General features: G+C 44.6%; 1 protein-coding gene and 1 pseudogene across 1 annotated transcript; both read left to right on the top strand.

Annotated features, from left to right (window-relative positions):
* Window positions 1–106: 106 nt before the first annotated feature.
* LOC115462396 lies at window positions 107–5269 on the top strand (annotated as a pseudogene).
* A 66379-nt stretch (window positions 5270–71648) lies between these two features.
* On the top strand, window positions 71649–126883 carry TBC1D25 (TBC1 domain family member 25). Its single transcript, XM_030193958.1, has 6 exons — window positions 71649–71975; window positions 102905–103014; window positions 110373–110527; window positions 111347–111471; window positions 115501–115689; window positions 122200–126883. The coding sequence occupies exons 1-6, from the start codon at window positions 71910–71912 to the stop codon at window positions 123604–123606; spliced, it is 2052 nt and encodes a 683-aa protein (XP_030049818.1). The 5' UTR covers window positions 71649–71909; the 3' UTR covers window positions 123607–126883.
* The last annotated feature ends 17296 nt before the right edge of the window (window positions 126884–144179 follow it).

The following is a 144179-nucleotide window of genomic DNA, read 5'->3' as shown; positions in this document are numbered from 1 at the left end:
CCGATGCAAACGATTGGCTGAGACACTGTGTGGCAGGGCAGTCTTAAGACAAAAATTTGTGATAGCCGTGGGTTTAACCAATCAGAATGGGGGGTTGTATTGGGAGATGGCGGGGTTTTTACTTTGGCTGAGAGTCCAGGGTCTGGGGTTGGTTAGGTTTCCCTTGTGTGTCAGGGGGTAGGGCTAAGATGAGAATCCGGTTCTTCTACAAGGATTGCTGCAGTGTATTTGATCATTAATATTTCCCATTCTGAAGATTGTGGTTAATCTAGAAACTGCCCAGTACAGGTAAGGAGTTCTGTCTAGATAATTGTTTCTTCAGCTAGGTGCTTGGATTTGCAAGTGCTGTTATGTAGGGCCCTATCCTTGCAGAAGATCTAATTCCTTGTGAATAATATCTTCCCGTTTTGCCAGTGGTGGTCTGTCTCTTTCATGTAGATCAAGCAGTCTGTTTGTTGGCTGCCTTGCCAAAGATCAGTGGGTGAACAGACACTCTTCTCTTCACAGACTGGATGTACATGGGGTCTTGCACTGGTACCTGAAAGTCACAATCCTTGGTCTATGGTGGATTGGCGGTTATGTAAGAGAGAAGTGGCTCCTTAGGCCTTCTCTAAGCTGGTGGTCAAAGAGGTGATTGGCTTAGCATAAGTTATGAACGGTTGGGGGAGCTTGCTTTTCAAGGGCTCAGACAGCCTCCTGGGATGCGGCTAGAGCCATCATGGTAGAACACATCTGTAGGGCAGCAGAGCTTCCTAGCATTCCTTAGTCAATTTTTACAGACTGAATCTTCATATGAAAGAGGATGCTATCTTTGGGAAAGTAGGTTATTAGGGGAGCCTTGAATCTTCATGGCAGGGGTCTTGAAGTTTGGGTATATCTCATTGATCTAGCACAGTGATTCTCAACCAGTGTGTCCAGACACACTAGTGCATCCGCAAGAGGTAGGTCACAAAAAAATTGGTGTAGATAGCAAGCCTGTGTTTCCTTTACTACCGTCAGTGCCTGCAAGCTGGGAAGATCAGCAATCTTGAGAGTCAGGTTATTGAAATCCCTTTAACTGGTGCCTTTTGTGCTTCCCTGCTACCCCCAATAATAACTGCTGCCTCCAGCCCCAACTGCAAATGTTGCAGCTCTGCTGTCCATAGATTCTGTTTGGTATATTCGTAGGTTTTTGTGTTGCTGCACAGTATCTGGCAATGGAGGAATTTGTGTTGCTGTTGTTGAGGTGACACTAGAATTTGAATATATATATTTGTTTTGTTGTATGGCAAGTGAGAAATCTGGGACTGATTTGTTGCATACAGCTTTTGATATGGGATAGCAGCCTTTCTCCTTCCCAGTGTTTGTAAGCACACTGGATCCACCCACAGCTGCAGCTGACTCTTTCAACTAGAATCTTCCAGCTGGGTTTTCTTTACAAACCCCCCCCTCCCCCATCAAAATAGCAAGATATGCTTACACACTTAACCTCCATAAGGATTAAGGTCTCCTGGCAATTTGTCTCCTCCACTTCCATCAGGGGTGCCAGGTTGAAAAAATTTCCCCGCCACAAAGTTAAACCCCGCCCCCGATGTACCCTCAACGTCACTACCCCGCCCCCGATGGCGTTAAACCCAGCCTCTGCGGGGCTTCTATTGGACCAAATTGGACCCAATAGAAGCCCCAGAAAACTGCCCAAGAGCCGCCCAATTACCCGCAGACCTTGCAACCCTGACTTCCATCTCTAATGAGCGTTTGTCTGGTTTAAAAAGAGATTGTTTACAGTCCATGGGCTCAAGATCCTCCCCTTCTGTCTTAACTTCCTCTCTTCTACTTCCGCCCCTCTATTGGGGTGAGGGCATCCTCTGTCTCCAGATCCTCTTTCCCTTGAGTGCTGTCCCTAGGCTGAGGTTTACTCATCCCCTCCCCTTTTCTTGTTTCCTACTGCAAGATTAGGAGTCTTCCAGGGATACTTTTGCTGTTCTTCTCCCCCCCCCCCAAAAAAAAAAAAATTGTATATATATATCTAAGAAGGGGGTAGTTAAGAAAGGTAGGCTTTTAACAGGATGAGGACCAAAATGTTACTAGGGGCAGGAGTTTACCCAGAGGATGAGACTGAAGGTCACTGACATATATGTGGTATTTAGGCTGTATAAAATGTTGACCCCTGTGTCCTTCTACAGGAAGAAGATCCAGATCTGGGATTGATCTTGAGTATTGGTAGAAGACCCCTTGTTCCCGTCCTCTTGTGCCCATGGGCCTGACAGTGGAGTCCCCAGTACCCATGGCTGTGCCTCACCCTTACTGGCCACAGGATTTGAGGTTGGACAAGTATCTACCAAATGACAGGCCAATGTGGCAGATTCGGCCTTCCGTTTTCCACCTCTGGTGCCCTGATGGTGGGTACATGGCTGCTGACAAGGGCGCAGGAGGGCCATGTGTGTTCAGTCCTGGCCGACGTTTGGTGCTCTGCTGGTTTACTATTTGTGGATTATCCATGGAGTCATCGAAGTGCTACTACTCGCTGTATTACCCACAAATTCTCACAGATCAGTTCTTCCTCTCACAGCTATGTAAGACTGATATTTATTTATTTATTAATGTAACTAAATATACTGCTCCAATGTCTACCCAAACAATGCAGTAAAAAAAGCTAATAGAACAAACAGAATTGATACCTAATACAGACAAAAAAACAAGAAAGTTAAAGATACAGAAAGCAAAACTGTATCAATTGTATTTCCATTTACCTCACTGATAATCAGTTCTGCTGTAACACTGTGTTTATGACTTCATTTGAGTTACTTTGTCCATGGAATGGCTGTAATTTTGTTTTGTTTTTTGTTTTTTTTTGAGAGGAGGTTGGGAGTTGGTTTTTTTGAGAATCATTTTTTCTTTTTCCATTTTTTTTTGCAGGGAAGGAATATGCGAAAGAGACAGCAGATACGTGCTGTAAGTTCTAATGCCTGTTGTCCTGCAAAGCAAGTTAGATGGGGTGGGAAACGTAGTTAGTGAGAGAGCAGCAATGTTCTGATTCAATTGTTTTGTGTATTTTTAGTAGTGTCGAAATGCGCACCGCAGAGGCATAAAGCAGCAGAAGAAACAAGCACACAAGGACAAGAAATCAAGGCGTTGCTATCAGTACTTTATTGGTTGAACAATTAAAACTCGACAACTCGTGTTTTGGCACCTTGGCCTTCACCAGGAGGCTCATTGCAACCTACAAATTATTAAAAATTAACAGCATTAGGCAGTATTGTCATGATACCAATATGCACTTCTATAAGCCGCGTGATGTTTGATGTGACACTTGCCTCGTGGACTTTCCGTCGATAATTGCTGCAGTGCATTTTGTGTTACTCATTACAACACTGCCTAGCGCAGTTAATTTTTAATTAATTTGTAGGTTGCAGTGAAACTCCTGGTGAAGGCCTAGTTGCTGAAACACGAGTCGTGTCGAGTATTACTTGTTCAACCAATAAAGTACTGATGGTAACACCTTGATTTCCTGGTCATTGTGTGCTTGTCTCTTTTAGTAGTGTAAAATCATCACTTTTTGTGTTTACAGAACACTGATTTACCCATTGTTCCTAGGTACATTCACTCATTAAAGATCAGGATTGAATGTGTCTCTCCATACAGTTAATACATCTTGTGTGCTGGTGGATATTTTGGATTGTTAAGCTGGAAGCACCTCCTTTTCCTCTGTCTTTTTTCTCCCCCTCCTCTGCACAGTGCTGACAATTTCACTGTCTGCATGGAGACAGTCACAGCCTGGATCTGGGGTCCCCTCAGCATCTGGGCCGTGGTCGCCTTTCTGCGACAGCAGCCTCACCTGTTTTGTCTTGCAGCTGATCATTTCGCTGGGTGAGTAGCCTGTACCCCCTCTCTTCCTCCTTGCTGTACAACTTAAGAGAACAGATATTGTTTAACAGCAAAGAATAGGAGCCTCTTACTGCCTGTTTGTGTCTGCTCTGCGACTCCCAGCTCACATCTGTTTTTGTTTTCTGTTACACATCATTTCCTTATTCAATTACTGCAGATTAACAGTGGATGAGGAAGCTCAGAATGTGTTCTGTGTCATTGTGCTGCATTTATCCTTTCATGTGGTGATTTTGTGAATTTTAGCTCTGCAGCTCCCTCTGCTGATTTTAAAATACATTTTTTAGAAACTTTTTTTTGTGATTGCAAATTTGCTATGAAATTCTAAGGTTACTGTGTTCTCTCATTGTCTCGTATCACTAGAAATATGATTGTCATTATCTACTGCCCTCTGGAATTTTGAGGGCATTAATTTGAGAGAGAATGCACTCTGCTCTCTATATTACACAGTAACTGAGTATATCTTGTCCATTATTACATTGTAGATGGGCCTGTGGACCTACTTTGACATATTGTATGTTTCAGCAAGTCAATTTGCGTAGCAGTATTTTTCTGGCCTAATATTAATTACTTATTTTCCACATTTATATCCTGCTGTAAGACAATAGTTCCTCTTTCCCCCTCCCCCTCCTCATCAATTTGGTTAGAGCTGAAAGTGGATGCCGAGCACTAAATCTGGCCAACTGGTGTTGCCCTTAACTGTAAGTGACCCTCTCTTTCTCCTGCATGGAGCTGTCATTACATCTGCAGTATCCCCAACCTGAGCTAGCCCAGTCTGCAGAAGCCCTGATCCAGGAATCAGACTAGGGACCATGAAGGGAGCCCAGCATATACCACTCAACCAGTAAACAGAGAGATGTGAGCTGGGAGTCAGAGCAGAAACACGTATATCAAAAAGATGGTGTTACACAGAGACTTTTTTTTAATCCCAGGAGAGCTGATAACATTTTTTTTCTTTCCATAGGCCAGCTGTATGGTGATGTTCTCTATTTCTACACAGAGTATCGTGATGGCTTCAGCCATAGCCAGCTAGGACACCCTATCTACTTCTGGTTCTATTTTGTCTTCATGAACATGCTCTGGATACTCATTCCATCTGCGCTCATTGTGGATGCGTGGTACAACCTTAGCCAGGCTCAGAGTGTAGCTGACTTGAGAACTAGGAATCCTTCTCACAAGACCAAGAGAAGCTGAGCCCTGAGGCATACCATCGCATGGGGTCAGCTCTGCTGTGGCTTCTCCACCATGTTAAGACTAAGCTATCTGAATGGCTGATGGAGCCACAGGCACAAGTTCAGTGAGTGCTTGAACGTCCCCAGTATCGGACAAGCTGCCTGATCTGTGTCCTGAATCACTTCTTCGGTCTCTTAGCTGCCAGGGTTCTAGGAGATTGAAGAGGTGATACTGAACAAAATCAGAGAACTTGTCTGTGCTTAGGACAAGAGAGAGACTGCACAGCTAAAACATTATGAACCAGAACTTGTATAAACTTGAGCCACATCATGTTCATTCATCATTTAATTCTGTAGGGAACCAGATATTTTCAAGACTGTGGGGGTGGGGGGAGGGGGAGTTATCAACTTTGGCTATTGTTAACCCCCATCTAGTAGAAACTAGGTCTCATTCCATAAAATGGGACCTGTGGTAAAAAATAACTTGTCTTAACAGCATCCCGACTTCCTCCCTAAGTAACAGCCTATAAACAAAAAGTACACCCCTGCTGTCTCTATTACAGAAACCTTTAAGTCCTATTCACCTCGTTCAGTCCCATGTCTGTTTTATCATTCCCACCATAAGTAATTCCTTATTTCTTAGTCTTGATTAGATTGTAAGGGTCTGTGGAGCAGGAACTGTCTCTTACATGTTTAGTGTACAGCACGGCATACGTCTAGTAGCTCTATAGAAATTAGAAGTACAGAAACACTCAGCACTTCTGCACAGTCTCTGTTCAATGCTCAGCTTTATTTCATATACCGTCCATCAAGCATATAGCTGAGTGGTTACAGCACAAAATAAAATAATAGGTAATGGACCATGATGGAACAATAGGAGTTTGATTGACTGTACTACATAAAGTTAACTATGGTAAACACTTATCATGTAAAATACCTTCTCTGAGGACAAACAGGCCTTCGGTTTTCTCACAGCTGGGTGATGTCATCCGATGGAGCCTGGTGTGGATACTGACTAGCGAGTTGTAGAAATTTATAGCAGTGGTCCCACCGTGCATGCACAGGTGTCTTCCCGCCTGACACGTGAGTGCAGATCCATCAGTCTTCTTTTTTTCCGTAAGGCTGTCTTCAACGCAACTGTTTCTCTCTTCAGTGCCTTCCTGTGTGGTCACTTGTCATTTTTTCAGTTACTTTCTTATGTTTTTTTTTTGTTTTGTTTTTCCTTAAGTTTTTTTGGTACTTTGTAAGTTTCCTCCATTTTCGCGACCAGCTAGGCCTAATTGTTCGTCCAGAGCCCCTACCTCAATTTGACCACAGCTTTTTATTGGTCAGATTGAGGAGTTTAATTTTGCCCTGTCTTTTTTCGGTCTCTCAGAAGACACCCCCCCCCCCCCCCCAGTGGCTACAAGAGATGTGGCCCAGTGTATGATTTCGGTTACGGACCCGCGCTCATAGTGTTATCGGTGCCTTGGGTCTGACCATGACCCTAATTCTTGCTTGGTCTGTTTGAAATCGAAGGTAAGGACACACAGAGCATGGCAGGCCCAGCAGGAGAAACGTTTAGCTCCTCAAAATCTGGTCCATTCGACATTACACCGGAAGAACTGGCCACAGTGGCTGCAGAGGCTTCGACATCCACTGGGAGTGCACCGGCATCCAGAAGCTCTCCGACGTGATAGCCAGTTTGGTCAGACCATTCTGCAGAATTTGTTTGGTGTCTAGAATCCAACTCAACCCCCTTAGGCTCAGTTCTTTCTGATCCAGGCTGCACCTCCACAACTAGTATGTAAATAGTGTTCAGGTTGATTGAGTACAGGTCTCAACGTCTCGAGTCCCTGTTGTCCTAGTATTATTGTTTTCAGTGAGCCTGCTAGCTAGGGATTCCCATCTGTGAGAATATGACGGCCTGCTTGTCCTTGGAAAAAGCAAAGTTTCTCACCTGTAGGAGGTGTTCTCCAAAGACAGCAGGCCAATATTCTCACATACCCTTCCACCTCCCCTTGGCGTCATAGTCTTAAGTAATGTACATGTCTGAGGGACCTGTGCTTGCACATTGGGCTGGAAGGCACATGTGTGATGGGACGCTGCTATAAATTCTACAGCTCGCTAGTCAACGTCCACTGGGCTGTGTTGGATGATGTCACCCCACAGTGAGAATACTTGCCTACTGCCCTCGGATAACACCTGCTACAGGTGAGTAACTTTGCTTTCTTAACAGCCACACAGTAGGAAGGATGGATAATACCACAGACAGGACAGCTATGAGTGAGACAGAGTTGCCACCAGAATCGCCACAAGCCAACAGCCAAGCTAATTCAATCAAAAGGAAAGGGCAGGGTAAAATAATGTGTCGTCTTAGATTTTTGGTGGGAAAATATGAGGCAAACAGGCCACTCATTCCAAATTCCTATTGAAAATGTAACAGGGCCTGAAATGACTATACACAGAATGACATATATCCATGCTTACTGTTTTATTTAGTTAATCCCTTCCCTTTCCTCAACACAAAATCTAATGTAGTTGTTACCTTCAATATAGTAACATCATAGGTATGACCCCCCCTCCCCTCCAAATGAAGCATCATTATTTATTTGTTACATTTGTGTCCCACGTTTTCCCACCTATTTGTAGACTCCGGTGTAAAACAAATACAAGTGATGATTGGGTAAGATAAAGTTCATGTGGCACAGCCACATTAGGAAATCGTACAACAGAAGAGTTCTGTTATGTCCATTACATACTTTAGTTTTGTTGTGTTGCAGAGATCAGGCATTTATGTTGGATTGGTAGGATATGCCTTTTAAACAGGTTAGTTTTTAGTGATTTCCGGAAGTTTAGGTAGTCGTATGTAGTTTTCAAGGCTTTTGGTAATGCGTTCCACAGTTGTGTGCTTATGTAGGAGAAATTGGATGCGTAGATAGATTTGTATTTGAGTCCTTTGCAGCTTGGGTAGTGCAGATTTAGATATGTTCGTGTTGATCCGGATGTGTTTCTAGTTGGTAGGGTCGATCAGGTCTGTCATGTATCCCGGGGCTTCGCCGTAGATAATTTTGTGAACCATAGTGCAGATTTTGAAGGCAATGTGTTCTTTGATTGGGAGCCAGTGTAGTTTTTCGCGTAGGGGTTTTGCACTTTCAAGTCGCGTTTTTCCGAAGATAAGCCTAGCTGCCGTGTTTTGAGCGTCTGAAGTTTCTTAGTGTTTGTTGTTTGCATCCCGCATAGATTCCATTGCAGTAGTCCACCTGGCTTAGTACCATTGATTGTATCAGGTTCCGAAATGTTTCCCTCGGGAAGAATTATTTTACACGCTTTGAGTTTCCACATTGCGTGGAACATTTTCTTTGTTGTGAATGTCACTTGGGCTCTCTAGTGTTAGTTGCGGTCTATTGTAACGCCAAGGATTTTCAGGCTGTCTGAGATAGGGAGGGTGTAATCTGGGGTGTTGTCAGTTGTGGGGTTGTCCCGCTGTGTTGCGATGAGAGGATGAGACAGTGTGTTTTTTCTTTATTGAGTTTTAGTTGAAATGCATTTGCCCAAGAGTCCATGATGCTCAAGCTGTTCTTGATTTCGTTGGTGATTTCTGTCAGTTTAGATTTGTAAGGAATGTATATTGCGACATCATCTGCATAGATGAAGGGGTTAAGACCTTGGTTGGATAAGGACTTGGCTAGTGGGGTCATAATTAGATTGAAGAGGATCAGTGATAGTGGAGATCCTTGTGGTACTCCGCAGTCTGCTTTCCATGGTGATGATATGATTGAGTTTGATTTTACTTGATATGTTCTTGTGGTTAGGAAAGAATTAGAGAGAAGAAAAATGTGTTTTTAATCCTGCCTTGAGTTATTGAAATGAAGATTCTACTCGAAGAGACAAAGATGTTCCACAATGTATCAGCAACTACACTAAAACATGAATGACTTGTGATCAAGCTGAATTTTCAGATGAGATGATACAAGCAGCAGTTACTACTACTACTTAACATTTCTAGAGCGCTACTAGGGTTACGCAGCGCTGTACAATTTAACAAAGAGAGACAGTCCCTGCTCAAAGAGCTTACAGTGAACGGTCGGTCCGATAGGGGCAGTCAAATTGGGGCAGTCTGTTAAAGCTGTAAAGAGCACAGAGTATGTGCTGGAATATAAGGAATAAGTGTATTGTAGAGAAATGGCAGGAGCCAGTGTCATATGCAGAAAGACAATAATAATCTCCAGTGGGATGCAACATATGATAGAGTAATGGGGTGATCCATTAAATCTGTTGGCACCTGTCAGAAGTATATCCATTGTAATTGTCTATTAGTATACTGTGATAATCCATGTACAGTGAATTGCAGTCCTGAAAGAGAACAAATAGAATGAACCTCCTTTAATGTAAAATAATCTGCCTGAACAAGACCAGTGATATGAGCATCAAATGTAAGAAATGTATCCAAAGTGATTCCAAAAACCTTAACTGTATCAGTCTCTGCTGTGCCATGGGCAGACAGAATTCTTTTAATATTTCACAATTCTAGGCTGGTTTTTGTACATCCATTCTCCAATTTATTATGCTTGTTGCTATCTGATGGTACTTAAGCCTCATCGTTGTCTGAGAGTCAAGAGACCTTCAGTAAGGAGCTTTGATGTACTTTTCTTTATCATTAACTCAGTCTGTATGGAAGATTCTGTAAACCTCTCAGCTGTGGCATAAAATGACTGCCTTGGAATCCTGCATCCTGACATTCAACCAGTACAGACCCTTTTAAAGCATGGTACCTAGAAATTTCAAAGTGATGCCTGTTGTAGATATGGGACAAGCTGGACATGAACCCCAAACGACAGGACTGCTATGACAGTCTGACAGTTATGAGTAAAGCTAGGCCCAGTGCTTTTTTTGCGCCGGTACAGCATACCGGCACCTTTTTTGTCCGTCCGGTGGTGTGCTGGAGCTGGCTCGCACCAGCTCGCAAGAGCTGGTTTTTCTTCAGGGCGAGTCGGCTCCCTCCCTCCCCTGAGCTACAGCGTGCATACTTGAAGAAGGCAACGGATTCTTCAGGGCAGGCAAGAAAGATCCCCCGTCTTGTCTGCCCGCTGCCGGATCGCTCTTTAAAAATGGCCACCGAGACTTCCAGTGGCGGCCTTGCAAGACTTCTGCTGAAGTCTTGGAGGCCGCCCTTGTAAGGCTTGGCAGCCATTTTGAAGAGCGATCCGGCAGCTGGGGAGGGTTAGTGCCGCAGCGGGCAGGCAAGACTTGGGATCTTTCCTGCCTGCCCCGAAGAATCCACGACAACCGGGGTGGCTGGAGGGGGGGAGCGGGGAGAATCGCTGGGCATGGGTGGCTGGAGGGGGGCAGGGGAGAGAGGACAATTGCTGCTGGAGGGGGGCAGGGGGAGAGGAGGGTTGCTGGACATGGGTGGGTGGAAGGGAGGGCAGAGGGAGAAGAGGGTTGCTGGACATGTGTGGATGGAGGGAAGGGGAAGAGGAGGGGTTGCTGGACATGGGTGGCTGGAGGGGAGGGTAGGGGGGGAGAGGAGGGTTGCTGGACATGGGTGGCTGGAGGGGGCAGGGAAGCGAGGAGAATTGCTGGGCATGGGGGGGCAGGGTAGAGGAGAATTGCTGGACCTGGGTGGCTGGAGGGCAGGGGGAGAGGAGGGTTGCTGGACATGGGTGGCTGGAGGGGGCAAGGAAGCGAGGAGAATTGCTGGGCATGGGGGGCAGGGGAGAGGAGAATTGCTGGACCTGGGTGGCTGGAGGGCAGGGGGAGAGGAGGGTTGCTGGACATGGCTGGATGGAGGGAAGGGAGAGAGAAGAAATGCTGGACATGGATTTTTTTTATTTTTATCAAAGTATTTATACCCCACATTACCCCCACAAACATGCAGACTCAATGTGGCTTACAAAACCAGAGAGAGAGATCTCTGGGTGATATCAAAGACAAATTAGAAATGAAGAGCAAGAGTGCAAGAAAGAAAAGACAGTTTACATAGAACGTTACAAAAGAATGGGTCCAACCAGATTCCACTTTTGCATATTTGCAGGGGTTATAGTCCTACATAGTTCTTGTAGAAAATGATTTGGTAAACAGATGCGTTTTTAAAGCCCTGCGGAAGAGAAGGTAGTCACTCAGACTGGTTATGGCTCTGGGAAGTGCATTCCAGTTTTGCGCACTGATGAATGGAAAGCTTGACACCTGAATAGAGCCATGCTTACATCCTTTCCTGCTTGGATAATGCAAGGTGAGATATCGCGATGGTGGGTCATCATTTCTGGCAGGCAAGTCGATCATGTTCAGCGTGTAATTTGGTACAATCCTGTTGATGATTTTGTGTACCACGGTGCAAACCTTGAATACAACTATGTAAGCCACATTGAGCCTGCAAATAGGTGGGAAAATGTGGGATACAAATGTAATAAATAAAATTTGCTCCTTGATTGGAAGCCAGTGAAATTTAGCAAGAAGAGGCTTTGCGCTTTCAAACCAGGCTTTATTGAAGATAAGTCTTGCCGCTGTATTTTGGGCAGTCTGTAATTTCCTCAAAACAAAGTCTTTACACCCTGCTAACGTGCCATTGCAGTAGTCTGTATGACAAAGCACTAATGATTGTACCATATTTCTAAAGAGATGCCTCGCGAAGAGATGGCGTACCCCTTTCAGCTTCCACATCATGAAGAACATCTTTGCTTGCGCTGTTGCCTGTCCTTCAAATGTTAAAAAATGGTCAGAGATAACACCCAAAATCTTCAAGTGATCAGAGATGGGAAGGATGAGATTGTTAACAACAATAGAAGTTGGGTGAATTAACTTGCGCTGAGAAGACAGGATAAGGCAGTGTGTTTTATCTGTATTAAGCTTTAGTTGAAAAGCGTTTGCCCAAGAGTCCATAACATGCAGTACGTGTTTGATAGTCTTACTAATCTCGGATACTTTAGAATAGAACAGGGGCGTAGCCACGGGTGGGCCTGGACGGGCCCAGGCCCGGCCACTTTAGCTCCAGGCCCGCCCAGCCTCTTCTGCCCGCTCTCCCCGTCCGCTCACTTTTACTGCTCTGAAGCGCCGTTCTCCCTCCAATCCAGCACTGGCGATTCCCATAGCCAGCCTTTTGCCAGTGCACGTCGTCAGGGCCTCTTCTCAGGCGCGTTCCGTCTACTCTGCAACTTCCTGTGTCCCACCTTTGCGGAAAACAGGAAGTTGCAGAGTAGGCGAGACGCGCTTGAGAAGAGGCCCCAACGACGCGTGCTGGTAGAAGGCTGGCTATGATAGCCGGTGCTGGAGGGAGAACGGCGCTTCAGGTCAGTAAAAATGACCAGAACTGACCTTGTGCAGGCGGCTGTCACGGGGGGGGGGGGGGGGTAGCGGGTGGAGAGAAAATGCGGCGGCGGTGGGCAGATGGAGAGGAAATGCGGGGCAGGGGGTGGTAGCGGGTGGAGAGGAAATACAAGGCCTGTGCCCACCCAGTCCACCTCCAGGCCCATCTAAAAATTAAACTCTGGCTACACTACTGGAATAGAATGGTATATATACTACAACATCATCAGCATAGCTATACGGATTGAGTCCCAATTTATCGGGAAGAGTGAGGAAGGAGATGAGATGAAGGAAAAGGAAGAGAGGAGAAAAACTGCACATGGATGAAGAAAATAGCAGAAGCTGGATCCACTGGACAGTCAAGTCTGCGGAGGATCCAGCTTTTACTTATGGATGTAGGGCAAGAAATGAAGAAGAAAGTTGCAGTGCAGTAGAGAGGGCGGCTGCCACCCGGGGCGGTTTGCCACTGCGCACCCCCCAGGTGCAGCACGACCCCCTCTCGGCGCATCAACACCCCCCCCCCCCCCGGAGTGCATTCTTACCGGTAGTGTAGGAAGGGGGGGCGGGAAAGCCGGTCCGCCCCGAGCGCACATCGCTGGGAGCTGCATCGGCTCCGCTGGTTCCCTGCTCTCTCTGCCTCGGAACAGGAAGTAACCTGTTCCGGGGCAGAGGGAGCTGGGGAGCAGGGAACCAGCGGAGCCGACACCCCCCCCCCCCCCAGCGGCATGCACCTGGGGCGGACCGCCGTACCGCACCCCCCCTTCCTATGCCACTGGAAAGGCAGAAAGTAAAGAAATAAATGGAAAGGAAGCCCTGGAAACGGAGTTAAGAGGACAGATAGCACCAGAATCGGATACTGGACCAGCATGATCAGAAAAACAGTCACCAGACAACAAAGGTAGAAAAAATCATTTTATTTTCATTTTAGTGTCTGGAATATGTCCAATTTGAGAATTTACATCTGCTGTCTTATTTTGCACTGGGTATACTGGACCTGTAACAGCTTACAGAAATTTTCTCCTATGATGCGCCATGGCTGGTATAAGGGGTGTGGCTAGTGTGGGTATGGCTATAATAGGGGTGGAGTCATATGTGGTGACCCCGCCCACAATGAGTACCGGCACCATTTTTTTCTACAAAAAAGCACTGGCTAGGCCTCACAGTACAGGTCAAGAAGAGGGCAAGTCACTGAGAAGCTAGTTAACAAGGGTGACACAGAATCTCATGTCCTTTTCTGCTTATGAAAGAGCAAAATAAGCTGACATGGAGAAATAATAGAAATATGCTTTGCAGGAGAATATGGTTTATAACTTTGCTAATGTAAGGGGAATTTTCTGTTAACCTGTGTTAACCACGGAAGCAGGTGGGTGGAGAAACAGAAAAATGGTTACTGGGAAGATGATTTCGCAAACAAGAATGACTTTGCTGATAAGTAAAAATGGTATTGTTGATGATAAGTAAAAATGCTAAAATATGATGAATCTGCAATAATAACTTGATGAGCTTGTAACCCCAATGAAATATGCTATGACATGATGATTTAGCATTTCCAATGATAAGTATATGGTTCATGAAGTTATAAAAGCTAGTCATGAACCACAGTAGCCAGAGAACTAATGTCAATGGTCACGTTTGTGTCCCTGTTAGTCTCTCATATGAGAACTGATTGTATTACTCAGCCTATCTGATTATATCCTGTATCCTTGCTTGGTAAGTGGAATAAATAATTATTCTCATATATCCGTAGCCTTCTGAATCTTTTTGTCCCCTCATTTAGTGGGTGATAAGCACATTATTGCCTGGAGTGGTGGACACTCTGGGCGATGGGTAATTTGTAGTTTATTAGTTGGGGAGGGCAAAAAGAAATTACACTGTGATTTCATACCCCTAATTTTTTTTTTCTTCCTTAGCGCTGTCTGAAACTGCTTTTCTTTGCCCTGCACGTCGATCGGGCTCTGCATATACTTGAGCCATGCAGTTCAGGGGCTTTGGGAAGTCTTATGGGAGTTGACACCACAAGATTTCCCAAACTTCCTGCACTTGCGCAACTCAAGTATATGCAGAAAATCTAAACTTAAAAGTAGATGCTGTGTTCACATGAATAAATACTGTATTGTATTGTAATGGGGGAAATGGTCTCAATAGTCACTGGGATATGCTGCTGAATAGCAGCTTAAAACAGAGAGAAATCCCGTCTCTGACTCAGATCATCATTGACCAAAAAAAAAACCCTCCTACCTATATCTGTCATTTCTTTCTCTATAATATCACCAAAATTCGCCCTTTCCTTTCTGAGCACACTACCAGAACCCTTATCCACACTCTTATCACTTCTCGCTTAGACTATTGCAACTTGCTTCTCACAGGTCTCCACTTAGCCATCTCTCTCCTCTTCAATCTGTTCAAAATTCTGCTGCACGACTAATATTCCACCAGTGTCATTATGCTCATATTAGCCCTCTCCTCAAGTCACTTCACTGGCTTCCCATCCGTTTCCGCATACAGTTCAAACTCCTCATTGACTTATAAGTGCATTCACTCTGCAGCTCCTCAGTACCTCTCCACTCTCATCTCTCCCTACATTCCTCCCTGGGAACTCCGTTCACTGGGTAAATCTCTCTTATCTGCACCCTTCTCCTCCACCGCTAACTCCAGACTCCGTTCCTTTTAGCTTGCTGCACCATATACCTGGAACAGACTTCCTGAGTCAGTACGTCAAGCTCCATCTCTGGCCGTCTTCAAATCTAAGCTAAAAGCCCACCCTTTTGATGCTGCTTTTAACTCCTAACCCTTATTCACTTGTTCAGAACCCTTATTTTATCATCCTCATTTTAATATTCCCTTACGTCTTGTTTGTCCTAATTAGATTGTAAGCTCTGTCGAACAGGGACTGTCTCTTCATGTTCAAGTGTACAGCGCTGCGTACATCTAGTAGCGCTATAGAAATTATAAGTAGTAGTAGTAGTAATATTGTCTGCATAATATTAAGCACTAATACCGCATTCCTGAATTAATAAAGCCAAAGGACTTAAGAAAAGGTTAAACAAAGGCAGGGACAAAAGTCGACCATCGTGGTACACTATAAGATAATGACTGTAACAACAAAAATTTGGATTGCCACAAGACATGAAATGAATGGCTTTGCAAGAACGAGGTAAACCATGCCAGCACTGTACCTGAAATACCAAGTGAAGACAATCGATCTAGTAATAAAGAATGATCGACTAAGTCAAATACAGCGCTGAGATCTAACAAGACAGCTAAGGCTATAAAACCTGCTCAAATTTAGTATGCACTTCACTAAGTAGAGAGATCAATACAGTTGCTGTGCTAAAACCTATTGTAAATCCAGATTGCTTAGGATGTAAAGCTAGAGAGGATTCCAAAAAGGTTTGCAATTGCAAGAATACAATTTTCTCTAATAGTTTAGACAGGAACGGCAAATTTGAGACTGGACAATAGTTAACTGGACATTGAGGGTCTAAGTGTGCATTCTTAAGAATAGGATGGACAAGTGTTTTTTTTTCTAATAGGGAAAATCTCTGATGACAGACCTAATGAAGAGATCGATACCCAATTAGAAGGAATTGGGTCTGAAAAACTAGCAGTGAAGAGAAGACAAAATATTTGAAATAGATGAAAGCAGTGGAAAGTTAAAAGTTGACCAAGTTGAACGATGGACAAAAGAAGAAGACACTATAATAGTAGGTAAAACTGCTGGAGAGGGCAACGTAGTTTGAAGTGTTCTGATCTTGGAACAAAAATAATGAGCCAAATTATCAGCCGTAGGGAGAGAAAGGGAATTATCTGCATTAGGCCATGATGTAAGCAAACTAAAACCCCTAAATAATTGCCTAGAATAGCTAGGGGCTTTAGTTATGAGTTCAGAAAAATAAAATCTTTTAGCCAATCTTATTTGCAAGCTATAGAATCTCTGACACAACCTACAGAATGCCTGGTGGTCACCAGGAATCGTTTTGACTAAAGGGTCCATCTGAATCTGGATAACTTTTTTTAAAGTGAGACTTATAACCGTGCTGTGGTTGTCTGGATTGAGACAATTCCTTTTGTTAATTTGGCTTTTGTTGGGTCCATTTCTACAAGTGGGTTAGTTTTGCGCATACCGTGACAGGTGGGTAAATTACATTTGACTCTTTCTTGGCTGCTGAATTGCTTCTGCTAGGGCAGAGGTTCCCAAATCTGGCCTGGGGGACTTCCAGTCAATCAGGTTTCATAATATCCACAACGAATATTCATGGGATAGATGTTTTTGTGCAATGGCTGGGAATCCCCAGAACAGATTTGGGAACCTCTGTGGAAGGGCATTAACTGCAAATGGTTTTATTAAGGAATAGCAACTGCTCCAGTTGTTACTTGATATACTCATCAAAATTCAGTTTAATATTCTCAGAGCTCTAAAACATTTTTTATTCTAAATATTAGTAAGCCCTGTTTTTGTCTTTCACACATTTTCTTCAGTGTTAAATGTTACATTGTCAGAGTCCTCCATTCTTGTCAACATGATGACAGTCAATGTAATATGCATGTCTTCAGCCACATTGAGTTTTGCAGTATTCAAAGAATGAATTAGATTAAGCATGTGAGTTTTCTGGCTGATGTCTTTTGGGACATTGAGAAGGTATTTATTTTATTTACTCTTAGAATACATCTTGCCCTTTTGTATTTTTTCTAGGCTCGATGTATCTTAAAGAAGACCAAAAATGATTAAAGGGGTGGAACAGCTTCTCTGTGGAAGAAAGACTGTTCAGCTTGGAAAAAAGAGGGCTGAGAGGAGAGATGAGGTCTATAGAATCATGAATGGGGTGGAATGGGTGAATTGGGAATGGTTACCTTTTTTTAAAGTACCGAGATGAGAATAATAACTTTATCCCATTTGTTTTAAATGTACTGTCTCGGTTATCTGTCCTTCACTAATCCAACCATCCGGCATATCCAACAGACTCCCCGGTAACATCATGTCACCATTAAGAAGCGCGCGGTTCTCTTTCTGTTTTCTGGTGTAACACAGAGGGAAGTTTTGCGCCTGAGACAATTACTATACTAGAGTAGTTTCGAACCTGGGACCCTACTTTTACTGCAAAACAGCACCGTTGTGACTGGGAACCTTGCTTTTAATGCACAGTGAGATTTACTCTCTGCAACATTTTTTAATAGGTACATAATCCTGTACACTACAGTACTGTATGTTTATTCTGTAGAAGATCACTTCTGAAAAGGCCAGTCAAAAGTAGAAAAAAAAGTTGTTTTGTCTATACAGCAGAAACTTGACGCTTTAAAGAGAACTGACAAGGGTGAATCCATCCAAAAAAATTGCAACAACTAGGAGTAAGGAGAGTAATAGTTCTTGAATGGAAAAGACAACCCAGTGAGCTGGAGAAATGGGCCTCAAGTTGTGCCTCTACTTTTCATGGGATACTAGAAAAACTGTTAAAAAAAAGCAAATATGTGAAGGTGAGCGATGCCTTATTCCTGTGGTTCATACATACAGCAAAGAGACAGGGCATACCCAGATTGCAAGAGAAAGCCCTGGGGTTTTGAAAGGAATGAAATGAATGTGACCCTGATTTCATTGTTAGTATCAGGTGACTTGAGGGTGGGAAGAAAAGATATGAAATAAGGCAGCTCTAGATTGCTGGGGAAAAGCTGTCAGCGAACTCTGAGGAATTTGTCACATTCAAAATTAAATTTCAGTGTCTTATTAAGAAGGAAAGCGTATCAAGGAACCAGATATACAACTCTGATTAAACTGGCTTTGTTGCTATCAATAACTGTTGCATCATGGCTCAAAGCCTCGGCTCCAGGTTATAAATGGAGTAAAGAAAGCGTGAATATTCAAACTTGTAGCAATGCAACTGGTAAACATAAATTATGACTGACTTTCAGTTGAAAGTTCAAAAATCCTAGGGCCTTTAAAAACATGTCTCCTGTTCAGTAGAAAACTTCTTGAGAATGATAAGCCTGCCTAGAAAAGCAATCCTTCTCTTGGATAATGCACCACCTCATCCTGACCAGAATGAACTGAGAAGTGCTGATAATAGAGTGCTTTTTCTGCTCCTCAATGTCACATCATTGTGTCAAGCTAATGGAGCAGGACGTACTGGAAGTCTTAAAGGAAAAGTATCCCCATAAGCTTCTTACAATGCTGGATGAAGGGAAAGGAATGATTGAAGTTTTAAAGGAAGTGAACATCAAAGATGTTATCTACTGGATTGCTCAGTCATGGGATGAAATTGAACCTCCAACCCTAGAAAAATCATGGAGAAAGTTAATTCCTGAGAATGAAAATGAACAAGGACACTGAACACGGATCAGCCGAGGAAGATCTCTTTCCTTTGTTACAGAAAATACCGGGCTGTGAGAATGCTTGTGAGGATGACATACACGAATAGATGCAGGCAGACAAAATGATGTGATCTCTAGGGTGAACGGGAATGGGAATGGAGATGATGCCGATGAAGACACCCTGCACATACAATTGTAAAAATCAGTCATAGTGAAGTCGTCAAGGCACTACATGATGTGATACCCGCAAGCGAGCCTTCTCCGGAGTAGCCCCCACACTCTGGAATGCACTGCCTGAAAGGCTGCACTTAACACAAGACTATCTCTACTTCAGGAAGCAGGTGAAAGCTTGGCTCTTCAACCAGGCCTTTAATGGAAGAAGTAACTAACTCATTAGTCTCATTCAAACACACACACACAAGGAGTACTCAGGCTGCACATACTGCAGCAGGACATGTTTATCTACTCCTACCCTAGCTGAGATAATATTTAACCATTTCTCTGACCTCATGTGCAACTTTCTTTAAATCAATCACCTTACTTTCTAACTCTTCCTACTTTCTTAGCCTTCTATATGTTACATCATTGGTTTACCCTTTGCTATCACCTATAATGTTCTATTACGTATTGTGTTGACGTAAATAGTATACATAAGTATTGCCATACTGGGAAAGACCAAAGGTCCATCGAGCCCAGCATCCTGTTTCCAACAGTGGCCAATCCAGATCACAAATACCCGGCAAGATCCCAAAATTGTACAAAACATTTTATACTGCTTATCCCAGAAATAGTGGATTTTCCCCAAGTCCATTTAATAAAGGTCTATGGACTTTTCCTTTAGGAAGCTATCCAAGCCTTTTTTAAACTCTGCTAAGCTAACCGCCTTTACCACATTCTCTGGCAATGAATTCCAGCGTTTAATTACAAGTTGAGTGAAGAAATATTTTCTCCGATTCGTTTTAAATTTGCTACATTGTAGCTTCATCGCATGCCCCCCAGTCCTAGTATTTTTGGAAAGCGTGAACAGACGCTTCACATCTACCCATTCAACTCCACTCATTATTGTATAGACCTCTATCATATCTCCCCTCAGCCGCCTTTTCTCCAAGCTGAAGAGCCCTAACCGCTTTAGCCTTTCCTCATAGGGAAGTTGTCCCATCCCCTTTATCATTTTCGTCGCCCTTCTCTGCACCTTTTCTAATTCCACTATATCTTTTTGAGATGTGGCGACCAGAATTGAACACAATATTCAAGGTGCGGTCGCACCATGGAGCGATACAAAGGCATTATAACATCCTCATTTTTGTTTTCCATTCCTTTCCTAATAATACCTAACATTCTATTTACTTTCTTAGCTGCAGCAGCACACTGAGCAGAAGGTTTCAACGTATCATCAACGACGACACCTAGATCCCTTTCTTGGTCCATGACTCCTAACGTGGAACCTTGCATGATGTAGCTATAATTCGGGTTCCTCCAACTACTGAAGCTGTCATCAAAGCCCACTCCAGCCCATCAAAATCTGTCCAGCCATGATCAGGGCACAGACCATAGAAGTCTGCCCAATACTGGCTTTGCTGTGGGCATGCTGTCCGAGGTGGAACTCATGAGTCCTGCAGTCCCAGTCTCTGCCAGAGGAGGCACTGTAGGGGATGGAGTGGGCATTCAGTCTGAGAGGGGAACTTACATATTGTTTTTATTTTTCTTTCTTTCATTGATTTATGTATGCATGCTTGCAATTGCCAGTGTTAAAACACACACACACACACTCACACCCTGCCATGGTCTCTCAATATTCAGGGAAGAGACCAGTTTTTATCTCTTTGGATTAGCAACAAGAATCTGATAGCAGATTGGCTGTACTGTTACACTACATGGGAGGTGTAATGTCAAGTCTGGTGCATGTCTCCAACCTTATCTTGCAGCTTTAGACATTGTCAGGGTCCAGTAGGTTTGGTGCTTTTTATCTCTGCCCTGATAAGCACAATTTCAGGGAGGGCTTTATGACATTTGTTCTTAAAAGTGTTTGCAGCTATGCTTGGCCTATATTCTTCAGGAGGAATTTGGAGAAACTTTGTTGCAGATATGATGTGAACAACCAAGGCCTTCTGTTGCTGGGCAGATTCTTCCAAGCAGACTTTACTGTCAGGAAGCTGACTGCCACACGATGTTAACCAAAATGTCTGCTACTGACACACAGCAAAGGAAAAGCCTGACTTTACCTTAACTCTAGATTGGCATGACTAATATTAAAATTTGCTGTGGGAATGAAATTCCAGGTTTATTGAACATTTGATATTCCACCCTTTGTAAAAGAACTTCTGAGTGGCTTGCAATTGAAGGGGTGGAACGCTGGATACTACTCGAATACTATGAATACTACTGACCACCAGAACAACCTCATGTTTTGTGCCTACTGATGGACTTATACTTATGGACTCTACCTCTGCTTTTGGCCTTTTAGCCATACTTTATTAATGCACTGGACCTTTTGTGCCTTACATATAATGAGCCTAGACTAAGACCAAAACCTGTGCAGTTTAGACTTTTACTAGTAGTATGTATTTGTTAACCAGCAGCTAGATAACAAATTGTAGTAGTCAGCAATTTAGGGTTGTATGGAAGGCAGCTGGCTCTGCCAGCCCAGTCTCGTGATCCATGCATAGAGGCTGTATTGTGTAGATGTGCTGGAACACTGCAATAAGTTACATTTCTTGCAAAGTAACAATTTCTATGAAAGCTATGAAACTGACGTATCTTTTCTCTGTGAGAACTACAGAACTACTAATGTATTGCGCATGTGCCTGTACTGCACATGTGTGTGTGTGACGTATGATGCATTTTATGCGCATGACTAGTAATCTGTATAAGAACGAGTGTCAGATGACGCTCAACACACAGTATTCTGAGATTGTACTCGGTGCTGTGTGAATTGCTGGCAATAAAAGTTGTTTTGTTTTGGAACCAATTTGTCTTTCGCCTCCTGATTTTCGGACCCGTTACATTGGCGACCCAGATGGGACAGGAGTAGAAAGGGAAATCGGATTATATTCTTTCCCCTTCCCACTGCAGGCGGATCGGTTCACCGACTCCCCCGGCCGGGAAAGTGGTTAGTGGCCACCGCTGACTTCAGTGTCCACTTCACGGCGGGAGGGCCGATCAATTCCGGCCGGCTGAAAGTGGGACTGTGAGGCTCCGACAAAACAGCTTTCTCATTTTTCTTTTTCCTCTCCGGAGAGACGCGTACGACGGCGCGGCCTGCTGGGACGACGGACAGGCGAGTATACTCAACGTAGTGACCGGCTCGGTAAAGGGCCGAAGAAGAGGATTGATCACCCTCTTAGCCAGTGACTAATACGGACTAGGTCCCGGAACCTCACTAGGCTTGGGCGAAGAAACCGTACGGGAGGGTTTCTTGTTGTGTGCGAAAGTTGTGTGATTGGGCCTGCAGTTCCAGGCTGGGCGACCACGTCCTGGTCAGGCCGAGTGTTGACCCTTCTGTGTCCGGTGGAACGAGACCCCTTACTCCTCCACCATCCCTCTCCCCTTCGTCTGTCTCCTATCCTTTGGCACTCAGGTTAGGATGGGCGGGGGTGGTTCCACACCGCTAGACTTAATGACGGAACACTTTAGCGAAGTGTTCGACCAAGATAAATGCAGTAGGGCCGGGATGATACAGCGATGTCAATTTATGTGGCCCGGGTTAGGAATTGCCGAATGGCCCCCGGAAGGGTCATTTGAGTACGAAAAGGTGGCGGCGGTCATGAATATTGTTATAATTGGGGGAAACCCTGGGTGCCCAGAGGACATCCCCTACATTGAGGCGTGGTTAAGCGTTGTCCGAGACCCGCCCGATTGGGCCCAACATAAAGTAGAAAAAGCCGCCCTTATGGTGATAAAACAGAGGAAGGGGCGGGGAGCCAAACGAATCCCGGCCTTCACTCTCCAAACTCCGGCAGTCGCTGCCGTTCCGAAGGCCAGGGGAACCGCCCCTATAACGGCAACCGCCCCTTCCGTTGAAGCCCTAGAGGCCACGCCCCGTACTACCTCCAAGAAGGCCACGCCCCGTGCTACCAGTGCGCTTCCCAAACCTAGACCACCCATGAAAGACCGAGGGAAAGCTCAGGGCCCGCCCGAAAAGGTGTCCCCTAAGGCCCCAGTTCTTGTGACCACGGAAGCCTACGAAGATGATGTGGCGCCTCCTCCATATGTTCCCCTTTACGTTCCCCTATACCCCGACCTCGCGGACTTGTCGGATGGCCCGGATGACGCTGAGGCCTCCGAGTCCGAGTCGGACCCTGGAGACGCTATAATCCCGGACCCCACAACCAACAGGAAGAGTCACAGAGTAGTGAAAGCCGTTACCCGATACCCCCAGTCGAGCCCGAGAAGTACACTTCCGGCTTCCCGGAGGACAGAAGTGACTAACCTATACCCGGTCCGGCAGTCTACGACTTATACCCCTAACCCAGTGGCCGATGCCCAGCCCATTCAGTCGACCGTCTATAGCCACGTCCCCTTCTCCAGCGCTGACCTATATAACTGGAAGCTGCACGGACCATCTTATGATCAGAAACCCGAACAATTGATAGAACTGGTAGAAGGCATCATTTACAGTTATAATCCCACGTGGGCCGACCTCAGGCAGTTGAGCGCCCACATCCTGACCACTGAAGAACGCCGCCTCCTACAGCAAAATATGGAACAAGCGATCCGAGACGCTAACCCGGGAAATGCTAATGTACAGGCCATCCTAGATACAGAAGCCCCTACCGCGGTCCCTGCATGGGACTACCGGACCGAGGAAGGACAGGCCGTCATTCGCAGGTACCAACAGGCATACCTGGCGGCCCTTAAGAAGGGAAAACAGAAAATTACAAATATGGGAAAAATTCACAATATAGTTCAACAGAAGAATGAAAGTCCGGGGGACTTCCTCGAGCGCCTTATGGATGCATTAGAAGACATAGTCCAATAAACCCCGAGGACCCCAAAAACGTCTCCACAGTGGTCATGAGTTTTGTTAGCCAGTCAGCACCCGACATACGGAGGAAACTCCAGAGAACCGAAGGATTTGAAGGGATGGGCATCAGCCAACTGAAGGCCATAGCTGATCGCGTGTTCGGATACCGCGACCAAGAAGAGAAGGCCGAAGCCCGGAAGGAGTCCACCAGGCGGATGCGCGAGAATGCGGATGTGTTGGCCACAGTGCTGGAAGAACGTTTAGGGTCCAGGCCACGGGGCAGAGGTAGAGGCCGAGGGGGGAGAGGAACACGGTCCCCCTTAGGACGCAACCAATGCGCAAACTGTCGGGAGGAAGGGCACTGGTGGGCGGACTGTCCGGAGAAACCGCGTGACCAGAAGAGAGGGGGGGAAGATACCGACCACCCAAGGGCCCCCAGACAAGGACAACGAGGACGGGGCCGTGGCCGGGAACGGACCGAACAGCAGGAATGGCAGATGGCTCTGGACGCCACCCGGGACCATACGGCATGAAGGGACCGGGAGGGTAGAGTCCCCACTGACCCTCTGGTGGAGATCCGCGTGGGGACACAATTGATGAAGGCCCTCCTAGACACGGGGGCCCAACGTTCCGTCATCACCACAGCCATCGCCCCGGCCACAAAAGAAACCATACCAATTATCGGTGCTTCTGGAAAATCGCTCACAGCCCCCCTCCTCAGGGAACGCCAAGTCCAGATCGGTGGGACGATGGTGTCTCACCAGTTCATCCATATCCCCGAGTGCCCCGTCCCCCTGATTGGCCGCGACCTACTGTGCAAACTCCAAGCCACCCTGAAGTTTAAACCAACGGGCGAAGTGGAAGCCCATTTCGAAGACCAACCAGTGACGCTCCTCTGCCCGGTGCGGGAGGAATGGAGACTATATGCCCCCCTTATTGCAGGCCCTAACGACAGCCGCTATTACCAGGACACCCCTTTCGCACAACAGAGAAGGGACCTAATGGAAGAGGTGCCCAACGTATGGGCGGAGGCGAACCCTGGTGGACTAGCCGTCAACGCCATCCCCCTCTGGATCGAACTCAAACCAAATGCCCAAGTTGTCAACCAAGGACAATATCACATCCCTTATGCAGCCCGGCATAGTATGCAAACACACCTACAGAAACTCCTTCAGCACGGGGTCCTGAGACCTGTCAGATCTGCTTGGAACACCCCATTATTGCCTGTGAAGAAGCCAGGAACGTCGGAGTATAGGCCCGTCCAAGACTTGAGAAAGGTCAACAACCAGGTAGCTGACATAGTTGCCCTCGTACCGAACCCTTATTCCATTCTCGCCCAAGTGCCAGCCCAGACCAAGTGGTACAGTGTCATTGATTTGAAGGACGCCTTCTTCTCCATCCCCCTTGCCGCCGACAGCCAGAAATTGTTTGCCTTCACGTGGGAAGACTTACAGACTGGTAATAAGCAGCAGTTTACCTGGACACGACTCCCCCAGGGATTCAAGAACTCCCCCACCCTCTTCGGCGACCAACTCGCTCAGGACCTGAAGACGTATCAGGACGAGTATGGGCCGGTCGTCCAATACGTGGATGACCTGTTGGTGGCCCGTGAAACGTACACGGACTGTGCAGAAGCTACCCTTTACCTCTTGAAAACCCTGGAAGCCCAGGGGTACCGGGCCAGTCGCAAGAAGGCACAGATATGCGAGATCGAAGTCGAGTATCTGGGGTTTCGCCTCCGAGAAGGAACCCGAAGGCTCGGTATCCCCCGAACCCAAGCTATCCGCAACCAACCCACTCCTGCAAATAAGAAGGAACTACGGGCACTCCTCGGAGCCGCTGGATATTGCCGCATTTGGATCATCAACTTTGCCATCCTGACCCACAGTTTGTATGCCAAACTGAAAGGACCTGAACTCGAGGGCCAAAATCTCCGGTGGGAGAAACACGAACTGAAAGCCCTTCAGGACCTTAAGGATGCCCTTGTGGCCCCACCAGCGCTCGGACTGCCAGACGTGACTAAGCCGTTCCACTTGTTCATCGACGAAAAGAAGGGATTGGCACTTGGAGTCCTCACCCAACTGGTCGGCACCTGGCAACGCCCTGTAGCATATCTCTCCAAGGGAATGGACAACGTGGCACGAGGATGGCCGGGCTGCCTCCGAAGCATTGCGGCGGCCTGTCTGTTGATACACGAGGCCAATAAACTCACGTTTGGCCAAACACTCTTTGTGACTACGCCCCACACCATCCGCGGCCTACTCGAGAGCCACGGACCCAGATGGATGACCAATTCCCGATTGGTCAAATACCAAGCCCTCCTGTGCGAAAATCCGGAGGTGCGGATCCTGGACACCGCTAACCTTAATCCCGCTACTCTCCTTCCGGCCCCTGAACCACCACTCCACGACTGTGAAGAGGTAATGGCCACTGTGCACTCGAGCAGACCTGACCTGAAGGACCAACCCTGGCAAGGGGGCATCACCCTTTTTACCGATGGAAGCAGCCAGGTGATAGAGGGAATTCGAAGAGCTGGCTATGCGGTGGTGTCTGAGGACCATGTGATCGAGGCTATGGCTCTGACACCCGGAACATCAGCCCAGAAAGCGGAGCTGATCGCCCTCACCAGAGCCCTCCTGTGGGCTGAAGGAAAAGTTGTCAACATTTACACCGATTCCAAATACGCTTTCCTCACCCTCCAGGTGCACGGAGCCTTGTACAAGGAGAGGGGATTTCTGACAGCTGAGGGGAAAGGACTTGCCAATGCCGCTGAGATCTGCCAGTTACTCGAGTCAGTATGGAAACCGAAGAAGGTGGCTGTGATGCACTGCAGGGCCCACACCGGAAGAACGGACCCTATTGCCCGGGGAAATCAGCGGGCAGACGACGCTGCAAAAAGGGCAAGTCAACTCCCTTACCTTTCTTGTTCCTCTGACCCTGTATTCATTGTTCACCTCCCCACCGAGATCCCTATCTATGCCCCGCAAGAAATGGAATGGGCCCGGCAAGAGGGCCTGGAGTCACGCAAAGGCTGGTGGATGCTACAAGACGGACGCATATGGATACCCGAAGCCCTGGCGTGGACCGTGGCCAAGGAGGCCCACGAACGAACCCACCTAGGCAAGAACGCTCTGGGACGCCTGCTCGAGAAGACCTATTACATTAACAAATTATCTCTGTGGACCAAAAATGCTTCCAGTCAATGCTTAACCTGTGCTCGGAACAATCCAAGGACGGGACCCGGTCCGACGCCAAGCCATGTTCTCCGGGGCACTAGCCCATTCCACGTTTGCCAGATTGATTTCACGCATATGCCCCCAGCACGAGGATATAAAGCCATCCTCGTCGCTGTGTGTACCTACACTGGATGGATTGAAGCGCAGCCCACCAGAACGGAAATGGCGAAGGAAGTCACCTCCTTATTGATCCAGCACATTTTGCCGAGATACGGCCTCCCCAAGCAAATAAACTCCGACAACGGCCCTGCATTCGCCAGCGAAGTTACGCAACAGCTCAGTACGAGACTGGGCCTCGACTGGAAGTTGCATTGTGCCTGGAGGCCCCAGAGCAGCGGTATAGTGGAGAGAGCTAACCGATCCCTGAAGAATCAGCTAGCCAAGCTGTGCCAAGAGGCAAAGGCCAAATGGCCCGACCTGCTCCCACTGGCCTTGCTACATATGAGGTGCACCCCCAAGGCCACAGGCCTTACGCCTTATGAGATGATGTATGCTAGACCACCACCACTACCCTCTTTTCCCGACTCCTTGCAGATACAGGGCGAGAATTCCTTAGTGAGACAGATGAAAGCCTTACGCGAGGTAGTGCAGGACATCCAACAATACACTGAGAGTGTAGGTCCCTTAGTCCTCACCAGTCCTACACACCAGTTTAGGGTGGGGGATGAGGTTTGGGTAAAGGAGTGGGATGAATCGGACTGTCTGAAACCCAAATGGAAAGGGCCCTCCCTTGTTCTCCTAACGACTCCAACCGCTGTTAAAATTGCAGGAAGCCCAGTGTGGATACATTGGACCCGACTGAAGCCTGCTGCCCCCACTAGCAGTACCCCGCAGCGTTGGACTGCACATCCACATCCTGACGCTCCACTACGGCTGACCCTCAGAAAAACGTGAACCGATAGATTCATGCCTGCCCAGCAACAGGAACTCAGCTTTTGGACCCACTGCGTCTTTGGCTCTTTGTTTATTGCAGCCTTCATCCTGGGCCTTATCATCTTCTTGTTGCAAAAGCTCGGATACCTCCCACCACATATATAATGCTGAGCCTGCTACTCCTCCTTTGCTCAGTCCCGAGCCATTACCCTCTGAGCCAGAACTGCACTGAATGTTTGCGCCTGGTGCGCCATCGTATAGAAGGAGGGTACCACCTAGTCACCACCCTCATCCACCAGTCGCAGCCCCCGGACAGCGGTTGTCGGCTCCTTCCGACTTGCGCCATCATCACCCCGGCTGGCCTCCAACAGTTCCACAGGTGCCTTCAAGGCAACCTCACCGTCTGCCATAGCCCTACCAAGCCAAGATACTACAATGTCACCCTCAGTGTAGGACTCCCTGCGTATGTGGCCGGGTCCCCGGGGGTTGAAGGGGATGGCATTCTGTACTACGTTAATTCCACTCGCATCCTTGCTGGCGGTACCCAAACTGTGGCTACACTCACCTTCGACGTTTGCGCCGCCATGGACAAACACCCTTGGTCCCGTAAGTGTGGAAGCCAAAGTTGGCATGAGGCATATGTGAACGACCACAAGTATGTCTGCCCTTTCAGTCCAGACATGAGATGCTGCTCCCCTTGGGCTTGGCTCCCGTGTGCCGGCGACACTCGAGCCTCGGGCTGGGAACGAGTATGCGCTTACACGGGAGGAGGATATACCGGATGCACCGGCCTGGGCGAATTTCGTCGAGGTTCTGGTAACTATGTGTCCTTAGACTGGCCCATCCGAGGCCACGACATGCCATGGAGAGGAACGTGGGGCCTTGGCATTGACGGAGGAGGAATGGATCCGCTGACGTATATTACCATATATCAAAGCCTCGAAACAAAGCCTCCCACGCACTACCAGACTACTGTCGTTGGGTACCAAGAGGTATTCGATGAAATCGCTCGCGCTGAAGAAGCCGCGACTAAGTTCCCCATCTCCCCAGAAGCGCGGAATATGTTCCTTAACCTGGCCGAAAACATTGCCTTCTCCCTGGGGATTACCAACTGTTTCGTCTGTGGAGGCACCGATATGGGTGAGCAATGGCCTTGGGAAGCGAGGGAGATCCGACAACAGACATGGGATGCGCTCAACACCACAAACATTACCTTTCCCAGCGCCCGAAGCCGTACGAGTGGGCCCTGAGAACCAATATCATAGGTACCCTCTGCGCTAGTCGAGCGCCATCGAAGCATTATTCTGTACCCGTGGGGGATTCCGCTTGCACGGGGGTCCTTCAGTTTAACGGCAGTCGACATACCTGGTGGCAGACGGACCGCCTGCCTGCCCCGGGGCCCATCTGGACTGAACCCACCTTGAACGTAACGTGGACGCGCGGGGGAAATGCCTCCCTTAAGTGGGTAGCCCCGGAGGGCTACTACTATATTTGCGGGCGCAGGGCTTATGAACAGCTCCCGGCCCGCTGGTACGGTACCTGTTTCTTGGGCACCGTCCGACCTAGTTTCTTCCTTCTGCCCCTGCGAGTTGGCGAGACATTGGGCATCCCCCTTTACATGGAAACGGGGCCTAATAACATTGGCAGCAGACGTAAACGGTCCCTCCCAAGTACCAAACCCAAAGTCCAGATAGGAGACTGGAAGGACAACGAGTGGCCGCCAGAACGTATCATTCATTACTATGGACCGGCCACATGGGCTGAAGATGGTACATATGGGTACCGTACTCCTATCTACATGCTGAATCGCATCATCCGCTTGCAGGCGGTGCTTGAGATCCTTACCAATGATTCGGCCTTTGCCCTCAATATTTTAGCCCGACAGAACACTAAGCTTATTACCGCAGTTTACCAAAATCGCTTGGCTCTTGACTACCTCTTGGCCCAGGAAGGCGGGGTGTGTGGCAAGTTTAACCTCAGTAATTGCTGCTTACAGATTGATGACCAAAGCCAAGTCATCAGCGAGATAACTGACCGGATGGTCAAATTGGCCCACGTCCCCGTCCAAACCTGGAACAGCGCTTGGGATTGGACCTCCTCCCTAACTAGCTGGTTGCCGACCTCCGGGAGCCTAAAGGGTCTCCTCGTCATGGGGGGCCTGTTTTTGCTGTCCTGCCTATTAATACCCTTGTCTCTCCCCTTTGTTTTCAGGTGTCTCCGCTCCACCATGGAAAGCATCGCTGACCGCCGTGCTGCTGCCCAACTTATGGCTCTCCAGATGTACTCCCCCATTCCCCAGTCTGATGAAGCTGACGATGAAGCACCTTGTGGCTGACGTGCATCTTTCACCTCCTGAGTCACTTAATGGGCCAGTACCCTTGTGTCAGCATAAGACCGGATACAAAGGGGGGGGGGATTCCACTAGGGGCCCTCCGTCTCAACCCCGGCGAAGCAACCAACGGCTGCGCAAGGGCTTAGGGCTCGCTTGTTGCCTCCCTCGCTAACTATCCTTGTCCTTTCTTTCCTTTTCCAGGGTTCATGGAGGTGATACTCTCCACCAGATGGATGTTCAAGTATCAAAAGGGGGGAATGAAGGGGTGGAACGCTGGATACTACTCGAATACTATGAATACTACTGACCACCAGAACAACCTCATGTTTTGTGCCTACTGATGGACTTATACTTATGGACTCTACCTCTGCTTTTGGCCTTTTAGCCATACTTTATTAATGCACTGGACCTTTTGTGCCTTACATATAATGAGCCTAGACTAAGACCAAAACCTGTGCAGTTTAGACTTTTACTAGTAGTATGTATTTGTTAACCAGCAGCTAGATAACAAATTGTAGTAGTCAGCAATTTAGGGTTGTATGGAAGGCAGCTGGCTCTGCCAGCCCAGTCTCGTGATCCATGCATAGAGGCTGTATTGTGTAGATGTGCTGGAACACTGCAATAAGTTACATTTCTTGCAAAGTAACAATTTCTATGAAAGCTATGAAACTGACGTATCTTTTCTCTGTGAGAACTACAGAACTACTAATGTATTGCGCATGTGCCTGTACTGCGCATGTGTGTGTGTGACGTATGATGCATTTTATGCGCATGACTAGTAATCTGTATAAGAACGAGTGTCAGATGACGCTCGACACACAGTATTCTGAGATTGTACTCGGTGCTGTGTGAATTGCTGGCAATAAAAGTTGTTTTGTTTTGGAACCAATTTGTCTTTCGCCTCCTGATTTTCGGACCCGTTACACAATCAGTTAAAATATAATGAACAGAGAAAAAAGGAAAATGAAATTACAATCATAAAAAAAATGGAAAGGAAGCTCAAAGAGGAAGTTTCTATTTTGCTGACCCAGACAGTCCCCCATTCAGTTCTTCAAGGTCATCCATATAGATCGTGAGATGCACATGATGACCCTTGAACTCCCATATGGAAGAATTAATTAAGCATGCTTATACTACTTCCAAATGATATAGCTGATAACTCCACTGGTCAAATCTGTGTGTGCTTGAGCACCCCCAGTGGTCTTTCTTGTACTCCCTTGGCTTGTGAGCTGAAAGCTCCAGGATGCAGAACTGCAGAAGATGGCAGCAAATTCCACCCTAAATGTAATCTGTAACTAAACACTGCACTGGGTATTTGTGACCTAGGCATGTGGAGGGGCATTTTCAATATGACACCCAAGTCGGACTTTGGACATTTTGCGCTAACTGTCCCAAATCCGAATAGAAAACATGACTATTTTAGAAACTGCAAAACTTCTATCTTTTTCTTTTTCGAAACTATCATTTATAACAAGTTTTTGTGCTCTGTGTGTTTATCTTTTTAGGCCATTTTGGGAAAAAATATACATATAAGTGAAAAACGTAGAAAATCAAACCGTTGGGATGTAGGAGGGGCCAGCATTTTTAGCAGACTGGTTCCTCACACATCCAAGGAGAGCAATTGGGCACCCTAGGGGGCACTGCTGTGGACTTCATATAAATGCTCCCAGGTACACATCTCACCATTGCTCCCTTATCTTGTCTGCTGAGCCCTCCAAAACCCACCCACTACCTCCAAATTTATACCACTACAATAGCCCTTATGGGTGAATAGGGCACCTATATGTGGGTACAGTGGGTTTCTGATGAGTTTTGGAGGGCTTATAGTTTCCACCACAAGTGTAACAGGTAGGGGGAGGTATAGACCTCTGTCCACCTGTCTACAGTGCACCGAACACTAGACTACTCCAGGGACCTGGCTATGACATCTTAGGCTGTCATAGAGGCTGGTAAATACTATTTTTATTCACATTTTTGGGGATGGGAGGGGGGTCAATGACCACTGGGTCATCCTTGATTCAATCCAGTGGTCATCTGGGCATTTAAGGCACCTTTTTGTGCCTTACTCATTGTAAAAACAGGTGTAGACCAAAGAGTTTAAATTTTCGCCCTAAACGTTTTCGTTTTGTTCAATTATGGCTGTAAAATGTCCAAGTGTTAAGCCTGCCCTAGAAACACCCCCAACACATCCCCTTCTGATTTAGATGCACTGCAGATGAATTGCATAGATAAACATTAGCAAAACAGGTTTCGAAAATACCGATTTGAATGTTTTGAGAAGAATTTTGTCCAAATGCTGCTTTATAACACTTTTTAAACATTTTTTCTCTTTTGAAAATGAGCCCCTTAGTGTGATCCGCTATGGTATTTCTTCTGTCTTTGAAATGTTCACAACAGTCATATTGACAGTGCAGCCATTTTCATGCCAAGTTACCCATGTGACTGGCAGCCATATTGAATGGCTTAGAAATACGTGAAATTTAATATTTAAAGAACTTTAAGGGCCCTGCTTACTAAGGTGCGCTAGCATTTTTAACACGTGCACAAAATTAGCGCACACAGTGTAGAGCTTGTGTGCGATCAAAAATCCACTGGTCGTTAAACCATTCTGACTTACAACAAGAAATGACACAAGGCTGCTAATAAGAATGCCTCCTTTGCACCCAATAGGAATATTGTGGACACCTACACAGCACGCGCTAAAAGCGCTAACACACTTCTAGCACGGCTTAGAAAATAGGGCCCATCTGTAGTTTAAGCTGGAAGAGAAAAATTGGGAAAGATGTAGTTCGGAAAACATTTGATGACTTCTTTCAAGTTAATTATAATCCTTTTTGTATCTGTAAAGGGTGGGTGTGTCCTGATACGAGTATAACCCCAAAATCAGGAACATGATAGCATAGCATGAGCTATGTCTAAGGAAAGATACATGTGTCACTTCAGGGACTGAACTGTATACATTGAAATGTGCCCGTAGAGCAGCTTCTACAAATCTTTTTCCTGTAAATACTAGATTTGAAGAAAAGTGCAGATGTCAAATCTTTATTTTATTGTGGGTCCTGATCAAATTAAACTCGTCACAGAGAGGAGTGGTCACCTTTAATCTTGATTGTCTTTCACCCATGGCCCACTGTACATCTTATCTACCACAGACGTTTGGTTACATGGGCATACTTTCTGGTCACTCATTTACAAAGAGAATCAATGTAGGTGCTTATTTCTCTGAAAATAAAACGAAAATAAAATGAAAATAAACGACTTCTTGCCCTTTAGAAAAATGCTGAAAGCTCATCTCTTTAAGCAAGCCTACCCAAATGCCCCAACCTAATCTCGCCAACTTCCACCCCCAATTCTGTTCTGACTTAAATACCAACCTCCCATCCTTCTCTTTCCATCTCTCCTTAATTTTATCCCTCCTTACCCTTTCTCCCAAATTGCACTATCCTATCCTGTCTACCCTCTTTTATCCTAGTCATATATTATCTAGCTCAACTTATCATACACTACTAAGCCCAACTTTACATTGTTTTCTACTGTTTTATTAAAATTCTATTAACTTTGTATTTCAAATTACTATGTAAGCCGCATTGAGCCTGCATTATGTGGGAAAGCACGGGGTACAAATGTAATAATAATAATAATAATAATACTACACTGAGTGCATATATTGCAAACACAGGCTATGCAGTATCCTCTCCCACCTCCCCCCCCCCCCCCACCCCCAGTTTGAAAATCTTTTTCTGAGTTGTAACTCCTGATGTGGGAAGCAGTATTGATTACCAATAGTTAGAAAAATGTGCCTCATTTTGCAGTTGTCCATATTAAATTTAATCTACCATTTAGATGTCCCATTCTCCAGTCTTGCAGGGTCCTCCTGCAATATATTAATCTGCTTATATTTTGAGGTATTTTTAATAACGTAGGGGTCCTTTTCTAGCAGCACACACTGTCTACTGCAGGGCTTATCATATAAAGCAGGCCCTGGGGTACACAGATAACACATTAGCATGAGCTGCTGGTAAACAGACCCTTCAGTTTAATCTACAGAATCTGATCATAAACACACATTGCTCCCTGATCCAGATCATGAATAAATGTGTCAAAAAGCATCAGTCCCAGGACAGATCTCAAAAAGCACTCAGCTGTTTACCTTTCTCCATTGAGAACACTGCCTAGCCTGACTCCATTTCGATCTTTTAACCAGTTACTGTTCACAGTAGAACATTAGCCCATGACCCTGTTGGTAGTAATAGACCAGATCCAAGAGAGCTGTGAATACAAAGCCTTGGCAGCAGAAGAAAATGCCTCCCATTCCTAACTTGGGGGGGGGGGGGGCCTTTTACAAAGTTTACCGCACACTATCCTGGAATAACTGTTGGTTCAATGTGGCCGCTGGATGATAGTTCTGGGTCGAGTGTGTGCCATTTGTGGCGCGCTGGAGAACATTTTTTTGGTAGAACGGTGCTAACCTGGCGGTAAGCGGGCATCACCTCATGTTGCCCTGTTACTGCCGGGCTACCGCAGGAGCCCTTACTGCCACCTCAGTGGGTGGCAGTAAGTGCTCCCCGCTGCATGGCCGCGGGGTAAGGGTTATCTTACTGCATGGCCAATTTTTTAGGGGTCATTTTTTACCTGCTGCAGTAAAAAGGGCCCTGGTGTGTGGAAAATAATGGTCCCTGCTGCTACCGCAGGGTCCTTTTTCCCACAGCTTACTAAAAAGGACCTCTTAACATGCTCATGTGTAGTTTGATATAAAACTTTGTAGTAGAATGCCTTACTTTGTAGATGCTGTTGTGGGACCTGCCCTCTTTCCCTACAACATCATTGCATGGCTGCTTGGGAACCTTTATTTATTTAGATTTTTGTTCACACCTTTTTCAGTAGTAACTCAAGGTGCATTCAGGCACACTGCATATTTCCCTGTCCCTGGAGGACTCACAATCTAAGCTTGTACCTGAAGCAATAGAGGGTTAAGTGACTTGCCCGAGTTCATAAGGAGCAGCAGTGGGATTTTAAGTGGCCACCTCTGGATGTCACAACCAGTGCTCTAACCACTAGGCCACTCCTTTTTTTTTCTTTTGTCACAAGTTATATATTTCCCAAACTAGATCAAGGCACCTTTTCACTGAAGCATGTTGCAAGTTTAGCTTGTGCACATTCAAGTATGTTTTAGCATAAATGCTAAAAAGCAAAGAGTGGGAACTGGGTCAGGCTCTTCAAAAACAGACTCAGGACTTCAAAGTGAAATTATAAGTGTTTATTTAAACTGACTCGACATGGTACCGTGTTTCGGTACACATGTGCCTGCCTCAGGAGTCTTGAGGCTTATACTTGACAATACGTCTGGTAATAAGCTGGTTTTTAAAAAGACTATTGATAAAAGAGAAAGTACAGTGGCATTTCACATGCTATTCATATTACAACAGTTAAGAGAAGATAGAGGAAAGCAGAAACAAGAGACTGGAACCAATACAATTAAAATAAAATTACCAGACAACAAAGGTAGAAAAATAATTGTGTTTTCAATTTAGGGATTCTTTTACTAAGATGTGCTAAAAAGGGACCGGTAGTGGTTATAGTGCATGGGTTTCCCCCCATGCTTCGCCACTTTTTAGTGTGGATCAAAAATGGCCAAATTTTCAATTTGTTCTATTAATGACCACATGCTAATTTCAACCGCCTCCTATTTAGCAGACAGTAAGGGCTCAAGCGCCACACATGTGGTAATTGAGCAGTGTGCGGTAATGTGCCTGCCCTGCCCGATTAACTATGGGAATGCCTACTCTCCCCCCCCCCCCCCCCCCAAGCTAGCACAAATTATTTTCTAGCACAGGAAATGGTACGCTGCAAAATCAAAACTACCACAGAGTGCCTGGACATGCCCAGCATAAGTGCTGTTTTGCCGCACACTATCTGTACAGTAGCCGCCTTAGTGATTAGAATATTTAAGTTTTTGGAATATATATCTCTCAAAGATGTTGTTAGACATGGCTGGGGTCCAGGGCAGAAATTTGAGAATGGGAGGAGACCCCAAAGGTCATTACCAAGTTGTGCATTCTTCAGCTTGAGGCAGGCTTGGGGCCCTCACTGGCCAAAGGGTCGAGGGCAATTGCCCTGGTTGCACAGCCCTCCCCCCAACACCACCCTTGATATCTGTTATCTTTATATTTTTTACAGCACAGGGGAAAATTCATCTCTTTCTATTTCTCTGATGTTGTGCTACATGCAAGCCTGGCTTTATTGAGGTTTCAGTTTAATTTCTGTCTACATATTTTTGTTTCTAGATTGTGGTCAGTTATTCCGTATTTGGTGTCTGTGTTTTGTTAGTGTGACCGGGAACAAGTATTCTGTTTACATGAATTTTCTTTGTAGCAATCTGAAGTAATTTGGCTTGTTCAGTTTTCTGGATAGATGCACTGATGCTCTGTGGTGTTGGGACTGTTTGGAACATTTACTGAATCCCCTGTTGTAAATGTCATTGCACGCCACTGGCTTTTTATCACCACCATGCACCAGCAGTTCTAAACAATGTCAGTGATAAAATACTCCTCCCTGAAAAACTCTTGTGTTGGTTTAGCTGTCTGCCTTCTTTTCTGGCCATTATTATTATTCGTTCATATAGAGGAGTGGGTGTTAAATAATGATCTGCCCTGGGTGTCAAATACACTAGGTACACTACTGGTTTAGGGGGAATTGTGTGGGGGGGGGGGGGGGGAGGGAGCAGTAGAAACAGGACAGCACTATTTCCCAATATTAGATCAGTGAACCAGGTACACTGGAACACAAGCATTCTGTCTGCTGCTAAGACTGGACACAGCCACTGTGGTGACATACACACTTTACAAAATTATGTTTTGGGGGCTGGAGATTAGGGGTTTTGAAAATTAGTTGGTGGGGGGGGGGGGGGCATAAGGTTAGTGTTTCACCTAGGGTACCCAATATCCTTGCACCGGCCCTGCAATGGTGGGAGTATGATCTTGTGTACAGGGAAAGAGGCCCATGATGAACCAACATAGTAACATAATAGATGACGGCAGAAAAAGACCTGCACGGTCCATCCAGTCTGCCCAACAAGATAACTCATATTTGCTGCTTTTTGTGTATACCCTACTTTGATTTGTACCTGTGCTCTGGCACAGACCGTACAAGTCTGTCCAGCACTATCCTCACCTCCCAACCACCAGTCCCGCTTCCCACCACCGGCTCTGGCACAGACCATATAAGTCTGCCCAGCACTATCCCCGCCTCCCAACCACCAGCCCCGCCTCCCGATCTTGACTAAGCTCCTGAGGATCCATTCCTTCGGCACAGGATTCCTTTATGCTTATCCCACGCATGTTTGAATTCCGTTACCGTTTTCATTTCCACCACCTCCCGCAGGAGGGCATTCCAAGCATCCACTACTCTCTCCGTGAAAAAATACTTCCTGACATTTTTCTTGAGTCTGCCCCCCTTCAATCTCATTTCATGTCCTCTCATTCTACCATCTTCCCATCTCCGGAAAAGGTTCGTTTGCGGATTAATACCTTTCAAATATTTGAACGTCTGTATCATATCACCCCTGTTTCTCCTTTCCTCCAGAGTATGCATGTTTAGTTCAGCAAGTCTCTCCTCATACGTCTTGTAACGCAAATCCCATACCATTCTTGTAGCTTTTCTTTGCACCGCTTCAATTCTTTTTACATCCTTAACAAGATACGGCCTCCAAAACTGAACACAATACTCCAGGTGGGGCCTCACCAACGACTTATACAGGGGCATCAACACCCCCTTTCCACTCCCTCCCGGGTGTCCACTCTGTTACAGATCTTAGTATCATCCGCAAATAGGCAAACTTTACCTTCTAACCCTTCGGCAATGTCACTCACAAATATATTGAACAGAATCGGCCCTAGCACCGATCCCTGATGCACTCCACTACTCACCTTTCCCTCCTCTGAGCGAATTCCATTCACCACCACCCTCTGGCGTCTGTCCGTCAACCAGTTCCTAATCCAGTACACCACTTCAGGTCCTATCTTCAGCCCCTCCAGTTTATTTAAGAGCCTCCTGTGGGGAACTGTGTCAAAAGCTTTGCTGAAATCTAAGTAGATTACGTCCATAGCTCGTCCCTGATTCAATTCTCCTGTCACCCAATCAAAGAACTCAATGAGATTCGTTTGGCACGATTTCCCTTTCGTAAAACCATGTTGTCTCGGATCTTGCAACTTATTGGCTTCCACTATCCTTTCCTTCAGCATCGCTTCCATTATTTTTCCAATAACCGAAGTGAGGCTTACCGGCCTGTAGTTTCCAGCTTCTTCCCTATCACCACTTTTGTGAAGAGGGACCACCTCTGCCGTTCTCCAATCCCTCAGAACCTTTCCCGTCTGCAAGGATATATTAAACAAATCTTTAAGAAGACCCGCCAAAACCTCTCTGAGCTCCCTCAATATCCTGGGGTGGATCCCGTCCGGTCCCATGGCTTTGTCCACCTTTAGCTTTTCAAGTTGTTGATACACACTTTCTTCCGTGAACGGTGCTCTATCCACTTCATTCTCAATTGTACTATTTCCAGTCCATCGCGGTCCTTCTCCAGGATTTTCCTCTGTGAAAACAGAGTATCTGTTTTCCTCTGTGAAAACAAAAGTATCTATTTAGCAAATTTGCTTTTTCTTTATCATTTTCCACATAGCGGTTCGCAATATCTTTTAGTCTCACAATTCCCTTTTTAGTCATTCTCCTTTCACTAATATACCTGAAGAAATTTTTGTCACCCCTCCTTACATTTCTAGCCATTTGTTCTTCCGCTTGCGCTTTTGCCAGTCGTATCTCTCTCTTGGCTTCTTTCATTTTCATCCGGTATTCCTCCATGTGTTCCTTTTCTTGAGTTTTTCTGTATTTCTGGAACGCCAACTCTTTAGCCTTTATTTTCTCAACCACTTGCTTGGAGAACCATATTGGTTTCCTTTTTCTCTTGCTTTTATTTACTTTCCTTACATAAAGGTTTGTGGCCCTATTTATAGCTTCTTTCAGCCTGGACCACTGTCCTTCCACTTCTTGTACTTCCTCCCAGCCCATCATCTCCTTCCTCAGGTATTCCCCCATTTTACTAAAGTCAGCACGCTTGAAATCCAGGACTTTGAGTTTTGAGTGGCCGCTCTCTACTTTAGCTGTTATATCAAACCAAACCGTTTGATGGTCACTGCTGCCCAGGTGGGCACCCACTCGGATATTTGACATGCTATCCCCATTTGTGAGCACCAGATCCAGTGTCGCTCCCTCCCTCGTGGGTTCCATCACCATTTGTCTGAGCAAAACACTTTGGAAAGCATCCACGATCCCTCTACTTCTTTCCGATTCCGCAGACGGAACCTTCCAATCTACATCCGGCAGATTGAAATCTCCCAGCAACAGCACCTCTCTCTTGCTTCCCAACTTTTAAATATCTGCGATCAGGTCTTTATCTAATTCCTCCAATTGTGTCGGAGGTCTGTAGACAACACCCACGTGGACAGAGGTTCTATCATCTCTTTTTAAGGTGTTCCATATCGCTTCTTCCTTTCCCCAGGTCCCTGTCATTTCAGTCGCAGTGATATCATTCCTCACATACAGAGCTACTCCGCCACCTTTATGACCCTCTCTATCCTATCCTTCTAAATTGCAGTCCTTGTCATCATTATGAAAAAAATCTAATTTTTGTCTCTAGTTCCTGGGTCAGATATGCCACGTTAACCAGTTTGGCCAGTCCTGGTTTTGAACTTGCATCCCAAAGCAGTGTGGGATTTGCAGTGCCTGATCCTGCCCATTGAAATCAAGGGCCATAATGCATCAGGATGGGAGTGGTCAGAAATCCAGAACTGTCCCAAAATTGCCAGCCTGGAATTGGGTAACTTGGCAGCTCTCGGTGCATTTCATTACAGATTATTTTGCTTGCATGCTTGCAGAGGTTAAGTGTGTTGGGTAAAACAGCTGTGGGGTTTTCAAATGTGAATCCTCGTATGTACTTCAGTGGCTCCATTCTAATATTTGCCCCTAGTGTTGTTTCTTCTTCCCATGGGGAAATATATGTGTGTTGTGGATAGCATGCATACTTTTTTCTGCTGGGGTGGGGTGGAGGGAGGTGTACAATTTTCCTAAAGGTTTCTTCCTGTGCTTACTCACAAAAATCCCTTTTAAAACTATACCTAAAGTGTGTGCTGAAACACATTTCCAAAAGTTGCAAAATGTCACAGACTATAGACAGTCATTTATCCTTGCTTTCATTAGAATGATTGTATAGATGGCACCAAAGAGTACCAATGAGCTCTTGTCCATCCAAAACAAAAACTCACCATGAACGAGAAAAGAAAAGTTGCGTTATTATTATTATTATTAATTACATTTGTACCCCGCGCATTCCCACATATGGCAAGCTCAATGCGGCTTACATAGTAACATTAAAAAGAAATACAAGTCGTAATGAAAAATATCCAATTAGTAACAAACGTAATATTAATAGGGTAGAGGACAGGTAAATTGAGCAGAGGAGGAATTAGGTGTAATAATAAATAGAAAAGAAACAGGTGGAAAAACAACTTCAAGGGATCAATCCAAGACAAGAGGTGAGATGCTCCAGAAAAACTTTATTAAGGACCCAACACGGTCCGTGTTTCGGTTTTTAAAAAAACCTTCATCAGGGGTCAATCAGTAGTTGCACAGAGGATATACTGACAGACAATGGAGCTCATAAAATGTGGTCTCTTGAATAAATAAGAGAGTGTTGCCTCGTACCAACAGATTCTAAAAATGGACCGATGAAGAATATAGGTGTGATTACATAAGCTTTGTGGTCCAGAAAAAAAAATATTTTTGAGAACTATATGGTTGATATATTGGATTGGACTGGATAGTTCTCTTGGCTTCAGCTATATATACTGCACCACATGATTGTTCCAAAGAGTAAAAGCACTTACAGATCTCACGTAAGAGAAAAACAAAGGAGAGCGGGAGAGATTTCATGGTACATTTCTCAGCAAAAAAAAGAGTGCATGTTGTCAGAAAAGGGGACCACACAGATCCTTATACGCAGAATAAAAATGCTGAAAAAATGTTTTTAAAAAATCACGATTTTAAAGGGGCAGCAACCCTTTTTCCAAAAGAAAGTAAAAGCAGCTCAGAAAACATTAAAATATATTTCTTAGCTTTAAAAAGAATGCTGGAAAACATCTGAAACGCAAAAGTCTACATCTGCACAGCTTCATTCTATTTAAAACGGTAAAATGGTGCCAAAAATGGCATTGTGACCTCACGTGGGCTCAAAGCTGCAATAAGCACTAGCATACACTTACCACAACTTAAAATGGCTTACTGTGGACACGCTCAGGCATCCTGCGGTAGGTTCCAAATCAGCCTGTGCTAACTGTGCACTACAAATTTTAAAACATTTTTTGTTGGAGGGGTGTGTCAGGGGATAGAGAATGGATTTTCCTGCATAAATCAGTATGTCCATAGTACCATGTGCTAACTGGTTTGCACAGGATTACTATGTGAGCCCTTACCGCCTACAATGTAGGTGTCAGGAACAGTGGCGTAGCTACGTGGGGCCATGGGGGCCTGGGCCCCTGTAGATTTGGCCCTGGGCCCCCTGCTGATGACCCTATCGACCCCCCCTCCCACTGCCAACCCAACGTGCAGGACGTCAGACTCAGAAACAGAACGAAGCCTTGCGCCGGAAGATGATGACCTCAGCTGGCGGGGGTTGTGGTCCCCCGCCAGCAAAGGTAGGCGACGGCAGCAGCGGGGAGGGTTGGTGGCAGGAGGGGTGTCGAGAGGGTTGTCGGCAGGAGGGGTCAGAGTTGGTGGTGGTGGTGGCGGCGGCGGGGGGGTCGGCAATGGTGAGGGGGGTTGGCGGTGCGGGGGGGCTAAAATGTGCCCCCTCACCTAGGGCTCTGGCCCCCCCCTCCTGCCGAAGTCTGGCTACACCCCTGGTCAGGAAGTGCTCACTTAAGAACAGCCATACTGGGTCAGACCGATGGTCCATCTAGCCCAGTATCCTGTTTCCAGCAATGACCAATCCAGGTCACAAGTACCTGGCAAAAACCCAAATAGTAGCAACATTCCATGCTATCAATCCCACGGCAAGCAGTGGCTTCTCCATATCTGTCTCAATAGCAGACTATGGACTTTTCCTCCAGGAAATTGTCCAAACCTTTTTTAAACCCAGATATGCTAACTGCTGTTATCACATCCTCCAGCAGCGAGTTCCAGAGCTTAACTATTCTTTGAGTGAAAAACTACTTCCTCCTATTTGTTTTAAAAGTATTTCCATGTAATTTCATTGAGTGTCCCCTGGCCTTTGTACTTTTTGAAAGAGTGAAAAATCAATTCACTTTTACCCATTGTACACCACTCAGGATTTTATAGACCTCAATCATAACACCCCCCCCCCCCCCCCCCCCCGCTGTATCTTTTCCAAACTGAAGAGCCCTAACCTCTTTAGCCTTTCCTCATATGGGAGGAATTCCATGTCCTTTATCATTTTGGTCACTCTTCTTTGAACCTTTTCTAATTCCGCTACATCTTTTTTTGAAATACAGCGACCAGAATTGAACACATACTCAAGGCGAGGTTGCTCCATGAAGTGATAGAGGCATTATAATATTCTTGGTCTTATTTTACATCCCTTTCCTAATAACTCCTAGCATCCTGGTGCTTTTTTGGCCACCGCCACACACTGGGCAGAAGATTTTACGTATTGTCTACAAAGACTCCTAGATCTTTTTCTTGAGCGCTGACTTCTGAGGTGGACCCTAGCATCAGATAACTGTGATTCACATTATTTTTCCCAATGTGCATCACTTTGCATTTGTCCACATTAAATTTCATCTGCCATTTGGATTCCCAGTCTTCTAATTTCCTAAGGTCTTCCTGCAATTTTTCACAGTCCGCATGTGTTTTAACAACCTTAAACAGTTTTGTGTCATTTACAAATTTAATCACCTCACTCATCGTTCTAATTTCCAGATTATTTATAAATACGTTAAATAGCACCGGTCCCAGTACAGAACCCTTTTCGATTGAGAAAAATGGCCATTTAACCGTACCCTCTGTTTTCTGTCCAATAACCAATTCTTAATCCACAGAAGGACATTGTCTTCTATCCCGTGACTTTTTAATTTTCTCAGGTGTCTCTCATGAGGAACTTTGTCACACGGAAATGGCAACATTAGCGCATGGTCATTAATTCAACAACTGGAAAATTGGCCATTTTACTGCTGTGGTGAAAAGGTCTTAGCACATGGGAAAAACCTAAGTATGGGTGCACTAAGACCACTTTTTACTGTAATTTAGTAAAATGACCCCAATGTGCTTACAAATGCTTATAAATCATTGGAAACACTTTTGTTTAGATCCTTAGAATTGTGTTATTTTAGCATGTTTTTTCCCCTATAAACAGGCTGTTTTTATAGTGAGACTTGTTCTAGTTAGTCCTTACAAGAGGCAATTTTTCACCCTCTTTTCTCTTTGTTTTTCTCTTACGTGAGATCTGTACCAGCTGATCCTTTCAATTAGAAATCATCTTGCTTTTTTGTTTCTTCTTCTGGACATCATGTAATGAGGTCAGTATTAAATGTTCCTGTGAATTACAGTTTGCTTTTTGGGGGCACAGCTGCTTTTAATGAATTTCCAGTAAGTTCATCTATTCAGTTATTAGCCCGTCTCTACACAGCACATTGAGCTGTGGGAGCTCACTGGAGGCGATCTTTTGGCTTTTTAAGTACTTTGTGCCAGGTAATATATATATATATATATACAGTGGTGGAAATAAGTATTTGATCCCTTGCTGATTTTGTAAGTTTGCCCACTGACAAAGACATGAGCAGCCCATAATTGAAGGGTAGGTTATTAGTAACAGTGAGAGATAGCACATCACAAATTAAATCCAGAAAATCACATTGTGGAAAGTATATGAATTTATTTGCATTCTGCAGAGGGAAATAAGTATTTAATCCCTCTGGCAAACAAGACCTAATACTTGGTGGCAAAACCCTTGTTGGCAAGCACAGCGGTCAGACGTCTTCTGTAGTTGATGATGAGGTTTGCACACATGTCAGGAGGAATTTTGGTCCACTCCTCTTTGCAGATCATCTCTAAATCATTAAGAGTTCTGGGCTGTCGCTTGGCAACTCGCAGCTTCAGCTCCCTCCATAAGTTTTCAATGGGATTAAGGTCTGGTGACTGGCTAGGCCACTCCATGACCCTAATGTGCTTCTTCCTGAGCCACTCCTTTGTTGCCTTGGCTGTATGTTTTGGGTCATTGTCGTGCTGGAAGACCCAGCCACGACCCATTTTTAAGGCCCTGGCGGAGGGAAGGAGGTTGTCACTCAGAATTGTACGGTACATGGCCCCATCCATTCTCCCATTGATGCGGTGAAGTAGTCCTGTGCCCTTAGCAGAGAAACACCCCCAAAACATAACATTTCCACCTCCATGCTTGACAGTGGGGACGGTGTTCTTTGGGTCATAGGCAGCATTTCTCTTCCTCCAAACACGGCGAGTTGAGTTCATGCCAAAGAGCTCAATTTTTGTCTCATCTGACCACAGCACCTTCTCCCAATCACTCTCGGCATCATCCAGGTGTTCACTGGCAAACTTCAGACGGGCCGTCACATGTGCCTTCCGGAGCAGGGGGACCTTGCGGGCACTGCAGGATTGCAATCCGTTATGTCGTAATGTGTTACCAATGGTTTTCGTGGTGACAGTGGTCCCAGCTGCCTTGAGATCATTGACAAGTTCCCCCCTTGTAGTTGTAGGCTGATTTCTAACCTTCCTCATGATCAAGGATACCCCACGAGGTGAGATTTTGCGTGGAGCCCCAGATCTTTGTCGATTGACAGTCATTTTGTACTTCTTCCATTTTCTTACTATGGCACCAACAGTTGTCTCCTTCTCGCCCAGCGTCTTACTGATGGTTTTGTAGCCCATTCCAGCCTTGTGCAGGTGTATGATCTTGTCCCTGACATCCTTAGACAGCTCCTTGCTCTTGGCCATTTTGTAGAGGTTAGAGTCTGACTGATTCACTGAGTCTGTGGACAGGTGTCTTTCATACAGGTGACCATTGCTGACAGCTGTCTGTCATGCAGGTAACGAGTTGATTTGGAGCATCTACCTGGTCTGTAGGGGCCAGATCTCTTACTGGTTGGTGGGGGATCAAATACTTATTTCCCTCTGCAGAATGCAAATAAATTCATATACTTTCCACAATGTGATTTTCCGGATTTAATTTGTGATGTGCTATCTCTCACTGTTACCAATAACCTACCCTTCAATTATGGGCTGCTCATGTCTTTGTCAGTGGGCAAACTTACAAAATCAGCAAGGGATCAAATACTTATTTCCACCACTGTATATATATACACAGTGCACTCCACTTAAGTGCACGTTGGATAAGCGCATGCTCTGTTTAACTGCATGCCGTACTTCGGTCCCGTTTTTGACACCATCAGTTTCTATGGGGACAAACTTCGGTTTAGCGTACCACTGATAAGTGCAAGATTCGCTTATATGCATGGTTCAAGATCGCTCCTCTGCAGGAAATAATCCGCATAAGCGCACGCATGGAATATGGACGCCAATTGGCGCGTGACAACCAACGAGATTTCAAATTTACTGCCTCTTTAGCTGCCACAGGCAGAATAAGCAAAAGAATGTTGTTAGAGCGTACACCGGGGTCGTCGTCGCGGCAGAACTGTAAGACTTTGACACTGGCTGAACGAATAGAAGTTCTTACAAAATTAGAAAACAAACAAAGTCAAGCATCTATTGCTAAAGAATATGGTGTCAATCCCAGTCAAATTTCACGAGCAGGAAGACCAGCTTCTGGAAGACTGGCAAAACAATACAAATCCAGAATGGAAACGAAAATGGGCGGGAAAAGCTGAGGAGGTAGAAGATGCTCTTCTTCAGTGGTTTTCTCGAGTCAGGAGCAGTTTCCTGTCAGTGGTCCACTGCTTATAGAGAAAGCTAACCAGCTAGCTGAAAGTTTTGGACTAACTGAATTCAAAGCCACTGTTGGATGGTTGGAAAGATGGAAGGAGAGGAACTGCATAAAATTCAAGAAACAGCATGGTGAGAAACAAGACGCTGATGACTTTGGTGCTGAAAATTGGGTTGTTTCAGTTCTTCCTACCATCTTGAACAAATTTGCACCTTGTGACATTTTCAATGCTGACAAAAATGGTCTCTACTGGCGAGTGATTCCTGATGGAACACTTGCATTCAAAAATTCCTAAACTACTGGAAGTAAAACATCAAAGGACCGACTGACGATCCTCCTTTGCTGCAATATGGATGGGAGTGAGAAGTTGGAACCCCTCGTCATTGGAAAGAGCAAACAGCCCTGTTACTTCAAGAAAGTTAAGCAACTTCCTGTGTCATAATGCAACTTCATGGATGACTAGGGAAATTTGGAAGCTGGCTAAAGAAGTTAGACACTAGAATGCGGGCACAAAAGCGTCAGATTTTGCTGCTTTGTGATAATTGTGCTGCACACAGGGATGATGTCAGACTGTCTAACGTCAAGGTGGTCTTCCTGCCACCAAACACTACCTCTGTGATCCAACCTATGGATCAAGGCATAATAGCCAATTTCAAACAACATTATCGGGCTCTTGTGCTACGTCGTCTGATGAGCGTTATGGATGACCAGACTGGCAAGGATAAATGTGTTGTTGAACTGGCTTGTAATCTATCACTGTTGGATTCCCTACATATGCAGAAAGAAGCCTGGAATCATGTTACACAGGCAACCATTGTGAACTGCTACAAGCGGGCAAGCTTTGTTAAGGATGTGGAGAGGGAAGAAACAGATGCAGCTGTTGCAAACGCGTCAGATGAAGAGGTATTGACATCCCAGCCAGTGTTACTGAAGAGGAGTTCCATCGCTACATAGCTGTTGATTACGATCTACAAACAGCTGAAGACAGCACTGATGTCGAGTTATGTGCCTACACGCAGGAAACAACGGCTGATGATGGAACAGATGAAGAAATGAGCAGCGAGGCACATACTGATGAAATTCAACAACCTCCTCCTCCTGTCACTTTTGCAAGAGCGCTGGAGAGTTTCAACACCGTGCGGGCCTATCTGGAGGCCACTGGATGTCAGTGCTATGATAGTTTTTACAGTCTGGCAGACGTAGTTTATGGAACTCACAGACCCAAGAGTGTACAGAGGACTATAACTGATTACTTCAAGTAAGCCTAATGTCAGTTAACTGAGACTATATACTGTACGTATAATAATAAACAGTACTGTACATATGTTTATCAGATGTGAAGCTTCTTTGGGTCACAACGATTAAGTGCACACTCTGGTTAACTGCATGCATTTCTTTGGTCCCAGACCCTTGCACTTAAGCGGATTGCACTGTATATATATATATATATATATATATATATATATATATATATATATATATATATATATACTGTATATGTGTTTATGGTAATGTGATCAAGGGTGTGGCTTGAATCGGGCACAAACTCAGTCATACACACAGGGCTTCAAGCAAAAAGGAAAAGACTTTATTGTTTGATTTAACATGTGTCCCCTGATACCTCACGGGCTTTAGTCCAGCACAAGTACAGTCCCTTTATTTCTCTCTCTGGCTCTTCACATATCACTGTCAGCACGCTGTCTTTAGGACTGGCTTCCAGCCTAGCCCAACACATTGTCTATTCACATCTTCCTGGGTTCCTCTGGATATACATCAAAAACAAGTACTTTCTGACTATAATTCAAGGTGTCTCCTACCTGACGGCCTTTCCACACTAACTCTGAAGCCTTAAGCTTGAGACACACCACTTTCCTGAGGTACTTTGCATTCTGCTTAGGAAGCAGATCTCTTCCCTCAGGTTCTCTTCTCTGTAGACATCTTGCCTTGGGGCCTCCCTTCTCTCTCTCTCCTGAAGACCTCTGTATTGGGGGCCTCCCCATCCACTCTGTTCTAGGGCATTTAACCACCACCTGATCTGAGCCATACCTCTCTGACAACCAGATGCACTAAACTTAACGAACCAGCAACTTGGTTTTTAAACTGGTTCTAGCCAGTTTAACGCGCAAGTAGTAAACCGGGACTTGCATAAAAGGGTTCTCCGAGCCATTTTCCTGTCATGGTAGCAGCTAACAAAAACTGAATGCAAATGAGCAAATTAGTATTATAATGTGTATGTGATGCGATGCACTACTGTTTCCGACCCCATGCACCGTGGAAAACCTAACGGGAGGTCTGCATCTCTCGTTGGGGCTGCTGTGAGGGAATCGGAAGGAAAAAAAATGTCCAAGCGCTCATCAGGGACGTCCTTTTAAAGTGCCTAACACGGACGTCCTTCACTCAAAACCAAAAAAGGACATCCCTGACGAGCACTTGGACGTTTTTTTTCCAGATTGTGATGGGCGTCCTTCTCAGACATTTTTTTCTTATGTGCCCAAAATGACCACCGCTGGAGAAAATCGGGGATCGGGACATGCAAGGACGTCCAAATCAAATTATTTGGACGTCCCTTTTGATTATGCCCCTCCAGGTCTCTCTCAGCCAATCACAGCGTGTTTAGCTGACACCAGTGACAGCTAAGCATAATCGAAAGGGACGTCCAAATAGTTTTGATTTGGACGTCCTCGCATGTCTCGATCCCCGATTCTCTCCGGCGGTGGTCATTTCAGGCACGTAAGAAAAACACGTCTGAGAAGGACACCCATCACAATCTGGAAAAAAAAACGTCCAAGTGCTCGTCAGGGATGTCCTTTTTAATCTGTCTTTGGCATGTGCAGAGCAGCCAGCATAATGCTTGGCTGCTCTGCGCATGCTCCGCTGGCCGACTGGAAGGAAGGAAATTGTGTGCAAATGAGCTAACAGCGAGCAGCTCATTTGCATGCGATTTCCTTCATGCATGCCCTTTCCTTACCGATTCGCTAAGGGATCGGTAAGGAAAGGGCTCTTTACGTGGGGTTAGTGCATCTGGCCCTGACTCAGCCTCTGACATGGCAGGTTTAGCGCCACCTGCCATAAGATGGCTAACCTGCACCCTCAGTGAGGGAGTGTTCCTTGCAGTGGTGTGCTGGTAAATTTTTAACAACAGGCTCTCTCCCCGGTCCACCTCGGCGCCCCCCTGTTCACCACTGCGCCCCCCCCCCATCCACCTCTGCGCCCCCCACCAAAAAAAATTGCAGGGCTGGCTATAGCCGGGGGGGGGGGGGCAATGCATTACTCTCTCCAGGAAAAAAAAATTAAATGATCCCAGGTTCCAATCTAATTCATGTTTAATGTGGGATAAAATGCCATAAATAAGTAAATAAATATAAACTTTTAATGTTGAGCACCTGATTCTCAAAGTGAACATATTCCAAACACTATAATGAAAATAAAATTATTTTTTTTCTACCTTTGTTGTTAGGTGACTGTTTTTCTGATCAAGCTGGCCCAGTATCCGATTCTGCTGCTATCTGTCCTCTTAACTCCGTTTCCAGGGCTTCCTTTCCATTTATTTCTTTCCTTTCCTCCTTTCTTCTTCATTTCTGGTCCTCAGCTTCTGCCTATTTTCTTCATCCATGTGGTTTTTCTCCTCTCTTCCTTTTCCCTCATCTCATCTCCTTCCTCACTCTTCTCTCCCCTCCATCCATGTCCAGCATTTCTTCTCTCTCCCCTCCTCTCCCCTGCCCTGCATGCACCTATGTCCAGCAGTGACCCCCCTCTCCCCTGCCCTGCATGCACCCATGTCCAGAAGTGACCCTCCTCTCCCCTGCCCTGCATGCACCCATACCCAACGACCCTCCTCTGCCCTGCCCTGCACCCATGTCCAGCAGTGACCCTCCTCTCCCCTGCCCTGTATGCACCCATACCCAGCAACCCCCTCCATCCACCCATGCCCAGCAGCGACTCCCTTTTCCCCCCTGCCACCCCCTCCCGAGTTGTTTGGCGAATTCTTCTCCTCCCTCCCTCCCTCCCGATCTGGTCCCTCACCGCCCACTTGTTCTTTGAATTCTTCGGGGCAGGCAGTGTTGCCTGCCCGCTTCCAGCACTGACTGTCCCCCGCTGCCAATTTGCGCTTCAAAATGGCTGCCGAGACTTCAGCAGAAGTCTTGCGAGGCCGCCTCTGGAAGTCTCGGCGGCCATTTTTAAAGCGCGAACCGGCAGGGGAGGACAGTCAGCGCTGGAAGTGGGCAGGCAAGACTGCCTGCTCCGAAGAATTCAAAAAACAAGCGGGCAGTGAGGCGGATCCGGAGGGAGGGAGGAGGGAGGGAGGAGAGCCAGAGCCGGCTCGCAATTTTCAACAACCGGCTCGCAAGCTGGAAGAAAATTTAACAACCAGCTCTTGCGAGCCGGTGCGAGCCGGCTCCAGCACACCACTGGTTCCTTGGGACACCTACCGCTACACCACTCCCTCCCTCCCTCACAGTGTCCTTATTCATGTTTTATATTATTTACGTATTTAGACATTTATACCCCACATTATCCCGAATAACTTGAGTTCAATGTGACTTACAATAAATAAAACAACAGACAAGGTTTACAATACCATAAACGAAATATCAAGTAAGAGCAGAGAAGCACAAATAAGATACAACTAAGAACTGCATAATAAACCACAATCTAACACACTTCATCAATGGGTAGAAACTTCTCAAAGAGGAAAGTTTTCAGTCTTTTGCGAAGTATCAAGTAATCAGGCTGACCCTTGATTACCATTGGCAGTGAGTTCCACCACTTAGCACTCTGGTATCTAAAGTCAGCAGAGTGAACTGACTTATAACGCACTCTCTTGCAATCTGGAAGATGACGTCTAAGGTAATTCGTAGAACCAGAGGTTATATTGCGTAAAGAAATAGTTATTAAGGGTTGCATGTAATCTGGTGTCTGCCATATAATATTTGAAAGACAAAAACACATAATTTAAAAATAACCCTGGCTTTAATGGGCAGCCAGTGCAGCTTGCATAATAATGGAGTGGCTCTATCTATCTATGTCCCAAAACTTATGTATATTCTTCCACAAACATGATTACCATCTAAAATCTGGACATTATTTGTTCACACTTTTAATTGGCTAAGGGGCCCTTTTACAGAGCGGTGGTGAGCCCAATGTGAGCTTACCGTTCGCTCTTCCAGGACTACCACCGGCCCAATGTGGCCGCCGATGGTAGTCCCGCACCAAACATACTTTTCCTGGGGGAAAAGAAAACCCCCAGAAATGGCTTGCGTGGCCAGCGGTAAGGGCTCCCTGCCGCATGGCCATACGGTAAGAGTTCTCTCACCGCATGGCCATGTGTGCTGGGGGGGCTTTTTTAGCTGCTGCGGTAAAAAGGGCCCTGGCACACGGGAAAAATGGCCCCCACCACTAGCACATGGCCATTTTTCCCGCAGATTGGTAAATGGACCCCCCAAGTTTGCTCTTTTAATAATGTATGGTACTTGTTCTTGAACGGCTGCTGGCTTGCTTGACTGCTTTTTTCTGGACTTGTGGACAGCTGTAACTGTATATCACCTCGTTTTTGCTACTCTAGTTATGTTTAACTCTGGCCCTGACAAATATACATTTCAAAAACTGACATATTTCAATCAGTAAATAGACAATAACATTCTTTTTTCTACCTTTGTTGTCTGACCATTTTATTGTTCTAATTGCATTGGTCTCACGTTCTGGTTTCTTTTAACTTATTTATCTTTCCAAAGTTGCCAGTTTATTGGCCATTTTTCTCTCTTCCTATCTTCACTTTTTGCCCCACATCCATCTCTAGAATTTATCTCTTCCTTTCAACTTTCTTTCATTCATTTTTCTGCTTCTCTATTCAGATTTCACTCCTCCTCCTCCTTAACAACCAGTCCTCAACCTCCCTTTTTCACTGCATTTATCTACAGCTTTCCATCTCTTTCTTTTATACTACACTCCTTTTCCACTCTCCTTCCTTAGTTTCTCTTTAACTCCTCCTTCTCTCTCTTCCCCCTCCACCAGGCCCAGCATCATTTCTCTCTCTCTCTCTCTCCCTCCTTTATTCAGTGTCTTACATCCAGCATCCCCTTTGTATCTCCGTAGTTCCCTTCCCTCATGTCCAGTATTCCCCCTTTGTCTTTCTTGCTTGAAGATTATTTTTTTTAGTAAATATTTTGGTTCAGAGCTGCAAATTCTTGCCTGGACTGAGTTATTGAGTAAGAACATAAGTGTTGCCATACTGGGACAGACCAAAGGTCCATAGCAGTGGCCAATCCAGGTCACAAGTACCTGGCAAGATCCCAGAACAGTAAAACTGATTTTATCATAGCATTAAGCAGCGGATTTTCCCAAGTCAATCTTAATAATGGCTTATGGACTTTTCTTTTAGGAAATTGTCCAAATATTTTTTAAACCCTGCTAAGCTAACTGCTTTTACCATAGTCTCTGGCAACGAATCCCAGACTTTAATTACATATTGAGTGAAGAAATATTTTCTCCAGTTTGATTTAAATTTACTACTTAGTAGCTTCATTGCATGCCCCCTACTCCTAGTATTTTTTAGAAAGAGTAAACAAATGATTTACTTCTATCCGTTCCATTCCACTCAGTATTTTATAGACCTCTATCATATCTCCCCTCAGTCATCTCTTCTCCAAGCTGAAGAGCCCTAGCCGCTGTAGCCTTTCCTCATAGGGAAGTCATTCCATCCCCTTTATCATTTTTTGTTGCCCTTCTCTGTACCTTGTCTAAATCCACTATATCTTTTTTGAGATGCAGTGACCAGAATTACATACAGTATTCGAGGTGCAGTCGCACCATGGAGTGATACAAAGGCACTATAATATTCTCATTTTTGTTCTCCATTCCTTTCCTAATTCTTTACATTCTATTTGCTTTCTTAGCTGCCACTGCACATTGAGCAGAAGGTTTCATTAATGATGACACCTATTTCCTTTTCCTGGGTGGTGACTCCTAATATGGAATCTTGCATCACGTAGCTATAGTTTGGGTTTTTCTTTCTCACATGCATTACTTTACACTTGCTCATATTAAACATCATCTGCCATTTGGATGCCCAGTCTCGTAAGGTCCTCTTGCAGTTTTTCACAATCATCTTGTGATTTAACAACTTTGAATAAATGTGTCATCAGCAAATTTAATTACCTAACTAGTTATTTCCATCTCTAGATCATTTATAAATATGTTAAAAAGCAGTGGTCCCAGCACAGACCCCTGGGGAACCCCATATACTCTTCTCCATTGAGAATACTGACCATTTAACCCTACTCTCTGTTTTCTATGTTTTAACAAGTTTTTAATCCATAGTAGGACATTACCTCCTATCCCATGACTTTCTGATTTGCTCATGAGTCTTTCATGAGGTACTTTGTTAAATGCCTTTTGAAAATCCAGATACACAATACCAACTGGCTCACCTTTACCCACATGTCTATTCACCCCTTCAAAGAAACTAAGTAGATTGGTGAGGCAAGATTTCCCTGGATTAAATCCATATTGACTTTGTCTCATTAAATTCATGCTTATGTATATGCTCTGTAATTTTGTTCTTTATAATAGTCTCTACCATTTTACCTGGCACTGAGTGGAGTGTGTGCATTAATTTTCAGGACCCAAGTACCACATCCAGCAAGACTAACCTGCAAGTCATACCTGAAAGTATGCCCCGAGTCTGTCAAGCAGCGCAATATAACCCTGTGAGAACCTCTCCAGACTGGCAAGGGATACACTCCTATGACAAAAAATTTAATTTTTCTCAGCTTGAAGACACTACTGATGCTTATCTATCCACATATGGCTCAAAGCTGTGAGCAGCTCAACTTTATCTATATAGGACCCCTCTCCCTTCAACAACTGCCTGGAACTTCAGAGAAGGACCCCCCCCCCCCCCCCCCCCCCCCCCCACACACACACACACACACACAAGATCACCTGGTAAGCCAGTTCATCCAGCTTTGGACCTGGGGGAAAAGTAAGCATCACAGAGTGGAGAAGTAGCCTAATGGTTAGAAGCAGTGGGAAGACAACCTGGGGAACAATTTAAATTCGCACTGTGGCTCCTTGTGACTCTGGGCAAAAGTCACCTAACCCTCTATTGCCCCAGGTACAAAAACTTATATTGTGAGCCCCCCTAACAAAATGTAAGGACAACAAGAAAATAAATTTTAAAAGAGAAAAGAATGAAGCAGCACAATGGAAATTAAGAGAAGGCACAGCTGAAAGAAATGACACTATAAGCCCAAAGGTTGGAACCTTGTTTGTCTGCAGATTTCTATGTTATCTGGACTGTGTCAAGGGCAGAGGGCAACCAGTATTTGCTTTTCTCCTCCAGCCCTGTGGTCACTGGGGTAAATAAAATATATTTCTGGAAGAATGGTCGTGGGATGAGCCTGTCAGACTATATAGGCTGATGTTCTGCTTAAAAATTGCTTCTCCTGTGTAACAGACCTTCTAGTGCCACGGGTTAGGGAAATAGCTGTTTTCTGTCCCTTTTCATCCAGCCCTGTTATAAAAAGAAACCCCCCCAAAACAGCATTTTCTGTGTGTTGGATGTGGGAGGAGTGCATGTCATAACTGAAATCCCCCTCTTAAAAACTGCTCTTCCTGGGCAGCTCTGGACTTCCAGGACCAGACTGGGAATTTCTGACCTTGCCTGTATCATTGATTTCCAAATTTGTTCCTTGACACCATTAGCCCTGAGGGAAGCAGGACCAAAGATAGCTGAGTGGCCACAAAAGCTTCTCTCTGGACTGCCTCCCTTGAATCCTTGTAGTCAGCAAGAGGATCATGCCTGGCGGGGAGGGGGGGGGAGGGAGCCACAGGGCATGCATGGGTGTGAGTGGGAGCAGAATGGACCCAGGAGTACCTCCAGCCTGCTAGAAAAAGTTGGAGTCTGCAAGGGAGCTCTTCCTTTAATCCAGAAGCCAGCAGCATTGTATCCCACCTGCTAATCATCTTCCAAAGGATATGTGTGGTGAACAGCAGACCTAAATCCTCCTAGATGGGAAACAACTCAATGTATGACAGTGTGTATATATATGGACAGTGGAGAACAGATGCAGCAAGGGAGGCACAATATTTTTTTTCTTTTGAGGATTTGATATACTGCTTTTCTGTGGTAAATCCAAAGCCAGTTTCCAGATATTATATGCAGGTGCTTTCTCTGGCCCTAGTGGGCTCACAATCTAAGGTTTTGTACCTGGGGCAATGGAGGATTAAGTGACTTGCCTAGAATCACAAGGAGCTGAAGTGGGAACTGAACCTGGTTCCCCAGATTCTCAACCATTAGGCTACTCCTCCAGTTTATGAAGCTTAGGGCTGCCGAGAGCCAAAGCCGGACCCGGGGCAAACAGTCTTAGGGGGCCCCCCTCCCCGCTACACCATTAGTCCCAGTGGAAAGCAGGGCACAGCCAGCAGCTCATTTTTTGGGGGGGGGAGGGAAGGATGGGGGATCATCAATTCCTTTCTGTTCTCTCCCCGACTCAGCCCCCCACATTAAAAATGATGGTGGGGATGCCCAAGGCCCACCAGCTGAAGAGCTCCGTGGCCTGAACCTCCCCTGGTGTGAGGAAGTCAATGGCATGCTTTCTAGCAGCTGAGCCAATGCCAGCACCACGTATGCGCAGTTTGCGTGCATGAACCGAGCATGCACGAGAAGTGCCAGCATGGCAGCTAGAAAGCATGCCACTGACTTCCTCACACCAGGGAAGGTTTGGTCCGTGGAGCTCTTTGGCTGGCAGGGTTTAGGCATCCCCGCCAGCCATTCAGGATACTACATTTGGGGGGGCATGAGCCCAAAGTGGACCCTCATGGCTATGTCATAGGGTCAACCAACCAACCAACCAAACAAACAAAATAAACACTGGGCCTTCAGGACTGAGAAAAATGCAGTCCTTTATTTATGATGAAAACCCGACATGGGCCATGTTTCGGCGTACAAACGCCTGCATCAGGGGTCCGCTGTTTGAACAGCTCGTACGTAGAACGCCTTCAGCCGCATAAACCGCATAAACCTCTATTTTTTGTGACTATGTCATAGGGTCAGCCAGGCCCATGGCATCTTGCCCCCCCCCCCCCCCTTCTCAGCAGGCCTGATGGTGCTTACTTTCCCCCAGGTCCCTGAAAGGCTTTGCTTGTGTAGATTCAACTCTCCACTTGTCAATGAAGCTGCAGCTGAACTGCTGTAGCCTTGGAAAGGTGAAATAGTTTTGCAGTGGAGTCCTTTTTCCTCATGGGCAAGAGGATTCCCAGCGCAACCTCGTGAACGCAAGGGCCCTCAACAACCAGCTTCCCAGTGAGAGAGAGGCTGTAGCCCAGCAACAGCACTTGTTTGTGTCCAAGATTTCATTCTAGCATCTGCTCACCCACAAGTCAAAATCTTCTATTTTCCAGAAGGAGAGGGGTTTCAGGTATCAGATCAGATTAATATAACATTCTTCCCACATATAGTTACATAAGGATGACACCCAAATGGACCAGCACATGGGTTAGGAATCCTCCAACATCTAAAGGATTGCTGCTACACCCTAAGTGACCACTGAATCATGTGAATGGCTGATCAGATATTGATCACCTCCTCGGCCAGATTTTCTGTGATGCAACCAGGGATTTTCAGAGAATCAGAGAGGCCTGGGCTGAGCCAAGGCAAATTAGAAGACCCCAGAGTCCTGGAATTCATAATTTTAAAGATAAAACAGATATAGAAGCAGTTGAGGCAGGTTTTTAGCTGTAGCCGTATGCAAACTTGTTTATAATTAAGGAAAAATCCAGTTGCTGAATTAATTTTATGTTAAGTTAAAAGAAATAATAAACATTTTTTTCTAAACTGAAGCCTGTTTTCTGTGTGAGGCCCAGGCCAAATGGCCTTGCTGGTGCCCCTTCTGAAAGGCCATAGATGCTGCACAGCATGGAGTGAAATGAATCCACAAAAGGCTGTGTTCATCCCCTTCTCACAAGTTTCCTCCAAACCTCTACAAAAGTGAATGTAACACAGATCTGCCATATTACCCAATTTCAGAAGACATACTTTTTGGCCAGTTCTGGTTTTGAACTTACATTTGAAAGCATTGTGGGATTTACTGTCCCTGATACTATCCATTGAAATCAGTGCTGCAGGTCCCAGTCTGCCCAACAAGATAAACTCATAGCATAAGGGTTTCATTTCTGTCTTTAACAGATTACTGAAAGCCATTATACGTAGGATTGCCAGGGAAGGCATTTGACTGTACAAATATGGCAGCCGGGATGATCTATGAGTGTAATAGAAGACACAGTGCAGCTCCACTGCGGAGTAAGCTTCATTGGTTGCCAGTTAGGGAATGGATAAAATGCAAGGTGTTGTTCACTGTACACTGAAATTTTATGTTACTCTTATTCCTATTAGTCTGTGGGCTTTGTCAGCATTACTGCACTCGGAGCCACTAGCATGGCTTGATAAAATAAGTCCTAAATTGCCTCTTTCTGTGCTCTGTTTTTTTTACCTTAACTTTTAAAGTTATTACTTTGGCAATGCTTGTAAAAATTGTCATACTAATGAAATTATCCTATATAATAAAACTCACCTCCAACGTTCTGAAGCTGAGAAAGTGAAGCCTTGAAGCATTCGTGCTCTCTCTAAAGCTGTATCCATCTCCTGAAGTGACGTCAGCGTACTTCCGGGTACGTCACACGGAGCACTGACCAGCCATAGGTGGGAGGGCAGGCACACGGCTGTGATTGGCTCTACCGTTCAGTGGGCATGCACGCTGAGATGTGCACGGCAGCGGAGGTTGGGCGGTTGGCGGAGGGGCAGAGATTTGGGCGGTGTGGTGCTGTAAGGGGAAGGAGAATCGTTGGGTGGCTGGAGGGGGGCAGGGGAGAGAGCAGAATCGCTGGGTGCCTGGAGGGGGGGGCAGGGGACATAGGAGAATCACTGGGTGGCTGGAAGGGGGCAGGGGAGAAAGGACAATTGCTGGCTGGCTGGAGGGGGAGCAGGGGAGACAGGAGAATCGCTTGGTGGCTGGAGGGGGTCAGGGGAGAGAGGATATTTGCTGGGTGGCTGGAGGGGGGGCAAGGGAAAAAGGAGAATCGCTTGGTGGCTGGAGGGGGGCAAGAGAAAAAGGAGAATCGCTGGGTGACTGGAGGGGGGCAGGGGAGAGAGGAGAATCGCTGGGTGGCTGGAGGGGGGCAGGGGACAGAGGAGACTCGCTGGGTGGCTGGAGGGGGGGCAGGGGAGAGAAGAGCATCGGTGGGTGGCTGGAGGGGGCAAGGGAAAAAGTAGAATCGCTGGGTGGCTGGAGGGGGGACAGAGGAGACACATTCGCACCCAGCAGTCTCACTCTCTCTCTGTCACACGCACACACTCGCACATTCACTCTCTCTCTCTCACACACAATCTCACACGTACTCTCTCAAACATACACACTCCGAGGAAAACTAGCGCCCGTTTCATTTGTGTCAGAAATGGGCCTGTTTTACTAGTCTGAATATAAAACAGAATGTGACTTTTCAACTGCAAGAGCAAAATGGCTCTGGAACTTTGAGAAAAGGATTGAAATGGTATCGACTAAAAAGAGGCTGTTGAGATCAAGTCAGGGTGTTTTACTGGAAGTGTCGAGTGTAAAAGAGATTCTTAACAGAAACAGAGACAGAGTAGTTTAAGGGTTGGTATTGTGGAATCTGATGCCAGCAGAAATCCACCAGGAATCAGATTATATGGCCTCAGTGGAAAGGGAAAACATGATTATTTCTCACTTAGGTAGTAGGGGCCTAGCTGGAATTGAGTGAGGTAGGCGATAGAGGCCTGATAGAGGCCCCTATGGTTACATTAATAGTTTAAAATCTCTTAAGTCTGAGGAGCTGGGAATGGGGGGGGGGGGGGGGGGAGGCGGAAGGTATTTGTGTTTTCATGTCTGTAAACCATATTGGGCAGTTGCACTACATAACAAAATAAATGGCATGTTATTAGTGCTGCAGGATGAATCAGTTGTTCCTCTGATTCAGTGTCTGTGTCCTTAACAGGGATAGTTTCCTTTGCAAAACTATGAAGGTAGGCAGACTCAAAGTTATTTCTCTTAAAAACGTTAGTTCAAGACCTGGCTAGAGAGTCTGAGCGGTATCATGTCTATTTATAGGGCACATGTGAAGCTATTATCCATGGTATTCTCATATCTCTTTATAAAGCAGCAATCTACATCTGTTTATCCTCAGCAGGAGTGTTGTTTTTCTGAGTGACATTAATGTTTGCCTTCTTTGGTGCCTTCCACATCACTGAATTGTTACCCCCATCATGACATACCCTTAGTAGCATAGGGATGGAATAGTGCCTTAACCCTATGCTAGCTCAGAGCTGACATTAGGGTTAAGGCTCTGTTGCTGCCCCCTCCCATCAAAGTCAGGCAGCCTGGGCTGTCACTGTGTCCTGAGGGTCCATTGGACCCCCAGATACCCGCTATCTGTTTGGCACTGGTGGCCTAGCGCCCCCCCCCCCCAAGCCTCCTCCCCAGAGAGGTCCAGTGGGCCTCCATTCCCCTCACACAAGGGCACAGGAGGCTAGAGATCCACCACTCCTCATACCCCCCCACAAAATCCATGGTGGTCCTGTGGGCCACAAACCCTGGTGGTCTAGCAGCCCCCCTCCATACCTCTGTGATGGAGGAGGGAGTAGTAGCACACTCCCTCCACTTCCAGCACTGCCTTCAAAATGGCAGCGCCCTGCTCTGCCCAGTGCTTCCCTACCATATATGGGTGCCCAATTGCTCTATTGGGATGTCTGGGGGACCAGTCTGCTAAAAATGCTGGCCCCTCCTACTTCCCAATGGGTTGTTTTTCTATGTTTTTCACTTGTACATTTTTTTTTCAAAAATGGCCTGAAAAGATAAATGCACAGAGCACAAAGTCTTATTATAAACAGTATTTTTTTTTTGGGGGGGGGGGGGGGGGAAAGATAGACGTTTTGTGGTTTTGAAAATGGCTATATTTCCTATTTGGATTTTGGACGTTTACCTCAAAATATCCAAACTCCAACTTAGACATCATATTGAAAATGCTCCTCCATATTTTATGCTTATGAAACTTTCTTGTTTACTTGTGGGCTTAGAGTTAGACAGGTTGTCATTTTATGGATAATCGGTAAATGTTGATTGTGAATTTGCGAACCTTCCATACATTTGTTTTGTTTACCTTCATCGTGATTGTAGTATGTTATGTTCTATCTTGCTAATAAAAAAATATAATACAAACAAAATTGATTTAGACAAGTTCCTGGAGGAAAAGTCCATAGTCTGCTATTCAGATAGACATGGGGGAAAGCCACTGCTTGCCCTGGGATCAGTAGCATGAATCTTGCTACTATTTGGGATTCTGTTGGGTACTTGTGACCTGAATTGGGCACTGTTGGAATCAGGATACTGGGCTAGATGGACAATTGGTCTGACCCAGTATAGCTATTCTTATGCAATGTGTTCTTAGGGAAAGTCTATGAAGTTATTGTCTCCAGATTGGTCCCTTACCCAGTAGCCAGGATCTGCATAGCCAAACATGTGTCTTTAATCAAAGTACAAAGCTCTATGGCAGGGTCCTCAAATGTAGTCCTTGAAGTCCAGAGCCCAGCCTGGTTTTCAGGATTTCCACAATTAATATTTATGAGATCTATTTGCATGAATGAAAGCAGTGAATGCAAATAGATCTTATACATATTCATTGTGGAAATTCTGAAAACCAGGCTGGGTTGTGGACCTTTAGGACTGGATTTGAGGACCCCAAAGCTCTTATACTAAGGGGCATATCCACAGCTTGTGTTCCAAATGCACTCTCCTTTCACCACATTGGAGACAATCCAAGGCTGCTGCACAGCCCACCTTAAAAGCCTTAGCCGGAGAAGAAAAAGCTCTACACACTAGCTTAAATTGCAGATCCCCCAGCCTGTGTAAAAACTGTTCCAAGTCTGTGGCCACCAGTGCCAGGCCCAGTTCCAAATTTAACTGTCAGCACATCACATCCCACCGCCCCCCTTCTAATTCCTTCAAAGCTGCCTACAAGAGTGTCGTTTTCACCTTCCCTACTTCTGTGGTCAGGAAAAAATCCTCAAGCTGCAAGCACCAATCACCAGATAAGTTCTCCATCCTTTACGCCATTCATAACGTTGAATTTGCAAATAATAAAAAAACATCCATACTTGCACTGAGCTCTACAAAGGGTTGGGATCCTCCCTCCTCTGTGACCAGCTGTTCCAACTGCACTATGTCTATCTCCTGCCACATCCCAAACCTCAGTCTCCATTCCCGGGCTAAAATCAGCATTCTCTTGTATAGGTAAGTAGATTGAAATTTCAGAGAGTGACCTAATTTAACACTTAATGTTGGCCACATACTTCTAATCGAGGATATGAAAGGGTCCTGGTACATCCACAGTGGTACCCTTTTTGCATGTAGAACCTATTTAAAAGATTGCCCCACCCTCTAGAACTTACTTCCAGAGGGGCTACATCTAACTTGAGACTACCTCTACTTCAGAAAGCTAGTGAAAGCCTGGATCTTCTCCCAAGCCTTTAATACATGTGGTGACTGACCAAACGCTTATTCCGCACCTGGACTAGCTTGCTGCATACCCTGTAACTTAGACCAGTTCACTGGTGTAGCTCAGGCCCACACAAAATTCTGGCACCCTTAGGATCCCCAAGCCTCTCCAGCTAAAGATATCCTCCGGCGGCCAGAACAAGTGATTTTCCTTTTTGCTACAGTTGTACAGCGCTTTCTACCTGTTGGCTGCCGCACCAACCCCCACATCGTATGTATGCATGAAAACCGTGTGTATAGGAGGGAAGAGGCCAGTGTGAAAAGTGCCGCCGGCTGTAGCAAGTAGAGAAATCACTTGTTCTGGTCGCCGGAGGACATCTTCAGTTGGCAGGGCTTGGGGGTTCCCGCCAGCTCAGGTATTTATTCTTTGGGGTTGCTGATGCAGAGGCAGAAAGTGGTGGTGGTGGGGGGTGGGGGGGGGGGGGGAATTGAAGTACCTACCCAAAATACTATGTCTGGCTATGCCACTGGACCAGTTCCTCATATCTTGTTTAACTGTACATGGAACTTGCCTTCAGTTTTGACACCTATCTATTTATCCCAATTGACTGAACTTGGCCCCTGGCTACATAGTAAGATGTCTCATTGTATTGGACGAACAGCATTACACAGTTGTTTGAGCTCTACTGGAATCTGCCCCTCAAGTACCAAAAGGATCCCTCCACTCATTTCAATGGAGACTGGTCTCCTCTCTCAGCCCACAAGTTTTCACAAGCCATAAGTGCCTTCAACTTGTCAGTTGAGTTTAAGACCTGAAAAGTTACCACACTCTGCCATCTCCCATAGCAGGCTTCCCAGGGAGCACATTGGATCTGTTTGTTGTACCAGTAGGTCATCTGCAAACACTGCAACCTTAACCTCTTCCCCACCCATATGCACCCCTTTAATCTCTCCCTGGGGATGAATCTGATGAAGTAATGGCTCTAGCATCAGCAAAAATAATAGGGGGATACTGGACATCCCTGGTGTGTACCCCAGTGCAAAGTCAAAATCTCAGTGGACACACTATTCACTAATACCCATGCACTTGGATTAGTGTATAGCAAATACAATTGAAGAAAATCCCCTGTTCCCCATGTTCCTCCAAGACAAAGATCAAAGGCCTCTTCTGAACTGAAACTAACTAGCAAGGATGGTATCTTGTTTCGTTTGCAGTAGACCATTGAAGCCAGCAGTCTCCTTGCATTAAGAACCACCCCCCAAATCCTACCTGGAAGTCTCTCACTGTCGGGTAATATTAGGGACAACCTGTCTGCTAATACCTTAGATAAAATTTTTTATCCATATGAGATGGGGCAATAAGATTTGGCCTTCAATGGGTCCTTGCCTGGTTTAGGTATATAACACACATGTGGTGTAGAAAAAACAGTGAGGAAAAAACAAAGGAGGATGCCAAAGAGCTTTATTGAAATTTAAAACTACCCGACACGGCCGTGTTTCAGGGTCTTAATCAATCTGGGTGTAACAGTGTGTTTTAATACAGCGATGAGAATTGATGCCCAATTATTGGGTAATATAAATCTTCCTCCAATCTTTTCTCCTTGACAAAATTGCACCATTTTGTCAAGAAGAAAAGATTCTAGTGACAGCCAAGTTTCTAAAAATCTCTAGCGCTCACCATCTTTAATGTCCTCACTAGCCCTGGCGATCCATAAATTATTGTGCTGGGATCAGTTTTCCAAATTGTCTAAGTTTGCTGCTTGCTGTTCCACTGTCACCTTGAGTGCTGCAATCTCTACCTCCATGTGCTGGTTGGTGTCTTCTATCGCCACCGTGTGCTGTTCCTTCTCCACAAAATGCTACTGGTATTGCTTGATCATATGGGCCATCCCATGTAGTTTTTCAGACTCAAATTTTGCATTGAGAGTACAGACCACCACCTCAGTTACCTCATTAAGGACAGCACCATTCTTCCCCAGAGAACATAGGCACATGCTAGGATCATCAACCATCTTGTCTTCAAGATGTCTGTTTTTTTTTTCTCTCTCTCCATACGGGTTAATTTCACCACCATCACTTCTATAATCACTCCTCCCGGGGACAACAGAGCCTCACAATAACTTTTGTTGCTTTGAAGGTAAGGGGTTTGCCTGTTTGAATCACTTTAAGCTAATTATTGCAGAGACAGCCCTGGAGCCCTGAGGAAGAGCATCTTACCCTCACTCACACATCATATGACTTCCCCTCCCCCCCCCCCAAAAAAAAAGGTATTGCGTTTTAAATCTTACATACAGTGGGGGAAATAAGTATTTGATCCCTTGCTGATTTTGTAAGTTTGCCCACTGACAAAGACATGAGCAGCCCATAATTGAAGGGTAGGTTATTGGTAACAGTGAGAGATAGCACATCACAAATTAAATCCGGAAAATCACATTGTGGAAAGTATATGAATTTATTTGCATTCTGCAGAGGGAAATAAGTATTTGATCCCCCACCAACCAGTAAGAGATCTGGCCCCTACAGACCAGGTAGATGCTCCAAATCAACTCGTTACCTGCATGACAGACAGCTGTCGGCAATGGTCACCTGTATGAAAGACACCTGTCCACAGACTCAGTGAATCAGTCAGACTCTAACCTCTACAAAATGGCCAAGAGCAAGGAGCTGTCTAAGGATGTCAGGGACAAGATCATACACCTGCACAAGGCTGGAATGGGCTACAAAACCATCAGTAAGACGCTGGGCGAGAAGGAGACAACTGTTGGTGCCATAGTAAGAAAATGGAAGAAGTACAAAATGACTGTCAATCGACAAAGATCTGGGGCTCCACGCAAAATCTCACCTCGTGGGGTATCCTTGATCATGAGGAAGGTTAGAAATCAGCCTACAACTACAAGGGGGGAACTTGTCAATGATCTCAAGGCAGCTGGGACCACTGTCACCACGAAAACCATTGGTAACACATTACGACATAACGGATTGCAATCCTGCAGTGCCCGCAAGGTCCCCCTGCTCCGGAAGGCACATGTGACGGCCCGTCTGAAGTTTGCCAGTGAACACCTGGATGATGCCGAGAGTGATTGGGAGAAGGTGCTGTGGTCAGATGAGACAAAAATTGAGCTCTTTGGCATGAACTCAACTCGCCGTGTTTGGAGGAAGAGAAATGCTGCCTATGACCCAAAGAACACCGTCCCCACTGTCAAGCATGGAGGTGGAAATGTTATGTTTTGGGGGTGTTTCTCTGCTAAGGGCACAGGACTACTTCACCGCATCAATGGGAGAATGGATGGGGCCATGTACCGTACAATTCTGAGTGACAACCTCCTTCCCTCCGCCAGGGCCTTAAAAATGGGTCGTGGCTGGGTCTTCCAGCACGACAATGACCCAAAACATACAGCCAAGGCAACAAAGGAGTGGCTCAGGAAGAAGCGCATTAGGGTCATGGAGTGGCCTAGCCAGTCACCAGACCTTAATCCCATTGAAAACTTATGGAGGGAGCTGAAGCTGCGAGTTGCCAAGCGACAGCCCAGAACTCTTAATGATTTAGAGATGATCTGCAAAGAGGAGTGGACCAAAATTCCTCCTGACATGTGTGCAAACCTCATCATCAACTACAGAAGACGCCTGACCGCTGTGCTTGCCAACAAGGGTTTTGCCACCAAGTATTAGGTCTTGTTTGCCAGAGGGATTAAATACTTATTTCCCTCTGCAGAATGCAAATAAATTCATATACTTTCCACAATGTGATTTTCCGGATTTAATTTGTGATGTGCTATCTCTCACTGTTACCAATAACCTACCCTTCAATTATGGGCTGCTCATGTCTTTGTCAGTGGGCAAACTTACAAAATCAGCAAGGGATCAAATACTTATTTCCCCCACTGTATATAGCCCTTGGCTAGGTTTTAGACTTCACCTAGGCAGTCACCTAATGTGTGTTCCAGGACATGAGAGCTGGCCGGATACACAATATTTGCGTTTAGGGTGTAGGCCAGGACTGGAGATTTTCCCAGGAGGCTGGAAAGGCTATGTTTCCCTCACTTACAGTCACGCAGTCTTCCAGTAAATTCAGACCACACAGTTAGATGTGCTCTGAACCACAAGATAAGTTTATTTTAGAGTAGATATTTGTTCATTTCCAATAACTCAGGGACAGTTATGTCAGAGGCAGTTTAAATGCAGGGCATCTCCAACTATATACAGAGTCACTTTTCTCCTAGCTTTCTTGAAAACTATGGCGTTCTTCAATAAGGTTATAATAACACTCCAGCCTTGCAGAAGTTGTTGCTATCAGCCACGACAAGTAATAACAATGAAACAGATACACTTACAGTGGTTATGATCACAGAGTCTTTGATCAAGGCAGTGCTTGTTCCTGTAACCCTCTAGGAAATGGGAGGTCAGTGAGACATTCAATAAGCACTGATGTGACATTTAGAGAGATTCTGGCGGATTCTCTTAAAGATTTGTTTACTAAATCCTTGGGAGCTTGGAGAAGAGTGGATGTGGTCCCTCTTCACAAAAGTGGGGTCAGAGAAGAAGTAGGAAACTGCAGGGGGTGGATGTGTGAGTGATGCTTGGAAGGCTACTCTGCTGTGTGTTGTCTGAAGAACACAAAACAGCTGTTGCAGAGGCAGTGAACCTGAAGAAGGTGGGTAAAGTGTGTATTGTTGGCAAAGTGAAGGAGCTGCACATAGGGTCAATGGGGGCAGCCACCAGCTCCTGGATCTACCATGAAAAATATTATAATATACAGTCTGTCCTACAGCCAGAGAACTGATGAAATTCACAGCACATTGGTTCCCCCTGTTAGAAAGAGACTTTAGGTTCATTTGTATGCAGTAATATTTATCAACACAATGAATAATATGCTTTGTGCCAATTTCTCTTCACAAACATGGATATAACCACAATCTCATAGTGCCAGGCAGACTGTGAGTGCTTTCTAGGAACTGTGGGACCACTGGGAGTGTGGCCCCTAGTATCCTAGAAATCATTGGGGAATAATTTGAGAGTGGGAGACTCGCCCAGAGGCAGTTGCGACCCAGTCAGTGGGAGGAGGGTGCTAGTGTAGAGCACAAGTGGCAGGTGCAGGTGGACCTGAGCTGTGCTTAGTCAGACCCTACACACACACACACACACACACACACTGCAGCAGGACATCTTTAACCACTCCTACCCTAGCTGAGATAACATTTAATCATCTCTCTGACTTCATGTGCAACTTTCTTTAAATTAGTCACCTTATTTTCTAACTCCTCTTATTCTCTTACCTATCTACATGTTCCATCTTTGCTTATACCTTACGCTATATATTAAAATGTTCTATTTCATATTGTGTTCACTCTGTAATTAGTATACTATGCCATACTTTGTATTGTTATTTAAATATTTTTACTGCTGTAATTGTCTATTGTTTATGTTTGATTGACTTTTACTGTACACTGCCTTGAGTAAATTCTTTCAAAAAGGCGGTAAATAAATCCTAATAAATAAATAAATAAATACTCCAACCAGGGAAAAAAACGCCCCAGAACTTGGTGATATTCATTTTATAAGCTTAAGGGGACTGGATCCACTTAGTTGTTAAAAAAGTGAACTTTTAGATATTTATTTATTTATTACTATTTATATATTGTTTTATCATTTATTTGTTAGGATTTATTTACCGCCTTTTTGAAGGAATTCACTGAAGATGGTGTACAGTAAGAATAAATCAAACAAAAACAATAGACAATTACAGCAGTAAAAATATTCACTACCCTTCATCTGTCCATTAAGAAGACCACTACACCCTAGTAGTGTTTCTTATCTGCAGCTAAGAATACCTCCCCACCTTTTCCCCTTAGGTCCATCAGAAGAACAAGGTTTTGTTTTTCTTTTTTTTCCCACAAAAGCAGTAAGGCAGAGCAGGTTGCCCAATTTAGAAAAATTGAAGGGCAGGTTGCATAGGCATCAACAAAATGAGCAACTTACATAAATACAGTGGGGGAAATTAGTATTTGATCCCTTGCTGATTTTGTAAGTTTGCCCACTGACAAAGACATGAGCAGCCCATAATTGAAGGGTAGGTTATTGGTAACAGTGAGAGATAGCACATCACAAATTAAATCCGGAAAATCACATTGTGGAAAGTATATGAATTTATTTGCATTCTGCAGAGGGAAATAAGTATTTAATCCCTCTGGCAAACAAGACCTAATACTTGGTGGCAAAACCCTTGTTGGCAAGCACAGCGGTCAGACGTCTTCTGTAGTTGATGATGAGGTTTGCACACATGTCAGGAGGAATTTTGGTCCACTCCTCTTTGCTGATCATCTCTAAATCATTAAGAGTTCTGGGCTGTCGCTTGGCAACTCGCAGCTTCAGCTCCCTCCATAAGTTTTCAATGGGATTAAGGTCTGGTGACTGGCTAGGCCACTCCATGACCCTAATGTGCTTCTTCCTGAGCCACTCCTTTGTTGCCATGGCTGTATGTTTTGGGTCATTGTCGTGCTGGAAGACCCAGCCACGACCCATTTTTAAGGCCCTGGCGGAGGGAAGGAGGTTGTCACTCAGAATTGTACGGTACATGGCCCCATCCATTCTCCCATTGATGCGGTGAAGTAGTCCTGTGCCCTTAGCAGAGAAACACCCCCAAAACATAACATTTCCACCTCCATGCTTGACAGTGGGGACGGTGTTCTTTGGGTCATAGGCAGCATTTCTCTTCCTCCAAACACGGCGAGTTGAGTTCATGCCAAAGAGCTCAATTTTTGTCTCATCTGACCACAGCACCTTCTCCCAATCACTCTCGGCATCATCCAGGTGTTCACTGGCAAACTTCAGACGGGCCGTCACATGTGCCTTCCGGAGCAGGGGGACCTTGCGGGCACTGCAGGATTGCAATCCGTTATGTCGTAATGTGTTACCAATGGTTTTCGTTGTGACAGTGGTCCCAGCTGCCTTGAGATCATTGACAAGTTCCCCCCTTGTAGTTGTAGGCTGATTTCTAACCTTCCTCATGATCAAGGATACCCCACGAGGTGAGATTTTGCGTGGAGCCCCAGATCTTTGTCGATTGACAGTCATTTTGTACTTCTTCCATTTTCTTACTATGGCACCAACAGTTGTCTCCTTCTCGCCCAGCGTCTTACTGATGGTTTTGTAGCCCATTCCAGCCTTGTGCAGGTGTATGATCTTGTCCCTGACATCCTTAGACAGCTCCTTGCTCTTGGCCATTTTGTAGAGGTTAGAGTCTGACTGATTCACTGAGTCTGTGGACAGGTGTCTTTCATACAGGTGACCATTGCCGACAGCTGTCTGTCATGCAGGTAACGAGTTGATTTGGAGCATCTACCTGGTCTGTAGGGGCCAGATCTCTTACTGGTTGGTGGGGGATCAAATACTTATTTCCCTCTGCAGAATGCAAATAAATTCATATACTTTCCACAATGTGATTTTCCGGATTTAATTTGTGATGTGCTATCTCTCACTGTTACCAATAACCTACCCTTCAATTATGGGCTGCTCATGTCTTTGTCAGTGGGCAAACTTACAAAATCAGCAAGGGATCAAATACTTATTTCCCCCACTGTACATAAATCAAAGTAATGCTTTGATGTTTCTCTTATATATACTATCTGCTAACACATTTGCTTATTTCCGATCTGAGGAAGAAGGGCAACCTTCAAAAGCCAATCAAGAAATGTATTAAGTTATGTCCAATAAAAAAGGTATCGTCTTATTTTCTTTTCCATGTTTTCTTTTGTTTGATTTCTATTGATAACCTTTAAGAGTGGACTAACACGGCTACCACACCTCTCTACATAAATACGTAAGTATTGCCATACTGGGAAAGACTAAAGGTCCATCGAGCCCAGCATCCTGTTTCCAACAGTGGCCAATCCAGGTCACAAAAATGTACAAAGCATTTTATACTGCTTATCCCAGAAACAGTGGATTTTCCCCAATTCCATATAATAACTGTCTCTGGACTTTTCCTTTAGGAAGCCGTCCAAACCTTTTTAAACTCCACTAAGCTAAACGCCTTTACCATATTCTCTGGCAACGAATTCCAGAGTTTAATTACACGTTGAGTGAAGAAAAAGTTTCTTCGATTCATTTTAAATTTACTACATTGTAGCTTCATCGCATGCCCCCTAGTCCTAGTATTTTTGGAAAGCGTGAACAGACACTTCACATCTACCCGTTCAACTCCACTCATTGCTCATAAGACCAGGAATACCTGAAGATGTTTGTTCTGAAGCCACTGTAGGGTTGCCACCATAGAATTAACTGGCAGCTGGGAGATTAGATAGATAGAAGCCTTGCGGTGCCACAGGTTGAGAACCACAGGTGTAGTCTGGGATGGGCACAGGGGGGAGGGGATCCCTCCCAAATGTTGCAGATGCTAATGCTGAACTGGTCCCCCGCCCTAGGGTTGCCAGCTAGATCCAGATTCATCCGACAGGGTTAACCCAGTCCTGGGCTTACCCCAATGCATGCAGGGATGCCTTGCTTTTCTTAGGGAAGCCAATGGGGAAATCAGAACACAAGTCCCTGCATGCAATGGGGTAAGCCCAGGACTGCATCAACACCGTCGGGCAAATCTGGATGTAATTGGCAACCCTACGGCCCACCCCTGCTAGCAGTATTCCTCTTTGCACCCCCACCTCCCACCGCTGTCAAATAATCAGGCAAACTCCACCTATGTTGTGAGTTGCCAGCTGGGACTATCTGCACTGCTGCAGGACATGATGCATCAGCGAATGACAGGCTATTGGCTCACTGCTGGACAGAGGGAGGGGATGGGACAGCTGGGAAGGCAGGTCAATATGTGATGCAATAGCATCTGTGTGATTTCTTACTATAAGTAGATTATGAGTCTACATTAAATGGAATAGGTATTGAAACTTGTAGAGTCATAAAATCTAACTTTCTAGTACAGCTGTGATTATTTGCACTCACAACCTACTTCACAATATGATTTCCACAGGAGATGGGTGGGTTTTATTTTTCACTGGCCAATTATACTGATTATTTATATCTGCACACGTTTGGCCTTACAGCATGATGATTTGCATAGTTTTCCTACCTTGTAAAGCAGCCCTGGTCCAAGAAGAGTGTTCATGTGGTGCCAATACAATAACGTGTGCAAGACTTTGCACAGGGCTAGAGTGAAAGTGTCTTTAGTGCACAATTTTGTGGGTGCATAGCTGCAAAAAAGGGTTTTGTGCAGAAGCTAACCCTGTATAAAATTTTGTATTAGACACCAGCATATTGAAATGAATTGCGGCTGAGAGAAGTGCGCAGAAAACTAACGGGCTGAGTGCAACCCTGGGGCTTTAATGCCAATGTTGAGGGAGCTTAAATGGTTTGCTCCTTCCGCGGTCACGTTAGGAAGATTTCATGCCTGTTTCTTTTCTGTACTGCTATTATATAAGACCAACCACTTTTTTTTTGTTCCATGAAGAGCATAAACAAAAGAAAAGAACAGTTCTGATCCAATGGCATCTGCGCATATATTTTAATGTTATTCCGCGCATAAAATTTATGCCATTAATATTGGTATTGCAAAAATGTTATGCATTCCAGCATATGGACAAATGTGTGTGCATGCAACTCCAGGTGCTGAAACCAAATGTTTTGTGTGTGTTTGCTCAGTTTGTGCAGAACCACTTGCGCACCGTTCCCCCAGGTTTAAAACACAAGCTCTACATACACCCTATCTTAGTACAATTTGTTTACTGCATTCGCGTGCAAAGAATGGGCGAGAGGCTTACAAGCCATGCGGTATGACGTCAGCCCCTAGCTCTTCTTCTAACCCTGATTGTGGAAGTCACTGAACTGTATACGACTTCTATTGAGAATCATCGGAGCAAGAAAACTAGAACTCCCCGCATGCGATCGGGAAGGGCTGTTGCAGTTCACGGCTGGACCCGCAAAGCTACTGCTCCCTAACTAGCGGCTAGAATTCACATCACACAAGAAGAACCACGTGGCCGCCGGTACACATCGACTGGATTTGTATTCATCCCGCCCACCCGCTTCCTCCTGATTGGATACACGCGGAAGACCCTTGGGTGGGTGCGTGGGTGGGGCGAGGGCGGTGGTAGGAGAAAGAAAGAAAGGATGAAGTCATGCTATGACGTCACTCCCGGATGTGAGGGATTCGAGAACGAAGGTGGAGCTGGGCCGGCCGCAAGCCGGGAGGAAGTGAACGGTAAAGCAGACTTATTGAGCGGCGGCTGGATTGGGACTTGGGAGGCAAAAAAAAAAAAAAGAATAAAACAGAACGTACTTCTCACCGGCCGCGAGCTGGCAGCATCCCACCAGCCAATTGCAAGCTGTACTTTCCACCACTCGGAACGAGAGAGACAACGCGCGAGGAGGAGGAGGCGGGCAGCGGTGTTGAGGCGGAGAGCGGCGGCAGCTGCTGCAGGATGTCGGCGGCGGGGACCCCGGCGGCGGAGGAAGAGGAGAGGGAGGTGGTGCGAGTGCGCGTGAAGGTGAGTAGCCAGTCTTGCAACTATCCCTGTGCAGAGAACATAAGCGCATCACTCCTTCTCTGGAAAGCGAAATGCATTGTCAGCTAATTCTCCCCTCCCCCCCCCCCCCCCCGGGACCCTCCGGTGTTGCTCGTCTGCTGCATTAACTGAAGGGGTCTCGGGGCCCATTGTAGTTCCAGATTTGGAAACTGCTAGGTACACGTTGCTGTTTGGACAGCGACTCCTCGCTCTGTTGGTCACTGTCCAAAAGTATATAAAAAGAACCAAGAAATTGCACTGGATCATGGAGATGAAGACGATGCTTTGGTTTTTTTTTAATCTATCGTTTTTTTCTTTAAAGTCAGCCTATTCCTGAGCCCTCAAAAAATTGAGATAGTCCCAGAAGTTCAAGCCACAAAAAAATGGGAGACTCTGTAGTCTTCAAAGTTTACCCCAGGACTTAGTTGATAGGAGATATTATATACTTCCTATGACAATAAACCCTATACTTTGGGCCTTCCATCTCATAATGGGCGACCATATTTCCATGCTTAAATTGACTATAGCTTGGCAGTTGAAAATCGTTTTTCAAGTTGACTAAATTAAAAATGTTGCATCCTCTTGTGTTTTCACACGTTGATAACGGTAACTGGGTGGATCTCTCAGCAAAAGGGTTGCATAGATTATAGCCTGGTCAAAACAATGATACAGATGGTCTCTGAATCTCATTGTAGAGATCTTATCAGTGCCCATTGTGGCTAAACTACATTTCTCATCCATTTAATTCTGACCTCAATTTAAAATTGCTCTTAGGTCCAGGCATGGAATAGTCTTGAATAGTATGAACCCAAGTTATTCTCTGTCTTTATCAGGCTTACTGTCTTTCCTTGTATTCCTTTTGTTATTTCTGTCACAGGAGTCTCTCTTTCCCTTTATTTTTCTTTCAGCAGTGAGTACTTTAATATATTTTCTTTATGCCCCTTCTGTTTTTTTTTTCTTTCTCCCTTTCTCTCTGTTCCTTTTTCCCTCATGGAAGCTGCTTTTGTCCCCGCTCCCTTCCCCCATTATTATTTCCTTCTCCTTTGGTAGTGGAGGCAGCCTGTGGGAGTGTGTGGCCATGTAAAGAGACTCATTGAGGGGCCTCATTTGCATGTCAAGGAATGAAAAACAAGACCGAAGTGGGGCCATGTCGGAATTACAGTTGCTCAATGTTAAAGCTGGCCCTACCTAGACCTGTAGCCTCATTCAGATCTCCTTCCTCTCCTGTGGTGCCATAAAGAGCATATGAATTGCCATACCGGGTCAGACCAAATGTCCATCTAGCTCAGCACCCTGTTTGACAGTACTCAATCCAGGTCACACCCATACCTGACAGAATTCCCCAAAATAACAAAATTCCATGCTACTTACCCCCAGGGATCAGCAGTGGTTTTCCCCAGGTCTACCTTAATGGTTTATGTACTTTATCTCCAGGAATTTGTCCAAACATTTTCTGAGCCTATTTATGCTAACTGTTTTATGTCACACCCTCTGGCAATGAGTTCCAGATTTTAATTATTTTTTCCTATTTGTTTTAAATGTATGACTATGAGGCATATTTTCAAAGCACTTAGACTTAAAAAGTTACATGGCATCCTATGGAACTTTGTAAGTCTAAGTGCTTTGAAAATGAGCCCCTATGTAACTTCATGATGCGTCCCCTAGTCTTTGTAGATTTTGAAAAGTAAATAATTGATTTGCTCTTTTGACCTCCACTCGTTTTATAGACTTCTGTCATAATCTTCCCTTGGCTGTCTTCGCTAAAATGAAGAGCCCTAATTTGTTATTTTATTTTTTTAACTCTTTCCTCATATGTTATTCTGTCCCCTTAATTGTTTTGGTCACCATTCTTTGTACCTTTTTGTAATTGTACCACATCTTTTTTGAGATGTGACCAGAATTGCACACAGTACTCAAGATATAGTCACAACATGGAGCAGTACAGAGGCATTATACTATTCTTTGTTTTATCCTCTTTTCCTTTCCCAATTCCTAACATTATTTGCTTTTTTGGCTGCCACTGTACGTTGAACCTAAGATTTCAACGTATTGTCCATATTACTATTATATATTTTGCTCACACCTTTTTCAATAGTAGCTCAAGGTGAGTTACATTCAGGTACAGTGGGCATTTCTCTGTCCCTGGAGGGCTCACAATCTAATTTTGTACGAGGACTAAGTGACTTGCCCAAGATCACAAGGAGCAGCAGTAATTTGAACTGGCCACCTCTGGATATCAAGACTGCTGCTCGAACCACTAGGCTATTCCTCCACATTTAGAATCTGGGGGCTAATGTGCCAAAAGACATAAATTCACAATCCGTAGTTTGCTAGTCTGTTTCATTTTATCTTCAATTTTGTGCTGTATTATAAAAGTTGGTCTCTTAAGTTATCCAAATTATGTTAGCAGCAATATTAATTTATTAAGATCACTAACACGGGTGCCTGACCATGGGATCATATCCCATAGATTTATTTTTGCTGAGCTATTTCTATAGTCTTTCTAAAAGGTTGTAAGTTAAAGTTCTTATGATGTCTTTTGCCTTAATTTGATTCTCTCTACTTATTTGATATGAGAGTTACGTCTTTGATTTGTTATTTTTTGTCAGGAAACACCTAGCCACCCGCCTGGGGTTACCCAGCGGCCACTTAGAGGGTCTGTCCCCAGCACAGCTCAGGTCCACTTGCATCTGCTGCTTGTGCTGTACACTAGTGCCCTCTTCTCACTGACTTGGTCACAACCACCTCTGAGCGAGTCTCCCGCTCTCAACTTAACCCCAGTGATTTCTAGGTTACTGGGGCCACACTCCGTGGTCATACAGCTCCCAGAAAGCACTCATAGACCCAACACACAAACCACTGGGATTCTTTATCAGTCCAGACAGGCAGAGGCAATAAACAATTGTTTATTGTCTTAAAAATATATTGAACAATGAACAAAAAATGTGCAATCAGCAAACAATAACAGGTAACTGAAATATGGATCAATTACAACACTAACTAAACATGTATTTACTTCCTAGAAAGCGCCTGGGGAGATCATGACATATACTACTCACCAGTTATCACATTTGTTTACTTATTAGAAAGTACCTGGGGTGATCAGGACATATAGCTACTCACCGGTTATAACATATAACTCCTTTTTTTACAGGGCTTCAGCATAGAGCTTTCTCTTCTCCCGGGCTGAAACGGGGGGGGGGGGGGGGGGGGTGGAAAATAGCACAGCTCAAAAGAAATGAGCTCCTGGGCCAATCAGAGCCCAGTCAACAAATTTTAAAAGTATACTGTACAGTACTGTAGATTCACTTCTTCACTGAGTGAAACTAAAAGAGGGCATTCACTTTTCTATAACTGCTTTAACGTAAAAAAATGCACCACCTGCTGGCCGAACTAGAAAAGTGCACTTCAGAATTAATTTAGGCAGTTTACAGGATTAAAACACACTGTTCTGTCACATTTTTCCTCTATAATTTAATAATTATGAATTATAATTTTAGTTTTACCATCATTCTGTTCCTCCATTTAGTTGAAAAAAAAAAAAAAGAAAACCAGAAAGGGAAGCCAAAGTAGCACAAAAACAAAAGCACAAGGGGCCTTTAAGGAAAGGAGCATTTATTTAAATTTTATTCAGCTGAATCCCTTTCCTTGAAGGCACCTTATGTAATTGTTTTTGCCCTCCATTTAGTTGTACATTCAGTTTTATTAATGTTGATATTTTATTTATAGTTACATTTTATGTCGTCATATTTATTTATTTATTGCATTTATATCCCACATTTTCCCACCTATTGGTAGTTTCAATCTGGCTTACAATGGCATTAATGTAAACAGGTTACATATCAGAGGCAGTGTGGTGTAATCAGAAAGTTTGATCAGAATAGTCCATTAAGAGTAGTTCATATGGTGGTCTGTTTGCTGTTGGACTAAGTGTTGCCTTCTCATAGGAGTGATTTGAAGAGATGTGTTTTCAGTTGTTTTCTGGATTGTAGGTAGTTATTTATGGATTTTATGTTTTTCGGTATGGAGTTCCAGATTTTGGTGCAGATCACTTATAGATGATCTTTTTATATTTAAGTTTGTTTTTATATTTATTTATCTTTTTAGATATTTAGGGCCTCTTTTATCAATCCATGCCAGCTTCTTCTTTTCCTGGATAGTAGTGGTTAGATTACTGGTCTTGACATCCAGAGGTGGCGGGTTCAAATCCCACTGCTGCTCCTTGTGATCTTGGGCAAGTCACTTAACCCTCTATTGTCTCAGGTACAAACTTAGATTGTGAGTCCTCCTAGGACAGGGAAATTCTCAATGTACCTGAATGTAACTCACCTTGAGCTACTACTGAAAAAGGTGTGAGCAAAATCCCCAAAAATATGTGGAACCTAGCATCAGGTAGCTGTGATTTGGATTATTCTTTCTAGTGCACATTGCTTTGTACTTGTCCAAGTTATGAAACTGGCAGAACATTTTTTTAAGTTTTATTTTTGCAATGAAAATGCAATATCTAAACAGTAATAAACAAGTGATTAATATCAAAAAGCTTTAGTACATTCATTCCACATTGTAATAAACTTAGGAAAACCACCATCGATGGAGTAGGCAGTATGCTACAGAGACATTACTAATAGTGACCTTAGAGGACATGGAGACATCTTCCAATGTCCCACACTTTACAATGTGGAATTAATTGCCCATGTTTCTGTGCAGTCATTTGGGACATCAAACAATAATATTCTACTTTCTGAAAAGCTTTCTCTAAAGGTGGTACCACTGATTGTTTCTACAGTTGAGCCAGAATTGTTCTGGCTGCAGTGAAAATATACATCAGCAAAGAAAGTGGAGGAGTGGCCTAGTGGTTAGGGTGGTGGACTTTGGTCCTGGGGAACTGAGTTCGATTCCCGGCACAGGCAGCTCCTTGTGACTCTGGGCAAGTCACTTAACCCTCCATTGCCTGCCACATTGAGCCTGCCATGAGTGGGAAAGCGTGGGGTACAAATGTAACAAACAAAAAAAAGTATGTCTTTGGGGATCCCTGGGGTTCTATAATTCAGTAAGCAGCAGTCTGCTTGAGTGGGGCAGATGATGGGTAAGAAAATATTATTAAATTCCTGGACCAGTGCCTGTCAGAAGGTTGGCACCACTGGACATGACCACCATATATGAAAAAAGTCCCTCGTTCCCAGCGTTTATGCCAGCACTGAGACCCTGTGTTATATATTCAAACCACTTTTTATAGGGGTATAAGCACCATGGATAAAACATCTTGTACCCATTTTCTACCAGTTATGTAGCTATTGATATCTTGAATAGATTTTTGGAAATTTTAGTCCACTAGAGTGGTGTGTAAGTCTGTGACAGACTATCTTCCCATTTTGCAATATATCTCTGGACAGGGGCCTCATCTTTTAATAATGCTTGATACGGTCTCGTTATATCCCCCCTACCTGTGCCTGAAATCATATCCAGCTCCAAAGAGGCGTCAGCCAAAGCTAACTCCTCTTTTGCTCTTTGCATTATAAAGTCTCTGAGCTGTAAATAGTAAAAACGGTCCCCTGTGTGCAACCCAAATTCCTCCTGAAGTTCAGAGAATGACAGGAGTTCACCCTCCACCCATATCTGCCCCAGTGTTCGTAGGCCTTGGTTGCCCCATTGTGTATATGTTTTATCAAGGAGACCTAGGGCGAATTTACCAACATATCGTATGGGGTGGTTAAATGATATTGTCTCTGTGCAAAAATTTGTTTTATGTATGGTCACCCATAAGGATAAAGGAGCGCTTTAAGATATGGTTTGTGGTGGCCAATATCTCAAGTGTGAAACGGGAAGCCAGGGCAATACCCATAATGGACTAGACCACAGGCCTTTGCGTCCATTCTGGTCCATGGATTATCAATATCCTTCTGCCAATGGACCACAATCTGCAATAGAACCGTCTGATAATGCAGTTCAAAGTTAGGCACCCCATACCCCCATCTGCTTTCAACTGATACAAAATCCGACATCCCATTCTAGGGGGCTTGCATTTCCAAATATAAGTGAAGGCTTTGTGCCTGAGAGCTTCAAAATATGAGTGAGTGGGGGACTTGTAATGGAATAGCTTGACATAGGTACAAGCAGCTTCAGGAGGATTGTCGTCTTAAGAGCCGAAATTTGCCCCAACCAGGATATCTGTAGACTGTCCCACCTATCAAGATCTGTGAACAACTCTTTCAGTTTATGAGGAAAATTTGCCTCATAAGTCCCTGCTACTGTATTGGTCAATTGCACACCTAGATACTGAATAGATTTTGGATGTCCATTGAAAAGGAAGGGTGTCTCCAGGGGGCATAGCCGGATTCAGTACTTCTGATTTCTGCAAATTTGTCTGAAATCCCGAGACCTGGCCATAAGTGTCTAAAATATTGGTCATTGCTCTTAGGGAGGTTTGGGGGTTGGTTAACATAAGAAGTATATCATCTGCAAACTGCCATAAGTTTATGGGTCAGTCCTTCCATTTGGATTTCAGTTATAGCTGAAGATGTGCGAATCATAACTGCCAAAGGTTCAGTTGATAAAGTAAACAATAATGGGGAGAATGCACACCCCTGACGAGTGCCCCTCCACAACTCAAAAGCAGCAGTGCATGAGCCATTAAGCTTGACCATAGCCAAGGGATACTTGTATAGTGTCTGAATGCGCTGCAGAGAAGGTCCACACCTTTTGGAGCAGATTGAAGCAAAACTTTTTTTGGTTAAATCCATCTTAACTCTATTCCATTAAATCATGTTTCTGTGTTCTGTAATTTTATTCTTTTTATTAGTCTCTACCCGTTAGCACTTATGTCAGGCATACCCTGCAACCCTCTCTAAAAATAGATCTTATGTTAGCCACTTTCCAATATTCAGGTACCATGTACTCTTTTAATGATAGATAATAGTTTCAATAGATGGCCTGGGGTCATAAGAGTCCAAACAACAGGCCATCGCAGTTGTAGTTTCTAAAGAAAAGGGGTTAGGTGGTAATGTGATAATCAGTTTTTCAGTTCTATACTGTATGGTGCCTTGCTCACTATTTTCTTTTTTTTTTTTGCTTATGTACTAGATTGATAACTTGGTTTAGACTTTCAGCTGTTTGTTGTGTGGTCATTTTGATCCTGAATAAAACCGTGAAACCATTGTGATAAGCACTATCTTACCTAATGAAGTAGTCAAGTGTATGATATTAGGAACAGGAGTCATTTAAAACCTAATGTTAACATGGGCCAAGGAATCGTTAAGAGGGGGAGGGGGGAGAAAAATGGGGACGAAAAGTGTTTGGCGAAGTTGAATATGTTGCAAGAATGCTGTTTTGTATATCAAGCAATGCTATATGCATATTCTACACTACTTTGTATTGTGATAATCGTTAATAAAACAGTTTAAACATAAAAACCGTGAAACCATACCCAATACTAACCTCTACTATCCCTTCCTCTACCTTAGAGATCCTCTCTCTTTGTCTCATGCTTTCTTGAATGAAGATATCCCCCTCCCCTTCCCCCCCTGTTTGAGTTCCAGAAACCCCTCCCACTTCTTCCCATCTGAGTTCCAGGACCCCCCTGCCACTTCTTCCCATCCCCCTCTCCATGTCCCTTTCTCTTCTCCTTTCCCCCGTTCTTGATTTTGCCGTGGTGCGCTAAGGTGACAGACGGATGTATCTTCCTCGCAGAGCGGGGCAAGCACTCACTGTTCCCTTTCAATGCTTCTGGAGAAGGCAGCGTCAGCACTCACCGTCACTGAACACCCACAACCACGATTTGTCGCTCCGGTGATGCAGAGGCAGTGGGAGAAAGCAGGGAAGATCAAACTCGAAATCTTTGTGACCTGAGCAAGGTCTGAGCTCAGCAAGGGAACAATTATTTCAGGCGGAACACATGGCGATTTAATGGTACTTTCCCACTGTGCGATGGCAGCAAACCGTGTGCTGCTGCACACACAGCAGAGTTACAGTGCTCTAATGCCCTCAACCTTTGCAGTGGCTGGCGGCTGTCACGTTATCCACCAGAGGGTGTATAAAGGAGGAGTCCTGCGGGCTGCAGCTTGGCACAGACGGCTCTTACGAAGGGGGGGGGGCAGAGAGGGGTGGAGTGGGAGGGGGTTCTTTAAACAACATAGTGGTGGAATGGTGGTCCTGGAATGGCAGGAGGGGGTTGTTTGTGGCGCCATTATGTTTTACTCACGCGGTCCACATTTTCCATCTCTGCTATGCCAACAGACAACTCTGCTGAGAAATCACCGTAATGCTATTACGGCTCTAGACCATCTGGAGAATTTTGCATGTTAAAGGTGGGTGTGCCTTTTTGTTCATTGCTCAGAAATGGCCGTGTGTCGCTCTGCTCATTTTAAAACTAATCAGCTCGTTGTAATACGTTTGCATACGATTATCGTTGACTTGTTACTGCAGACGGTAAGATCGACACAGAACCCCTTTGAGCATTACTCACTGAATAATGTGAACTCTAAACTGTCTAGAACTAGTCTAAATCAGACGTTACTAGCATGGTAAAGCTTTGTGCATCGGCCCCTGTGTTTGAGCATATTGCTGCAGAAATACTCCTACATGCGTTAGGCATCACTGTTGAAAGACAACATTCAAATGTATGTTGCTTGTACATACCGTGTTTCCCTGAAAATAAGACACTGTCTTATATTAATTTTTGCCCCCAAAAATGCGCTAGGTCTTATTTTCAGGGGCTGTCTTATTTTTCAGGGAAACATTTGGGTTGGCCTGCCCGCCCTCTGTCGCTCCCGGAACTAACCTTAAACGCCTCCTTTCACCTTCGCAGCAAGCAGCAGCAGGGCAAGCCACTCCTTCCTTCCATGTCCCGCCCTCACCTGACGTAACGTCCGCGAGGGCGGGGCACGGAAGGAAGGAGAGATCTGCACTGCTGCTGCTTGCTGCGAAGGTGAAAGGAGGCGTTTAAGGTTAGTTCCGGGAGCGATGGAGGGTGGGTGGAGGGGGGGCCCTGGCGACCTCGGGTGGGGGGGGGGGGGCGGCCCAGGGGCGGCCTTGTCCGGCTCTCGGCGGCCCTGCTTTCAAACAAAAATTTGCTAGGTTTTACTTTCAGGGGAGGCCTTATATCTACCAATTCAGGAAAACCTCTACTAGGTCTTATTTTCAGGGGATGTCTTACTTTCGGGGAAACAGGGTATTTCACTATATGAACTCCAGAAGGAGGCTTTTAAGACGAACACTAGCAGTAGATTTAAGAGACTCTGATTACGTCTAACATGCCCTGAGTAGGAGTAAAATTCACTCCTTTACAAAAGGAGAATGGTGGAAGGTTAATTTAGAAGACACATTTGGAGGTCACTTTCGTGTGTTGTGGCCTCTTAAGCATTTAAAATTGTGAATGGTGTAAAAGTATGCACTTTGACAATGATGGTATCTGCTTTGCCAATAAGTGTGTACAGGGTTATAGAGCGCATGTGCACATGTAGAATGGCATTTTTAAAAAAAATCAATGCATGTACTTGGAAATCATGCCTATGTTGGCAATAATTTCTGCCGTTTTTGCTAGTACTTTATAAAATTGGTGCCTGAAAATAACCTTTTGTTCTATGACAGGTCTCACATAGGAAACAGAGAAGCTATGAAACATTAGGGCAAGGGCATTCTTTCGGGGTATGCCTGTATCCTGAAGATAGAATCGGAGGAGCTAGGAGCCTTCAGCTGGAGAGGATCCTGTGTATCTGGTGCAGATATTGACTACAGTTGTTGAGCCTTGAGTAAAGAATACAGATAATTAAGCATATTCTGCCCTCTTCAGTTAGCACTTGCTTGCATGGATTCTTTTTTTTTCTGTTTCCTTCTTTGTCTAATTTTTTGCAAATGGAGTTTGGAGCTGGAAGTGATGCTTCCAACACAGTAACATAATAGATGACAGCAGAGAAAGACCTGTACAGTCCATCCAGTCTGCCCAACAAGATAAACTCATATGTGCTACTTTATGTGTATACCCGACTTTGATTTGTATCTGCCATTTTCAGGGCACAGACTGTAGAAATCTGGCCCGCCTCCCCCCCCGGCTCTGCCATTCAGTTGCCTCCTTTACCCCAAGGACCCCAAAGTTTTATTTCTACCTATATTCCAAAAACCGGTTGGCAGCTGAAGTAGCTGCCAGTCTGTTGCATAGACTGGGTCAGTAATTTAGTACCTGTGGATGGGATTTAGGGGCGTTTGATTTTTGCCTTCACTTCACTTTGATCAAGGAGTGAGTCAGGATGTCTCCTGTCACTTCACACCGAGATCCTCCTCGGTTTTAGACATTGCAGTAGAGAGCTGCATGGGAATGGGGTTAGTGGGAATACCGCAGTTCCCGCTGTGATCCCCTTCAGGTCCTCGGGTCTCCAGTGGGGATGAATGCAGGTCCTGTGAGGTTCCTGTGGAAGTGTGTTTCTAGGTCAGCCTAACTATCCTTTCCTTGTGCCATGGCAATTATAATAGCACTAAAAAAAAAAAAAACATTAATGGTTGTAGTTGATGGCACTGAAATCCCCATGAGCACTGAGAGGGGAAGTTATCAACATAGGCTACTGTTGAGTTATTTTACCACAAGTTGGTTATTTTTGTACAGGGGACGGGCTGGGGTGTTGGAGACTACTTGAAGGGACTGGAAGGAATGGAGGAGATTCCAGTGGGGACGGGTGAAATTTCTGTCCCTGTGCAACTCTCTACTTTGCATCATGCTGAAAATAAACTGAACTGTCTGTCTGCTTTTTAAAAAATGTACCTCTCATTTTCAGTCAGTGGTATGGCAGTGTCAAAGCTAAGCTAATATATGCAATTAACTAACTGTGCATTCACGTAAAATTTGCCAAATGTATTGTGATACATTGAAACAGAAAATGATGGCAGATAAAGACCATATGTCCTATTCAGTTTGCCCATCTGTACCAATTACTAATCTGTATTATCCCTTCCTCTCACAGGCAGATGATCAAAAGCAAACGCTGGCGCTAGAGGCTGTTAGCACCATACTAGCGCTGGCGTTTGCTACCGCCCCATGATAGAGCCCTCGAGCGCGTGAAACACGCTCGAGGGCTCTTAGCGCAAGTAGCATGCAAATGTATGCTAAACAGGGCTCTTAGCACAAGTAGCTTGCAAATGCATGCTAATCAGCGCTTAACGCATTCATCCCCAATGATCAGCGTCCAGTGCGCCAAAGATTGGGTTGCTGGCCGTGACAAACCCTACGCCAGCTCTGAGCTGGCGTTAGGGTCTGCAGATCATTGGGGAGGAATGGTGAGCCCTGTCCAGCATGCATTTGCATGCTGGCAGGCGCCCATTCCCCCCTACAGCAAACCTGCCAGCGAGGGCAGTTGAGGGCGTCCAAAATGTGGACGTTTCTATGACGGGGCAGTTGAGGACATCCAAATTTTGGACTTTTCTGCAATGGGCAGTTAAGGATGTCAAAAATGGGCAATGGGACGTCCTTAACTGCCCTTATATGGTGTGTTGCCCTGCCCAGCGCATCCCAGGATGCACTGGGCAGGGCTGGACGCCGCCATTTGCGGAGTCGAAGGGAGGCAGGCTGCATCCCTCCTCCAACCAAGGCAGGGGGGAGAGCGGGTGGCGGATGGAGTAACACCATCACACAGGGACCCTTGCCAATGCTGGGGGTTGGGGAGGGGGGACCGGCGGTCCAGCTGGGGCGAACGTCCAGCCCCCCTGTTGCTGGGGGGGGGGGGCTTGGTTGGCACCCACTGGACCACCAGAGACCATTTGCCGAGGGGTTTGGGGGGCTGGAGACCCACCGGATCTCCAGGCCTTCCTGAACCTGGGGGGGGCGGGAGGGGATCGTCGGGGGGACTGGAGGTCTGCTGGACCTCCAGCCCCTGTGTTTGACAGATTTGGGCTTTTGACAGCCCAGACCTATCAAACAAGTGCGGGAGGATTGTGCTGAGCGCATGCTCAGGCACAATTCTCCCGCACTTCTAACCCATGATCAGAGATAATTCTGCTGCTTAAATTTGCATGCATTATCTCTGATCATAGGTCTAATAGTGCCCCAGCGCTATTTTAGAATGCTGTTTGGAACAGCATGGGGCTTTTGATCATCTGCCTGTTAAAGATTTTCTGTGCTTGTCCCATGCTTTCTGAATACAGGTGCTGTCCTCTTCTGCTCCACCTTTCTGTGGAATGTGGTTCCGTGCACCCACCACCCTTCCCATAAAGTATTTCCTTAGATTACTCCTGAGCCTGTCCCCTTTCACCTTCACTCATGCTCCTTCATTGCATAGCTCGTTTTCATCTGAAAGAGGCCCTCCTGGATTACTAGATTTGAAGTCCAGATTTACAGGTGTGTTTTTCACAGTTTTTGTAGACTTTGACTTAGTTTTGGGGGTTTCCGTCTTTTTATGTTTTTCTGTTCCAGCATGCTTTGGGATTTGTAGCTCTTGCTTTTTTTCCTTTTGAAATTAGCACTACAGTGCAGACGGAGGGAATGTCGTAGTCTGAGCAAAATTCTCCATTTGTGGTTTGTGCCACTGCTGAGCTGTTCAGACCTCGTGAAATGACTAAGACAGCTGTGGAATCTGTTCTTGGAGAATGTGGTCAATTTATGTCCAAGGTTTTTTAAGCCTCATGTTAGGTTCCTGGAGGAAACTCCATGAATTATTAGACTTGGAGAAAAGCTACAGCTGATCTCTTTAAATAGTTTAATAGTTTAAAATATTGATATACCACTCTAATACAAACCAGAGTGGTTTACAAAAGAAAATAATAATCGTACCAAGAATGCCAATCATGATGGAAAGGTAAGATACACAAGCAAACACTCAAATACATAAGCAAGTCACACTTATTCACTCCTGCAGGTTTCCCAGACATGCCCCCATTAGTCAGCTGCCAACACCAAATGCTTCTTGGAAAAAAAAAAAAGTTGTTCACTTTAAACTGTTCAAAAGACTCCTCTCCTCGCAACTCCAGAGGGTGTCGATTCCGCATCTCAAGAAAGATATAGTAGAATTGGAAAATGTGCAGCGAAGGGCGACTAAAATGATAGCTGGGATGGGACGACTTCCCAATGAAGAAAGACTAAGGAGGCTAGGGCTATTCAGCTTGGAGAAGAGACGGCTGAGTGGAGACATGATAGAGGTATATAAAATAATGAGTGGAGTGGAACAGGTGGATGTGCAGCATCTGTTCACACTTTCCAAAAATACTAGGACTACGGGGCATGCGATGAAACTACAGTGTAGTAAATTTAAAATAAATCGGAGAAACTTTTTCTTCACCCAACGTGTAATTAAACTCTGGAATTCATTGCCGGAAAATGTGGTGAAGGCGGTTAGCTTAGCAGAGTTTAAAAAGGGGGTTGGACGGTTTCCTAAAGGACAAGTCCATAAACCGCTACTAAACGGACTTGGAAAAATCCAAAATCCCAGGAATAACATGTATAGAATGTTTGTACGTTTGGGAAGCTTGCCAGGTGCCCTTGGCCTGAATTGGCCGCTGTCGTGGATAAGATGCTGGGCTCGATGGACTCTTGGTCTTTTCCCAGTATGGCATTACTTATGTACTTATGAGCACACCAAAAAAAATGCGCACTCCCTAGTCATGGGCATGTGGACCTTTGAATCCTTTTTTTTATTTGAAAGAAGTCTTTATTGTTCAATGAAACATAACATAACATAACTTACATTGCACAAACATCAATTAAGTGCTACTCTATTGTAAGTACAAAGAATCTAGTAACAGTTTCTTCACTGTGGTGAGTAACAGTTTCATCATTCAATTATTAACATCGCGTAACTTCAAATTTTATCTTTTATTCCATTTTATTCCCCCTTCCCTTCCCCCCGATCTAACAATCCCCCCCCCCCCCCCCCACTACCCACCCTCCCTCCAAAAGGACACAGCTGACCATTAACAGTCATGGTACATGAGGTCACGTGATGCTAGGCGACGGGGAGGACGCCGCTTGTTAGAGCTCTGGGTCCCCTCGGGTAACAACAGCCCCTAGCACCGTCAAAATCGAGTCAAAACCCACAAAAAAAGCAACAGTAGAAATCGGAATACTCACGCAATAAGCTGCAGGAAAACCAAGCGGTACGGCGGTCGGAATGGCCACGAAAACAACTCGGAAAGAGGGAGCCCGAAGCCGCGTGGGAGAAAACAAAATGGCGGAGACCGGCGCGACTGGCGAGTCCGTGAGCTCAGCCTGGGCGGCGGAGATAGCAGCTGAGGTCTCGGCATTGCTGGAGGTGTCGGTAGACAGGAAGCTGCAGAAAATATCAGATCAGATTGGGCAGATGGACGATAAACTGGAAAGTCTGCGAACCGATTTGACGGGATTCCAGCAGAGGATGTCCGATGTAGAAGATCAATGTCTGCAAACTGAAAAGCAGCAAAAAGAACTGAAAGATAGATTGGACAAGTTGGAAGCAAAAGTAGAGGATCTGGAAAACAGATCGCGGCGCAATAACTTGAGGCTGATCGGTTTGCCAGAGTCGCTCCGAGAGGTGGAGTTGGCGGGATTTCTGGAATCATGGCTGCCAAAAGTGCTAAATAAGCCACAACTGGAGAAGGCATTGAAAATAGAGAGAGCACACAGGCTGGGGAGAGCCGAACAGAATGCGGAGAGACCGAGAGTGGTAATCTGTAAGATACTTAACTATGCACATAAACAAGAAATATTGAGGGAATGGAGACTAAAAGGAAAGATTTTATATGAAAACAACAGCGTGCTCTGCTTTCAGGATTTTTCAACCGCAGTTGCAGCCCAACGTCGACAATTTACTGAAGTATGCAAACGCCTATATGCAAAAAAAGCAAGATTTGCTCTGATGTTCCCGGCAAAATTAAGAATACAGCAAGAGGGCAGATGGCATGTTTTCAGCTCACACGTGGAAGCTTCACAGTTTGTCAACCAAATGCTGGGAAGCGGGGGAGCAGAGAGTGAACAGACACAAGTAAGAGGCCAGAGGAGTCCATGAAGAGAACAGCTCGCCAAGGCAGGCGAAAACAATAGAGGAAGACGACAGTAGGAGACACAGTGGAATATTCAAAGCCACAGGGAACTTGGACTCACATCAAGACAGATGATAAAATCTAAGAGCCAAGCAGGGACATTAGAGAATAATATGCTGAGCACTCAGGAGCATAAGCTGGGTAAAGTATAAAGAGAAGTTGAAAGTTGAAGCTGTTTAATAGGTTGATTATAACTGTTATAAGTGAATGAGGGCTATATCTGTTACAAGTCCATGAAAAGAAACGTTTAGCCAAGAAAGGCTAAAATTCTAGAAGAAGAAGACAGTGGAGGACATAGTGGAATACCCAGAGTCAAAGGGAACTTGGACTTACATAAAGACAGTGGATAAAAACTCTGAGCCAAGCAGGGACATTAGGGAATCATATGCTGAGTGCTCAGGGTTATAAGCTGGGTAAAGTATAAAACAGAGTTAACAGTCTGAAGCCGGGTTCCAAGATGATTCTATCTGTTATAAATAAATGTTGGTTATATCTGTTACAAGTAAATGAGAGATAAAAAGATAGAAGTTATGGGGAACAGCAGAATAACAAGGAGGACGGTGGGGGGGGGGGGATGAGGGGAGACAGGGGCGTGACCAGTTCTCTAGCGAGAACGGTAGTCTGGTCCTTCGGGAGCAGCATGAAGGAAAGGGGACAGGGACGGGAGGGAGGGGGGAGGGGGGTAGCAAGGGGTTTAGATGTTTTGGTTATAAAGTTTCCTTTTGTTTTAATCTCTTTTCTCACAACACAGGTAACAGCGAGAGGGCGGAGACAGGAAGTGGGTAGACGCGGAGAAGGGGGAGGTACCCAAGGGCTGGGGGGTGCATCCTCACCAATACGAGATATGGAACAGAGAAATGTCAATAAGAATGTGAAATGGGATCGATTAAATTAGTTTCATGGAACGTGGGGGGGATTTCATCACCCATTAAAAGAACCAAAGTCCTGCAGGCTATGCGACGGCATAAAGCAGATGTGGTCTTTCTCCAAGAAACACACTTAACAGCGGTGGAACATAGTAAATTTCAGAAAGGCTGGGTGGGGGAGGCGGTGGGGTCCCCGGCGAAGGGGAAAAAAGGGGGAGTGTTAATGCTGTTTCGAAAAGGGTTGCAGATACAAATAAAGTCGGTCAAAAGAAGTGAGGAGGGTAGATATGTGCTGGCGGAGGTGGAATGCGGAAACAACAGGTACATTTTTTGTAATGTATACGCACCAAATGTCTTAGACCACAAATTTTATAAAACCCTAATAGAACTGCTGAGCCCCTTCCAGGAGGGCAATATAATACTTGGAGGAGATTTTAATTTGGTATATAACACCCAGATGGATAGGTGTAGCTCTGGGACTAACACAACAAGTAACAGTGATAGAGGCCTGCCCTTTCTGTGCTCGACTTTAGACTTAATTGATATATGGAGGGTACTACACCCGACACACAGAGATTATACGCATGTGTCCAGGGCGCACTTGACACAATCTCGTATTGATTACTTCTTGATCTCTCGGGGCCTATTTGCACAAACACCAGCAGCAGAAATAGGACCATGCGAAATATCAGATCACTCACTCATATACATACAGCTGCAGGTGTCTAGAAATTGGGGAGGAGGGAGTAATTGGAGGTTCCCCTTTGAATTATACCGGGATCCACATTTTAAGGAATATATAAATGGAAAGTGGAAGGAGTTTGAAGAGCATAATAGGAGCCACCAGCAGCAAACAAGTTTATATTGGGAGACAGCAAAAGCAGTAATGAGAGGGGAGATAATAGCATATAGGGCCCGAGCCAAGAGAATGAGGGACAAAGAAATCCTCCGCTTGGAAAAAGAGATAAGAACTAGGAGGCTGCGATTTGGGGAGACGATAAAGGAAGAGCAGAAAAGAGCACTATTAGCATCTCAAAGGGAGTTAAACGAATTATTACACCAGAGGGCTAGGAAATCACAAATGTATTATCAGCACCAGCTCTTCCAGTATGGGAATAAGGCGGGAACTTTATTGAGTAGGTTAGTAAAGGGGCAGAAGGGGCCTACTAGGATCCTACAAATTAAAGATGGGAGAGGGCAGACAATCCGGGAGACTGAAGGGATCATAAGCAGATTTAGGAACTATTATAAGGCATTATATGAAAAACCGTCAGACATAATCCCGGATAGTGAGGTATACTTGGCTAACCAAGAGCTGCCTAGGGTCTCAGAGACGCAGTTGGAAATACTGAACAACCCCATAGTGGAGGGAGAGTTGATGTTGGCACTGCAGCAAAGTAAAATACATAAAGCGCCGGGGCCGGACGGGTTTAGTATGGCCTTTTATAAACTAGTACAGGAACAGGTGACAAACCCATTGATGAATCTCTTTAATGAAATGATAACATCAGGAACCTTGTCTGATCGGCTAAATGAGGCGAAAGTAATAGTATTATTAAAACCCGGTAGGGACGAGAGGGAAGTGGGGTCATATAGGCCAATATCTTTGATAAACTGTGATATAAAAATCTATGCGAAGATATTAGCTAATAGGTTGGCTAAGGTGCTTCCAGACTTGGTAGCCTCCCCCCAGGTAGGTTTTGTAACAGGCAGGTCAGTGGCAAGTAATATCAGAGCACTACTAGCTTCCCTGGAGACAGTGGAGAAGCAGAAAAGGCCTTCTGTGCTGGTTAGTTTCGACGCAGAGAAGGCCTTTGATCGAGTGGTATGGAACTTTATGTTTGAGGTATTGAAGAAAATGGGGATAGAAGGGGCATTTAGGGAAGCGGTGGGGGCACTGTACTCTAACCCACAGGCCTATATGTGGATAAATGGGGAGAGGTCGGACTTGTTCCCAATTAGGAGAGGCACCAGGCAGGGATGTCCTCTGTCGCCTCTGCTCTTTGTTTTGGTTCTAGACCCTCTGATCAGAGAAATTAGAGACCATCCAGAGGTGACGGGGGTAAAGTGGGGCCCGCAAGAGTTTAAAGTCTCAGCTTTCGCAGACGATATCTTAGTACACCTTACCCAGCCTAAGCAATCTTTAGAGGCTTTGTTAGAGCTCTTCCAGGAGTATGGAGATTTCTCAGGATTTAAGATCAATTACTCGAAATCATTGGCGCTGGCAACTAATGAAAGAGTGAGAGGGATATGGAAAGGAACATTTCCTTTGAAATGGGCAGTGGAGTCACTTCGATACCTAGGAGTGCGGATCACCATGCACACTACAGCCTTATATCATACCAACATAACTAGATTAGTAGACGCTATGAAGGAGCAACTAGGGAGGTGGAAAGCTTTACCAATCACATTACATGGGAGGATACACTTGTTTAGAATGGTGGAGTTCCCCAGGTGGCTCTATACTTTTCAGGTGCTACCTTTGAAACTAAAGAATAAGGATTTGAATCGGATCTACAAGTACGTAAGGAAATTCGTATGGAGGGACTCCAAACCTAAGCTTCCTTTGAAAATATTAATGGGCTCGTGGAGGGAAGGGGGGTTGGGCCTTCCGGATCTCAGGCGCTATAACCAAGCTTGTTTGTTGAGACACTTGGGAGACTGGTTGTTAGACAGGCAGGATTTCACGCCTAGGAGACTGGAGCAGGAATACTTTAAACCATATCATTTATATTACCTGCTGCAGTGCCCAGGGATAGCTATACCTAGTCAGGTGGGCAATAGCGTGTTGCTAAGACCCATTAGAGAGATATGGAAGGATCTAAATAAGAGCTGGGGGTTGGGGGCAGAGACATCAGATCTTTTACCGTTACAGGGTAATCCCCAATTTAAACCGGGATCAGAAAATAAAGTGTTTCTTAGATGGGCAGGACTAGGCATAACAAGGTTAGAGCATGTCCTGGATTCTCGGGGACAATTACTGGGTTTGGGAGCCTTGGGAGTAGGTATAGACTACAGCCACACATTTGCATATGGTCAGCTAGCTCACTATGTTCGTTCCTTGGACGCAGCACAGTTGGGAGGCAGACATGGACGTAGAGTCAGAGAATTCTATGGTTCCGTACCTGGAGAGAGGTTATCGGTTTCAGGGCTGCAGAAAGCCTTGTGGGAGCTGGGAGGAGGTAAGGATATGGACAAAATACAGCAGAAGTGGGCGCGAGATTTGAAACAGCCTAACCTGCAAATTAACTTCCGGAAGCTGGTGGCACAAATACCTTCAATATCAGGGAATGCAAATTTGAGAGAATGTCAATATAGAATTCTACATAGAGCATACATGGCCAAATCTCAGGTGTTCCAAATGGGGGGGATCCCGGATCCATTGTGTTCCAAGTGTAGGCAGGGAAAGGGCACGCTGTTTCATTATCTATGGGATTGTTACAAAATACAAAATTTTTGGAGACAAATAGCTCAATACTTGGAAAAGGTGTTGCAGCATAAAATTCAGTTTTCCCCCAAGGGGGTCTTGCTAGATCAATATGAAACATTAGCAGTCCCGCAAAAAGGGGCTCGGCAGTTCATCCGCAAAGCCAGCATACTGGGGAAGAAGCTTATTCTGAATGGTTGGATGACAGAGGAACCGCCAGACTATTGGCATTGGAGAAACCGACTATATGACCTGCTCATGCAGGAAAGGAGGGAGGTGGGATCATCCCCAAAGAGAAGAAAGGTGTTCTTAGGAATCTGGGAAATGTACATACAATCATTATCCTCCAGAGCACGAAGTTTTCTGTTAAATAGACTGTAAAGGAAGAAGGGAAGAAGAAGAGAAGGGAAAAGGGAAACGGATAAAGGAGGGAAGAGAAAGGAGAAAGAAGAAAGGGGAAAAGGGTTTTTTTTTTTTGTTCCTTTTGGGATCATTAGAGAATGGAATGAGGATGCTATTGGAAGATGTGGGCTATGTAATGGGGAATGTTGAATAAATGGAGTATAATGTATGGTCACCAATAACATGTTGAACTATATAAGTAGCAGGATTAGGGAGGGGGAAGGGAGGTTTGGGGATAAAAGAAAAACTTAATTGACTGGAATGTAAATGATTTACTTGCATTTGTACAATGCTCATGTTGAAGTTTTGTTGGTTTGCATTGATTTTCAGTCAATAAAAAAGATTTAAACCCTAACAGTCATGGTACATTCGGATAATCAACATGCTATACTGATAGATCTTCAGAGGGGACATTGTTCCAAACCAATTTCCATTTTCCCATCTGATTTTTGCGTTCAGCCATCAGTCTCTCCATTTCACTTACATACCTCAGTTTGCGAAGCCATTTTGTTATTGGGGGAACCCCCTCCCTTCGCCAGTGTGAGGCTACGACCACCCTTGACGTTCCCACTACATGTTTCGCCAGGATCTGTTTACATGCTGTTAAGCCTGCAATCCGAGCAGAGAACAGAAACACCTCAGGGGCCCATGGTATTGTACCTCCCAACCATTTCTGCATCCTATAGTGGACCGCTCTCCAAAATGCACGAATTTTGATACAACCCCACCATATGTGCCCCATTGTGCCCCTATGGCCACATCTCCGCCAGCACATACCCGAGGAAGACGGAAATATCCTCTGTAAACGAGCAGGTGTAAGGTACCACCTGTATAATACTTTCACTGCGTTCTCCTGCAGGGGTACATGTGTCGACACTCTCACCACGCTTCTTTCTATTCTCTCCCATTCAGGCTCTTCCAAGCACTTGCCCAGTTCCTTTTCCCATCTATTCCTGTGCTCCTCACTACAAATTGTTTGCTTACTTATGATGAGGTATAGGTGACTGATCAGGCCTCGAGAGGTAGCAAACTTCTCGCACACTTCCTCCAGCTCCAGCGTTTGACGTTTCATCACTTCTCGTACCGCTTTAGTCTGGAGAAAATGTGCTAATTGACGATACGCAAATTCACCCCCCTCTACCCCTGGATATCTATCCTTCAAGGCCTGAAAAGACAGCAATGAGTCCCCGTCAAACATTTGACCCCAATTTCTCACCCCTGTCTCGTACCATTTAGTAAATATCCCCTTAGTGGTACCTGGTAAGAATAGAGGATTAAAGGCTATAGGAGTTTCTCGGGTCAATATGCACTGTCTCTTAGGGAATAAGCTGTCCCAGTAATAAAGTGTTGTAGTTATAGAGGGGCAGGCTCGCTCCTCCAGAGTTCTGAAAGACTTTGGTAACCACATAATTGCACTCAGCGGCTTCTCGCCCAGGGAGTGTTGTTCTATATGCACCCATTGACGGTCAGGATAATCCTGATGCCATTCGAGTGCCGCTTTCCCTTGTGCTGCTCTATAGTACCAAGCAAGATTCGGCACCCCCAGCCCCCCCCCCTCTTCCGCTCCTTGTATAACAGAGACCTCGCCAACCTAGGGTGCTTTCCGGCCCAGACGAACCGCACCATTTTATCTTGTAAGGACGCTATAGATCGCCTGGGCATCATCACAGGCAGCACCTGGAAAAGATAGAGTAGGCGTGGTAGTATGTTCATTTTAAGAATAGCTATTCGCCCAAACCATGATATTCCCAATTCTCCCCAACGCTCTAGGTCCTCCGCAATAATTTTACCCAAACCCTTATAGTTGGCATTAAAGAGCTCCATATAATCCCCAGTCAGGTTGACTCCCAAATACCTGATTTGTTTATGAGCCCATCGGAATGGAGTGGAGATCTTTAGAGTTGCCACCACATCCTCAGGAAGCGTCACATTCAGGGCCTCTGATTTGGCCATGTTAACTTTAAACCCTGATACTGCAGAGTATTCCGCTATTATGCTCTCAAGATGTGGAAAGGTGGTTAAAGGCCGTGTTATCAGCATCAGTACGTCGTCAGCGAATAAGGCTATTTTATGGGTTCTATCTGCTATTCTGACTCCAGAGATATTAGGATCCGAGCGCACTCGGGCTGCAAAGGGTTCCATTACCATGGCAAACAACAAGGGTGACAGTGGGCACCCCTGTCTGGTGCCTCTGTATAACGTAAACATCTCAGAATTTCCACCATTGACCCGGACACAGGCCCTTGGGGATTCATAGAAAGCCTGAATCCACCTCCTAAACTGCATTCCAAACCCCATGGTTTCCAGTACCTTATGCAGAAAGGGCCAGTGAACCCGGTCAAAGGCTTTCTCCGCGTCGAGGCTTAAAATACAGAGCGGCTTCTGGTTTCGCTTAGCTAGATACATGATGTCCACCACTCTCCTAATATTGTCCATCGCTTTCCTGTATGAGACAAAGCCTGTCTGGTCTGGGTGAATAAGCACTGGGAGGATAGGGGCCAGCCGGTTTGCCAGCACCTTGGCCAGGATTTTTACATCCGCATTTAAGACCGATATAGGTCGATAGGATCCACATTCGCACTTATCTTTTCCTGGTTTAGGTAATACTGCTATCCATGCCTCCATCATAGACATCGGCAGAGGTCCCCCTCTCCCCACCTGATTAAACAAATCTGCTAAAAGGGGAGCTAATTCTGGGGCGAATTTTTTATAAAATTCGTTGGGCAAGCCGTCCAACCCAGGTGATTTACTTGATGGTAAGCTACGAATGGCCTCCTGAATTTCCTTGGGGGTTACTGGTTCTTCTAAAAAAGCCTGCTGATGATGGCTCAAAGAGGACAACTCGCTGCCTTGTAAATATTGGTCTACTAAGTCCAGAGAGGGGTTAAGTTCTTGGGCGTACAATTCTTGGTAGAATTCCCTAAACCGCCTACGTATGTGTTCAGATTTATCCAAATCCCTCCCCCCTACTTCACGTACCTTTAAAATAGTCCGCTCAGCTTTTTGCCGACGCATTATGATGGCTAGGAGACGCCCCGCCTTATTGGCAAATTCATACGAGCTCACTCTTATCTTTGCTTGTAACAGACCAAGTTGTTCTGAATAGATAGAATCGAGTAGCTCCCGCTGTGCAGTAAGCTCCCGCAAGACTCGTGCAGACCCGCTAGCCTTATGTTGAGCCTCTAACCGGCGAATGCCCTCCGTACAACGCGCTATCTGTGCCTTACGGGTCTTGGATTGTTTGCTAGCCAATTGCAGAAAGTATCCCCGAGACACAGCCTTCATCGCATCCCACACCGTGCTAAGCGGGGGCCCTGATTCCAGATTGAACTCAAGATATTCTTGTAGCATCTTTTTATAGCCTTCCACCGCTTCCCCTACCTGCAGTAGGCCTAAGTTTAACGACCATCTTTTTTCCTTATGCTCTGCTCTGATATGTGGCAAAGTTACCCACACTGGGGCATGGTCCGAAATGGTCATGCTACCTATCCCCGCTGCAGGTCCCCACTCCACTAGTGTGGCATCTAGAAAAATATAATCGATACGGGAGTAGGAGTTGTGGACTGGTGAGTAAAATGTATAATCCCGCTCTCTCTGATGTTTCACCCTCCACAAGTCCAATGTGCCTAGTGATAATGCTAGAGATCTCAATGCCGCTGAGTCCTTCTGACCCTCAGCTCTAGGGACTCCTGTACGATCTAGTTTCGAATCCATCACAGCATTGAAATCCCCACCAATGACAAGGGAGCCCTGTGCAAAAGTGGCCAAAGAATTTTTAACTCTCTCAAGGAAATGTGCCTGACCGGTATTTGGTGCATATATAGATGCAATTGTTAGGTCCACCTGTTCAATTCTAATATGTAAAAAGATATAACGTCCTCCCGGATCCCTCTTTACCTTAATCACCTGTGCCCCAACTGCTCCATGGATTAATATCGCTACTCCCCCCTTTTTAGATTCTGCTGCTGAGGCGTGGTACACCACTGGATACTCTGAATGGGAGAGAAGTCTTTCATGTCTACCCCTCAGGTGTGTTTCCTGCAGGAGAGCCACATGTGGCCTAAGCTGTTTCAATTCTGTATAAAATTTCTGTCGTTTCTGTGGCATATTTAGCCCCTTTACATTATAGGATATTATCTTTAAATCTGTGCCCATCACTGGTTAATTAATCAGGGTTAGCCTGTAACATCTTTCCATGACCCCTCTGTACCACATCAGCTTTGTTCTCAGCCCTGTCCTCCCCTTCCCCTTCCAATATCCCCTTCTCCCTCCCGCCCCTTCCCCTTGAAGCCCCCCTCCCCCCATCCCAGTCATTCTCACCACATGAGAGGCCTATGACCCTCAAGTGGGAATCGAGGAAGTTACCCAGCTCCCACACAGTCCCCGGCCCCGAGTCCAACCCCCCCCCCTCCACTCTTAACAGATCTAAACAGTCACTAATTCCCCCTCCTCCCCCACCTTGAGCCCCCATCCAGTTCCCTTATAATTCAATATACATCCTATTCATGTCATTACCTATTCATTTCTTCACATAAGTCTTAAGGATATGACTAGAGGCCGTTTCATCACAGGCCTCACAATCCACCGGTCAAAACCGGCGCTCACGACAACCCTCCACTCTCCAGATCTTTGAAAACACAGTCTCTGCTTCCCAATTGAACCTACACAGTCCTGCTCAGCGGTTCTGCTTGCTTCTCTTAGGTGATTCTGGAACTCTTTGCCACCGTTGAAGTTTCGCCCTTGTGGCGGGCGCCACCGCTCCAGGAGGGGCTTTTGCAGGCACAAGGTCAGCAACATGCAAGGCCTCCCATGCCTCCTGTAGGGTTTGCACCCGATGCTTAGTGCCCTTCAACGTAAAATTCAGGGAGAAGGGAAATCCCCATCTATACTGTATTTGATGTTTGTTCAGGATCTCCAGCGCTGGTTTCATCTGCCTTCTTAACTGGAGGGTGTATTGCGACAGGTCTTGGTAAACCTGGATCTGAGCTCCTCCGTATTCCAAGGTCTTATTCTTTCTGGCCGATGCCAAAACCCTCTCCTTGGTCTCATATTTATGGAACTTCACGATGATGTCACGTGTCTGTTGCTCCTTTCGCGCCCCCAGTGCTCTGTGTGCTCTGTCCAATTCACACCGGGATTCTCCGTCCTCAGGGCCCAGCAAGGTGGAACAAAGATTTTGCACTATCTCCACTACATTTTCAATTTCGCCGCCCTCAGGGACGCCACGAAAGCAAAGATTGTTCCGCCGTCCCCGATTCTCAATGTCATCTAATTTGTACTCCAAATGCGCATTTTTATGTTCCATCTCTTGTAGCAGAGTTGCATGTTTATGTAAAGTTTCAGCGTGTTCGTCTATTTTCAGTTCTGCCTCCTCCATTCGGCCCCCCAGCTCCCTAAGGTCGGCACTGAGCGTGTCCATCCGCTCCAATATTTCGTCTTTGGAATGTTTAATCTCCATCTGAATATTGGAGAGAAACTTGCGGAGTTCGCCGGTCATACCTTTTTTTGGAGGAGGGGCTCGCGTTTCAGACATGGATAGCGCTGAATCCGAGTCCGACGGGAAGGCGCGCTCAGGAGATTCGCGGTGCTTTGCGGCCTTACTCGCCATGCTTTTCTCCGCTTTTTCCGCTTCTTTTTTCCGCGTAGAAACGGTTTTACTCATGTCAGATGTTTAGAGGAGGAATCCGCTAGCTTTTAATATGCCTTTCTCTCGTTAGATCGCTTTTTTTCCCAATGATTCAGTGGAGGGTGAGGGAGCCAAGAAGCTAGGCGACCATGCTTCCCTGTGACGTCACTTCCCCCCTGGACCTTTGAATCCTAAGGGAGAGCCAATAGGGAAGCAGCAGCCAACTTCAGAACTCTTGCTCGCATATATATTTATTTATAGCACTTATCCCACAATTTCCCACCCAAGGGTAGGCCCAATGTGGCTTACAGCAATCTACATAAACATACAGCAGGCAAGGTCAAACAGTGAATGTCCTAGGAGTATAATGGGAAAGGACAGAAGCGAGGTAAAGAAAAAGAGAAAAAGCAGAGGTGGTAATATGACAGCGGGGAAGACAGTTCAGAAGTTAGAGATGCCAGACGGTAGTGGTGTGTACGCTTTGCCAAATAGAAAGGTCTTGAGGCGCTTTTTGAAGGTAGGATGATCAGTGGTAAATTTCACTAGCTTAGGCAGATCATTCCAGAGATGGGCACTAGTGTAGGAGAAAGTTGATGTGTAGGTTCTATTGTATTTAAGTCCAGCATATACTGGGTAATGGAGGTTTAAGAAATATCATGCAGACCTGTGAGAGTTCCTTGGTGGCAAGTTGATCAGGGTGTCCATGAATACTGGGGCTTTGCTGTAGATGATTTTATGTACTAGGGCACAAATTTTAAAAGTGATACGGTCCTTGACGGGAAGCCAGTGCAGTTTCTCTCGCAATGGTCTTGCACTTTCAAATCTAGATGCACCATAAATTAGGCTGGCAGCAGTATTCTGAGCTGTCTGTAGTTTTTTCAGGAGCACGTCTCTGCACCCTGAATAGATGCCATTGCAATAGTCACGGCGGCTGAGGACCAGTGATTGCACTAAGGTGTGAAAGACGCCTCTAGAAAATTATGGTTTTATACGTTTAAGTTTCCAAAGAGTGAAGAACATGCTTCTGACGGTGGAAGTCGTTTGCTGCTCTAGCGTTAGGTTTCGATCGACTATCACTCCTAAGATTTTCAAGGATTCAGAGATGGGGATGGTAAGCTCAGGAGTAATTAAAGCTTGTGGGGAGTATTTGCTATAAGGGGAGGAGAGAATGAGGCAATGGGTTTTCTCAGTATTGAGCTTTAGCTGAAAGGAGTTGGCCCAAAAAAGCACAGTTTGTAGTCCGAGTCGTATTTCCGCATGGATCTCGCTAAGGTCAGTTGCAAAAGGAATAGAGATTGTGATGTCATCCCCCTGTATAATACTTTGAGGAGTATTTTCAAAACACTTAGACTTACAAATTTCTATAGTAACCCATGGAACTTTGTAAGTCTAAGTACTTTGAAAATGAGCCCCTTTGTGTAAGTCAGGATCTTATAAGATGCCCTCTATTCCATAGGTAACTAATGATAGCGTTTATACGATGGTGTCGCATGATCTCTCCACCCTAACACCCCCCCCCCCCCCAGCAATCGAATCCCTGCATTCTGTAAAGTCCTCAACCTCATCCACAAATAACACACCATCCCCAAATTAATGACATTACTATAATCTGATTTTGAAATAACCAAGGAATGCAAAAGGTAATACAGCATTATCAAAATAAGGTCTGTCTGCGTGTAACATCCTCAGTGCACAAAACCCAAAACGGACCACCTGGGAAAAACCCGGTGTTTTGAATTGTAATCCAGAGTCCAACACAACGCCCAAATATCAAAGTCTCACACAGTCACATGGCTCTTTGGAAATGAGCTGTTAAGAAGCTGGCTTCTTTTTAGGATCTGTGGGTACTTGTGAGACAGGATGCTGGGCTCAGTGGACCTTAGCCTAACTCAGTTTGGCTTTTCTTATGTTCCTACAAAATGGGAGAATTCTTGATAATTTGACTACGCTAAAAGCAGTCTGCAACTGTATCCTCAGGCTTTCAGGTGTACATGGCTTGACTGAAAAGAATTCTGTTTATATGGAACACAATCTGTGTGTTTAACTAAATCTTTTTTTTTTTTTTTTTTTTTTTTAAGAAAACTCTCCAAAGATTGAGCGGCATGAATTTTAAAGGAGAACCAGGATATGGTCAAGTAAAGGCTGGCAAGCTGAACTCTTCAAACTTACCATGTAGGGCAGGGGAAGAAACTTCAAGGCCCTGTCTTTGGGGGGGGGGGGGGGGGAGACAACACAGAGATTCCTTTCGGCACTCTACTCACACTCTGCTCAGTCACTTAAAATTACTATATGAAATTAGAAGGTCTGTCCAAAAAAAAAAAAAAAAAAAAAAAGGTTTACTGAGCAGGTTTTTCAAAACAGATGTGTATCCCAACAGAGGAAAACCACAAATATAAATGTTTATAGAATGGATCTTATAATTCCTTCAGTTCCTTTCCACTCCTATAAATCTGTGCTGCTCAACCCAGTCCTCTGGGCACACCCGGCCAGTCAGATTTTCAGGATGTCCACAATAAATATGCAAGAGAGATTTAGTATACAAAAGGAGTCAGTGCATGCAAGTCTCTCTCATGCGTATTAGGTTTTTAGGATATCCATAACTAATATGCATGAGAGACTTGCATGCACTGCTTCCTTTGCATACTAATCTATCTCATGCATAGTTATTGTGGACATCCTGAAAACCTGATTGGTTGGGTGTGTGCCGTGGACTGGGTTAAGAACACCTGCTCTAAACCATCCAACCTTCTGCCTAATGCCACACCTCTTCTTTCACTTCTCTGCCAATCACTTCTTGCTGTCCCTCCTGGCTTCCCCTGTTGTTCCCCCCCCCCCCCCCCCCCCCCCCCGATGTACCTTTTCCTTTGCTCTGCCCTTGCATTTGTTTGATGTTCATCCTCTATATATTGTTAGCCACATAGAGCCTGCTCTGTTGGGATTATGTGGGATATAAATGTTCTAAATAAATAAATATCCACGGTGAATATGCATGAGACAGGTGTGCATGAACTGCCTGTACTGTATGCAGGTCCATCTCGTACACATTTCACTGTGGGCATCCTGAAAACGTGACTAGCTCGGTATGTCCTGAGAACTGGGTTCAATTATTGGGCAAACAAATAAGCATTAATTGCCCTCCTAAATACAGAATAACAGGTAATATGTCCAGGTTTCTTTTGGTAATTTGTTCCATAGCTCCAGACCTCTTCCCACTAAAGATCTATGCCTAGTAAAAGCCTTTCAACACACCAAAACTGGTGGTGTATTCAACCTCACATTTTGAATGGAATGAAGCGTTTTAGTTGCAGAGTGAAGAGATACCATGTTATGGAGATACAAAATTTTAAAAGCAAACACCAATACCTTAAATTGAATTCTCATCTGCACCGGCAGCCAGTGCAATTTAATCAAAAGTGGGGTGGCATGATCAATAGTTCTGCCCCCCCCCCCCCCCCCAAATAAGTTTAGCCAGCACATTTTGTGCATGCTGTTAAACATTGAATTTGAGTTAGGTAGTCTCAGCAGAACAATGTTACAATAGTGTAATTGACTTATAACCATTGCCTGCAGCACAGCTCTCAAATGAGAAATATAAAAAAATCGTTTTATTCTATGAAGTAGCTTAAGTTAAAAAAAAAAAAAAAAAAAAGCTGTCTGAGCTATTTAATTTGTGTCTCTCCATACTCTGAGTAGATTAAAATTTAGAATTTCAATACTAGTTTGAAAAGGAATCTCAGCGACTGCCAACCTTATTGAAGAACATGGTATATTACTGTATCCTTTCCTCCCACCTATAAGATGTTCATTTTCATGTCATTCATAAGCATCCACTGGAAATTATATCAAACACTCTAGTCATAAATTCTATAGTCTCCTGAAGATTTTGTGCCACTTGAAATAAGGTGATAGGAGAGAAGTAGGTTATCTTGAGTGATCTAAGTAACTGATGTAATTCACTTAAATGTTGAAAAGGGAAAAAGGACAACAGAGAGCCCTGTGGTACTTACCGATCCATGCACTATGGCCTTGACAAAGATTTGTTTCAGATAACCTTTAAAGTACGATGTTGTAAAAATCCAGAAAACCACCTCAGAACTGTATCTGAAACTCCTATATGGGCTAGCGTTTCTAAAAGGATTTCATGATTAGCAAAGCCAAAGGTCACCAAGAGGTCGGAGGTCCAATTGTATGACTGTTGTCGGTAAGCCCTTGTCCATGTTACTGGGGAAAAGACTTCTTTCACTTCTCCATAGACTGCCTTGGCCTGGTTGGGTAAAGGCACTCTGACCATGAGTCTCAACCAGCCTACAAGAACAAAGATTTGGAAGAAGGGTCCCCATTTCAGTAGGGTTTTACAGAAGCACTTTCATCATCATTACCATAGAACACATCCAGCCATCACTGCTTCTATAGACTAAAGGATCTCTGAAACTGTACATTAAATGTTATTACAGAGACTGGCTTAATCTCTTGTCCAAGGCCCTTGAAATCACATTCTTAGTAAGGAGCAATTTGGCACACTCTTCTACGTATTTTGTGCCATATTCCAGAAGTGGATGCAGAACAAGCCATTTTGGGGGCAAAATCAGTTGTGACCCACTGTAATCTATTAAGGATGGAGTTTAATGGATTGTGGGATTAAAAAGATCTGGGAAAATCCTGTGTGTATAAATTCCTGATTTGTTCTTAAATTTTTACAGGGTTTGCAATTGACTTGTGTAGTAGCAGATCATTATCGATCATTTACCAGTTTAGTGTGTGTATATGCATTTTTTTATATATACATAAAACTTCCTGAATTAATGAGAATTGTTCAAGCCTCTCTCCTCTCCAAGTCCTGGTACTCAACAGTGCCATGAATTACCTCTCATGCTGCATTTGATTGGTCCATGATATCACATGTTTGACACTTGCAGGCATGACTATTCTCAATTAGTTCCTGGAGCATTTTAAAGAGCTAAAGATAACTTAAGTCTTTATTTTAATTGAATAAATAGGTATTGTGGCACATATTTTGTTGGGGGGGGGGGGGGGGGAGGATTTAAGGGTAGTTTGAAGCACTCCTTATACTGCATGAGGCAGTCATTTCATCCGGTTATCTCCGATATAGACTTAGGGCTAAATTTACTAATGTGTTAACACAAGCTGCATTGTTACTGGGGTTTATTTACTAAGTTAACGCACATAATTTGCTTGAATGTACATTTGATACGTTAGCACATGTTAGTAAATAGGGCTCTTGGGGAAAGCCCCCTAACAATCACATCTGGATTTGTAACTTTCTTTGTGTTTGGATTTAGAAAGACCAGCAATTTAAATCTAAAATTCAAATTTGAATCCAGACATCTTGTTTGGATTAGTTTAGGTCTCTTCCAAGCTGCATATTTTTTTATATGAATAGGGAAATGTGAATCAAAACTGCCACCACCCCTCCATGCAAGTGAACACTGAAAATTGATTACAGCCATCCACACCAGCACGGAGCATGCTTGTTGTTAACAGGTGCTTTTTGATTGTAGCTGTCCCATGCTATTAGTCTTTTTAATTGCAACGGTGTAAATTTAATTTACTTTTTTTTTTCTGAAACATTTTGCTTTAGAAGTGTGAGGGGCTCCTGCAGCCTGAGTTCCGGACGTTTGCAGTGGATCCGCAGATCACCTCATTGGATGTGCTTCAACACATCCTCATTCGTGCCTTCGACTTGAATGGGTAGGTTAATGCCAGGTTAAATTTTTCTATCAAAAGTGGTTGGGCAGGGGCTGGAGTCCTCCTCCTGCATTAGAGAGTTGGGGAATGGGGTTAGTGGGATTCCTGTGGGGATCCCTTCCAGGTCCACAGGACTCCTGTGGGGATGGATGCAAGTCCTGAAGAGTTCCCACGGAAGTGTAATGCCAGGCCAACCTACCTATCCTTTCCTTGTGCCATGGCTGCCAGTCCGGGGGCAGGACTGGGAGGTCGCACTCGTCAGTCCTCATTAGTTTGTTTCTAAGCTAGCTTAGCATTATAATAGCACTAAAAAAATTTATGGATATGGTTGACAGCATTGAAGTCTCATAACCACTGAGAGGGGAAGTTATCAACATGGGCTACTGTTAAGTTGGGTTATTTTAGTACAGGATATGGGCAGGGATAGCTGAAATTTCTGCCCCCGTGCAACTCTAATCTGCATGCTTTGACAGATGACTTCTGCTGGCTGCTTCTTCGTGGGAGAGAATTACGCTGGCTAATGTTATGACTGGAAGGCACTGATGGTGTCTGACATTGCAGAGTACATTTTGTTTTGGTTTGCAAATTTGAAATAGAGGCTTTACCAGAAGATGCAAGAAATGCAGACAAATTAGTGTATGGGACATTGCCCTCCTCTCAGTGTTGGAAAAATCTTTTCCATGTCTTTTCTGAGAATACCAATATGGATTTGTATCATCTGACATACTTTTTATAGCTTTTCAAAGACAAAAAAATAAACAACCCAAAGGTTCACCACCAGGCTACATATCGGTCGTTTTAAAACCAGCCCTCCGGATACTACTACTACTACTTAACATTTCTAAAGCGCTACTAGGGTTACGCAGCGCTGTGAGCTTACAATCTAAAAGGCACATCTAGTCAGTCGGGATTTCAAAATTCCCATAAAGAATATGCATGAAATAGGTTTGAATACAATATGTAAATCCCTCCATCTTGTGTATTTAGTGTGGTTAATCCTGAAGACCTGATTGCCTGGGTGTGGCCTGAGGACTGGGTTGAGAACTCCTGTTCTGTGACTTTGTCAATCTCACTAAGGGTCAGATGGGTTAAGTGGGTGTATGGGGTTTATATTGTCTGTCATAGATACAAAATGGAAAAAAAAAACACTGTCTACCATAATGCTTTTGACCTTCATAACAAAACAATTTACCTTATATTTCACAGTACACCTTGCAGTTCTATGCAGATAACTCTTCAAGAAAAAGTGGAGGAAATACATTAAATCCAGAAGTTATAAATCTAAAAAAAAAATACATTATACATAATCTTGATAATATACAGAATCCAAATTATAAAATTACTTACAGTAACAGATCTAACCCTTCTCCGGTACAAATTTTTGAAACAAATGTCTTAATTAGACATCTAAAACTCCTATAGTCAGTAACAGCAGCCTGAAAAGAAATTAAGTTTTCCAATTGTTAGTCTTTTCCTGTCCTCTTGAGGAAGGAAATTCAAACAAATTAGTAATCCTAATAGATCTAGTAGGTACTGCAAAAATAATTTTATAAGGTAATAATAAGGTACCAACTCGAATAATACCTTGTATAATAAAAAAATTTTAAACAAAATTCTTACTGGTATGGGAAGCCAGTAGGTTTTAACATAAAATACTGAGTCTTTCAGACTTTCAGTGAATAAATCAAGCGTAAGGCCGTCTCAATTACATTTCTTTCCACTGTTCCAGGACTTGTGGAGATAGAGAACACAGAACTGAACTATTCTATATAGACCCTTCCATCTAGCCCAATTCCTCAGTATTTTCTGTCTCCAGCGGATTGATGGACAGACTATTCAGCCTATGGTTCTGAGGCCTTAGCTCCTGGTCCAGTTGGTCATTTGGTCCCCCAGTTGAGCCTGGTGGGTGTCTGCAGAGGCATACCTGGTGATGCCAGGTCCCGGTCTCTGGTTCCTGTCCTCATAACTGTGTTTGGGCTATGGCTGTTGCCGTTACAGGTAGAGCTCTTGTGGATCTTGGCTCTGGCTTAAAAAAAAACTATATTCTTGAGGGGACGCAACCCCCTCAGCAGGGGCGTATCTGTGTGGGGCCTCAGGGGCCTGGGCCCCCGCAGATTTTGCCCTGGACCCTCCCTACCGCCGTCAACCGTCCCCCGCTGCCGTTGCTTACTTTTGCTGGTGGGGGACCCCAACCCCCGCCAGCCGAGGTCCGCTTCCAACTGCCGCTGCCTTAAAAACTATTTCTTCAGCTGGTGGGGGACCCCAAACCCCCGCCAGCCGCCCCGAGGTGTTTAAAGTTCATCTTCGGCCTCCGTGGCCGTGCTGTTGTTGATAGGAGCTGTTGAATCCAGTTGGCGGCGTGAGGGGGGGTGGAGAGAGTTGTTGGTGGGTCTGACAATGGCGGGGGGGGGGGGTGGTCAGTGGCAGGGGGGGGCTACAATGTGCCCCCTCCCTCTGGCTCTGGCCCCTCCTACCGCCGGAGTCCAGATACGCCCCTGCCCCTCAGGTATTGAGAGCTCACTCTACAAGGTGTGCAGCAATGTTGTAGGTGGAGGTCTCGTTGACATGAAATTGCTGATCTGTTGTTAATGATCTGTAATCTGTCGTTAAAATCATCCATAGTACCTGAAGATTAGTGGGTGATCAATGTAATGCCGATATTCTCCCCCCCCCCCCCCCCCCCTTCTTTACAAAGGGTTCCAGAGATGATCCGGGAAATTACAGACTGGTAAGCCTGACTTCAGGGCCAGGGAAAACAGTGGAAATGATTATAAAGAATAAAATTACAGAACATAGACAAACATGGTTTAATGGGACAGAGTCAGTGTGGGTTTAGCAAGGGGAAGTCTTGCCTCACCAATTTGCTTAATTTCTTTGAAAGCATGAATAAACATGTGGATAAAGGTGAGCCGGTTGATGATGTGTACCTAGATTTTCAGAAAACTTTTGACAAAGTTCCTCATGAGAAACTTCTGAGAAAATTAAGCCATGGGGTAGGAGGAAATGACCTTCTGTGGATTAAGAATTGGTTATTGGACAGAAAACAGAGGTTAGGGTTAAATGGCTATTTATTTTTCTCAGTGGAGGAGGGTGAATAGTGGAGTGGAGCAGGGATCTGTACTGGGACCAGTGATCTGGAAAATGAAACAATAAGTGAGGTGATTAAATTTACAGATGACACAAAACTATTCAAAGTTATCAAAACGCATGCATATTGTGAAAAATTGCAGGAAGACCTTCAGAAACTGGAAGACTGGGCATCCCAATGGCAGATGACCTTTAATGAGGACAAATGCAAAGTGATGCACGTTGGGAAGACTAATCCAAATCATAGTTACCTGATGCTAGGGTTCTACCTTAGGAGTCAGCACTGAAGAAAAAGATCTAGGTGTCATTGTAGACAATACACTGAAATCTTCTGTTTAGTCTGTAGCGGCAGCCAAAAAAGCAAGCAGTATGCTATGAATTATTAGGAAAGGGATGCAAAATAAGACCAAGAATATTATAATGCCTCTCCTCCATGGTGCGACATCATCTTGTGTTCAATTTTGGTCGGAGTATCTCAAAAAAACATATAGTGGAATTAGAAAAGGTTCAAAGATGAGTGACCAAATCGATAAAGGGAATGGAACTCCTTCCATATGAGGAAAAGCTAAAGAGGTTAGGGCTCTTCAGCTTGGAAAAGAGATAGTTTTGAAAAACGGATGGGGGTGGGGTATGATTGAGAACTATAAAATCTTGAGTGGTGTAGAATGGGTAGAAATTGAATCGATTTTTTTTTTCATTGTTTCAAAAAGTACAAAGACAAGGGGGCATTCGATGAAATTACATGGAAATACTTTTAAAACAAATAGGAGGAAATATTTTTTCACTCAAAGAATAGTTAAGCTCTAGAACTCTCCACCAGAGGATGTGGTAACAGAGGTTAGTGTTTCTGGGTTTAAAAAAAGATTTGGACAGCTTCTGGATGAGAAGTCTATAGTTTGTTGTTGAAATGGACATGAGGGAAGTCACTGCTTGCCCCAGGAATTGGTAACATGGAATGTTGCTACTAATTGGGTTTCTGCCAGGTACTTGTGACCTGGATTGGCCACTGTTGGAAGCAGGGTACTGGCTATTCTTACATTAACAGAAACAGGTTTCAAAAACAAGTTTTCAATATCTTGTGAAAACCAAGATAGCTAGTCATGGCACTAACATTACTATGGAATGCTTTGCCATCTAAAGGTCCTACATAGCTAAAAGCTCTTTTCCTTGTAGTAGACAACTTTTACTATTTGAAGTGAAGGAAGTTGTAAAAAACTGTGCTGAGAAGAACGCAAGAAAAAGCATTGATTATCTTGCTTGACTAGCACGTCAGATATTCAGGTGAATTTAAAAAAGTAAAAGCTTTAAAAAACCAAACATAGTATTTTAAAATAAACTTCCTGAGCCTTTACGCCAAGCCCCCTCCCTACCCATCTTCAAATCCTTGCTCAAAGCCCACCTCTTCAATGTTGCTTTCGGCACCTAACCTTTATACCTTTCAGGAAATCTAGACTGCCCCTATTTGACTGACTGTACATTTGTCCTTTAGATTGTAAGCTCCTTTGAGCAGGGACTGTCCTTCTATGTTAAATTGTACAGCACTGCGTAACCCTAGTAGCGCTTTAGAAATGTCAAGTAGTAGTAGTAAAATCGATTCTGGCAGAGATAAGCAGCCAGTGTAAATCTTTTAAAATGGGTGCTATGTGAGCTGTTCTCCTTCCATTCACCAAAATAAAACAGAAGTGTCCCCCTAACATAAAACCACACAGAGGCATATTTTCAAAGCACTTAGCCTTCCAAAGTTCCATAGGTTTCTATGGAACTTTGGAAGGCTAAGTGCTTTGAAAATATGCCTAACAGTGTACAAAAAAAAGAGAGAAATGGGGGGTAGGCCAAATGTATATACAAACAGCAGGCTTATTCGAAAATCAGTTCCAAAGACTCAATGCAATGTCGAGTCTTTGGAACTGATTTTTGAATAAACCTGCTGTTTGGATATACATTTGGTCTACCTCCTATGTCTGTCTTGCACACTCCTTCCATTCACGACCGCTCATGCTGTAAAATTTTGGACAGGATGAAACCTGTTCAAACTATTCAAAATGAGTCCACGATATAAAGGATTACAATAATTTATTCTGTTAGTGACAAATGCATGTATCAACTTGATTAAATCTGACCATGTCAGAAGAGACGAGCTGACAAATTTGCCACAAGTGATAACATCTCTTACTACATGACTAATCTGCGTATCAAATTTTAATGCATTGTCGCAATGAAATCCTAAGGTCAGTATTTCTTCTTTGAGAGAAATCAAACGACCACCCATAGGAGGAACCGGCAAAGGCTTGTTCTTACGAGAACTATATAGCTGCAGGTTTTTCTGTATTCAAAATCAAATCATTATTTGACAACCATCTCTCCAGATTATCAAGTTTGCAATTAAGATCAGATACTACCTGACTCTGATCATCCTTCTTAAACACAATAATTTCTATATCGTCAACAAAAAAGTTAATTGTCAGTCCCCAGTTCTCCAAACGTTTTGCCAAAGGAGTAAGATAGTAGTGAACACTGAGGTACACCACACTCCAGATAGTTGAGGAGAAAGTTCAGAATTCCAGCAATCCAACTGAGAATGACAGGAGAAATAAGATCGTTGAACTGTGGACCGAATTCAAATCTTTTGCAACAAAGCAAGCAACTTGGAATATGAAAGTGTCAAAAGCAGAGCTAAGATCTAATTGGATCAGTAGTATATGATATCCCTGGTTGCTCTTTACTAATATCTTATTTACAAGAGATACCAGAAGTGACTCGGTAGTATGATGTGACCTGTAACCAGATGGACTCTTGTGCCAAATTTGCTGCTTGACCACAGAGTCATTTAACTGCTGCAACACAGACTTTTCAGGCACCTTGGTTAACAAAGATAGTTTAGAAATCTGGGGAAATCCAGAATATCCATCCTCAACAGTCCCCCCCCCCTCTTTTTTTCATTATAGGTGTAATGCTTCAGTCTTTCTGTGACCACTCTAGAACTTAATGAAAGGTTAACCAAATAAGAAACCATTGGTAAAATAACATCATTACATTGTGAAAGAATACGAAATGGAAGTAGATCCAGAGCTTTAGCAGATGAATGTAAGCTCTAGATATATTTACCTACAGCTACATCAGTGCGATTTCGGAATTGAGACTACCCATTCCCTGTAGATTTACTATTAAAACTTGAATCATCATTTGGACTTTCTGAGTTAAGGTGAGCATTAATCAAGGTACCAATCATATCAGAAAAGAAATCCACAAATCTAGCAGAAATCAGTGGTTCATTCCCTGCACACACAATAGGGGAGAAGTCAAGTTGCATACTATTTTAAAAAGTTGATGAACTGGAATGAACTGGCAGTGGCACAGCAACTTCAGCCTAGAGGTGGCAGGCCTCAAAGAGAAGCAGAACAGAGACAGTGGAAGAAGAGAACACTGCGTCTTTGGACAATTCTTACCCTATGGAATAAAGTCTGTGGACAAGCCTTTTGTTCAAGAATTAGACTCCTAAATTGATATTTTCATTGTGTGCCACTTTGAATGGATTTTGCTGTTGGGGAAAAATGTTATATAAATTTTAAAATTTAATTTGCAAATTAAAGACCCACTCAAAATTTATAGGGATCACCATTACTTCATTGGGTTACAAACATGCCTCCAATCTGCTAGTAAATGTCTCTTCTAGGCATAAAGTCCGCTCGAGTTCATGCTAGGAGATCAGAGAGTGAATCTGTGGTCGCTGGTCCCAACTCAGAGACTTACTGCCTGCTCTGTATTAGTTGTTCCAGTCGTGACATTAACTCCGGAGAGTGACTGTAAACAGGAATGTAAATAGATTTAGGAGCCCTTTTTTTTTTTTTTTTTTTTAAATCTGTTCTCTCTACTACTGGGCTTTTTTTGTTTTGTTTTTTGTTTCTGTTTGCCTTTCTCAGGCGTCAGATGTCAAATTTTAGGTGCTCAGACAACCTAAGTGCCTGGCATTTTCCTGCCAGAAATGCAAATCGGAACTAATCGATGTTCAATCATGGATTGAATCATGCGTTCTCTGATGTGAATAGAAGAGTACAACCAGATTAACTGACATGCAGAAATCCAGATGTAGTATGGGTGTGAAAATAAGACAATTGTACTTGTTTTTTTAACATGCAGAAGTTCTGTTTTTATGGTGTGCCTGAAGTCATACTGTATTTCTCTCTATATATCTTTTTGCTGTTGTGATATAATGCTGTTTTTCAGGTTGCAGCAAGGTATGGTGTAATGAGTTTGTTCTCCTCCCACCCTTCTAGGAAGAAGAATTTTGGGATCAGTTATTTGTGTCGGGACAAGCAGGGCCAAGAGACCTATCTGTCTTTGATGTCCGAGTGGGACCTAGGTTCAGCCTTTGCTGCTGCCTCCAAGCCATACTTACAACTCAAGATCGACATAAAACCCTCAGAAGACAGTGCGTAGATAGAGCGAGTGTGTGTGTTGTGTAAAGGGGGGGGGGGGGGGGGGGCGGCACAGAGAGATTTTCCAGAGGGCTCTCAAATTGTCACACCTGATTACTAGACAATCATGTAAAGGTTGGGTTGATTAGTGTGTGAAGGAGGGAAGATCACTTTAAAGGTACAGAAAGATAAATCATTATTCATTCAGTTTAACTCTTGCTGGTCTTGGGCTGGGAAGGAAGGAAGTTCTCTCTTTCAGAATAACCCGGGAAGACACTATAAAGTTTTGTTTTGGGTTTTTTTCAAGCCTAAGCCAAAGGGCGAGTGCACTTTAAGTACATTTTTAAGTTGGTATGAGAAATAAATCAGTACACACATAAAATATTGAAGTTTCTTTGCAACAGACTGACTCACCCTGACAAAGATGTTCCTGTGTGCACTTCAAGTCATGCATTCTGCTGTAATAGAGGAGGCATATTTTCAAAGCACGTAGCCTTCCAAAGTTCTATAGAAACCTATGGAACTTTGGAAGGCTAAGTGCTTTGAAAATGAGCCCCCCTGGTAACACAAAGTAAGAACGGGGGGGGGGGGGGGGGGGGGGGGGCTGCTAACAGAGTAATAATACATGTTGTCCTTTCTCTTTGTGCTCTGTTCTCTCCCTTCTTGTAGTCTCTGAACCAGTTTTCTCTTTAGGCAGTGTGGGTACTGATGGGTTGTTTTCATTTCCTGTTAGTGGACCTGCTTCTTGTTTTGTACTGCTATGCAGGTGGTTGAGTTTTTGTCCATGATAGTACTTAATGACAGCGGAGTGTGTTCCTGTCTCTCTTTGCCAGGCCCTCTGCTGGAAGACTGGGACATCATTAGCCCCAAGGATGTGATTGCCTCAGACCTGCTGCTGGTAGAGAGGCGTTCACTGGCAGCTGCGGCTCTTCCATTCACACAGTCCATCATGTCACAGGTAAGCTGGGAAGAGGAGGCTGGCAAAGAGGTTACTGACATAGGGGTCTGTCCTCGGATGTTACCAATGGGAAGGGTGATGTTTCACAAACAAGACTAATATATAGTACTCCTGGGTGAATTCTTTACAAAGATTTTTTTGAAACTTTTTTCCCCAGGGTATTTTAAAATTGTGTATAAAAACAAATTACAGATAAAGAATGCACAGTTCCCCTATCACAAAGGCTTAACATTCTTCCTCTGCCTCCTGCACTCTCTTAAGAACATAAGAATAGTCATTCTGGGTCAGACCAATGGTCCATCTAGCCCAGTATCCTGTTTCCAACAGTGGCCAATCCAGGTTACCTGGCAGAAACCCAAATAGTAGCAACATTCCATGCTACCAGTCACAGGGCAAGCAGTTGCTTCACCATGTCTGTCTCAATAGCCTCCAGGAACTTGTCCAAACCTCCAATCCAGGTGCGTTAACTGCTGTTACTACATCCTCTGGCAATGAGTTCCAGAGCTTAACTATTCATTGAGTGAAAAAATATTTCCTCTTATTTGTTTTAAGTGTTTCCATGTAACTTAATTGAGTTTGTACTTTTTGAAAAAGTAAGAAATCGATTCACTTTTACACTTTCTACACCTCTTAGGATTTTTTAGCCCTCAATATTACACCCCCTCAGCCATCTCTTTCCAAGCTGAAGAGCCCTAACCTCTTTAGCCTTTCCTGATATGAGAGGAGTTCCATCCACTTTATAATTTTGGGCGCTCTTCTTTGAACCTTTTCTAATTTCACTATATCTTTGAGGTACAATGACCAGCACTTAATGCAGTTCTCAGTCTTATTACATCCCTTTCCTAATAATTCTTAGCATCTTGGTTGTTTTTTTGGCCACCACCGCCACACACTGGGTAGAAGATCTCAGCGTATTATGTACAACGACACCTAGGTCTTTTTTTTTTTTTGGATGCTGACCCCCCCCCCCCCCCCCCCCAAGGTGGATCCTAGCATCATTCAGATTTTTCTTCCCGTATTACATTTCATCTGCCATTTGGATTCCCGATCTTCCAATTTCCTAAGGTCTTCCTGCAATATTTCACAGTCCACACATGTTTTAACAACCTTGAATAGTTTTTGTTGCCTTCAGATTTAATCACCTCACTCGTTCCAATTTCCAGATAATTTATAAATATGTTAACAGTACTGGTCCTAATACAGATCCCTGCAACATTCCACTATTCACCCTCTTCCATTTAGAGGAATGGCCATTTAACTCTACCCTCTTGATTCTGTCCAATAACCAATCCCTAATCCACGTTGCCTCCTATCCCATGACTCTAATTTTCTCAGGAGTCTCTCATGAGGAACTTTGTCAAAAGCTTTCTGAAAATCTAGATATACTATATTAGCCCACCTATATCCACTTGTTTATTCACACCTTCAAATAAATTACTTTAAGCTTTTTTTTTTTTTTTGGAGGGGGAGGCGGTTATATCCCTTTCTGGCAGGCCACCTCCAGATTCTCTACCACCTTTTCCAGGGTATACATCTGCCGGGCTTTCTCTCTCCATCTCTAAACTATCTTTCCCTCGTTTGTCAAACCCCCAACAAGATCCTTAGTTCTCCATCCCACAGCTATCTCATAGAAACAGAGAAAAATGTAGGCAGATAAAGACCATATGGCCTATTCAGTCTGCCCATCCATGCCATCTACTGTTCCTAGCACTCCCTTAGATGTCCTAAGTACTTGTCCCAAACTCTCTTGAATTCCAATAACTGTTTTAGTCTCCACCACTTCCACTGGGAGATTATTCCACAAATTCACCACCCTTTCCATGAAGTATTTCCTCAAGTTACTTCTGAGCCTGGTCCCTTTCACCTTCCTCCTGTGAAAGAGATTCATCTCCTGTGCATTTATGCCTCCTAGGTATTTAAATGTCGCTATCATCTCCCCTCTCCCACCTTTCTTCCAAAGCCTATATATTGAGATCTTTTAAGTCTGTCCCCATATGCTTTATGACAAAGACCACTGACCATTTTAGTAGCCGCCCTCTGGACTGACTCCATCCTGTTTCTATCTTTTTGAAGGTGCAGTCTCCAGAATTGTAGTATCTTTCTCAATTATAAGCACAGCCCCCCATAACTCTTCCTCAGATGCCCTTCCCTGCACACATAATGCTCTTTCTGACCCTCCCTCCCCCAATGCTGATTAGCAGATGAATTGTAGGAGGAGGACAGCTGCTTGTTGGGGTCCTGGCTCTGACTGCTGACTTGAATCGTGGAGGACACCGCACAGCCTCACAGATCACATTCAACAGTTGAACTGAAGTGACAGACGAGGAGGACGTGCTCCAACGTGCATCTGCTCTCCTCCTTTTCCAGTCAGTTTGGTGGGCAGGAACTATGCCCAGAACTCTGCACAGGGACCAGAAGGCAGCAGCAGTTCACAACTCCGGGCATAGTGTTGTGAAATTCCCCCAGGAGTGAATGCAATTCTCATAAGGTGGTACTTTAGATTGGGAGGCGGTTTGTGGTAGAGAGTTAATTTAGGCCAGTGTTTCTCAAGCCTGGTTTGGAGGATCCCAGTTGGTTTTTTAAGATGTCTGCAATGAAAATATGTATGAGAGATTTGCATGCAATGCCTCCATTGTATGAAGATATGTCTTGGATTTTCAGGATATCCACTATGAGGATGCTTAACTGACAAGAGGGTTCCACAGACAGCTTTGGGAGTTACTGATCCAGGATTATTGCCCCTATTGAAAATAATGTTAGGGAGCTCCTGTGTTTACACTTGGTTTAATGATTTATCAAGCAATGAAAAATTTCCCTTTCTTGTCTCTCCCCTTCCTCCCCCACTCCCTGCTTGTTCAAAATGTTAAATATTTGAGTTTCCTCATCTTGAAAAGGAGTAGTAAGAACTGCTTTCATATTCTTTCATATTTAGAGATCTCTGGTCTTGAGAGATGGCTAGCTATTACCCTCCTTTAGGAAGATGAGAGTACAGTTGGTACTTGACGTACACATGCAGTAGGATTGCCCAGAGGTGTAGAGATACTGGAGATTAAGCTTCCAAAAGACCCTGAGATCTTATTGTTACTTGTGCACCCCTGGAAGGAGGCAAACGACAGTGGGAATTTATTAAACACTATTGAGTAGCAGCGAGAAGCAAACCTGCAACTCATTGGAAGCAAGAAAAATTACCAGATACAAGAAGCTTCCTTTCTAGATTAATTCATATAGCGTTAATAAATTAACGGCATTATGCAGGGGGAAAGAAGTGGAAAAGGAGTGGGAGAAATCCTGGGAATAGATCAGTAAGAGCAGAAAGGTGAGACAAGACAACTCTGCCGACCTCTTCCATTCCCTGTATGTAAGTAGCGCCCCAATGCCGTGTGGTGAGAATTTAGGTGCCTGGATTCCATGATCGAATACTGTGGTGAGACAGCTGCAGTGCATCTAAGCATAGGCGTATGCAGTTACAGCAGCCATAGACATGGCATGACTACGGTCACTTAAATACATCAGGATTGTGTGTAGCTGACAGCCCCACCCATGCTCCTGCCATATTCTGCAGTATTTCACCCATGCCATTGCAGAACAACGCTTAGTCACCCAGCTGACGCTTACATGTGTAAGAGCTCACAGTTTGCCCTTCTTATGTACCCATCTCATTGAGTAGGGAATTGAGGTATATTCTCAAAGAACTTAAAGCACTAAGAAAATGAGACAGCAAAATAAGAGGGCTTGGGTAGGATGAAGCTAGAAGGACCAGTATGGAAACACATCACAACTGACAAACAAATTCGTATGATGTAGGTTAACTTTTTATAATAAAAATCTAAATAAGGTGAGAGGTCAAATCTCAAATAGTGCTGAGAGCATGGTCCCTTCCACAAGTGACTTAGCACAGGCCAGCTTGATCTTTGCATCCCTCTCATGTGTACTGGTGCTCTGTTTTGGCTTGTGTGTGCTTTATCTTGTTGCTCTAATGGCTCAGCTAAGTATTTCCTTTCAGCATTGTCTTCTCCTCCTCTTCACCAGGTGGGCCGCACCTTCTCCAAAGTGCAGCAGGTGCTGAGTTGGTCATATGGTGAAGATGTGAAACCCTTCAAGCCCCCACTCAGCGATGCAGAGTTCCACACCTACCTGAACCATGAGGGCCAGCTGACCCGACCTGAGGAGCTACGCCTGCGCATTTACCATGGGGGTGTGGAGCCCTCCCTTCGTAAGGTAATGTTGCCCTGAGAGAAGGAGGAGAACAAAGTAAAGTCCATATGTGATTTTCTTCAAGGAGGGGGACAAAGGGTGGTCATGAAGAACTTTCAGGACCTCAGCACATCTCTTCTACATCATCAACGTAAGGACTAGAACAGTGCTAGAGCCTATAATTTTTAAAGGGTGCTACAGACTTGTAAGGAGCTGGTGCTGTCTTCAGCCGTTCAGTGTTTCTGTGGCTCCAGCAGATGGTGCAGGCTTGTGGCCTGGTGCAGCTGTAGGCACAGATTCCTGATGGTGCATAGACCAAGTCTGGGGGACACTGCAGGCAACAGTCCCTTGGGTCTGATTTCCCTCCCCCTTTGAGAACTGATACCAGAAGGTCCTGTAACAGGTGGTATGTGATGATTCTTCACCCTTGGTAGGTCTAACAGCACAAGCTACTGATAGCACAACCTCTTTCCAGACTGTCTCCCGCTCTCCTGTAGTGCTGTGTCAAATTTGGATTTGTCAGGAGGTCTGAAGTGATCACACTCCCCATTGTACCATCCATTTGTTTCTAGTATGTTTGGGGAGGGGGGGGGGGGGGAGTGTCGCACTATAAGGTGGGGAGAGGCAAGGCGGGGCTTCAGTTACCACTGCCGCATTTATGTGATCGCAGTTTTGCCAGATCTATGACTGGTGTAACTGCAGACGTGTACATGTAGGTAACTCATGTTCAGCCTATCAGCTGGTGCATTGGGCCCGGTTTTGGAGCAGGCGGGCAAGCAGGTACCCAGTTGGCGGATGTGATATGTTGAGATTTAGCACTCTGCCTAAAGCGAAGCTGGAGGGATTCCCCAGATTAAACTGTGACCTGGGAGTGAAGGAGTAGCCTAACGGTTATTGCATTGGCCCGAGAACCGGGAGAATTGGGTTCGATTCTCACTGCAACTCACTTAACCCTCCATTGCCCCAGGTATAAAATGAGCACCTGTATATAATATGTAAGCCACTTTGTAACCACAGAAAGACGGTATATCAAATCCCATCCCCTTTCCCGTGCACGCCAACACATCTTCCACATAGCAGGACGCAGCAGTGCTGTCGCACCAGCAGGAAGGTTAGATTATCACAATCGTCGACTCCAAAAAATGCACCACTTCTTATTCTTTATTTAAGAATAGGGAAGACTAACTCATGTGATTTATTATTATTATTATTAACATTGTATAGCGCTACCAGACGCACGCAGCGCTGAACACCTGACACAGAGACAGTCACTGCTCGATAGAGCTTACAATCTAAAAATACAGACAAGACAATTAAGGGCGAGGAAAGTACTGGGTGAGAAGGAACAAGGATAGGGGAATTGAGTAGTGGTTAGGAGCCAAAAGCAGTGGTGAAAAGGTGGGTTTTCAGCATAGATTTGAAAACAGGTAGAGATGGAGCTAGGCGTACAGGCTCAGGAAGTCCATTCCAGGCATAAGGTGCCGCGAGGGAAAAGGAACGAAACCTGGAATTAGCAGTGGAGGAGAAGGGGGACGACAAGAGAGATTTGTCCAGCGAGCTGAGTTACGGGGAGGAATGTAGGGAGAGATGAGAGAGGAGAGGTAATGGGGGGCTGCAGAATGGATGCATTTAAAGGTCAGTAAGAGAAGTTTGAACTGTACGCGGAAGGGGACAGGGAGCCAGTGAAGTGACTTGAGGAGTAGGCTAGTGTGGGTCAAACGATTTTGGCGGAAAATAAGTCATGCTGCAGAATTTTGGACAGACTGGAGAGGAGAGAGATGGCTGAGCGGAAGACCAGTGAGAAGCAAATTGCAATAATCCAAGTGAGAGGTGACAAGGGTTTGGATAAAGGTTCTGGTAGTGTATTCAGAGAGGAAGGGGCGAATTTTGCTAATGTTGTAGACAAAGAAGCGACCGGTTTTGGCCGTGTGCTGGATGTTAGCGGAAAAGGAGAGGGAGGAATGAGTTTTGACTCTTAACAGCAAATATGGAGTATCAGTTTGAGCATTTTTTTAAAGCAGTCTGATAATAGTAATAATACATGACACCAGGGGCGTATCTGGAATCCGGCGGTAGGGGGGGCCACAGCCAGAGAGGGGGGGCACATTTTTGCCTCCCTCCCCCCCCCCCCCGCCGCCGCCTCTCTCCACCCCCTCCCCGCCGTCAACCCTCCCCCGCTGCTTACTTTTGCTGGCGCCGAGGTCCGACCCGCAATCTCCGTTTTTCGTCTTCCTCCGTGGCCATGCTTCCAGGAAGTAACGCTGCAGTGCTGATTCGTTGAATCCAGTTCGACGTCTGACGTCAGACGCCGAACTGGATTCAACGAATCAGCACTGCAGCATTACTTCCTGGAAGCATGGCCACGGAGGAAGACGAAAAACGGAGATTGCGGGTCGGACCTCGGCGCCAGCAAAAGTAAGCAGCGGGGGAGGGTTGACGGCGGGGAGGGGGGCCAGGGCGAAATCTGCGGGGGCCCAGGCCCCTGTGGCCCCACGCAGATACGCCCCTGCATGACACATGTTTCCCACACTTACCACAAAAGTTCAGGGGCCTTTTTACTAAGCTGCATAGGCGCCTATGCACGCCCATTGTGTGCCAATTTGGAGCTACTACCCGTCTACCACTTAGCCCTGGCGATAATTTCATTTTGTACGTGCGTCCAGTAGGCGCGCCGGAAATTTTGCAGCTTGCGACGCTAACCGGGTGGTAATCGGCATTGTACGCACGTAGGTCATTACCACCCGGTAACGTGTGAGACTTTTACCGCAAAGTCAGTGGGTGGTGGTAAGGTCTCAGGCCCAAAATGGATGCACGCCAATTTTCATTTTGCCGCACATCCATTTTCGACCAAAAAAAGTTATTTTTTGCAGGTGCGCTGAAAAATGTACCTGCGCACACCCAATATACGCATCTACACCAGCGCAGGTCATTTTTCATTGAACTTTAATAAAAGGACCCCTCAGTGTGGCTCACAAAAGAGTAAACTGGACCAACTCCAGGTATATTACACATGATAGTGAACTAACGGTCAAGAAAATAACACTTGAGGGGCATTTTTGATATGACGTCTAAGTCCGACTTTGGATGTTTTGCAGACAACGTCCAAAATCTAAATAGGAAAGAAGGTCATTTTTGAAAAAGAAAAACGTCCATCTTTTTTTTTTTTTTTTTCGAAAATACTGTTTTGTGATTTGGACGTCTTGTTTTTTGGACATTTTGTGATTTGGACGTTTTGGGTTAATTTTGGCCCATTTTCAGAAAAAGAAAAGGTCAATTACAAAACGCACAAAATCAAGCCATTGGGATGTGGTCCCCCTGACATCTCAAGACAGCAATAGGGCACCCTAAGAGGCACTGCAGTGGACTTCATAAAAAGCTCCCAGGTACACATCTTACCGCTCCCTTACCTTGTCTGCTAAGCCCACCCAAATCCACTATCTCCAATTGTACACCACTACCATAGCCCTTATGGGTGAAGGGGGCACCTATATGTTGGGTACAGTGGGTTTCTGGTGAGTTTTGGAGAGCTCACAGTTTCCTCCACAAGTGTAACAGGTAGGGAATGGTAGGATCCTGGGTTCAACTGTCTGCAGTGCGTTGCACCCACTACTAGACTACTCCTAGACTACATGCTATTCTAATGGATCCGAGTATAACATCTGAGGTTGGCATAGAGGCTGGCAAGTAATGTTTTTCATCACATTTGTTGGGGGTAGGGGGGGGGGGGTTAGTGACCACTAGGGAAATAAGGGGAGGTCACCCCAGATTCTCTCCAGTGGCCATCTGGTTATTTAGGTCACCGTTTTGTGCCTTATTCGTTATAAAAACAGATCTAGCTCAAAACGTCTTAGTTTTAGTCCCGGACGTTTTTGTTTTGTTCCATTATGGCTGAAAAACGTCTTAAGTCTTAGGAATGCCCAAGTCCCGCCTGGAACATGCCCCACTTGAGATTTGGACATGCTTCTGATGGACTTCATAGAAAAATGTCCAAAAATAGGTTTCGAAAATACTGATTTGGACATTTTTGTGAGAAAAACGTCCAAATGCTGCTTTTATGCAACTTTTTAGACGTTTTTCTGTTTTGAAAATGAGCCCGTCACATTAAAAATTTCTTGAACAAGAAAGTTTTCAACAGTTTAAAAAAAAAAACATTGCCACCTTACATCAATAGGTAATTCATTCCAGTGGCTATCTGCCAAATAAGCGGATGTGCTAGAGAAAGTGTATAAACCACCTGTTTTGAATCTGGATATTGAAAAAGTAGAAAACATCTAGATCCAGTCATAATATTTCTATGTGATAATCTTATCAGATTTACCATTTACTCCGGTACTTCAGTGCTGGAGTGTAGCCAGACTTCGGTGGGAGGGGGGTCCAGAGCCCGAGGTGAGGGGGCATATTTTAGCCTCCCCCCCCGCCATTGCCGACCAACAACAACTTTGACCCCCCCCCCTTGACGACCCTTGCAACCCCCCCTCCTGCCGCCAATCCTCCCCCGCCTATCTTTCCTGGCGGGAGACCCCAACCCCTGCCAGTCAAGGTCCTCTTCTTATGGCGCAAGGCTTCGTTTTGTGAGTGCAGGACGTCAGACTCACAGAAACAGAACGAAGCCATGTGCTGGAAGAAGAGGACCTCGGCTGACGGGGGTTGGGCTCCCCCGCCAGCAAAGGTTGGCGGCGGGAGGGGGGGTCGAGAGGGTCGTCAGCAGGGGGGGTCCAGGGCCCCATGGCCCCACGTAGCTACGCCACTGCTTCAATGTGCACAATTTGAAAAAACAAGGCAACAAGGACAACTTGAGCTTGCATTGGGGAAACTCTGTTAAATCTAGAAACCCTAAATATTTATCGCACAGTGGTATTTAATAAAGTTTGAAGTTTAACACTACATCCTTACAACCTAGGTAAATAATGTTAAGAATAATCGATGTGCAACAGCACAATCAATCTAAACACTTCAGACATAAAATTCGATCTTGTACGATGTAGCTTCTACAGTGCAATAAACACCTTCACCTGCTCTTCAAACGAGATATTTATCAAAAATTACTCTTAAAATTTTAAGGGAAGACTCCAGTGGAAAATCGATATTATCAATACATACGTTTTCTCACTTCCCATATTGAATTTGCTGCCACTTTGTTTTATCCTTATTCATTTTAAGTCTAAAGTTAGTTGCCCATCCTATTATATTAATCACCTTAGATGCAATAAGGGACTACATTTCGACAAGTGGACTTCAAAAGGAAAGAAAACAGCTATATCATCTGCATATGTTGAAATTCTAAAACCCAACCCAGCCAACGTTTTACCCAAAAGTGCCATGATTAAATTAAAAAGAATGAGGAACAAAAGAGAGCCATGAGGGACTCCATAGTTCGGAATCCATTCAGAGGCGTAAGATCCATTCATCCTTACTTTATAACTTCTGTTGGTCAAAAATCCTTTAAACCACTGAAGAACCACACCTCCCACCCCATAAAAATCCAAAATAAATAACAGTACCATGTAAGTAAGTGACAGCAGATAAAGACCTGTACAGTTCATCCAGTCTGCCAACAAGATAAACTCATTTACTATATATACCCATGATCCACTTACGGATTTTTAGGGATAGGTTTAATTATTCTTACCCCTTTCTCTGTTTTTCACAGGTTCTTGTTCTGGTAAAGTGCTGAGAGTTTGTGAACCCCAAGTACAGTATAATGAAAATTACTGGATCTTACCATGCTATTTTTGTTTAATTAAACCCAGGCTTATGTAATAAAAGGATATAAAATTAAACAATTTTGTGTTGAGACTGCGGGAGTTGGGTTGGCCGAAATACTGGAATAAGGCCTGAAGTGAGATGTTCATGGAAGAAGGCTCAAATATCAGACAGTTCTGTTTGGAGGAATGGACCACAGTTGATCAGCAGTTACAGGAAACATTTTTAGTTGACATTATTGCTGCTCAAGGAGGTTGCAGTTAGGAATGAAGGGTTCACATACTTTTTCACACACAGATATATTGGTGTTATTTGTCTGAGATCATTGTTCAGTAAGGTTATCTTTCGCTGCTTGGGTTGATGCTAAATTATGCTCTTAGAGTTCATAGCATTCTATCCTGCACCATTTTTTGGTAGCAGTCCCAATAGTAACAGACCTGCCAAGTCTCCCGCTTTCACGGGTCATTTCCTGCTGAGAAGTTGGGATCTCCCACTGATTGGCGTCCTGTCCAGTGACAGCAGGAAGCGCCTTCCTAAAGCACCATCTTCTGCTACCGCTGATTCCATGCAGCAAGAGATGATGTTTTATGAGGGCGTTTCCTGGTGCTGCTGGACGGGGAGACCGCTTCTGTAGCCATTGGCTGCTAATCAGCTGTGCTGGGGCATAAAATGGATAGAGTTGGATAGAGCAATGGGGGAAGCTAGGGTGGGCTAGGGTCAGACCCTAAATCTCCTGCTGAGTGGATCGGCCCCCTTGGCAGCTCTGTAGTAATTATGTTTAACTCTCAGTCCTATGTGACTTGATTTTCCTGCTTCCATCCCTTTGCACAGGTGGTGTGGCGCTATCTGCTGAATGTGTATCCAGACGGGTTGAGCGGCCTGGAGCGAATGGACTATATGAAACGCAAGGCTCGAGAGTATGAACAGCTGAAGGCAGAATGGCAACAGCGGGTTACACCTGAAGACCTGGACTTCATTCGAGGCAATGTTCTGAAGGATGTACTACGCACAGACCGGGCCCACCCCTATTATGCTGGCTCTGAGGATAGCCCCCACTTGGTGGCCCTGCATGACCTGCTGACCACCTATGCTGTGGCCCATCCTCGCATTTCCTACTGCCAGGGCATGAGTGATATCGCTTCCCCCATTCTGGCTGTCATGGACAACGAGGCACACGCCTACATCTGCTTCTGCGGAATCATGAAGCGGCTGGAGGGCAACTTCCGGGCTGATGGTGAAGCCATGTCTGTCAAGTTCTCCCATCTAAAGCTTCTGCTGCGTTATTCTGATCCTGACTTCTATGCCTATCTGCTCTCCAAAGGTGCTGACGATCTCTTCTTCTGCTACCGCTGGCTGCTGCTGGAGCTGAAGCGGGAATTTGCCTTTGAGGATGCCTTAAGGATGCTGGAGGTAACTTGGAGCTCTCTGCCTCCTGACCCACCTGAGAAGGAAGTGGAACTGCTAGGCCCACTGGCTGAAACCAAGGAGGGCGATCGACCAGTCCGTCAGCGCCACATGCTGCGACCAGCTTGTGAGGGGTCCTTGCCTGAGGAGGCAGCAGCGACGGTGAACACAGAGCATCCAGGCAGGATTTTCCCTTTGGTGAAACAGGCCAGCTTTGGGGAGTTCAAGTACTATAGTGCTAAGAATGAGGATAGCTCAGAGGAGGAGCCAGGATTTGGTGGCAGTGGCACGCCTGTGTTGGCCCATTTCCGGCAGCCCACTGAGGAGGATGACTGTGGTGAACACGACCCCTTGATCAGAGCACAGTGTCCCACTCCTACTGTGACCAAATCATCTTCTGCCCCTTCCCTGAATCCCTCATCCAGCCCTGAGTTGTCCTCTCCATCTCCTAAGGAGAAAGAAGAAGAATCTGTAGGGAGCCCAGCCCATATCCCTTCCTCGCCATCTGCCCCACCTCCCACTGTTTCACCCCCTCTATCCATGGTCAGCTTGCCCCCACCCCAAGAGTTTGGCCGAGGGAACCCTTTCATGCTTTTCCTCTGCCTGGCCATCCTGCTGGAGCACCGTGAGCATATCATGAAACATGGCATGGACTACAATGAACTGGCAATGCACTTTGACCGCCTGGTGCGGAAGCACAACCTGAACCGGGTCTTGCACCGGGCCAAGGCACTTTTTGCAGACTATTTGCAGTCTGAAGTCTGGGACTCGGAGGAGGGTGATGAGGCTGCTGCTGCTACAACTGCCACTATAGACTCGCCTGCTGCCCTATGACCGTTCCCAACCTCTCCCCAGCCCTTCCCTCCCCAAATCTCCTGCTCCCCCACTTAACGAAACCTTATAGCTTGTACACTTTTTCAAAAGACGAGGGGAAACGGAAGATGCTGATTTGTGTCCTGGTCAAGTTTTTTGGTTTTAAGCCTATTTATTACTATTTTTTATTTAATGAAATGCAAGAAATTTTGTTTCCCCACCATGCAGAAGAGAGAAACAAACTCTTCACAATTATAGAAGGTCATGTCATTTCACAAATGTGTGCCTTTATTGCCATTGCGTTGTTTGATCATAGCGTTTTCTTTTTAAACTGGGGTTTCCTGCTGCAGGTCACAGGACCGCAGAAAAAGTTTCTGTAGGATATATGTTACCAGTGTAACCTGTTTGCAGCTTATCTTACATGTAGGGTAAAGGGGACCGAGCCATTGTGTTTCTGGGTTATGAAGCAATCTTGGAACATACACTACACACAAGATCTTGGGTCTGGTCTGTCCTTTTGGCATTGTTGATCCAAGGGCTGCTCGGATTCCAGCTCCATGCTATATGACCTGAACTGCTAGTCTTGTCCTTAAAGTGACCTCCTTATTGTACAGAAGCTGTAGTGGTGTCGTGCTTCTTCCATATCCTGTTATAGTGATTGGCAAATAGACTTCTTGGCCACTCAGCCTCACTTGTTGCTTCCTGTCTATCTTTTCACATACCCTACTCAACCTCTACTCATCAGCCATTCTAGCTACTGTCCCATACAGGCACCCACAACCCTCAGTATTAAAAAGTATTTCCTCAGCTTTGTTTCTCATTCTCCTTCTCCTCATCAGCTAATGAAAGGGAAAACTAAGTTACCCCATGACTGCCTCCACAACTGGCTGGTCTACCGCTGTCTCGAGGTGGCCCAGAAGACCTGAGAGGTTTAACTTGCAAAGCCAATTGCAGGGAGGCTCAGCAGACACTCCAGAGTTCCTGCTGTGTCTTGGTTACAAATGTTACTTTGGACTGGAAATGTCTATTTTTGCACCATGGACGTATCTCATGGCCCATCTTCTTCTGTAACATCAGATTCCCTTTGAGCAGGACTCTGGAATTAGGTGGAACTATTTCAGATGACTTTTGCCAGCTTGATTTGCTGTGGAAGGAGATTCTTTCCTTGTTTTCTAGAATTTGCTGTTCTGTAACTACATGGTTGAAATTCCTTTGCAGAAGGATTTTCTTTTATCAATGAGGTGGTTTCTTCATGCTTTTTTGTACTTCCTGCTCAGTTGGAACCATGAACTGGCTCCATGGGCTTTCATTTGCAACTACCTTGGTATGTTTTCCATTTTATATCCTCCCCCCACCCCCACCCCCTCTAAACACCACTAGTCTACTCATTGTAGCAAGTCTCTTCTTTCAGAATCCTACGTGTGGGCTATAAATCTGGCCACTAGGTGGCACTATTGCTCCGTGAGTTTCCCTCTTGTAAGCACTTGTTATCCTCAACCAACCCAGATGACCAGAGCCAGGAGATGGACCCTTCTCTCTGCGTGGCTGCTGTTGACTGAGGTAGCGGAGCTCTGAAAATGATGCTTTTGTTCAGGGAAAACCGATTCATGGAAAGCACCTGATGTCCATTATTTCTTCCTTTTTCCATTACGTCTTCTGACTTCCTCAATCCCTGAAGCACAGGGAGTGTACATGACTTCAAAAGGCTTGAACTGCTTCTCCCTCCTCCCTTGCTTCATTAACCTTCCCTGATTTTTTGGCAAAAAATTTCTCCTACGCCCAGATGGCACTTGTCCCTCCCCTGTCTTTTACCAGAAGACGTGCGGTCCCTGTTTGTGATCTCTGCAATTAAGGTCTCTGTGAAACAGGCTCAGCTGATCTTGTTGCGCTTCACTTGCATGTAGGGAAGTAATGGTTCTGCTTTCACTTATTTCAGTGGTTCTCAACCCTGTTCTGGGGGGCCCACTAAATCAAAAATCTAAAACATTTTTCACATAAATCCCTGCTGAGATTAAAAAAACATTCAGAATCACCCCCCCCCCCCCCCTGGGTATCTTATGCAATATCCAGATACAAATCACCATACATTGTTATTCAACAAGTACAAAATAATCAAAAACTATATCTTCACATATATGCATCATTAAACATCCCAGAGCATGATGTTAAATTACAAATAGCAACTAACACCTAAACTCAAAAATGTCTTCCACGACGGAACTGACTCCTTAACGTAAAGAGCTGTAGAGCATTCACCAATGGCAAACTGTGAGCAGTTTCTTCAGGGTTCATAAACACCCCCAATAACTTTGGTGTTCCGCAAACATTCTTCAAAACTTAATAAATGGTAAAGATACCACGGAGCAGTTTAAAGATTTTTTTTTTTGGCGTTCAGACTAACTTCAACGCTGCATTCCACCAATAGAAGATGACAATCTTGTTGCTTCCAAGGCTCTTTAGCAAAGAGCTAATTACTTCCAAAACTGTTCAGCAGAGGGTTTTAGTTAAAACAATGCCACCTTGGTCTCATGGACCATGTTTCACAGTGTGTTTCCTCAGGAGACCAAATTCTAAAAATAAAAACATAAAAATCTAAGGCGTAAACTAATCCTAGCCAAACTCATTACAAAAACTATTACAAATCCAAAATATATAATATACGTACTGTCTGCCACATCAGGATTGGGGATCCGAACCTCTCTGCTGTTGGCGTACCTGAAAACTGAAGTATTTGTGGTGCTGGAGGACTGGAACGGACTGTCACCGATACAGCAGGTACTCAAGTAGTGACCTTCTGTAAGTGATAGTTGAGGCTTTGCTTGTTAGGTATTTATAAACTGTAAACTCAAATGTTTTTATCCATATGGAACCTCCAATTAGGTGGAAAATAGTGTGTTGGTGTTTTTGTGCCATGGGTGCTAATATGGAGAGCTTATCTTGTGGAATTAGATGTGTATGTTTGTATGACTTAAGAGTTGGTTGTCCAGTAAGATAAGCTGGGGTGGGGTGAGAGTACTAGGGGAAATGGTGCTTTTCTAGTATTTAACCATTACAGCTATTTTTTTTAACCAGGGTGTTTTATCTGTTAAAACTTAAAACCAGAAGCACTAGTGATGATGTAACAGATACTCTGAGGTGATGCATTACAAGGTTCATTCAGGTCATTATACATAGAGCTGCCAGGAGGGACATTTTGGGCCAGTCCTGGATTTTTGACAGCACTGTCCTGGTGCGTTATGACACCTGCATCGCTGATTTCAATAGGTAGAATCAGGGACCACAATTACCATACACATTGGAGTGGAGGAGTGGCCTAGTGGTTAGAGCACCAGAGGTGGCTGGTTCAAATCCCACTGCTGCTCCTTGTGACCTTGGGCAAGGCACTTAACCCTCCATTGCTTCAGGTACAAAATTAGATTGTGAGCCCTCCAGGGACAGGGAAATACCCAGTGTACCTGAATGTAACTCACCTTGAGCTACTACTGAAAAAGGTGTGAGCAAAATCCAAATAAGTAAATAAACAAACATATAAATTGGTATGTGAGTTTCAAAATAGGATTAGCCCAAAAGTCTCCCTCCTGGAACTGGGTAACCTGGCAGCTTTGTATATAGTGGGCCATGCTCTGCTAGATCATGTGCATTTTATTTACTGCTCCTGCTTATTTTTCACCTGTCTGTGTCATGTTTGCTTTTAGTATTTCTGTGTGTGAATTTCACCCTAATTGCACATATGAAGGTCATTAGAGGAATATTTTATTGACTTTTTTTTTCTTCATAAATTTGGGTAAAACAAATGGTCTGTACCGAGAATTGGCTCTATCATTTCCGCAGGTAGTTTAAAGAATATATACAGATTTTTATTCTGGAACATAGTAAGAACTGTACCAACAGGCCTTGGTCCCCCTCACTTCCTCCTTACAAAGAAACTATCCCTTTTTATTTTGGGTATGGGTAAGACTTGAGCTGTGTCCTCATTTAGGTGGCAGTGGCAGTCCCTGGAGAATAAGGACACAAGCTAAGATTATTTTACAGAAGGTCTAAATCACCCAAGATCACCATAGCCTCCTTTCTTTAGATGATTTCAAATAGAGGAAAATTGGCTAAAAGTCTCAGTATATTGAGATACAAGTTTAAAAGGAAGCGGACAGGGTGATGTAGAAGCCTTCCTTCATAGCAAGGATGGGAGAGTTGTGACAGCAGAATATGACCAATGTACAGAGCATGTACTTTGGTTAATGGGTATATTCCTCCCTGCCATTTGAGTTGAAGGGTTTTCATACTTAGCAGAAGCATATTGAGTCATTGTTTTTCCATGGAGATGTTCTGCTGAAAACAAACCCAAATCATGGAAAGATACAGTCTTCTGCTTTTCATCTCATACTGAGGAATTTCTTTATCAGTATCTGAACTCTTTTTTTTTTTTTTTTTTTAACCTCAAGATCAAACAGCAGATTTGTTCAGTCCAGATTGTAAACCGCTACGGCTGATTAATCTCCCCACCCCTTCACAACCCTGAATTGAATACCTTAGAAACATCATCTTTCCCTTTACTCTCCAGAAAATTTCAGTTGCTGCTAATTTTTTCAGTTTTCAAGCGGGGGTTAAAAATGATATATTTTAAATTTAGCTCTGATAGTATTTAAGTATGTAGACCGAGTTTTGTTTAAACCCATTTGTGTTGTAAGCATTCCTGTACTGTAAGAAGGCATGAAGGAAGATGTTCAGTTTTGTGTAAAAGTGATCCTCCGGCAGTGTGCAACAGTGATCCTTTTGGGTAGTAATAGCTTATTGGCTGCTCTGAATCCCAGCACGTCTACCTCAGTTTACTGGTTACAGGTCACTTTTTCCACTTATTGCAACATGGCAACGAATGGGGATACGCAGAATGTGTGTGTTTGGTGCTATTTTTTTTATTTATTTTGCTTATTTTTCTCCGAGGACAAGCAGGCATTGTATTCTCACATGTGGGTGACCTTCATCCACGGAGCCCGGTACAGACACTGCCATACTGCACTGTCATTTTAAAACTTTAAGACAGTGCACCCACTGTGCATGTGTGGGTGCCTTCCCACCTGACAGTACAGTGTGAGACCAGCAGTCTAGCATTTTCTGCGGAGCCAAGAGGTTGGGTTTCTAATCTCTCCTCAGCGCGTCTATTTAGTGCCTTCCCTTTTTGGGACATTTTTCTCTCCCCCCCCCCCCCCCCCCCCCCCCCCACCACCACCACCACCTTTCTTCAGCCTTTGAGGCTTCTGAGCCCTTCCTATGGCCGGGAAACAGTGGCTTTTGTTGAGTATCGAATTACTCAGCTCCCTGGGCCATTGAGCCTTTTGACCTTGCATCTGATGCACCGGAAGCATCCATGTCATAGTGACCGCTCTCCTTCTGTACAACTTATTTCTCATCGAGAACCTTTGAGGTCCTCTATCTCCTGTGTCTGCATATGCCATAATGCTATAACTCAGGCTATGTCCATACCTCTTTCTCAGCCAGTACTGACACCTACTCTTCACGAGGAAATCTGGGCTATGCTCAAACAGGAGCTCTCGGGGCTACTGCATACGCAGTCTATTCAGGCTTACAGGGTGCTTGTGCCAGCCTCAGCCCAGCCTGTGGATACATTGGAGAGACACGGGAGAGGGCCCGTACACCATCTCTGTGTTGACAGTCAGTAGTATCGTGAACCCGACCAACACATGTGTCAACGTCAGCAGAGTAACTTTCTCCAGCCTAGGAGCCTCATCTGCCTTGACGCTGTTCCATGTAGAGTCAACACGCACTTCCACGTGCTTCCCAAGAAAAGTCAGACTCGAACCACTAATGGGAGACAGAGCAAGACACACAGGACCTCTCAGCTGAGGAGGCCTATGGCATCCCATCTGACTCTTCTCTGCCTCCTGAGAGATATAAGTCTCCAGAAATTATATCCTTTCCTGACTTTATCCATGAGAATGGCCCAAGCCATACCCTTCAAATTAAAGTCTGAAGAGGAACCTCATTCAGAGCCCTTTGAGGGTCTAGGTTATGACTCTTCCTAGAGAGAGCATCAGTGTTCCATTTCATACAGTCATGAGGAATACTCTGATCAAAAACTGGGAGACTCCACTGACAGTTCAAGTTACGCCAAAGAAAATTGATACAATGTACAGGATACAGAAATGCATTAGATTTGAAAAACAATTACCCCATCATTCCTTAGTTGTGGAATCTGCTTTGAAGCGTATTTGCAGTGCAAGATCTCATTCTTCTGCTCCTCCTGGTAGAGAAACTACAACATTAGATTCTTTTGGTAGGAGAACATTTCAGTCCTCTGTGCTAACCAACCGCATATTAGGTATCAAGTAAATTGTGGAATAAAAGTTAATAGTTTCTAATACAGAGTACTGTCTCCTTTGCAGACTTCCTTCCTCCTCAAAAGGCTGCTGAGTTTCTCAAACCTCACAGGAAACTTTTACATTGTCATAACTATCTAGCAAGACAGGTCTTTGATGCTTTGACAGCTGTCTTAGGAGTGGCAGTGCAGCGTCTTTTCTTGCTCAGAGTTTCTGACCTCAAATCTGCTGTCCAGAAGTGTCTAGCAGATGTCCCTTGTTGTGGAGACAACTTATTCAGTGACAAGGTCAAAGTGGCCAACCTAATTTACAGATACTGTTAAAACTGTGTCCAGGCCACAGCCTTCTACTGCCTCTTCTAGAAGATTTGTGGGAAGCTTTTGGTCCTCTAATTACTATACATCTAAGCATTGTTATACTTACATTCCTCCCCTACCTCAAAGGACTGTGCACCAAGGATCATGTCCACAACAGCAGCAAGGACAGAAGTCACAGACCCCTTCTTAGTCTAACCTTTTTGACTCCTTCCTAGAGAGCATTTTCACCGTCCAGTTGTCCATGCCAAGCAATCTACCGGTAGAAGGCAGACTCAGCCTCTTTCAGCAGAGGTGGCTGCTCATAACCTCTGACCATTGGGTCATTCAGCACAGTTACGATCTGCATTGGGGGGGGGGGGGGGGGGAAGACCTCCCGATCATCCACCAAGAAGCTTCTTTCAACTCCTTCCAAATGATAGTACTTCAAGAGGAGCTCTCTGGCCTCCTCTGGCAGAATGCAATAGAACTAGTCCCTCCGCCGGAGAGGGGTAGAGGGTTTTACTCCAGATATTTCTCATACCAAAAGAGGCGGGGGAAGTACGACTAATTCTCGACCTGAGAGACTTATGCAAATTTTTTCTTTGAGTAGGAATTTGTTTGGTTTCCTGGGATCGCTTCTTCCTATGATCCAACTCAACTGACTTTGCTCTCTAGATCTGCGTACACTCATATATCTATTCTCTCTGTGCACAGAAAGTTTCTGCACGTCTGCTGTATTATCAGTGCACAGGATCTTGCCGTTCAGCTTTGCTTTGGCGCCTCGAGTCTTCACAAAATGCCTGATAGTGGTAGCTGCAAAGCTCCACAAGTGGGGCATACACGTATTCCTCTACCTCGATGACTAGTTAATCAAGGCAGCCTCCCAAGAGTTGGCACAGATCTCAATTCTATCTGACATATATTTTTACTGTACACCGCCTTGAGTGAACTCTTTCAAAAAGGTGGTAAATAAATCCTTAAAAAAAAAATACATCTCCTAAAGTTCCTCTGTTTTGTGATAAATTGCCCTAGCTAGCTCAGACCTTTACAGTTTATCAGGGCTCTCCTGGACATTACTTGAGGTCAAGCCTTCCTCCCTCAATCAAGAGCAGATGACATTATGCATCTCTCCACTCAGATTTCCAGATCCACCCAAGTATCTGCTCGTCAGATGCTCCATCTACTCAATTTCATGGCTTCGCCCATGTAACACTAATGGCTCGGCTCCACTTCGAATACCTCAGTGGACGCTCTCCTCTCAGTGGTCCCAAGCCACAGGGTTGTGGTCCTAACTTGCTCTCAGCACGTATTCGAGTTACTCCACAGCTAAGCCACTCTGCAGTGGTGAATAAATCCCCAGAATCTCACTAGGGGACTTTAGTTTCAGCCCCTTCCACATCAGTCCTCACCATGGATGCCTCCATGGTAGGTTGGAGTGCTCATCTCAATGATCTACATACACAGGGTTCTTGGTCCTTGCCGGAAAAAAACATATCAGTCTCTGAAAGTGAGAGTGGTCTGTAATGCCCTCAAAACTTTCCAAGACCACAATCAGATAATTCTCATTTGCACGGGCCACCAGGTTGCAATGTATTACCTGAACAAACAAGGAGGAACAGATTCTTATCACCTCTGCTGACAAGCAATCCAGATGTGGTCTTGGGCAGCTTCTTCAAACATCTCTATAAGAGCTGTTTATCTAGCTGGCAAACAGAATGCTGTGGCAGACAAATTGAGCAGAATCCTTCAGCCTCAGCATCCCTCTGGCTCATCGCTGTCGAGACCAAGGGACAATGATCCTAATTGCTCCCTACTGGCCACATCAAATTTGGTTCTCTCTTCTAGAGTTATCGTACAGGTAACCATTGAGGTTAGATCCTCTTCCATCCCTAATAACACAGCACAAGGTGTTCCTCCTCCATCCAGATCCTTGCTCTCTATCCCTGATGACTTGGTTTTTGATGACATAGACTTACATTCCTTAAACCTTCCAGATGGAGTCTCTAGAATGCTCCTTATCTCTAGGTGCCGCCTATACGGAAATGCTACCATTACAAGGGGAGAAGATTTTTCCCTCTGGTATACAGCCAGAGCACTCTGCTATGTCTCTCCTCCTACCCTTATGGAGTACCTCCTCCATCTTTTGGATTCTTGCCTCAAAACTAACTCAGAGTACACTTGAGTGCCATTAGTGCTTTCCAGTCTAGGGTTCATAAGCCAGGTTCCATTGATAGTTAAATTCATGAAAGGTTTATTTCATACCAAACCTCCTATCAAACCACTTCCAGTGGCATGGGATCTGTGTCATCCTCGCAGCTCTCATGAAATCTCCTTTTTGTTCTCTAACGTTTCTCACGTATTATAAGATATTGTTCTTAATAGCACTTCTGCCAGAAGAGTAAGCGAAGTTCAAGCCCTTGTGGCAGACCCACCTTACACAACGGGGTTGTTCTCTAAATCCACCTGAAATTCCTCTCTAAAGTAATATCAAGAGTTCCACCTCAATCAGTCCATTGTACTTCTAAACTACTCTCTTGTCCTGGAGAAGCAGTACTGCATGGACTGCAAGCATGTTCTAGCGTATTATCTGGAACATACAAAACATCATAGGACAGCCTCCCAGCTTCAGATTAGGGATTCCTTTCGCCAAACATTCCATCTTGACTTGGCTGGCTGACTGTATCCCCTTCATGTATACTCAGGCTGGGCTTGACCCTTCATGGTCGTGTCACGGCTCACGATGTAAGAGCCATAGCGGCTTTGGTAGCCCATTTCCACTCCGCCTCCATTAAAGAAATTTGCAAGGCGGCAACACCTTCACTGCTCCCTACAGTCTGGAACAGCATTCCATTCGGGATAGCCAGTTTGGGCAAGCAGTTATACCAAATCTTTACTACTTGAATGTCAACTCCACGCTTTGGCCCCTTTTTTCCGCCAGGCTCACTTTCACCTTAGTTCCCAAAATTATTATAATTGTGAGCCTGTCAGCTAGTGAGTCCCACATGTGAGAATATCATGCCTGGTTGTCCTCTGAGAAATCAAAGTTAATTACCTGTAGCAGGTGATCTCCGAGGACAGCAGTCGTATATTTTCACATTCTTCTCACCTCTCCTTGGAGTTGTCATTTTAGCTTTAGTATTGTACTGCTAGTCCTGTGCTTGAGCGTCGGGTGGGAAGGCACCAGCATATGCGTGGTGGGGGCACTGCCTCAAAGTTTTAAAGTGACAGTGCACTATGGAAGTGTCCACACCAGGCTCTGTGGATGTCATCCACATGTGAGAATATATGCCTGCTGTCCTTGGAGAACATCTGCTACAGGTAAGTAACTTTGCTATATTCTGCCTTTAAGCCAAGGCTGATTATAGTGCAATATTCATAACATGTCAAAGATTACACATTGTTTAGAAAACTTAAGATTCTTCAAGTTGTTAGAATCATAAAGTCTCAAAAATGGTTTACAGAATTATAAAATATACACAAACAAACTGGAACCCTCCAACCACCCTCATTACCCAGAGCACCTATATTCTTTTACCTATAAGTTGCCTCAAGTAATCATACTATACATCGGGGTGGGCAACTTGTGGCCTGTGAGCTGAATTCAGCCTGCCATTGAATTTTATGCGGCCTGAGGGACTATGGGAAGTATACACAGAAAACATCATTAATTGCATTTTGGCGATTTTAAATACTGTATTTTGCTAATATTTTAAGAGTAGCCTCTGAAGCATTTTGTTTCCATTGTTTTTAGTTAAATTTTTACTTTATCGCAGAAGGTGTATGGAGCTCTGTGCATTTTCGGTTCCAGTGTTATATAATGTGGCCCGCTAGGGATAGTACTAATATTCATGCGTCTCTCTGTGTATTAAGGTTGCCCAAGCCTGCTTTACGTTTTCTATGAAAGCATACAATTTCTGTAAAATTTCATAATTCCTCAAGCAAAAATAGTTCCATGAAACTTAGCCCCCCCCCCCCACACACACACAAGGAGGCAGATTCCTTCATTTCAGTCAAAATACCCCTAACAGTCTCCAGCAGACCCTGATCAAATGTGTAATTCTCACCCATATTGCCTCACATCCTACCAGTTCTTCCCAAACCAGTCCATTCACAATTTTAAAAATCAAAGTTAGTCTCCCTCCAGTGATTAAAAGTCCAGGTGTAAAAATGATCCCTTCTGTTGATCCTTGTGCATCACCCAACTTAGTAGTTGCTTAGTTTGCTGGTCAGAAACCATGTTTGATTCGGTCACCGCACTTGACAGCAGAAAAGACCACAGAAACCATTAGACCAGGGATTTTGTTTGTTTTTGTTTATTGTGGACTTACTATACTGCCCTTAATTCTACCAGTCCTGGGAAAACACCCATCAGGAAATTCACAATGAATATGCATGAAATAATTTGCATGGACAGCATCCATTGTAAAAGAAAAATCTTTTACACAAGTAATCAGATGTTCTCATTTAGGCATAGGCATTTCTAACCACACAACAGTATGATAAATTAGGATTATTACCAAGTCTGTGTATAGCAATAGAATTCATCTGTTGAATTTTGCATTTTGTGTCTGACAAAGAAGCAACCCTGTTTTTAAAGAGGATACAGCTAGTAAAGAATTTGGAGGAAGCCCTCTTGCAAAGATAAGATCTCCTTTTTTTTTTTTTTTGCCCTGCATGAAGGTTGAATTTTCAGAGATTGCTGCATTTGATTTACTTTATTGAAGAAAAGGTACATGCAGCTTTTACAATAAAATTTGCCTATATCCAAATTTCATTTCAGATTTTCACTCCTTAAATTCTTTGAAAACTCCAGACTCTCTTCATACATCTATATAGGTATAAATCAAGTTCAAAAGTGAACAGTAATAGGGTGGCAAAATTATGTTACCTTTTCTTGAGTTTACAAACTCATGCATGTCTGGGGACTGGGTGTGAAAAGATAATAGTAACATAGTAGATGACGGCAGAGAAAGACCTGCACGGCCCATCCAGTCTGCCCAACAAGATAACTCATATGTGCTACTTTATGTGCATACCTGACCTTGATTTGTATCTGCCATTTTCAGGGCACAGACTGTAGAAGTCTGCCTAGCACTAGCCCCGCCTCCCCCCAAGGCTCTGCCACCCAATCTTATCTAAGCTTCTGAGGATCCATTCCTTCTGAACAGGATTCCTTTGTTTATCCCACGCATGTTTGAATTCCGTTACCGTTTTCATGTAGAGTGTCCTGTTAGGGTGACGGGCTCTGAGGTGTTTGTCCTTATTGGTGTGTGTCTGTATACAGATGGATAGAGCCTCCCTAATAGGCGCTATCATTTGGGTGAAGGATGCACGAAAAAATTATTCTTTATAGGTCTGTACAATTTTATGCATCTATAACATGAAGGTTTTCTATGGATTAAGAGAGGATTGGTATGGTGGAGCTGTACCCTCTCTCTGTTATGTCAGTGTGACTTGTTTAATTCTAGACATCAGGGTGAGTGTGTTCTTCCCTTTTTCTCAATTGTTTGTCACAAACTCTGGACAATCTATTTAAAACAAAGTAATTCGATAGACAGCTGAAAACAAGTAAACTGTGTTTTATTTTCTGTATCCCTAATATGTATGTTTGTGAGTTTTGTTTTATTTTCCTTGCTGAAGTGAAACATGTTTGAGTGCGCCTGAAAGTGTATTTTGCTTAGCTACTCTTTACAGATTAGGGCAGGGGTTAGGCAACCCACGGCACTGCAGGCTCAGCGCAGCCCACCGTTGAATTATACGCAGCTCTCGAGACTATGGAAAGTATTCACAGAAAATGTCGTTAACCAGAGTTTTGGTGATTTAAAATACTGTATTTTGCACATATTTTCAGAATAGCCACTGTAGCAGTTTCCCACCGTTTTTAGTTAAGTTTTTACTTATTTATCACGTGGTCTATTGACTCTGTGCATTTCTGGTTCTGACATTACATAACGTTGCGAAGCCCTCCAGGGGTAGTACTGACACTCGTGTAGCCCTCGCTGTAGAAAGGTTGCCTATTCCTGGTATAGGGGTTGCAAACTGGCCCAGTCAACTGCACAGAGTTATCTGGGCTTCATTTTTGCCATAATTCATGGATGTGTAGGAGGATTCCAGAAAAAAAAAAAGAGCAGACCATGTAAAAAGTAAAATGATATTTCTAAGTCATCAATACAGCAAACAATTTCCTTTAGTCGCCCAACATGTTCATGTTTCGCCCTACAAGGGCTGCATCAGGGGCTAAACAACAGGAGCAATCCAATGTTTTCCCTGTCTGGTTACAATATAGCACTAGAGTTACAGCAGCCACAGCAACCTGGTATACAGCTCAATCAGATTTGACTGGGGTGAATTATCAATCCTATGTAGTATCCAAGTCATCCAGGTTGGTGCTGTGCTGTTCACCAGCTGAAATGACTATTATGTGAATTGCCGTAGCATGCCTTCTGGATCCATGAGCATGCTGTTATTTCCTGTGGTGAGGTGAACTGATTTTTTTTAATGGATAGCCTGTAACAAAGTGGAAAACGTAAAACTTTTGGATCTTCTCCCACCTCCCAACAAAATCAAATCCAAGAGACTAGTGGTGTGGAGGAGTAGCCTGATGGTTAGTGAAGTGGCCTGAGAACCGGGGCAACTGGGTTCAATTCCTGCAGCAGCTCCTTGTCACTTTTAACCCTCTGTTGCCCCAGGTACAAAATAAGTACCTATATATATTGTAACCACAGAAAGACGGTATATCAAATCCCATCCTTTTATCCTGAAGTGTGATGCTTTTTTAAGCCTGCCCTTGAAGTATGGTGGAAAAATTAGTTGAATGTCTAGCATTACATTTTCTCAAAAATTTCTGTAGTCTACTTAAAATCTACTTTGCAAGTTTTCTATTGGAATTTGTGGTTTGGTTTAGTTGGATTCTCTTGCATTCTTCAAAAAACCTGTGGTAGCTGTGAAAACGTCACTCATAAATGTAAAGGAAGCTCAGGCATAAAGCTGTACAAGCGGGTTATTGAGCAGGACTATTTTAGTGATATCCTATAGGAGATGGCTCAGTTTGCCCCAATAAGGGATTGGGGGTAACAGACATTTGTACCTTACCATCCTGAGACTGCATTGGCAAAGAAAATGTACACATTCAGTAAATTAAGTATTGTTATAAGATGAGTACAACTCCGGGACTGTGAGGTGAAAAGGTGTAGCCATGTTTTTGAATTGCATGTGGTAAGTATTTAATGCTGGTTAATTAACTACCTGAACCAAACATAAAGATGGATAAGAGTCTCTTCATATTCCATTCCAAAACTTCTGTAGGGATCTTTTCTTCTAGGAAACATGTAAAAGCTTGATTTTGAGAGAAGTATTCTTGCCGCAGAGTTCTTAGTTTGGATGAGGTGTAGTGTGTATTGGGCATGGACCATTTTGATTTTTGCAGACAAGAGGACTTGATGTCTATTTCCTTTTTCTAAATGTACATAGCTTTTGTTTTCACTGATTTTTATATATATTTGTTTTTCTGTGACTTTTTTATATGATTTTTAAAAATTATTTATTGTGTAGCATGTTTTTGTAACTGAAGCACTTGAATTGAAATAAATATACTCTATCACAAGCAGATCTGGTTTTCAGGATAGCTACTGGTTCTTGATCAAATATATCTTGGGGTATTCATTGTGGCATTCCTAAAAATTTGATGTTTCATGAAGGTGACCTATGGGAAATTTGCCATCCCTGAGTCATGGAGCCAGGATTCCCAAACTGTTTTGCTGCTTCCCAGTAAGCAAGGGTTTTCAGGATATCCAGAATGAATGTGCATAAGATACTTATTTCCAGAGCATTTTTTCAGGAGATACTGAGTACTGGAGGAGTAGCCTAGTGGTTAGTGCAGCAGACTTTGATCCTGGGGAACTGGGTTTGATTCCCACTGCGGCTCCTTGTGACTGTGGGCAAGTCACTTAACCCTCCATTGCCCCAGGTACAAAAATAAGTACCTGAATATATGTAAACCACTTTGAATGTGGTTGCAAAAATACCACAAAGGTGGTATATCAAGTCCCATTTCCCTTCCCTTTCCATTGCTTGCTAAAATTGACCCAAAGAATTAATGAAAGATCCCAGGCTCTTCACGTCAGTACCTGCCTTTTCTAGATTCTGTGGCTAGTTGCAGGGGCCTGGTTGATGTGGAGTGGGTCCCTCAGTGATCATCTCACCCTGAAAGATAGCCTGGCATTTGAGTACCGGTCCCTTTTTTTTTTTGCTAGAAAAACACACTACTTATATCCATTAGTAAGCCACGTTTATATAAAGCAAGGATGGATGAACTACAGTCCATGGGCCCTTTCTGACCTACAGCTACACTTTATCTAACCTTACCTCCTCAGTCTCTTCCTTTACTATCGGCCCACTGACTCCATACCCCAACATAAAACCTTGGTTTTCGTTTCATGTCCGTAACTCCAGCAGTAGCTGAAATGGGAGTTCCCATCCTCAGAAGAGGTGATATAGGCTGCTCTCCTTACTGCCATGATCTCATTTTCAGTCACATTGAGGACATGATGCTCTCACCATCTCATGGCTTTGTGAATGATGCCACTGTTACCTGATTCCAGGCTCCACTGGCAGACCAGTGAAAATCACTTTTGCCTTCAGTTCTCTCTGCTACTTCCTAGAACAGCTGACTGCAGTGGAATATGGTAAGAAGGGAAGGGGGGGGGGGGAATAACTGCTCCTGCATTTTGCCTAAGCCGGAATGGCCCCTATAACTGGCGGCCTCCCTTTCCAGCACCATTGGACCAAAGAGCTCTTAAACAGGCCGGGGGGGGGGGGGGGGGGGGATGGCTAGCTAGCCCTTGGTTGTATGTAAATGTATTTTTTAGGCAGTGGAGGGTAGCAGCCACAGTGCCTGCACTTTGGCTACCAGAGGGTGCCCAGGCTGAGGGGGAGGGGGCTGTCAGGGCAGAACATGTTGGAGCATGTAGGAAGGAAAATTTCACTTCATCTGTGATGTGAGTTTGTTGCTGGTTAGGCCTAAGAGCCAGATGGGCGCATATTTACTTCTCCAGAAAGGTGCGAGGGATCTTCTATCACACCTGTAACGGGGAAGATCCTCTGTTCTTCCACTGGAGTGGTACGAAGCAATCTCCAGCAGTATCTTCCTGTGCGGCCCTGAGCTTTGCTCACGCTTGCCTCAAATTATAATTTGATAAATCAACTTCAAACGGAACCACTCAAAGGTTCATCTCACAAAAGATGGGGGCAAAAATAGTCCAGCAATCAAAAATCAGCCCAGCGTCTTGAAATTCTTAAATACTTTATTATCCAAACACATGAAAGCTTTTACATATTTAATGCTTCATTAGCTTTATAAAATCAGCTTGATTACTCAGTATAAGGACCGTTGGCCAATGGTCCTTATACTGAGTAATCAAGCTGATTTTATAAAGCTAATGAAACATTAAATATGTAAAAGCAAGTGTTTGGATATTAAAGTATTTCTTAAGAATTTCAAGACGCTGGGCTGATTTTGATTGTCAAATTATAATTTGAAGCAGAAGCATTAAAATCAGTTGTGTACTTCAGCAAGATAAATTCTTGATGCTACATAACACAAAATGTCACATTGAGCTTATGCAAGGTACAAACACCATCTATAAGTAATAAACAAACATTCTAAAAATGTTAACTTTAATTCCAAAGGTCTTCAGTTTGTTTTTGTTTATTTTTACACACACGATTTCTGTACTTAATATGATACCTAATCTATAGCTTTTAAACTGGGGATTCCTGATGCTTTATTTTGATTTTATGACTCAGGGGAATTTTTGATGTCTAAATCCAGTTTTGGACGTTTAACGAAAAACACCCCAAAATCTAGTAGTGAACGTGGCCATTTTCAAATCACAAAAAAATCCAACTTTTTGTTTCCAAAATGGCCATTTGCTAGACAGGTTTGTGCTCAGTGTGTCTTTCTTTTAGGACCGTTAAAAAAAAGTCCAACAGAAAGATGCACAAAAACCAGCATTCATAGTAGACTGAGAGAAGGGCACAGCGAAGGCGACAAAAGTTTTTATGCTTTTCGAGCAGTAACGTTCGTATTGGTATAAAGGAGCTGAAAGGTTTCTTTGATTTAACATTATCCAGGTCTTGTTAGCAAACCCAAACATTGGGAGAAGACTTTTCCTAAAGAATCAACAGCACTGTGCCATACAGGGACTCCTGAGGCAGGCTAGAGTGGCCGAAACATGATTTGTGTTGAGTCCATTTTTTTTAATAATAAACTCTTGCTGTGAACTTTTCTTGAGTCCAGTAGAAGTTTGATTGGCATCATCTATTTTGTCGCCTTCGCTGTGCCCTTCTCGTGGATTTTCCAGTGTGGAGGACTGCTTTCTTCTGTTTGGCGTTCATAGTAGACTGGCCATACACAGATCCCTGTAGAGTAGTGGGGCACCCTAAGGGGCACTGCAGTGGACACATAAAAGGTCCTAAGTACACATCTCACAGTTACCCCTTATATGGTATGAGCCTCCAAAACCCACTAAAAACCTACTGTAACCACATATAGGTGACACCTGCAGGCATAAGGATTATTGTAGTGGTGTACTTTAGGTTTTGGAGTAGAGAGCTGCACGGGAGCGGGGTTCACGGGAATCCTGCGGAACCCGCAGGGACGGAAGCAGTTCTGCGGGGTTCACGTGGGGATGGAAGCAGTTCTGCGGGGTTCCCGTGGAAGTGTAAGCTGTACTGCACCAGCCTCTCATCTACCGAGTACCAAATTCTTTGAGTGCTGTCTCCTCCTCTTCTTCCTCCTTGCTTTAACAGCACAAATGTGGAAAGTCTTCCATTTAAGGAGGTGGTAGAGACACAAATGAAGATGGAATTCAAAAAGGCGTGGGATGAACACAGAGGATCCCTAATTAGAAAATGAAAGTTATAAAAAAGCCTAACCTTAAATGGCTGCAAGTGTGTGGATGTGTCAAGTGATGCTTAGATGGCGACTCTGGCTGTGATTAACTAGGGCTGATACCAGGCAGACTTGTATGGTCTGTGTCTAATATGTGGCAGTCTGGTTTAGGATGGGCTAGAAAGGGCTTAGACAGCAACTTCAGTGGCTGGAACATAAGGATGGTGCTGGATAGATTTTTACAGTCTGTGTCCCACAAATGAGAAGACGAATAGACTGGAGTGGGCTTCAACAACAACTCCAGCAGTTGGAACATAAGGCTAGGGCCAGATAGACTTCTATGGTCTATGTTTCAGAAACACGAAAGAAAGACCATAATCAAGTATATAATATCACATTCATTGATTTAATCATGAATTGATAATGAGTGTGACTATTCGGCAGATTGAATGGACCGTTTAGGTCTTCATTTGCTGTCACTTGCTATGTTACAATTAATCCTCTTTGCTCCCAGACTGATGCGAAGACCTCAGCTCTGACACAGGCATGAGCATCGGATGTCACCTGACCTACTTGTGTGCATGTGGTGACCTCTCAGCACACAGTGCCAGTAAATCAGAGACAAATTTTACATGTGCACTCTAGAGTGTTCTAAGTTTCAACTTCCATTCCTTCCTTGCTTACAGTGCTGTGGCTCAAATCCAGAGAGAGACTGAGGTAGCTGACTGGAATTTTCTTTTATGTCCAAGAAAGCACAAAGGCAGACGGTCTGCAAACTCCAAGATGGAAAATAAATGGAGCAGATCGTTGACAAAACAAAACGTAATTTATTAGTAAAAACCAATGGAATATACACACACAAATAGCCCGACACAGGCCGTGTTACGCCCAACAGGGCTGCTTCAGGGGCTACAAAAGAAATATAAATAAAAAATATAAAACATATATATTGTTTGTTGTATTATCAAACCACATATATAAATAAACATGTATATACAGTGGGGGAAATAAGTATTTGATCCCTTGCTGATTTTGTAAGTTTGCCCACTGACAAAGACATGAGCAGCCCATAACTGAAGGGTAGGTTATTGGTAATAGTGAGAGATAGCACATCACAAATTAAATCCGGAAAATCACATTGTGGAAAGTATATGAATTTATTTGCATTCTGCAGAGGGAAATAAGTATTTGATCCCCCACCAACCAGTAAGAGATCTGGCCCCTACAGACCAGGTAGATGCTCCAAATCAACTCGTTACCTGCATGACAGACAGCTGTCGGCAATGGTCACCTGTATGAAAGACACCTGTCCACAGACTCAGTGAATCAGTCAGACTCTAACCTCTACAAAATGGCCAAGAGCAAGGAGCTGTCTAAGGATGTCAGGGACAAGATCATACACCTGCACAAGGCTGGAATGGGCTACAAAACCATCAGTAAGACGCTGGGCGAGAAGGAGACAACTGTTGGTGCCATAGTAAGAAAATGGAAGAAGTACAAAATGACTGTCAATCGACAAAGATCTGGGGCTCCACGCAAAATCTCACCTCGTGGGGCCTTGATCATGAGGAAGGTTAGAAATCAGCCTACAACTACAAGGGGGGAACTTGTCAATGATCTCAAGGCAGCTGGGACCACTGTCACCACGAAAACCATTGGTAACACATTACGACATAACGGATTGCAATCCTGCAGTGCCCGCAAGGTCCCCCTGCTCCGGAAGGCACATGTGACGGCCCGTCTGAAGTTTGCCAGTGAACACCTGGATGATGCCGAGAGTGATTGGGAGAAGGTGCTGTGGTCAGATGAGACAAAAATTGAGCTCTTTGGCATGAACTCAACTCGCCGTGTTTGGAGGAAGAGAAATGCTGCCTATGACCCAAAGAACACCGTCCCCACTGTCAAGCATGGAGGTGGAAATGTTATGTTTTGGGGGTGTTTCTCTGCTAAGGGCACAGGACTACTTCACCGCATCAATGGGAGAATGGATGGGGCCATGTACCGTACAATTCTGAGTGACAACCTCCTTCCCTCCGCCAGGGCCTTAAAAATGGGTCGTGGCTGGGTCTTCCAGCACGACAATGACCCAAAACATACAGCCAAGGCAACAAAGGAGTGGCTCAGGAAGAAGCACATTAGGGTCATGGAGTGGCCTAGCCAGTCACCAGACCTTAATCCCATTGAAAACTTATGGAGGGAGCTGAAGATGCGAGTTGCCAAGCAACAGCCCAGAACTCTTAATGATTTAGAGATGATCTGCAAAGAGGAGTGGACCAAAATTCCTCCTGACATGTGTGCAAACCTCATCATCAACTACAGAAGACGTCTGACCGCTGTGCTTGCCAACAAGGGTTTTGCCACCAAGTATTAGGTCTTGTTTGCCAGAGGGATTAAATACTTATTTCCCTCTGCAGAATGCAAATAAATTCATATACTTTCCACAATGTGATTTTCCGGATTTAATTTGTGATGTGCTATCTCTCACTGTTACCAATAACCTACCCTTCAATTATGGGCTGCTCATGTCTTTGTCAGTGGGCAAACTTACAAAATCAGCAAGGGATCAAATACTTATTTCCCCCACTGTATATATATAGCATACACAAACATCTAAATTGGTATAAAATATGGATATACATATATATACATACATGAAAGAATATGAAAATAAATATAAATAAATTATATATGACATCAGTATCCCACCAGAAAACATTTACCAAAAAATCGCAAATAGATAAATATTAAACAAAAATTAAAAAAAAAAACATGTCTTATAATATAATCTTTTTTATAAAAACATATGCTTTGTAATATAATCTTTTTTTTTAAACATTGATAATGTATGCAATGTAATGTATAAAATATTATCTAAAACATAATTAATATTCCATATCTAAACCACTATTGGCAAAATAGGACAAGAGACACCCACCTACACAACAGTCCGCTGTCAAGTGTAATAAACATATAAAATGTCCTGCAATTGACTAAATGGAAAAATAGAAAAAGAAAAAAATAGCCATGTATGCAAATAATACTAAATCATAAAAAGTATATAATAAAAAAACATAT

This window comes from Microcaecilia unicolor, chromosome 2 (assembly GCF_901765095.1).
Source record: "Microcaecilia unicolor chromosome 2, aMicUni1.1, whole genome shotgun sequence".
NCBI lineage: Eukaryota > Metazoa > Chordata > Amphibia > Gymnophiona > Siphonopidae > Microcaecilia > Microcaecilia unicolor.
The sequence above is the reverse complement of the archived record's forward strand: the minus strand, read 5'-3'. Positions and strand labels throughout refer to the sequence as shown.

What these genes read in the sequence shown, in the direction of transcription:
- TBC1D25 (XM_030193958.1), top strand. Translation starts at nt 71,910, where the DNA reads ATGTCGGCGGCGGGGACCCCGGCGGCGGAGGAAGAGGAGAGGGAGGTG. An exon ending in TGGTGCGAGTGCGCGTGAAG is followed by an intron (nt 71,976 to 102,904) that starts GTGAGTAGCCAG and finishes ATTTTGCTTTAG; the next exon opens with AAGTGTGAGGGGCTCCTGCA. An exon ending in CACAGTCCATCATGTCACAG is followed by an intron (nt 111,472 to 115,500) that starts GTAAGCTGGGAA and finishes CCTCTTCACCAG; the next exon opens with GTGGGCCGCACCTTCTCCAA.